This window comes from Chiroxiphia lanceolata, chromosome 9, assembly GCF_009829145.1.
Source record: "Chiroxiphia lanceolata isolate bChiLan1 chromosome 9, bChiLan1.pri, whole genome shotgun sequence".
In the NCBI taxonomy this organism is placed as follows: domain Eukaryota; kingdom Metazoa; phylum Chordata; class Aves; order Passeriformes; family Pipridae; genus Chiroxiphia; species Chiroxiphia lanceolata.
Window position 1 is genome coordinate 24,359,883 of NC_045645.1, and position 108,199 is coordinate 24,468,081.

The 108,199-nt window shown below is 51.4% G+C and overlaps 3 protein-coding genes and 1 long non-coding RNA gene across 10 annotated transcripts; 1 reads left to right on the plus strand and 3 right to left on the minus strand.

Annotated features, from left to right (window-relative positions):
- Positions 1-1,062: 1,062 nt before the first annotated feature.
- Positions 1,063-8,721, minus strand: UAP1 (UDP-N-acetylglucosamine pyrophosphorylase 1). Of its 2 annotated transcripts, XM_032696957.1 has the most exons (10): positions 8,406-8,721; positions 8,125-8,329; positions 7,306-7,481; positions 6,869-7,041; positions 5,505-5,698; positions 5,003-5,146; positions 4,402-4,590; positions 3,887-3,934; positions 1,883-1,949; positions 1,063-1,631 (listed from the first exon to the last, which is right to left on the minus strand). In XM_032696957.1, exons 1-10 carry the CDS (start codon positions 8,713-8,715, stop codon positions 1,539-1,541), a joined length of 1,599 nt encoding a protein of 532 aa, XP_032552848.1. In that variant the 5' UTR covers positions 8,716-8,721; the 3' UTR covers positions 1,063-1,538. The 2 variants fall into 2 exon arrangements, with proteins under 2 accessions (XP_032552848.1, XP_032552849.1); XM_032696958.1 differs by lacking the exon at positions 3,887-3,934.
- Positions 8,722-8,970: 249 nt separating this feature from the next.
- Positions 8,971-10,034, plus strand: LOC116790807. The gene is made up of 2 exons (XR_004358505.1): positions 8,971-9,636; positions 9,758-10,034. It is a non-coding gene; the product is annotated as an uncharacterized LOC116790807 (long non-coding RNA).
- UHMK1 (U2AF homology motif kinase 1) lies at positions 9,788-24,801 on the minus strand. The gene is made up of 8 exons (XM_032696181.1): positions 24,464-24,801; positions 22,991-23,283; positions 20,113-20,304; positions 19,237-19,331; positions 18,242-18,318; positions 14,810-14,908; positions 13,779-13,867; positions 9,788-13,319 (listed from the first exon to the last, which is right to left on the minus strand). Exons 1-8 carry the CDS (start codon positions 24,753-24,755, stop codon positions 13,173-13,175), a joined length of 1,284 nt encoding a protein of 427 aa, XP_032552072.1. The 5' UTR covers positions 24,756-24,801; the 3' UTR covers positions 9,788-13,172.
- Positions 24,802-25,369: 568 nt separating this feature from the next.
- On the minus strand, positions 25,370-70,227 carry NOS1AP (nitric oxide synthase 1 adaptor protein). 6 transcript variants are annotated; one of them, XM_032696697.1, is made up of 13 exons: positions 70,075-70,217; positions 60,037-60,108; positions 38,305-38,397; positions 37,867-37,940; positions 37,154-37,262; positions 36,771-36,912; positions 35,409-35,548; positions 34,678-34,845; positions 33,473-33,638; positions 32,768-32,917; positions 27,599-27,866; positions 27,163-27,497; positions 25,370-26,165 (listed from the first exon to the last, which is right to left on the minus strand). In XM_032696697.1, exons 1-13 carry the CDS (start codon positions 70,177-70,179, stop codon positions 26,053-26,055), a joined length of 1,935 nt encoding a protein of 644 aa, XP_032552588.1. In that variant the 5' UTR covers positions 70,180-70,217; the 3' UTR covers positions 25,370-26,052. The 6 variants fall into 6 exon arrangements, with proteins under 6 accessions (XP_032552588.1, XP_032552585.1, XP_032552586.1 ...); XM_032696694.1 differs by lacking the exon at positions 25,370-26,165 and having other exon boundaries at positions 26,362-27,497; positions 70,075-70,227; XM_032696695.1 differs by lacking the exon at positions 25,370-26,165 and having other exon boundaries at positions 26,362-27,497; positions 32,768-32,914.
- Positions 70,228-108,199: the final 37,972 nt, after the last annotated feature.

Genomic DNA, 108,199 nt, shown 5'->3' on the forward strand with positions numbered 1-108,199 from the left:
AGTGCCAGCTGAGCCAAGGGTGCCCAGAGTTAGGGCACAGCTTCCTCCAGGCTGGCAGGGAGGGCAGGCAGGGAAGGGGTGAGAGCAGTGCCTGCTGCAGGGCTCTGTAGTGTGCCCCCTTGTGCTGCCCCAGATCAGCTGGCACGGAGAAGCACAGGCTGCCCTATGTGCACACCCACAGAAATGCCAGCCAGCTCTGCTCTGCTCCACTCCCCTCCCGCTACCTGGAATCAGTACTCAAATAACTTGGCAGCAGCCAGTGCTGCGCTGCTCTGTCCCAGGACCTGACGCAAAGGTGGTGGTCTGCAGAGCCAGAAGCCAAAGCCTCGGCCACACACAGCCCAGACAGCCAGTGCAGAGCCACCAGCAGGCACAGCGCCAGCCGGGACCCCCCGCGTGGCCCTGGCTTCCCAGGCACACTGCCTGGGAAACTGAGCGCTTGGCTGAGCCTAGGATGCCCAACAGCCACCTTAGCACTCACAGGACTTGGTGACTTCCCCTGGGGGAGAGAGGTTTGGGTCCCATTCGCAGCCCTGCAAGGGAAAATCCCTCTCCAGGCAGCCAGGGGGCAGGGGGACTCAGTGACCAACCACACCGGGGCTGTGATGGGACAGGATCAGGAGAGGAGCTGGCCAAGCTCCTTCTTTTCCCAAACAGGAGGGGAGGCAGCACAGCTGCTCTACCCAGGGGCATCAGGATGCCACACTCCACAGCAGTGTGCAGTGGAAGGAGCCCTCTCAGGAAAAGCAGAGGGCACACAGCACTGCTGGAGGGCTCCATGCCAGGCTGGCTTCACCCTGAGCGCTCCGGCAGCCCAGCACACCCGCCTGTTCCTACCTGCTCAAGGCTTGCCACTGTCTGCAGGAGTACAAGAGGAAAGTGCAACTCTCTGCTTCCTCCAGAAATGCCCCAAACAAGCACTGCAGGCCAGAGGACCGGCTTGCAGCCACCCCAGGCAGCAACCCTTGCTGCACTGGCAGAGCACATGGTATGATACAGTCAGCTCTCTACTCCATGAGCAGAGCCTCTGTGGAAAGTCATCATCACTCAAACACCACCAGATGACAAACAGGAGGGACTCAGAGTTTAATTGGGTGCTTCCAGTTGTGCAACATAGAAAGGATGACCAACAGGAGGGACATGGGCAATGACAGGGACCCTATTAAAAAAAAATAGTCATGTAGATTTAAGAAAAATAAAAATTCAAGATTAATCCCAGCCCCGTACCATAAAAATCCTCTCTCTGCATGTACAATGAGTACTACTATATACATGTTTAAAAATAAATGCCCACAGCCTGGAGTGCAAAGAGCAGCACGCCATAGCTGTGCTTCTTGGCAGGGGAATCCATAAAGTGTTTGGTTTTTAAATTAAAATATAAATAGAAGCATACAACGTGCTGAGAACCAAGTGGGCCACATCCTCCCCTGCACAGGGCTGGAGTGAGCAGGACCAGCCCCAACCAGTCACAGCTATAAACCTTCATGTGTCTGAGTTCCTGACAGGATGGACAGCCCTGCTTGGGCACCCTGCTGCCACTACATCCCATTCTTCACCAGCTCGTGGATCCCATCCTCGTCAATAATCAGAGGTGCGCGAAACTCTCGGTCCTTCACGTACTTTTCCAGACCCTATAGGAAGACAAAGTGGCTCATTAGGAACACACCACACGTCATCTGCTCTGCTGACCCACTGAGCTGCTCACAGGTGGCTCTGGTCCCCTCCTGGGCTAACAGCTTGGGGGACACTGTCTCAAAAAGCCCCACAGGGAATTCAAGTCACACTTCCATGGCTTATCCCCTCACGTGTGTGCCCTGCCAGCCCCTCCACCTGTCTAGTCCATCTGCAAGGACCTCTTCAGCTCTGGAGAGTCAGTACTCACTTCTCCTCCATAGGACACGAGGGGAGAAATTTCACACTGGATTGGCAGGTCATTTGCATCCTTCAAGCTGCAGAGAAAAAGTCAGGAGAGTTAGTTACATCCCACCAGGGGACATGGACGGGGCCCAAGATCTTGCTGATGCCAGGTGGGGGGTCAGCACAGAGCTGCCACCAGCAGAGAGCTGCCCTGGGTTAGTCAAGCCTTGCGTGCTCTCCACAGAGGTGCAAGTGAAAGTTTAGATACCAGCAGCGACTGAAAGGGAAGAGAGCTTTAGATGTAGGTTTCATGATGCCTTTCCGTGTGTGCAACTACATCAGTGCCTGTGTCCCCAGCCCCACTATTTTTGATGCTGCATGCAAACTAGTCACTCCTCCTCCTGCACCCTTGGGGTGATGGCAGATGCACTCACACAGCACCTTCCCATTTGCTGGCTATAACTGGTCTTTCTTTCAGCCCTCTCCTGCTTAAAGCACAATCTGAGGACAGAGGGTAAGCCTGTCTGCTCGCTCAGAAATGCTCCCTGCAGCACTGTTTGCTCCTCCTGCCTTTGCCTTAGATCAACTGTTTCAGCTCCTTTGTTCTGCCTGCACGCTGGCACTGGTGAGCAAAACATCAGAACAACACCAGTACTGGCCACTGCAGCAGCACTGCTGGGCAGGGGGCTATGTGGGGGCCCCAAGGCTGCTCCTGCTGCCACTAGCCTTTGTAGGACCCCCTCCCAGATACTCCCTGGATCCAGCTGGCATATAAGTCTAGACAGGGGGTGCAGCCATGTGGAGCCAACAAGGAGCCACAGCAGCACCCCAGGGTGCCCCTTCCCAGCCACTCGCCATGGCAGCCAGGCAGGCATGGCAGGATGTCATCCATGACAATGCTCCCTTCACTTTGGTTAAAGCTCATCCCTGCTGCCACGCACTCACTCAGCATCCCTCCTGTCCCAGCTGTAAATAAAACTCACCCAATACTAACCCAGCCCTCATACTTGTGTTTGCCTTGGAGTTAGATTCCAGATAATTGTTTAAAAAAAAAAAAAAAAAGAATTGACATCAACTGACAATGAAGAGTAAATGTAGGATAAGGTGTGTCCTTCTTCCTATGTTATAACTAGTGTGATAGCCCAGTCATAAGCCTGTAAACACTTGGAGTCTGGAATTAAAACAGAGATCCTAGGAATATCTCACCAGAAAGTACTATAAGATACAACTTCTGAAGCGGGGGAAGGTAACAAGCTTGCTTAGAGCTGGTGTATGACTCGCAGACCAAGTCCCAGACACCCCACCTGCCCTGTGCCTACAGAACGTGCTGCTGTTAACAGAAGTGTTAAAGCTCTCCCGTGTATTCCCGTAAACTTTCAAGTGCTGAGCCAGGGGCTTTCCCTGGTGTCATGGTCTGGATGTACCAACCTCAAGAGCTGAAGTCACACAAAGCGCAGCTGGCTGCTGTGCTGTGATTCACACATGCTACATCAAAGCCTGCTTGACGTTAACTCAATGCTTTCAATCCCGTTTCCATCTGCCTGGATGCCTGGTGGACATCGGGAGATGGCAGCCGTCTCCAGCACTGGGACCAGCCGGGACCAGTCCAGCCTGTGCTGTGCCATGGTGTGATTAACAGGGGGGTGTCATCGAAGGGACGTGCCACCATGTTTCCCAACAGCATCCCGCCTGTGGGGTGTCCTTTGGGGGCCGTGGGCAGTCAGCATCAGGCTGCTGCCACCCCGCATCCACACCAGCAGCACAAGCCCCATCCAGTCATCCCCGCCAGCTGCCCCTGCGGAAAGGATCCTAGGAGGGAGCAGACGCTGCCTACTGCCCGCCACCGTGAGAAGCAGCATCCACGGCGACGAGCGGTGGGACGTGCCCCGCTCCCAGCATGCGGCCCAGAGCCCCCCGGCCCCGTTAGTGGCTGCGGGCACCTGTCCCAGCGCGCACCCACGGCCTGGCCTACAGCCCGTTAGCACCTAAGCACAGCCCCGCCACCATGCACGCTGCACGGTATAGTTACTTGTCTTTGACATCTGCTGGCGTGGCAGTGGATCTTCCGTTTGGGATGCTACATGGGAATAGACAAGGGTTAGCGAGGCAGGGAAAAAACACAGCAGAACAAGTCTGGGCTTTGCTGATCTCCAAAGAGGGGTTGTGGGGAGGGTCCTGTGGTCAAGGGATGCCCTGACTCCAGCCTGGCTGCTGTATGGATCTGCTGCTGCGCTTGGGCTTCAGGGAGCCACCTCCTCCCTGCAGAGGCGACCTTGGCTGTGCAAGGCAGTCTGGCAGGATTTGGTTCAGAGGTGCTGAATCAAGAAGGAAAGCTGCTGCTGAGTGAGCAAGCGCTGCTCCTGTGGCTACCACTCAGCCCACATCCAGCTCTGCCCCACGGACCATCCAGGAGAAAGGACCCATAGCTGGTCACTTCAGTGACACTGTTATCAGGAGCACCGAAATGCAGAAGGGCTGGGAACTGCCTCGTGCCTTATATCCAGCCCAAAAAAGGATGCAGGAGTGCCAGGAGCAGCAACTCACCGAGGGATGGCAGGGATGCGTGTGCCGTTTTCGTCCACAAAGTGCCCCCCTGCATTGAGAACCCAGCAGTGGTGCAGGGACATCAAGGCATGTCGGGCTGTGGTGGGGTTGTCCTTGCCATTCTGGCTGTCTGCGTTCTTCAGGGGAGAGAACTCGTCCTCACGCAGCACCTCGTACACCACAAACTTCCTTAGGGGGAAACAGAGCATGGGAGGGTCAGGTTTGGAAATCGTGGCTGCTTCATCACTTCTCCCCTGCCAGGGTGGCTGAGCTGGGGCCATGGCCTTCCCACAGCCCACACCCATGGGCTGTTTTTTACAGTCATGAAGGAGGGAAGGGAGGGCCTGGGCTGTAGAGTCAGCAGATGTTCTTCTGGCCCAGGAGCAGGGCTCAGCCAAGCAAGAAGCACACAGCGCCTGTCCCTCCAGCTGCTCATCTCCAAGCACAACTATCCACTGCTGTGGCAAAGCACAGGAGCTGGCATCTTATCCCAATGCCAGGGCATCACCAGTGGGCACACCCCTGGCACCACCTCGAAGGCTCTCAGAGCTGCCCAAGGCAGAGCCAACAGCCTCTTCCCCGTGGAGAGAAAAGGACATACTTGGAAAATTGGAAGATGTCAAAGACGAACTTTTCCATCTTAATCCCATTGGGCTTCTCGGGTTGGATTAACTGCCCTGTAGTGATGTCCACATGTGGGATCTTCTTCTCAGCTACATGGTGCTGCAGCTGTGGTTCATAAGTGCTGCAACAGGCCAAGAAAGAGATGTCACTTGCCTGAGCAAGCCACGTCTCCATCTCAGACACTGCTGCAGCAGGAGAGCCTCCCTGAGGCACAGGCTGCTCATCCCCATGGCAGCCAGGAGAGGACGGCTCCACACGCCTGCACTCCGGAAGCTGCATCCAGCTATGACCAGGAGAAATCTTATCTCAAGGAAGAGACTGTGTGGAGAGGCAAGGGTCAGGCCACATGTGCAGAGGCTGGATATCAGGGGCCTCATGTCAGCACACCTGCAAACAGCTGGAGCTTAGTCAACAGAAAGCAAGGTACAGTCGAGTCCACTTGGCACCAGGACTCCAGCAGCACCCTAGCAGGCCCTTACTTGACTACATCTTTCAGGAAGGCAGTGGTGAAGTAGTGATTGGCGATGTTGCCCGCGTTGAAGAGCAGCCGCCCGTCCGGACCCCGTTTCTGGGCAGTGGCCAGGGAGATCTCGCTGTACTCCACCACCTGGTACACACCGTCCACTCGGCACACCACACCCACCGGCTCCGTGGGGTTGGTCTTCTCCACCACCTGCCCAAGGGAAGGATTGTCAGAGAGACACCTAAAGCCCAGCACTGCAAATATACTCCCTTGTACCCAGCATCCCCTGCCAAGGCTTTTTGCTGTGCTGGGATAGTGCAGGGATAGGGATGCTGGAGCCCTCCCCTCTCAGGTACTTCTGGCAATGGGGATTAGAGGAGGATGATGGCAGAACTGGGTGACAGGGTGTCAGACACACCCAGAGGGTGCGGGCAGGATCTGGCACCAAGCCCATGTGCAGCTGGCAGAGGGCATGGATATTTTTAGGCAGCTTGCTGTGCACAACCAGGAGGCTGCTGGCTCAGCAGAGCCATCCCCCTACACTTGACCTCCCTCCTCTTCCTAGCAACCCACATACCTCCATCTGGGCACAGGACTACCCCAGCAAATCCCTACCCATCACTGTCACCACGGTGGGGTGGCATGTAGGGACAAAGGGCATTCTGCTTATTTCCTCTTTCTCTCGTGCAAGCCAGGAGGAGGAACTGCTTTCCCTTTCTCAGCTTGCTCTCTGAAAGCTTCAGACCCAGTAAGTCCTCTTGTCTGTTTGCCAGAGCCAAGCCCAATGTAAACAAAAACAGCCTCTTTGGCTGTTAAGCCAGTCTTTAGGTAAAGCTTGGAGTATGCAATGTCCTATCCACAACACACAGGGCTGGTTTCAGTGTGTCAGCTGCACCCACCAGATCCTGGTCCGGTGGCCCAGGATGTCACTCCTGGGGACAGCTGACAGCCTATGGCAAGGATCTTGTCCACCTATGCTAGCCACAGCCACCTGGAAAACAGCTGCCCAGCATCCAGGTGTGAATCAGGGAGCTCCAGAGGACTTTCCAGGAGCCTCTTGGCCCCAGGCACTAAGGGACCTCTGAGCCCTGGGCCTTTCGGTGCCATGTTCCTGTGCAAGACAGGAGAGGAAGGGCACCAGGCAGGGCTCAGCAATGCCCCACATCCCCCACAGTGCCAAGGGCAGGCAGGACTACCCAAGGGGCAGGTAGGACTGGCAACATGTGCTACTTCACCAGTATGCTCCTGGTGCTTAGCTATCCCTTCTGAATGTGGTGAACCAGAAAACAAAGGATGAGGAATCAGGGAAGACAGGCAAGGAGCAGGACAGACCCCACTCGGCTCCAGGGACGCAGTGCCTGCCAGCCCCCAAAACAGTACCTTAGCCCCACAGTCTGCTCCCTTCTCCAAGCAGAACCCAATGAACCTGGGGTCAGCCACCTTCACCAGGATGTTGTCCACGCAGTACACATGGACACTCTGCACACCCCTCCGCTCCATGTCGTCCACGATGCCGTGTGCCCCCAGGGCTCGGTACAGGCCCCCATTGCCATCTGCAAGGAGAACAAACTATTGGGGCTGCAGCAACACCCAGCAGTCCCATCAGCCACCCACGCTCATCCTCCTTCCCCACAGAGATGGTGTGGAGGGTCGTCAGTCCAGCCATACCCCACCCTGGTCCTCCTTGCCAAGACAGACACCTCTCAGCCTACATCACCCGTCAGCCACGTCACACTGCAAGACTCCAGCTCCAAAAGCTTGTCCTCAGCACCACATCTTGCCTCTGTGCACCCCTCCCATCAGCTCCCACCACTAACCTGGTGCCATAGCAATCTTGCCCTTCTCCTCCAGCAGGATTTTCCCATCAAACCCCAGGGCAGGCAGCATGCCCTGCTGGAAGAAGATGATGTTTTCCTTCTTCAAGCCAAAATAACAATGCTTCTGGAAGAATTCCTTGGTGGACTCCATAGTGCGGCCACTTGTCATGATGTACCTGTTGCAGAGCAGGAGACCCCCAATGAGCAGGGAGGACAGGCAGGGTCTCACACCCCTTATCCCAAATGTAGGGAACAGCCCTCTCCACGTTTAGGAGGATCTGACCTGCTGTCAGATGGTGGCTTGCCACCACTTTGGCAAGCCAATGAAGAGCTTCACTCTTCCTTGCAACATGTATCTCCAAAACCATAAAACACCCTGCACAGTGCAGGGGACACCCGTAGCAGCTTCTTCCTTGACACCAACCTCCTGCTCACAGCACCACAGTTGCCCCTTGCTGTCTAGACCCCTGCTTTGCATGGCTGCTGTCCCATATGGGGACATGACAGACCTTCCCAAGGGCCATGGGGCTGAGTTTGACAACGTGGGACCTGCCAGTGCCACTCACTGAGCCTGGAACCACTAACTCCAAAGGGATATGCCCATAGCAATAGCACTGGTATCAAGAGGGGCTGCGCCAACCCATTGTTCCTGGGCGGCCAAGGGGCTCTGCATCAGCCCAGGGGCTGGGAAGGGGAACTGCACGAATCCGGGGGATCTCGGGCTGCTGACACCCACAGGGCTACACCGGCCCATCAGCGCCAACGGGATCCTGCCGACACCTCCCTGTTCCCCAGAGGCCACCCGGGGCCAGAGCTCACCAGGGGATATGGCAGGGGGTGCCGTGCTGCTCCTCCGCCAGCTGCTGCAGCCGCCGCAGGCGCTGGGCCTGGAGGTGGAAGAGGGTCTTGCGGGAGGGCAGCCCCACGTCGCACATGCCCTTGGGGTAGGGGACGCCGAGGCGGGTGCCCTGCCCGCCGGCCAGCAGCAGCGCGGCCACGCGGCCGCCCGCGATCTCCGCCAGCCCTGGGGGAGCACACACGCGTGGGGCCAGCGGCTCCGGCACCGCGCCGCGCCGGGCCCCGCCGCCCCCGCCACCTACCGCGGCTCTCCCAGCGCGGCACCAGCCCGCGGTCGCGGCTGGCGCTGCCCAGCACGTCCCGCGGCACCGGCTCCATCCGCGCGTCAAGCGCCGCCGCCGCTTCGCCGCCGCCGTCCCCGCGGGCGCGGCGGAAGAAGCGGTTGATCTCGGCCACGTCCATGCCGCTCAGCTCGGCCGCCAGCGCCCGGCGGGCCGCGCCGCCCAGCTCCTGCCAGAAGCGCAGCACGTGGCCCTGCCCGCCCGCCTCCAGCCGCTCCCGCAGCGCCGCGTCCATCGCGTCCGCCACGTCCGTCGCGTCCGCTGCCTCCATCCCGCCCGCCGCGTCCGCTGCCTCCATCCCGCCCGCCGCCGCCGCGGGGCCGCCGCGCCCCCGCCGGCATTTTATAGCTTCACGCCGCCGCCGCGCCGCCAATGGCCGTGCCCCGCGCCACGTAGTGCCCGCCCCCCGCCCAATAGGCGCCGGGGGAGGGGGTAGGACGGCCCGACCCCCTCGCGGCGCCGCCGCCAATGGGAGCGGCCGCTGCGGGGGCGCGCGCCGGAGGCTGCCATGGCAACGCGCGCCACGTCAGCGCGCGGCCCCGGCCGGGCCGGAGGGGAGGGGCCCGTAAGGAAAAAACCCAAATCCACCCAAAAATTCGCACGCGAGTCCCTGCGGAGGAGGAGCCCCGCGGGGAACAGCCCCCTCAGCCAGCCGGGCCCGGGAACCGTGCCGGTCCGGGACCGGTGAGACACCGCTCGTCCCGTTATTCAGAGGGCGCCTGGTGTCACAGAACATCCCGAGTTGGAAGGGACCCACCGGGACCATCAGTCCAACCCTCAGCCCCGCACAGGACCCTCCCCAAGAGTCACACCGTGTACCCGAGAGCGTTGTCCCAGCGCTTCCCGAGCTCTGCCGGGCCCGATGCTGAGACACGGCCCCGGGGCTGTGTCAGCGCGGCCGCAGCCACAGAACCGCCCACGCGGCCCCCCCGGCGGCTGCGGGACCTTGTGCAACCCGCATCATCTGCCGGGAAGGCTCCTGCGTCACGGAGTGGTTTCCCCCCCGGATGACATCCCTTCGGAAGCCCTTATGCCAGAGCGAGCGAGGAACACGCCCGTGTGAGGTGTCCGTAGGCGGTGCTGCCGCAAGCAGCCGAGCCTCCAGTGACTGGGAGGGGACACGGTGGACTCTGGCCAGGCAGAGGTCACCCCGGCGCTCCCAACGGGGTTTTCAGCCCTGCTGGCGCACAAGGTGAGTAAGTTCCAACAGCCAAGCATAAATACCACCACCATGGCCAGGTCACAGCCCTGTCCCCCCAGACTGGCGCAGGGTGACAGAGAACTTGCCCAGCTACGTTTTTTTTCACCATCAGTGCCACAAGAACAGCACACTGCACAACCACTTCCTACTGAAGCATCGTTTATTAATCACCTGTATCAAGCACACATCTGCTCAGCAAGGGTGCATGATGGGATACAACAGTTGACATCTAACCCGAAGGGAGGCACGTGGTTACAGGATCCGGCACAGCAGGAGGAAGTGTACTGAACCCCCTGGAAAGACAACCCAGGTGCAATACAGTGCCCGTTGTTAGGCTGTGTTGTTAGGAGGCTGAAGACCAGTGAGAATAAAATTAGGAATACAGCTAAGATCAGAGCTGACTTGTGCTTTGGCCAGTGACTTAAACACCAGTTACCCTACGACTAAGGTAGGACTACATAGATCGGTGCTACACCAAGGGCTATTGGGAGGGAGCAGCACAGACCAGGAAACCCAGCAAGCATCTGAGTGGAAAGCCTCAACACTTCTGCACCTCAAGCAGGCAGTAGTCTAGAGACAAGGAAAGCCAGGCCCATCCAGGCACATGCCACGACAGACACCTTGGACTGAATCACCACTCACACTTGAGATACGATCTAGAGTTAAGAAACTCACAGGTTTTAGCAGGGCTAAAACTTATGCCAAGCCACCACTAGGTTGCTGAGACACCAGAGTAAGCCTCATCTTGGGAGAAAGTCTATGAAGGCAGAGGCTGAGGAACAACAACAAAGCGCATCGAAATCTCCCTGTATCCCAAAGCCTGCAGAGGGGTGTATCCAGTGACAGGACAGAGATCAGCATCTTCAGCTCTCACCAGAAGGAAAATGAAAAGCAGCTCTGGGTTTTTTGCCCAGCTCAGTGCTCAAGCATGGTCAATGAACATCAGAAGAAAAAGACCTGATAGCAGAAGTTTGCATCTGGAGGATTCATTTAGGTCCTATTAAAGCAGCTGAACAAAACCCCATCCAAACTCTAGTGGAGGAGCTCTACCATGCTGCAGGAACAGGCTGTAGATCCTCTCTAAAGATTAATCCTGGCATAGCTCTTTTGTTGAAAATCCCAAAGCATAATTCTGACTGAAAAAGAGATATGCTTGAAAGATGACAGAGCAGCTCACGGTCCTAGAGAAATGCATGTGAGAACTTAAAACACATTCAAGTTCTGCACCTGCACCTCAACATCTCCCTGTCCTGGTACTGCTGTAGGTGACAGCACCCAGGGGAGCTCCCTTTGTCCCCACGTGGGTGGCACTCAGCAGGGCAGGAACTCTCAGGTTTGTTCCTGCCAGCTTAATGCTGCTGACATGATGGCATTCAATATGTGTAAGTCTGGGCCAAAGTGCTTTGACCCCTGGCTCAGCCCCTCAGGGACAGAGGGGCAACAACACAGAGCTGAGGCAGTCAGTCAATGCCTACCAATACTTTAAACACTGCTCTTCACATAGGAAAAACCCTCACCCAGTTAATGATCCAGTTCCTCCCAGACACTAAAAGGTGCTTCACTGCAAGGACAGTTAAATTAAAAGCAATGAATCACACACCCCAAAGTTGGTTAACAGCTATGTACACCAAAGTAGCGTCATTCCCAGAAAAATGTGATCAGCAAATCACACCTTAAAACTCATTGTGGCATTTTTTTTTTTCCCTGGCAAGCCCACCATCTCAAAGGCAACAGAAGAATTCAGAGATTGGTCCTTTCAGGGGGAGTTTGGGAAGGGCCACAGTAGACAGGACTATACACCAGCACAGAGAGGAACTCAGACTTGTGAAATGCTACAGACATTGGATCTTCTGACACACCACACACAGGGCAAAAAATCAACAGGAACTTTTAAGTGCAGGATTCCAGCAAGTCCAGCATCTGCAAGATGCAAACAGTAAACTGCAAGGTAATTCAGGTATTATTCCAGGGAAGGTCAGGGATGGTTCAGGCAGCTGCCCACAATTATTTCAGCTGGAGAAAAGAATTCAGGAGGGCTCTCCTCCTCACTAAAACTGGTACCAGGGTCACAAGCCACCACCAGCCACAAGCTGGTCACCCTGTAAGCAGGGCTGTTTCACTCTGTGATCATCAGGAGCAAAGTGCCTACCCTGCAGGGAGAGGCTCTGCTGGGTTACAGGTTTGGACACCCCTGGGAAACAAGTCACTGCCAACCCCACACCAGCAGCTGTGCAGGGTCTGCCTGAGCACTGCAGCCACAGGACCAAAGCATGCTCTGGGGGGAGCAGCGATGCTGCTGGCCCAGTGCTTTTTCCCCAAAAGCACATGGCTGTTGTCCCTGACAGTGGGAAAGACCTTCTCCTGGCCAGTCAAGTCTGATGACTGATTAAGCCCTTTCCATACAGGATCTCAGATTGCCTCAGGCCCTTTGTGTAACCTATGAAGGACCAAAAGTGTCAGTGCTTCTAATCTACAAGTCTAATGGGTTAATGCAAAACCAAAATGCACATCACAGAAAAGCCAAGCATGGGACCTACAACAGACAAATATTTGTTCTTATAAGACTCGCAGGGCAGGAGTCCTGCTGAGACACAAAGAATACTGCGTGCTGTAGCACTCCTTTCCAAAAACATCACCTAAAGATGCTTACATATTACAGATGATTTGGCATCAGAGCTAGGGAGCATCAGTGCCAGCACAGGGTATGTGCTAGAAAGATGACTCCACATGGCAGAGTTTTCACATCACCTCAGGCTACAAAGTGCTTACAGGTTGTGTGGGGACTGAGGCTGCCACTGCTCTGACCTGCTATCCACCACCAGTCTCGGCCCACTCCAGGCATACAAGCAAGCTCAGCTCCCCACAGGCATTGTCATCCACATCTCATTGCCTCAGCACAGATGTCTGTGCCAGGTCAGTTGGATGACTCTGCTTGGCTCACGGTGACAGGGCAACCCCATAGGCTCAGCAGATCCGATTTCACAGCCTCCCTCTGCTCTACGTGATGAGAAGACTCAAAAGTCCTCCTGGTCTGCTTTAGAGAGGATGGTGTTTTTGCTGCTTTATTTATTATAGGTATCAACAAAAAGCAGGGAAGCCTTCCTCCTCTTCTTCCTCCCCAGTGCTGGAGTTATAGGAAAGCTTAACAGAGAAACCCTCTCCCTAGAGCCAAGTGCTAAGGCCGAGACTTTGGTCTCACTGCAAATCGCTGAAGAGAGCTTGCCAAGGTCTGCTCGGCCTGCCGGGCTCCCACCGTCACCGCTCCTGCCGTGCGAGCGCCCACCAGGGCAGAGCCACACGCCCCCTGCACACGAGCAAGCACAACACACACACAGGCACACGCTGAAAGCCATCCCGGCCTCCTCGGCACATCACAAAGCAGCAGTAAAGGTTTCAAAGCCCATTCAAGTCCTTCGCATCTCTCCTTCACAGATGACTCGAAAGCAGGGCTAGGAAGATCTTTTGCACATTCAACTTTAAAACGTGAGGAAGAGGAGCAAGACAACTCTCCTGATTGTTGCTACTGCCTACAGCAAGTTTTGGTACAGATATCCTCTCTTATAGGCACTCAGTGGGTAAAACGTAGCCACAACAAACTTGCCATCAAAAATCTTTCCAGTCAGCATTTTTTGGGCAGCTTTGGAATCACCAGCATTTGCATATTCAACAAAGACCTGAAAGAGAGAGAGGAGAAACAAGACTTCCAGTGCTCCATGCCACTCACTCCCTCCCACCCCGCAGCTGGGAAAACCATTCCTGAACAAAGTCTTCCCCTCCATCCTTGGCTGAGCACAGAGCGTTGGAGCTAAAAAGGAAAGAGCTGCTTCTCTGAATTGGGATTTCATCTCCTACTCCTCATTCGGTAAGGTGGGAGAAAGTATGATAATGCTCTACATCCTCAACATTTCCTCTCCCACCCATTAGCTTCTACACTTCCATCCCATATCCCAGCCCCCCTGCTAAAGCTGTTTGGGCAACCTTATGTAACTAGGAAGGAACCTGTGCTGTCCTTCAAAATAGCCATTTATTTTTAGCACTTCCATCAGCCAAGAGATTTCCAGGCACTGAGCAGCAGTCCTGCAGCACATGGAGAGCATGTAGGAATACAGAGCCTCTTCCCTCCGTTCACTTACTTGGCCTTTACCAGGATTCTCCTTTGGAATAAGCAAGGAAACCACCGGTCCATATTTCTGACACTCCTCCCTTATGTCTTCCAGGATATCTGAGAAAGGAAAGAGTTGGTTGTCTTTCACTTGCAAACTAAGACGAGCCAAGAAACAAATGAAGGCGAGATAACACATCAAGAACACTTAGTCAACACATAGCTTTTTCTTCTCAATTTAAAATAAACAAGCATGAAGTGCCATAGCAGAAGCTTATGCTGCTTAATGGCCACCTAATGAGAAGGAAGTGTCTGAACTGAGGCTCAGGAACACAGACCTGCAGGCAGTGAACCTCCATGAGCAGGGTTTGGAGCACATGAACAGTGCTCTTCCTTGCACACAAAGACTGGCCTTCCAGTAGCTAAAACATTTGGGATTTACGAGTGTCTGCTATGGCACTGGGAGGAGGGGAACTAAAGTAGCTGCCACAAGCCCTTCTTTGTGTGAGCAGAACCTGGCCTTTAAACTTGTATTCCCAGAGCTCTCTAGCTTTTGCCACTCACATGGATTTGACAGCAAGCAGAAATGCAAATTCCACCAACATGCCTGGCCATCTACCACAGTTTAAGAACTCCAATGAGATATTTCAGTTCTCTGCTGAGATCTTGGATAAGTTCATTAGCAATTTTTTAAGGATGTGTGCTACTGAACTCCAGAGTCCTGTACATGTCCAGTGGAAGCTCAAGAGCTACAAACACGCAATGAAGTCTGCAGGCATTTAAACAAAGAAGAAAATAAAAATAAACTTTTTGTTTGTTTGTTTTTAAATTTGGGATCCTTCAAGAAATTCCTACAATCTCTGCTTCCTCTCTCAGCCTCTTAGTCTATTCTCTATTGGTGCAGTTGAACCACTTGGTACCGAATCTCAGCCGAGCAGCTCTTTGTTTACTGTTCTTGAGCCTATCAATTGCTCACCTGCTTGCTCTCACATCCCCAGAGGCAAACAAAACAGAGTCTGTAAGACAACATTGCTACGTGGGAATTGCATGGCTTGCACCAACCTTCATATTCTTCTTCGCACTGCAGAGAAGCATCACTTAGAACATTTAGCAGCCTCAGCACAGGCGTGGGGAGCATCACCAAATCTTCGATATGGGGAGCTGTTTGACATCCAAAGAATTAAAGAAAAGAAATCAAAGGAGCAAGAAAACAGGAAGTTGACTCAAAATGCATTATGATACACAAGCACTCACTGCTCCTTGCAGTACAGTTCTGCTTCTCTGCTCCTTTACCTGCATTTACAGTCTGTATTCTCTGTTTCCAACTTATCCTCACCTGTGCACTGAGAGACTCTTCCGATGGGTTCAGTGCACTCTGCAATTATTCTGAGGCTAGCACCTGAAATTGCTCTTTAAATGAAGACTAGAGTTGTGTCTACTTAGCTCAGTCTCAGAAATTGATGTGACCTCAAGAGCTACGCTCGTTGAACAAACTACCCCATATATGTGAAGATGTGAGAAGATGAAAGAACTACTCTGCAACTTACCTCTCCTGTTACTGCTAACAGACAAGCTGAAAAAAGGCTGGCCAGCTTCTGTAACTCCAATTCTTAAATCATACTAAGGCACAGGCCTCAGATCTCCCTAGAGTATCTTTCCCTGAACAGCATGTAAACCTTCCCTCTTCAAAAACCAACTGCAATCCACTGCTTTGAAGACCACCATACAACCTTGCAACAGAAGTGGGGAAAACTATTTGGTTACTTAATGCAGTGCTGTAGAATCAGGCATGGCCACAAGGTGGGGGAGCAGTGATCCTGTGAACAACTTCATAGCAGCAGAAATAAAACACTTTGGGCACTTGGCTCTAGAAGACAAGCAGCACAGAACAGTGTAGTATAGATACCACTGTGGGAGAAGGAAACAGTCAAGGTGGAAAGGCTAACAGCAGAAAATGAGGATATCCTCTATAAACTCAAAGCTGCAGGGACAGTGTCACTTCTCCAAGAAAAAAAAGCTTGATTTTGCAGTTCCTGGACAGGACTGGCAGGCCACTCATGAATTTAAGATCTGGAAGCCCAACTTGCAGTACTTAGAGAGCGTTAATGTGTTTATTTGTTTTGGCAGCTACAGCAGCTGAACACAATAGCAGTACTTCAAAGCTCTCCCACTTGACAGTGAGAGGGGACAGAAAAGGGAAATGGCTTCAATTCTCCAGCCTGAGCCTTCTAACCACGTTTGCAAAGTGGGCTATTATTTCCTAGGAAATACTTTTCCAAGTAAAGTACATAATGCATATGAGGGAGCTGACATCTTTACTAGGCACAGACAGACGTTGATCTCATAGTCCAAGAAAAGATGCAAGGTAAGCACAAACGTAAATCTCCTCCTGCCTGACATGGAAAAGCCCTTGGGAAAAGCTTAGGGTATGAAAGGCCTTATCAGTCTAGATGATGCCAGGAATCGCTCAGGGCAGCCCTTTGAAGAAAAGTGCTGCCTTCAGATAACCAGGCATATTCCAGCTTCAAGTGAACTTTGAGGACCATTCTTCCACAGGACTATTTGCAACCAAGAGACAGCAGATGAATTGGAGACTGAAAGAACATGTAAGTGTCACCTTGGTCTTACATGCTGCCCCTTTTATTCACAGAATCATTTAGTATGGAAAAGACCTGTAAGATCAAGTCCCACACAGCACTGCCAAGTTCACCACCGAATGTCCCCAGTCCACCATCAAATGCCACATCTACACTTCTTTTAAATACCTCTGGGAATAGTGACTCCACCACTTCCCTGGACAGCCTGTTCCAATGCTTGACAACCTTTTCAGTGAAGAAAATTTTCCTAATATCCAATTTAAACCTCCTGTGGTACAACTTGAGGCCATTTCTTCTTGTCCTGTCACTTGCTACGCAGAAGAAGAAACAGACACTAAGGTAAATTTGTCCTTCATTTCATATGTCTTTTTTCAGAGGGGGAGACAAACCAACACTTAGAATTCAGAGCCATCTGGTATTCTTGTACCCAAGTGACAAACGCATTTCTTGCAATACTCTTCTGCTTTAGGAAGTACTTTCTACCCAGTCCCTCTGCTCCTCTTCAAATGCCAGGTGACACCAACCACACCGACAACACAGGAAAGAAGCTGATGAACTGGAAAGTCAAGACTTGGCTGTAAATGACAAGGAAAGCCATTCTCATCTGTCTTTGCTCTAAACAGAAAAGCTGTGTCCAAGTGAAAGGCAATGACAGATCATTTTCTGACCTGCTAGGAAAGCAACAGTAAATGGTTCTTTGTGCAGACAAGCATAAGCACAAGTTTGGCAAAGAAAAGAACCAGCAAAGAGAACTAAGAAAAACAGAAGCTCTTATATAAACTCACAGCACTAACCACAGAAGCACCTTCCTCTGTACAGTTAGAAGTCTGTGTGTTTAAAACTAGATCAGAAAGCACTGCCAATACACTATTCCCTCTGCTCTAAAGCACTACTGGCTGCAAGGTTCAGCCATGGAAGGCAGCTTTGATTACAACAGTCCCAGTTTCTGAGATGCAACTGAAGTTTGAAAACAGGAATGAGTTGTTACCTTTGCCTAATACACAGAAATATCAGTATCTATAAGAAGCAACACTTAGTGACCTTTGCTGCAAGGTACAGCAAGGAGCTTAAGAAAAGCAGGGCTAAGATTCCAGGGGAACTCCTAGCCCAGCCAGAAGCTGGATGCCTGAAGCATTAATTTATGCTGGAGAAAAGCTGGATGCAGAGCTCTTCACTGGTGTTCTTGAAAAGACAAGCTCCGGAGAATGCTACTGTGTTGCTTTTGGAACAGAAAACAGGGAGATCTCAGCCCACCTTTTGCTGACCACCTGCTACCCATACGGGGAGGTCCTGAGGAAACACCTCTATTTCACTAAATTTAAGGGTCAGATGAAAGTGACAGTGACATCTGTCCATGACCTGCCACACAGGCACCAGAACAGGCAGGCCAGTCACTGCAAAAAGGGCTCACACCTTGAGAACACACTGGGACTGTCTGACCTATGCAGAGGCAGCAGCACATGCCACCACCAGCCACTGCCTCAGTCACTCACATTCCTGGCAATTTCTCAACTGGGAAACACTTGGCATAAGAAAACCCATCCACTCACCATAAATAGCATTTCACTCTTCAAAAGCACCTCGATGGTCACAATATTAGGTAAATATCTTGGTTATTTCTGTCCCCTGAGATGAATTCTGCTGCCAATACCCTCTTGGTCAGAATTTAATGGGAGTCCAACCAGGGAATAGTGACAGCCCATGAGGCTGGAGAGACAGGGCAGCACTGAGAGCACAGGCATCACTCTGACCTGCCTGCTGCGGTACCATGGAGGGCTGGGAAGAGCCGCAGAGCAGCAGCAATGAGGCCTGAACCAGAAACAACAGTTGAACTGTGCTCTGTGCTGCTTCCAGCACATGCTGAGAGCCGTGAGCAGGAGCGACACACACAGCTTACCAAAGGGAATGCTGAAGAACGGGCTGCATAAAGCCTTCTCAGCGGAGGCTCGCTTGCCTTGGTCACAATGAAGCATGCTGGAAGAGAAGACACACTTATGTTCTTGCGTGGGACGTTCCTGCACAGACAAATTCCACTCAGTGGAAGCCAGCACAGAGGAATACCATATTTTTGGGGTGGTTATGGAACAAAGAGAAGAGTGAGAAGCACACCTTCCAACCCACAGCTGAAGCACACCAGAAGGATCCCCTGAAAGCATTTTGGGTATATGGCAGAGCAGGCTTTCCTTCTTGATGTCTCTCAGCACCAGAAAGTTGCTCACTTACAAGTTTACAGGGAACATAGCATGTTCCAGCTTGACCTCCCCAGGTCATTCAGCCCACATCTCAGGCATGCATGCAGTCTCATGAAAGTTATCACACACCAAGGTGCTCCCACATCTTTCCACAAATGGGATTCAAAGCCCAGGGCTTGCCTGAGAACATGCCCTACTCAGCTTTACCGGTGGCTCCCAATACTATTTCTGCCCAGTTGTGTCCTCATTCACTCTGTAGCCTCAGAGCACAGTCACAGAACAGTGACAACAATCCCCTTGGCAGACTTCTCAGTAGAGTTTCACAAGAGCATTTGAATCCTGACAGCAGCGGAGAGCAGCACTTCCTGCCCCTCTCCCTCGTTTCTGACAACACTCTCCCAAAGCAGCAAAGTCTTCAGTATTCTCCAAATATAATCTCTTGGCTTTAAGTGCTAAGCACTGAAAGAGCAAATGATCAACATCGTGACTGATACTCTTTACGTACTTACTCCAAACTGTACCAAAATCAGAGGAACCAAAACATCTCTGATAATGCTTGCACTCGTTATGAGTACAGTGGGAGATGTAAAAAAAAAAAAGGAAGTGTTAAGTGTAGGCTCTAAGTTGCCAAAAGCAAGGCTACAGGCTTGACTTTACAGAACACATCTTTAAGCACCAGTAGGCAAATATGATAAGATACCTTTTGATAAGGTCTCTGAGGTGATAAGCTGGAATGGCTGAATTAACCACCCCTTCACTGGCAAATATACGATCAATGATGGCAGAACTGTTTGTCTGCAAAGAAAAAGAAACAGTGATTAGGGAGGTAAAAACCAGACCAGTGCAAAGCTTGCAATATCCCACCGTTTTCCAGACTGGATGGCAGAGGGCTGTAGTACTGTGGGGTTTTGTGAGACATCCCCAATGCCCAAGCCTCACATGTTAAACTAGTAGGCTCACATCAAATGAAGTTTTTCTCATTTGCCTGTGCAAAAGCTGGAAATTTCCATATGCAGGAAAATTTGCTGTGACTGTGGAGGTTATGATGCTGAAAGGATATTCTTACTGGGAAGGGTAACACAAAACAAGGTTATTTCATACAAAACAGAGGATAGGCTCACAACACAGAGACTTCCTCTTGTTTTCTCAGGATATAGACTTACAAAAAGATCCCCAAATTAGAGCTAACATTAAACTAAAATCAGCAAATAATTCCTCTGTCATTGTGCTGTTGAACTAGCTGACAAAAATCAGCCACTGACTTTTTTCTTCCTCCTGTGCTACAACAACAACCAGGACAACTTGCCTACCAAATCTAGGCAAGACAGGCTCCAAACACAGACGCCTGGAACCCTCACCTCTCAGTAACCTGAACACAGGCAGCATTCAGAGATGCCAGTCCCACAGGGCAGGTGTGTCTTTAAGGCTCTGGAACCTTAATCCTCAAAGCAATAGGATTAGAGAAACATCCTGGAAACACTATCTAGTTGCCAGGTGCTACCTCACAAATCCAGGTTATGAACAAGGACTTGTTTGGTTCAAGCAAGAATGCTCTCAGTAGCTCTCTCTCACTCACCTTCCATTCCTGAGATTGGACTGTATGTTTCAGTTTCATTCCTGAGAACATTTCCAGTAAAACAATTCCCAGACTCCACAGATCCACAGCAGAGGTACATTCTGTCTCACTCTGGAGCCCTGCCTGCGCCAGGCAGTTCTGCAGTTCTGCCTCTGGAGCCCGATACCCGTCTGTTTGAATATATTTCACATCCTACGGGAGACAAAACACACAGAAAAAGTTAATTTTCCAGAATCACGTTCTCCACTCTATCCTTAAATCAATTCACAGCTATCCTTCCAAATGGGGCCCCAAAATACTACTGCTAAATTGACAGAGAGCATTGTACAGCCTTGTGCAAGGCAGGGAGTTCAACTCTCTATACTGCTGTGCTGAGGAAAAAACAAGACTATCTGGAAGAGAAAACATCTCCCAGCAAAACAGCAGGCATCCCACTAACATCTGCCCCCTCTGAAAGACAGTACTGCTGGGAGGAAGAGGCTGGATGTCATTGCAGACTGGCCCTTTAGCCTCTCCTAAGCACAGAAGACGCTAGAAATTTCAGGATAAGAGTCGAACACCCACACTGTGCTCCCACATCAGCTGCATGAGAGCACAAACAGCCCTATCTGAGCAGTGAGGATCAGTAACTGCTGCCATCATTCAAGTGCTGATGTTCCCTGGAACAAAATGTTAAAAGAACGAAGCAGGCACCTAATGCTCAGACAAGGAAATTATCAAAGGCACTTCCCACACACCTCTTCCTTCTCCCCCTCACAGCCTCAAGTGCTGCAGCAATCAATACCTGCCCAGCTGCTGTGGCTGGCACAGCAGAAGAAAATGCCCATACACTGCCTGCTTCAAAGAAAACAGGAAATTACAAAACCACACAAGTGCTGGCTGGAGGGGCTGCTCTGAAGGCTCCAGTCCAGCCTTGTGGTCTCAGGCAATACCTGGTCAGTCAGCTGTGGCTTTGTCCAGCCAAGTGTACAAAGACAAACTGCATGCTGCATCTTTTTAACATGGGAGGGCTTGTTTTACACTCAGAAAATCACAGAATATGCAAGCCTACTTCCTGGATAAGGCACAGGATTGGGAATTCCTATCAGGATAATACAGTCAACCCAAGATTATCTGGTTCTCTGACTGAAAATACACTTTACAGAAAACATTTTCCAACAGAGCTCAAAAGTGGTTTACAGACTCTAAAAAAAAAAAAAAAAAAATACACAAATTGCTCATCAGTGTCCCTCCTCCTATCAGCAAGGAGCAGAACCTCCAGCATGGCAAAAGCAGCAATTTGGCAGCCCCACCAAAAAACATTCAGAGATAAAGAAAACACCACGGTCAATGGCACCAGGGAAAAGAGTGAGATGGAATGTCACTCCTACAACCTAAAGCATTTTGAGAGCCACAAGTGGTTGAGACCTTGCTGTATGTACAGCCATTCTCTGTTAAAACAGTAATAGCAGGAAACTTGACGTAAGGATAAGCTTGGCAGGACTGTCATACATAAAAGTAGCATGGTCTTTGACTCAGATAAGGAAATCATGCACGTAGGCTGCTGCCCAAGGCAGGGGTGGGAGGAGACGCTGATACCTGGCGCACATGCAAAGCAGGGTCAGACGGTTCACCCCACGCAGCCACTGTGTTTGTGAGAAAGGGCAAAGGAAACTCAGCCCAAAGAAAGCAGATTGGAAGGAACCATGGAAGCAAATAAAACAACTGATCACCTATTACGAGGCAACTCACAGAGCAAGCAGCAAAACACAGACCTGAATTAAATAAAAATATGTGCATTAGACACAGGACACCAGGAGCATGTATTTTGCTGATAGACAGCAACAGATTACCAACACAAACTCAGTCAAGAACGTGGGAGAACTGAAGACAACATGGAGGAGTTAAGAAGCCCAAACATTAAAAACAGCTCCTGTACCAAAGAATTCAGAGACAGGTCACCCACACAACCCTCTGATATTCACAATCAGTGAGCTGTACTGTTAATACCAGCTAAACCAGTATAAAAAAGTCTATTAACTTAAAACCTCTAAAAGAGAAGCATGGACGGAATGGGGACAAGCCAGGACAAAGTTTGAATGAAAAAATCCATCACCCAATGATCACAGGCAAATGTTCTATGAGGCTACCTGATGGAAAAGCTTTACTGAGAGAGGGAGGGGTGAAAGGAAGCTCTATCAAGCCCACAGGCTCTCTGCTTCCATGAGAAGCCACAGAAGAGAATAAAATGGACAAGAACAAACTTAGAAAACTCAGTATCACCAAAACGAAAAAGTGACAGCAAGGAGAGAGAGAAAGCTCAGCAAACGAGAGAAGCAGAGTAGAACAGGCAGAGATTGTCCATGTCAGTAAAGAACAGACACTGCCCACCCACAACCAGAGCATGGGCTCGAAAGAAACATCCAGACTTCCTGAAAAAGGGAAGCTGCTGAAGCTAGGGTAAAGACAAGCACAAGGACACTGCCAGAGATAACACAATTGATTGGGGAAGCTAATGGTGAAGTCTGGACTCCTACTACCCATGATAAGGGATGATAAAAGCAAATTCTGCATTTCTGGGTGCTCCCACTGGTCTGACCATGCAAAAACTGCCAAACTTCCCAAGAAGCTGAGACACCACTTTTCTCAGTGCATCAATTACTCTGGAATTTGTAGTACAAAGGCTAAGCCATCAACAGAAACCAGAGACATCCCAAGGAGATGGGAACATGAGCTTCTGTTTCTGGGGCCAGACAACATTTTAGCCTTTTCCAGGAAACCCTCAGCACCAGCTCAGCTACTCTGATCAGGTCACGTCAAGTCCTACACTCATGACCTGAAAGCATCACAGAGCCACACAACACAGAGCCATCTGCTTCAAGAGTAGCACATTCCAAACCTGATTCCCCTCTTTGAAGCTAAGTCCAAAGTCAATGAGCTTAAAGCACTCCTCCTCTGCGCTCCACAGGATGTTGCGTGGCTTGAGGTCTGCGTGCACGTAGCCTTTGTGGTGCAGGAAAGCCAGGGCTTCCAAAACGTCTCGGGCGCAGTGCTGGATCATCCACATGGAGCAGCCCTGGTTGCTGGAGTGCAGCAGCAGCTCGGACACACTGATGTCCAGCAGCTCCAGCAGCAGGCAGCGAGACGGGCCGTTGGCAGAGTAGTGGTTGGTGAACACGCCGTACAGAGTCACTGCAGCGAGACACAGCGACAGGCATCGGTCATCCCCTTCCACCACTGCACACCACCACAGCTGCAGGGGGCAGCCCAGCTGTTTTGTAACTGGTGATGTTCAGAGGGATGGAGAATCATGCTTCGGAGGGAAGCAGCAAGGGAAAACCAGCCCTGTCACCTCTACGGGCTTCAGAGGACAGGCCGGTCTCACAACACCCCACCAGGCTTTGCTAAAGAGACAGGGCTGGGTGCTCCTGCTCAGGACAACTGGGGACATGGATAAGCGGGGGGGCAAACTGGATGTAGTGCCACTCTTTTTGAGACATTTATCTCTTGAGAGATTTATCTCTTTCCTGTGATAAATCTTGCACAGTGGGACCCAAGCTCTGTTTGGGTGTCCAGGCACATTATGGCATTAAAAAATATTTCGTACCAACAAAAAAATAGTATCAGTGGGTGAACTAGGGCACTTCCAGCAGCCACCTCAAATACACAGGCTTCCTCCCTTCCCAGACTCATTCCCATCTGTGGAGGCAGCCCAGGAGCTCCAGCCCAGCCCAGGCAGGCCAGCAGGCACACACTGTCTCACTGCTGCCCCACAGGCAGCATGGCTCTTGCCAGGGCAGCTCTGGCACCCTGCCCAAAGGAGGACTCAGGGGTGCCCTGCCTGCAGTGACCCTCTCTGCCCACACAAAGGGTGATGCCTGTCTCTCCTGCCCACTCTGGGGACATCCCCTGCAGACCCCGTGTCCAGGTAAGGGTTGAGGTACCAAGAGCACCCACCACAGCGAGGCTGCTTTGGGGTACCCAGGCTGACGGCCCTCAAACCTGCCCACCCAGGGGTGCCAACCCAAAAGGCACAATGCCCTGCCAGCGAGGGTGGGTTTGGGGGCGAGGATGCCGTATTCCCAAAGGAGCTGCGGGTTCCCCTCCCTGGCTGGAGGGGTTGGCTTGGGGGCTTGCCCTGGGTGGGCAGAGGTGAGGGCTATAAGGACAGAGGGTGCCCGCGAGGGTCCCCGAGAAGAGGCGTTTGGAGATCCGAGGGAGGATCGGGGGGTGCCCGGGCTGCGGGGCGGGGGGCCGAGGGGCGGGGGATGCCGGGTGCCGGGGTTGGAGTGTCGGGGTTGGGGTGCCAGGACGTGGGGATTGCCGGGTGCGGGGGTTTGCGGTGCCCGGGTCGCGGTGCCGGTGCTGTTACCGATGTTGCGGTGTCCGCGGAGCTGCTCGAGCGCGGCGCGCTCCTTGCGGAACCCGTACTCGGCGCAGTCGGCGGCGGGCGGGCGGGCGCCGGGGCGGCGAGCGGGGCCGGGCCGCGGCCCCGGGGGCGGCACGAACTCCTTGACGGCGCCGGGGGGGGCCCGCGGGTCCCCGCAGCAGCGCACCCGGTACACCGAGGCCGAGGAGCCGCTGCCCAGCGGCGCCTGCACCTCCCACAGCCGGCCCAGCGCCTCCAGCAGCGGCGGCGCCGCGCCCCACGCGCACCCCGACATGGCTCCGCGCCGCCTCACATCGCCATCCCGCCGCCGCCGCCGCTCCGCCGCTGCCCCGCGGGCCGCCCCGGCCCCAGCCCCGGCCCCGGCCGCGGCCGCGCTCCGGCCGCCATGGCACCGGAAACGGGGCGGCACCGCCGGCGACACCGCCCCCAGCGGGGCGGGGCGGGGGGCGCGGCCCGCCCGCCCGGAACGGTCTGGGCCCCTCTGCAGCCCCTGTCACCGGCGGGGTTCTGGTCCTCTCAGCCGGGGCGCAGGCGGTCTCCAGCACCCTAAGTAGCTCCTCACAGACCCTCAGTACCCCCGGGAAGCCGTCCCTGCCAGCCCTCAGCACTCCCGGGGTCTGGTCCCCTCAAACCGGCTACAAGCGGGCTCCAGCATCCTCATTACCCCCCGGCTCACATCTCCTCATCCTAGACACCAGCTAGGGCTCCTGTCCCCTCAATGCCAAGCACAGCAGGGCAGCCACGTTCCCTTCTCAGCCCGGGCACCGCCAAACTCCCCCAACGCCCCCCGGCTCCCCACCAGACCGGTCTCCCGGGATAGTGATCCCCTGTGCAGGTGCCAGGCTGGTGCAGGGGGGCCCTGCCCATCAAGGGACTGCCACATGTCAGTGGGTAAAAAAGAAAAAAAAATTTATTGTGCAATCTGTGTCTTTTGTCCCAAGCAACACACACCTCCTGACAACATAAATAGAAGTACTGGACTGGCAGTGAGTGTGATTACCCTTCCATTAAGGAGAAGGTTCCTTTGGGATGGCAGCAATGGAAGATGCTGGTTCCTCAGAGAAGGGCTACAAGGCCTGGTTTCCATCAACACCTACAGTGTAGCACAGGTCTGGGCAGCACACAAATACACATACACAGATTCCTGTTTGGGGTGACACTGGCCATGCACAGTGTGACCACATTGTACACACCTGAACACCAACCATGGGCTCTGTGCATCTCTGTATCCCCTTCGCTCCTGAGCAGGGCTTTCCCAGGGCCAAGAGCTTCAGAACCCCAGCATCACCATGGCACCACCACGACAACAGGAAGGAGATGGGTGGCTGCTCCCAAGGCAAAGGGATCACAAATGCTCACAGCCTCCTTCAGTGGTACAACCTGGCTTCGGGTGGTAGAAGATATTTCTTTAGTCCAGCCACCCTGCATGGCCCAGAAGCAGCTGCAAGCAGAAGTGCCCACCCATGAGCTCCTTGCCTCCTCCAGCCCAAATCTCAGCTTTGGAGCTTTTCTTCTCAAAGCCACTTTTGTGGTAAAGGTGTACATAAAAGCTCTAAGCAAAAAGTTCCATCTCATAACTGCTTCCTTGCACTGGCACAGGGGTCCACAGGCTGGCTACCCCTTCTGTAATCCATGGGGTAACACTCATAGAGCAGTGTCAGAGAACCATGTGGCTTTTTGTGTCCTGCAAAGACATCACTGACATCAGTGACACTGGCCCACACGGAGTGGGCTGCCTGCCTGGACAGGGCGGTCCTGTCCATGATGGCTGGGGTGAGACCAGGAAATAAGTGGGGAAGGGGGTCTCACAGGAGCTTGGCACCAGAGCCCGCTGACCTGTGCAGTCCCAAGTGTCCAGCCCTGCTCCCCACCAGAGCCTGTGCTGTGAGCAGGTCTCCTGCATCTGAGGCTCTGCTGCAGAGAGATGGCACTGGGCAGAGTACTGCCATGGGGTCATCACCTGGAGAAGGTCCTGGGCACTTCTGCCCTCCCAGCTCCCTGGCAGCCAGCACTAGAGCTGGGTTAGCCTGCTGACGCCCTGGGATAGGGTATCTCGGCAAGCACATGGCATAAGCTGGGAAATCCTCTGGACCAAGGCAGCCAGTGCAGAAATGGGGAACAACAGTGTGGGACACTGACTCCAGCAGAGCCTATAGGATTGGGGCAGACTGGCACTTCTGCCCCCACACACCCCTTTGGTCCCCAGCTCAGCATGGCTCCTGTCTGCAGATGGGATGGTAGTGACACCATGGCAGGACAGGACCTTGGCACTGACCAGGGTGAACAGGCCCAGGATGGGGTTGCAGAAGCCACAAAAGCCATGGCAGGACACGCTGTGCCCCTCCCGGGAATCTGGGGAGAAGTAGGTTGTCATGGCTCCCCACGCCCCACACTGGGGCAGCAATGGCTCCTTCCACCCTGGGGCTCCCCCTCCCAAAATAAAGACCCCAAAAATGGCAAGTGGCAGCAAGAGACATGTTTGGGAGAGCCAGCCCCCACACTGCCCCTGTCATGGCTCCCCCACTGCTACTCAAAGGACAGTAAGTCGGGGTGGGTCCCCTCCACCTCCCAGCCAGGGGTACGTGGCTCCGGCCGCCCTGTGCTCCCTGGTAGCTCATGCTCCAGCCTTGGTTTCTGTGAGGGCTTCTCTGTGGGGGGTGACAGCTCGGTGGCCCTCTCACCCACTCGCCACTGGCTCTCCTGGCTGCCCTCATGGATGAGGTCGGGCACAGGTAGGGCACCAGTGGGCTGGTTCCCGCTGGGCTCTGGGGTGCCTGTCGTGCTGGGCACCCCAGGGCATTCTGGAGGGGATGGGTCTCCCGTATCCAGCTGCTCCTCTGCAAGGTCAGGGCGGTCTGTGGGTGGTTCTGGAGGCTCCTCTGTGCCAATCCTTGTACTGGTCTCTGGCTGTGGAGCAATGAGCATGTCCTGCGGGGTCTTCAGGGCACGTGGTGTCCGCTTCTTGGTGATGGGGGGCGGGGGGTCCAGCCGGGGAAAGGCATCCAGCCCGACAGCCCTGCAAGCACAGAGAGGGAAAGTCACATATAGCCCCATGCTGAGGCCTCTCCAGCCTATCCCAGTGGCCCTGCCACGGGATGCACAATGCAGGACACTCACCCGTCCTCGACAGCCAGCTGTGCTGTGCCCAGCATGGCGCCCACGCCAGCGTTCGCCTCCATCGCTCCCACACTGGGGAGGCCGGCGGGCTCCTTTCGGCGCAGGAGGTCGTTCACCTTGGCCCCCATGGCCTTGCCCAGGTTGCGGAGGTGTTGGCTGCTGGCAGGGCGGGAGGGCTGTGGCAGAGTGCCCGCCGAGGAAGGGACATGCTGCAGCCGCGGGGTGGGTGCCGTGCTGGCGCTGGTGTTCTCAAACATGCTCTGGTCCACTGGAGGGGGAAGGGAACAGAGACGGGATGTGAGCCGGGCTGGAAGGGCGATCCCAGAAAGGACAGCTGGCCTGAAGCTGCCCGCCAGCAGCATGGGAATGCAATCTTGGGGTCAGGGAGGCTGCTCCTTCAGCCCCGCAGAGGCTGTGGGCAGCCAGGCCATGCCAGGGCTGCACAGGGCACTGCATGCATGGGGGACAGCATGGGGCAAGACGGGAGCAGCGAGCCCAGGGCTCCAGGCTGGCACTGCCAACACACCGAGAGCTTCTCTTACCTGACACCAAATGACTTGGAAAGCAGGTTGTGGAAAGAAAGAGAGAGAGAGAGCATTTACCAAGGGAATGGCAAGGGGAAGGCCTGTCCCTTCCACACTGCCAGGTGGAGTGTGCTGCCAACCCTCTGCCTGGGCCTGCCACGCTACCTTGTGGAGATGGGACTCATGTGGTGTCATGTCACTCAGGCCCTGGCAAAGCTGCAGGGGCTGCAGTGCGGGCACCCACAGCCTGGGCTCTGCACTGGCCACCCCACCAAGGCTCCCTCAGCCCAGCCCAGCCCAGACTGGGTCTGTGTGGTGGGTGGCAGTGGGTACTTTCTGGGGACCCAGTGGGTTTCTGCAGTCACACCCCATCTCTGAGCTACAGTGGTTTCTCCCCCATGTCTTCTCAGCAGGAGTCCTTGAAGCAGTGGGTGCTGCCCCCGGGAGTGCCAGCTTGGACCCCCCCATGGCTACCCCCATGCCAGCGTGGCTCTCCGTGTGATGGCTCCAGCCAGCTGCTGGGTGTGCCTGGTGCTGCCAGGGCCTCAGTGCCCACCAGCATCCTGTGCCCAACCCCACCTCTGCATCCCAGGGGCATGTACTGGGACAGAGCCAACCACCTTCGCATCCCACAGAGACAGACACAGAGGAATGGTTCCCAGCACTGCTTCCAACTCCATGGGGGTCAGATTCTTACAGGGACCCCCAACTCACTGCAGGCCCTTTCCTGTGCAGTCTGTGGCCCCACAGTCCTGCTGAACAGCAAGCTCCCCGTCTGCACCCACAGCATCTACCAGTCCTGGAGTTCATTTACAGCTACTTCATTGCACCAAAAGGAGCAACACAGCAGTGCCCAAGTAGCCTCTCCTCCAGCCTGGACACCAGCCCCCAGAAGTGTGAGCAGCCTGACAACCTCTTGTAGAGCATCTGCTCCTCCTCTGACTCCTCAGATGACCCCTAGGCCCCTGAGAGGGACAGGATGGCCAGTATCATGGTCCAGGACATCCTCACCACTTCCCAGTGGCAGAGAGTGCTCCAGCGTGGCTACCAGTGCATGTTGTGTTGCCACATCTTCCCCACATTGTGGTTGCCCAAGACCCAGATCCAGCACAGCTCCCAGGAGGGCTACAACTGCAACGGGTTCTACTGCAGGCTCAATGCCCTGGGGGAGCAGGAGCTCAAGGCTCAGGAGGCTGCAGCCTCCAGGCTGTCCATGTAGCCCCACCAGCCAAGCAGCCACCACGGGAGGGCACTGCTCTATCGTTCCTGCCAGCGGCAGAATAAATCTTTTAGGATCAGCCAGCCCTGCCTCTGTGCTGCTCTTCCTACGCAACACTGCCATCCTTTGAGAGGCTCTTCCCTACTTTTCCTTCCCCAGCAGACAAAAATCTCCTGAGCTCCTAAAAGTGCTGCTTAGCATTTCTGCACCTCTGTGGGGAGCTCTGCAGATGCCAGGAACCCACTGGCACCATCAAGCTGTTGGGTCAGCCTTAAGACAAGCTTGTGCTGTGTAGTGGCTGAAGGGGAAGACTGAAACTACTCCCAGAGATATTCAGAGCACCTTACTCTCATGGGTAGCCTGTGGCTGGCACCACAACAGGGGTCCCACAGGGGAGTAGGCTTAAGTTGGAGGGGGTCTGTGCAAGGCCAGAGGATGCCACTGCTGGTGCTGGCAACCAGCATGGAGGGGGAAGGAAGTACAGAAAAAGAGAGAGTCAGTGAGAAGAAAGAGACAACAGAAAGCCTTGAGAAATAGAAAGATTTATTTAGCAAAAGCCAGTTGACTAATGACAACACCCAAGGGTTAAGTGCACTTACATTGACAGATTGGTTTCCCAGATAGATTGAGTCAACAGTTAGTAATATGACAGTTGTAGGAAAAGAAAGGACAAAAAATATAGCTATAAATCCCCTGTCAAGGTCCATAATAAAAGTGAGAGGCTAGAGAGGCGTCTTGGAGGCAGTGCTGACTTAGGAGGAGGGTCATTTATACATGTACACCTGTGGTGTGGCATGGTGCTGGCAGGACACTGCGGCATCACCCCATCAGCCTGCGGGGCACCTGCCACTGTCCCCTGTGGGCAGAGTGCCAGGCAGGAGCCCAAACCCACAGCTAGTCCTGAAGCTCCTCAAAGGACACTGCCTGTGTGTGTGGAGCAGGAATGGACCGGAGCAGTGTCTCAGGAGATGGCTCCTCCCTGCCTGCTTTCTGAGGCAGCCCAGCCTGGAAGAGACCTCTGTCCTACTGCTGCTCCTCCCAGGCTCTCCCTTCATCTGCCCTGTGTGTACAGCTGAGTTCCTCCTGTCCCCTCTGCTGAACAATCTGTCTGCCCACGTGGAAATCCCTCTCCAAGTTCACCCATGCACCCCTACCCCGTCTGTGCCATGTCCTGTGTGTGCTGCCATACCCACTTCTTCCTCCTAGCTGGACCAGCCTCCCACCCCATGCTTTCACCTCCAACTGCTGGCAGTGGGATCCTGAGGTTCCCAGCAGAGGGGCTAGCACACTGCTGTGCCCACAGCGGTGTGGGACAGGGCACATGGAGGTAGTGGTGGCCAGGCAAGAGGAGCACCCATGTACCAAACAACACCCTCTCCCACTCTGCCCCCTCTGTGGTTGGTGCAGAGGCTCCCCTGGACCCTAGGGCACTGCTGGGGACACTAAAACATGTCCTTCCTTCCTTTCCACTGGGACTCTCTAGCTCCTCACATCATCCAGCCCTGTCTTGTGGCAGAGGGTACATAGCACAGCTCATACTGACCCCGGGGGTCTCATCCACACCTCACTCCTCAGCAGCCCTCAGTCCCAAGGGGACCCAGGCAGAAAGAAGTGATGGACCTTCCTCAGCAGCCAGGCTAAGCCCTGGAGGAGAGCAAGAGCTGGTGTCAGCCAGGGGTTAGTTGCAGGCAGATCGAGCAGAGACAGAGCTGGCAAAGACGAGAGCAGCAGGGAAGCAACAAAGCAAAGCAGAAGCAGGATAGGAGGGAGGATGGGGAGAAAGACAACTGTGCCAATCCCCACCTCATTGAGTGCTTCCACAGGGAGCAGGGCGGATATCAGGACTCTGGTTCATACCCCTTCAGTCATGGCCTCTTAGAGGCTGTAGCACCAGGCGGGTGATAAAAGTGCTTGCAGAAAAGAAACAAGCTCTGGGTCCCTTGGAGGCCCCCACAGATGGCTCTCAGCCAAGAGCATCCTGGGGGTTGGTGGGGGATCCTGAGATCTTGGACTCACTTTTCTGGAGGGTGTAAACCACAGATGTGACGGAGCCCCTCTGCAGACACCAGCAGTTCACTCCCCACCGAGGGGTGGTAGTGTGCTCATCCCTGCAGATACAAATGCCAGCACTGCAGGCCCCAGCCCTGGTCTAGAGGAAGACAACTGCTTGGAAATGGGAGGGTTTGTCTATAAAGCAAAGCAAGGAGTTTGTGGTGATGGGAGTGCAAGGAAGTGCTTGAAAAAGTGGCTTGAGAGCACCAAAAAGGCTTTGAAACCTGGCAGGTGTGCCAAAGAGCCAAAGGACTAGATGATGTCGGGGAGGACACTCCACAGCCCAGTGCTGCATTCCCTGGCTCCCTGCTCCACACTGAGCTGTGCCACCTTCTCTGCTCCACAGCCTGGGAAAGGAGTGGCTGTGCCTGAATGCCCTCCACCTGCCTCAGGCAGGGACAAACTCTGTCCTGGAAGTGCCACATCACCCTGCAGGAACTGTCTGCACCTGGTCAGCCTGTGCAACCTCATCCCATCAACTCCTTTCCAGGCTCGTCCCCACTGTCCCTCTATACCTCACCTCTCACTCACAGACCCACTACAACAGTGCACTGTCACCAACCCTAACGTAGCATGACCCTATCCTTGTCTTCCACTCTGTCCACAATACAGAGAGCCAGACCACCTGTCAGCCACTCTGTCCTTGCTCACCACCCCAGCATTCCCCCTTTGGTCCCTCTTGTCTCTGCTCCCTGCCCTGCATCTCCTCTCTTGTTCCCTCCAAAAAATCCTCTCCTTTACTGCTTCCCCGGCAGCAGGAGGGGCTAATCCAGCAGGGATCCTTGCTTCTGCCTCACCTGGACACACAGTTTGTGGGGGGGTGGGAGCCAGGGGGGAGCACAAGGAGCTGTCAGCTCACTGTCAGCTGAGAAGCAGGGATGCTCCAGCTCAGCACACAAGCCCATGCACGCTGAAGCACAGCACGCCCAGCACGCTCCCTCAGCACGACTCCACCTAACCCCTGCACATCTCCTGACTGGGCGCTGGAAGCCTCACACTCCCCCCTCCACCCCGCTCCCTCCGGGCTGTCCCATCCCTGCCAGGGCCACTGGGCTATGGCCAGGGTCTGTCCCAGCTCTGGCAGGTCCTGGCTGCTCCGCACCACCTCCTGCTGACCCCCCTACACCGCGATCTCGTCCTCCAGGCTGTCACCCAGGTCCTGCCTGGGCTGGACGTGGAGCAGGCGCGGCGGTTCCTCCTGGGACCAGGAGTCACGCTCCTCGCTCTCGTCCGTGTTGGACTCGTACTCGGAGGCGATGCCCGACTCGCGGAACTTGATGAGCTCCAGGCTGCCCAGCGGTGGCTCTGGGGCAGGTGGCCCCGAGTCCGGCAGAAAGCGGTAGCACTCCAGCTTCACCAGACAGTCGTTCCTACCTATGGGACTGCCCAGGGTGCTGGGGAAAGCTGAGCTGGGGCCCAGCGGCGGCGGGTGGGTGTCCTCGGGCTGCGGGGTGATCGGGTCGCAGAGGACAGGGAGGACGTTGGAGCGGAAGGTGATCTCCAGCAGACTGTCCTGGGAGCCTGCTGCAAGAGAAGGGCATGGCTGAGAGGCCTAGCTTGCCTGGGCGTCCCCTGGCTACCACGGCTTGCTGCACACTGCCCAGAGGAGGAGAGGCTGGGGCCACTTGGCTACCAACCTCCCTACTGCCACTGTTGAGAGGGCTTATTTGGTGTTACTGCTGCTGACCAACAAAGAGCCAGTTCTGCAGGACAAAACGTTAACTGTCTCCTGCCCCAGCTCCTGCAGGGAGCTGATGGCCACATCTGCTGGAGAGGAAGGTCAAGAAGGGGCTCTTGGGCAGGTATGGAGCTGGCCTAGAGCATGCAGCCACTGGGGAAAGCAGACATACAGCTGATGGAGGTAGGTAAGTACCTGTCCATACAGCCCTCCCCAAGCCCCATCCCACATGGCATGCAAGCACCCTGCTGCACATGCACAAGCCTGGCCAGAAGGGCACAAATATCCCTCTAAACAAAATGAATGGAAACACACAAAAAAACCCAACAGAAACACCCATGTGCATGTGCCTCACAGCCCTTGCTAGAAGTGAGGGGAGAAGAAGTGACGAGAGCGCTTACTCGTCGTGTTCCCTGCCAGCTTCAGCTCCAGCTCCTGCACCTGTTTGACCAGGAGCGAGATGTGCTGCAGCAAGTCCTTGTTCTGGAGCAGGAGCTGGTGCACTCGAGCCTGGGCCTCCAACCGTGCCGCTGCCTCTGCTGCCAGCTGGTCCTTCAGCAGGTGCACCTGTGGGACAGCCGAGAGGGGGTGAGCGTGGGGAGACGCCGCTCAAGGGTTGAGGGCTTCGACTCTGGCCACCACCACTCATCTACCAGGGCTCACCAGCATCCCACCCAACGGTGTGATGAGGCAGCTGCTCCTTGCGGGTACAGCAGATATGATGGGGAGTGTGCAGGCACGTGGCAGTGTCACACTGGGCAGGTGGCAGTGTAACACCAGAGCACACTCAGCACATGGTCCCCTGGCCTCTCTGATGGCAAAGCTCAAGGCAAAGGGGGGCAGCACTGACCAAACTATCAGTCACAGGGGCAAGGGGTGCAATATTTTACACTCTGAGTAGGCACCACAGAGCCCTTTTGGATTGCAGGCAACACTGTACTTGGGCAGATATAAAGGATCCCCCGAGGATGAAGGTCTCTATTCCAGAGGGAAAAGCAGCTTTGCAGCCTGTGACCCCAGAAAGCACATGGGCTCTGGGGCAGCAGCTCAGGCAGAAGCACAAACACTGATTTACTGATGCAAGAGGAGGAAAGCCATGGGACAGCACAAAAAGGCTGCTGGAGCCCATTGCTCAGGCCAGGTCAGGAAGAAAGTTGAGCAATTGTGGAGAGCTCTGCGAGGGGTCAGCAAACAAGTAAAGCTCAGGTAATGAGTTGGATTAAAGCAGCCAGAGCTGCTTAAATGAGGAATAGCTGGATGGAGAGTAAGCTGCCAGACACACAGCTCAGGCAGCAGTTATTCAGGGCGAACACTGAGGCCAGGTACTGGCAAGCAGACAGGGGCTGAAAGCCCAAGAAAGCTGGTGGCATGCAGACCTAAGCACCTCATCTTTCCTGATGGGGCCAGGGCAAATTGCCACTCCTCTCCCCTTGTTGCACGTCCCATCCTCTGAGTCACAGTTTCTCCCACAGTTGCCACCTGAATATTTCTGCCTGGAGCTCCCCACAGAGTAGCCTGCCTCCAGGTGCCACTCCCCTTGGTGGCACCAAGGGGCTCAGTGTGCCCCAGCCCTGTTGCTGCCCCAGAAAAGAGTGGAGGGGAGAACCTGTGCCACAGCCACTTGTGTCTGCTGCTGCTGCTGCTGCAGGAGCTGCTGGAGAAGCTGCATCTGATGGTGGGCAGAGAGGGGTGTTCCCAGGTCAGGCAGCTGGGCAGATGAGGGCAGCAGCATCTTGGGCGATGCTGTCAGGATATCTTCAGGGTGGAGGCAGCCCTGCAAAACACCAGTGTGGAAAGTGTGATCCCATGCCACTCACCTCAGAGAGCCACCTGGCACATACAGGCTGCAGAAGAGAGCAGCCCCCCAGAATACCCAGGAAAGAAGCAAATGCATTCAAAGCAAATGCACACTTTGCTGGGGGTGCTGACAAACTTTGAAGACAGTATTTTTTGAGTTTTGACAACAACCCAAATACTTCTGTAGAAAATTCCTGAAAAGGCTGGCGCTTCCAATGGGAATTTCCACTGTATCAAAAAAGTCCTTTATTTTTGTTTTTTTTGGTGGAAAAAAATCCCTATCAGCTCTGCCCCAAACACTTTCCGTGTGACTGCACGGAGTTCAGCCTCATCACAGCTCTCTCCAGGAGCGCCCTGGGCCCCAAGCCAAAGGGCAGCCCTGCAGCGTCAGATGGCTTTGATCTGGGAGCTGGGGAATGCTGCTGAATCCCTCCCGATCCCTGGGCCCTCGGGGTGCACATCAGAGTCACGGGGCTGGGGCTGTGCAGTGCCCCAAGAGTGGAGGGCAGGGACCCAGGCACTTTGGCATAGGCCACCCACCTCCTTGCCCACAGCATCGAGGTCGGTCACGCCACGGCTGAAGTCCAGGATGTCGGCTCCAGGCAGCGGCAGCTCCACGGCGTCAATGTCCGTCTCTTCCGCTGAGGCGGCTGCCCTCTCCACACCGGAGAGGCGGCAGGCTGTGGGAGCAGCATCAGAGTAGAGCACAGTCTGCTTGGAGCAGGAGCTTGCTGTGGTGCACCCCAAGTGTAGTGAGCGATGCCCAGGGTCGGTCCCCACCACCCCCCTGCCACCCGCCCTCCAGCTCTGGGGGGAAGCAGGTACACAGAGACACAGCTGCTCTTCCTGCTGTTGCTCCGGATGGGGGTTGCAGCCAAAAACACACCCAGCCCCAGCACACCAAACCTGGGGAACAGCAGCCAAAACCCCTGAGGCCGGACAAATGGGCCACCAAGAGCAGAAAACACAGATAAAGAAAGGTAAACAAGAGATTACGGGAAAGAAAAACAAAAAACAGATGCTCGGAATTCTCCAGGGAACTGCATATCATGGCCCGGACATTGTGTGGAGGAAAACCAAACAATGACCGGTCCAGAACAGCCCAATGATTAGGTCATCACGACACACTGGTCACAGAGGCAAGCAGGAAACCACAGCCCAGTCCAGGCTGCTCCTATTGTGATGGGGGGAACTGGCCCCCAACATGGGATGGCAGGGCAGGCAATCCACACACTAGCAGGCAGCAGGACCCATCAGTGTCCCAGCTGGCACTAGATGGGTATTTGACCAACCTCTTGCAAAACATCTGCCTCTCCTCCAGTGCAGGCACAGGCACCAAGGAGCAGGGCAGCTCCCTGGGGCCCTGCAGAGCTTGGGTGATGGGGCTGGACCAACAGCCAGGAGTACTTGCTCCAGCACCCTCTACCCATGGGGCTGAGAAGGAACAGGTCCACAGGCTGCCTGAAGACCTGGCAGCTTGATGCAAGACCACAAACATGGATTAGTCCATTCAGGGAACTGCAGAGAGCCCCAGCCCCAGACGCGCCTCGGGACACAGGTCTGTGCTTGAGGCCTCTGCTGCAGAAGCAGCGAGGGAATGTTTGCAGTGTGTGCAGCCAAGCACGGAGAGTACTCTGGCGCCCAGCAGAGTCCCAGGCGCTGCTAATTGGTTCCCAGCAAGGGGGATGTCTGCGAGGATGAGGGCTAACACCTAGCGAAGGCTCCTTGCTGGGCAAGATCCCAGCTTGAGCCAGAGGCGCCACAGGCCAGATTGCTGTGCAAATCTATTCCCCACAGGTGTCAGCCAGCAAGGAGCAGTATGGGAAGACAGTGATTCTGTAGACTGTGTCTGCCAGGCTCCAGGAACCCCATGCCACCCCCACCTCCGCCTTTGCGGAATACCTGGGACATCCAGGTCATCTCCGTTCCTCTCACTGTCTCCATCCTCCTGCCCGTCTGCGTTTTGCTGGGTGTGCTGCAGGCTCAGCTTGTGGCAGACCTCGAACGCCTGCCCCACCGTCCGCACGATGCGCATGGCTTGGCTCTGCGGCAGGCGAGGAGAGGAGAGGAGGGATGTAACTTCAGCCGGGCCACCCCTGCCTGGTGACTCCCCAGCCTGGTGCAGCTCTCAGGGGTCTCTGTGCGCTGCCACAGGGCCTGGGGCACCAGAGCTCAGATCCCCGGTGTGCTCTGGGCTGCCACCCACAATGCAGTGCCACCGGATCCTGCCCCAGCTGCTCCACCGAGGCCACACCATGACAAGATGAGCACCCCAGCACCTTTACCTTCTTCTTGGATTTGAAGACGTTGCACCTGAAGATGTTGCTAGACCCATCCCTGGCAATGTAGCTGAAGATCTTTAGGTCCTGGGAGTCATGAGACACATAGAATATTCTGCAAGGACACAAAAGAAGGGAAGATATCATCATACACATTACCTACATGCCCAGGAGACTTCCAAGGCCACAGCCAGTGCTTCCCAGGGCACGGGGTGCTGGCAGATCCCCAGCCTCTGCAGCACATCCCTGCTAAAGCCCATCAGAATGTTTTTTTGGCAGTGGTTTTGCCTCGGCTGGGAAAATTAGTCTGCTGATTCAGCAGCAGCAAGTGTTTTGCAAAGGCAGCATGGGACTTCTCTGCTCAGCCCTCAGGGACAGAGTCAGCGGCCCAAGAGTCCTCCAGGGACGGAGGAGAACAAACCTCACTCCTTGACTGCTCAGAGAGTCAGCCTTCTTGCCTGGGTGCCTCCTGCCCCCTCCCCAGCATGGCTGGGGCCCATCTCGACCCCGTTCAGCCTCGCTGGGACAGACACCCCATAACTCTTGCTTTTGGCAACAAGATGGAGAAAGAGAGCTGGGGACTCCAGAGAGCACCTCGAGTCAGGGGAGCTGCCCTCTGCAGGGATGGTGTCGGCTCTCCAGGTCAGTCCCCAGCACAGTGCCAGCATGGTGTAAGTGGCACAGCAGAGAGCCTCTGTCCCCTCACCCATCAGGTTTACCTGTAGATGGGGTCGTGCATGACGAGCATTTTGTTCTCGTCCCAGGCCCATTCTTTTTTCTGCAATGAAAGAAGCTGAAAATGAGTACGTCAGATGCTGTCCTTCAGAACAAGGACAGGGCAGAGACAGTCCAGGGACAGATTCAGGAAGCTCTTGTCTGTTGCTGCTCCCATGGAACCAAGGGTTGGGTCCTGCTGGGGATCAGCCACGTCCCACATCACTGCCATGGGGCCCCCCAAGCCCCTTCTACACCCACATCAGGACAACCTCAGCCACGCTGTGGGAACATAGTCTACCCATGGCTGATCCCAGCCCATTTCTCTCTCTCTCAGCCCATTAGATTTTCCCAGAAGTTCAAGAATGCTGCAGGTCCCTGCCCCGGGAAGGGAGAGCTCCTGCTGTAAAGGCACTGCTGCCCCAGGGACCAGTGCTGCCTACCTTCTTCTTCTTCTTCAGAATGACCTTCACACCATCCACTGACACAATGAGATTCACTTTCTTCTTCTTGATATTCTTGGCTTTAAACTCATACTGCGGAAAATGGAAGAAAACACTTGAATTAGCCTTTCTGTGCCAGGACAGTCTCAGGAAGGGCTGAAGAGGCTGCGAGAGGAAGGGGCAAGAGAGACAGGAACATGTTTTCCTGATCTCACATGCCTGCATCAACATGCACATCCATGCTAGGACAGGACAAGGGATCTTTTTGCCCTGCAGTGTTCCCATGCCCTGTAGGAGGACACATCGAAGCAATGCAGACCCAGGATGCTGCTGGGAATGGTAGCTTGTTTCAAAGGCACTCACTCTGACCCTCCAAAGGGCTGAGCCTCCCCAAAGAAGGACTGCCACCTCCCTAGCCCTGCCAGCTCCCAGGGATCCACAGCCTGGCCGCGTTTGCCTCGCTGGCTTGTGGCCATTGCTGAGCTCTGGTAAGGGAAATGGCATTTAGAGTGGGGTATTTTTGGGCTCAGTATAAAACTGATGATGATTGCTGAGGACTCTGTGAACCTCTCCAGGGGATATGGGATAATGCAATTACCCACTTCAATTAGAAGTCACTGGACAGGAAAAAATCCCAATAGGAACTTCCAAAGATCAGTGGCTAAACACAAAGTTCTGGTCTGGCCTGGGGAGAGAATGAGATTTCCCAAAAGCCATCCACTTTGGCATTTAGAGTCTTACTTACATTTAGAGGGCTGGCAGGGGAATAGCCTAAACAAGCCATTTAGGCTGAGCAACCTCCTGCTGTGGGACTTTTGAGGAGTCCCATAACCTGTCTGCCACAGGTGCACCCACATCAGGTACCTGATGTGCTGGTCCTACGTGCAGAGTGCTGTGCACAGCCATGGGGACAGATCCTCTGTGCCCAGAAAAGCCCTGCATCCTGCACCTAGCTTGCCTGAGGAAGTGGGATTTAATTCATCCTCTCCTTATTTCAGCAATGTCTCTGCAGAGGGAGCACAGGGCAGACGCCCGACGCAGTGCCCTGCCTCCAGCCCGCGCCGAGCCTCGCCGTGACATTTCCAGCACCGCATGATGTATTAACTCTGGCAGCCAGAGCCAGCAGGCAGGAAAAGCTGCTGGCCCTGACCTGTGATCAAATGATAAAAGACCTGAAAGCACAATTCCTCAAAGCCATTTTAAAATCATCGATGGGGATGAGAGATTCAGATGGCTTGGAAAACAGAGCAGAGAATGCAGCTCTGCCCTTCCCCATGCCCGACCAGACGAGCCCACAAACTCCAGGGCTGAAGCCATGGTGATGGGCTGGAGAAAGCAGAGCTCAGGCTCCCACCGTAGAATCAACCAGGTTGGAAAAGACCTCTGAGACCATCAATTCCAACCCTTGATCCAACACTGCCGTGGTTACCAGACCATGGCACTAAGTGCCACATCCAGTCTCATCTTAAAAACGTCCAGGGGTGGTGAATCCACCATCTCCCTGGGCAGCCCATTCCAATGTCTGATTACTCTCTCTGCAAAAGATTTCTTCCTAATATCCAGCCTAAACTTCCACTGGCAGAGCTTAAGATCGTGCCCTCTTGTCCTACTGTTGGTTGCCTGGGAGAAGAGACCAAACCCCATCTGGCTACAACCTCCTTTCAGGGACTTGTAGAGAGTGATGAGGTCTCCCCTGAGCCTCCTCTTCTCCAGGCTGAACAGCCCCAGCTCCCTCAGCCTCTCCTCATAGGACTTGTGCTCGAGTCCCTTCACCAGCCTTGTTGCTCTTCTCTGGACCTGCTCCAGCACCTCAATATCCTTTGTGAACTGAGGGGCACAGAACTGGACTCAGTACTCCAGGTGTGGCCTCACCAGCGCTGAGTACAGGGGATTGGCTACAGCCAGCCTTAAAACCCCCAGCACATACCCATATGCTGCTTGCACAGCTTATTCCTCATGGAGAAGGGTCTTACCAGAGTTCCTCAACAAAGAACCCGTTGGTGTGGGTTTCCAGGTCCCATCTCTCATATTTCCTTTCCCATCATTACTAGCAGAGGTGAAGCTGCATTCAAAAGCCCCTTCTCTGTGCCTTGCTAAGACAGCAGACCAGTGCCAAGATCAGGTGCCTGGTACCTAACACTAGAGAAATGTTTTGATTTAGCCCTGAGAAGGTGAGCTCTGGCCCGACTACCTTGGAGTAATTAACCCAGCCCCTTCTGAAGCTCCGTGTGTGATTTTTCCAGGAGCTGAGGGCTGAGCTGGATGCTCTTTGCAGCATTCAGGCTGACTGCACAGCACCTTGGAGCACTGCAGCCTGATTTATTGGTCCTAACGATCATTGATTATAAACGTCAAGTTGCATTTCCGAGCTGCTGGTGCCATGGGGTTTCTATTCTGGGTTACCCCAAGTGCTAATTAATGTGGGCTTGGAAGAGACATCAACCCTGAAAAATATCCCAGGGTTAAACAGACTAATTTTAGCCTGTTTTTTTGGGTGAGTAACAGCTCCAGGACAACAATGCAGACAGGCCAGGAGGTTTCAGCAAAGATGTTACCCAGTCCTGGCATGTTTCAGGGACAGAATAAACGTAGAGCTCCTTGGAGAGGCTTCTGGAATCCCTGGCTGCAGGCAAGGGATTCTGCCCAGGCTCGCCCCAAGCCTGGCAGAGGTGAATGCTGTGGGGAGAGCTGCTGTGTGTGTGCCTCTGCCACACTAAAGCCAAAGTCCCCTTGCGCCAATGGCTCATGGCAAAACTCCAGCAAGGACCAACAGAAGCAAAAAAGCCAAATTCTCAAAAGCGCCAACCAGCCAGATTTGTTAAGCCCTTCCACAAATCCAGGTCTTTATCCTGACACTGAAGTGAGAGCCAAGCTTCTTTGCAAGCCTGAGCCATGCGCTTAGAGAGCTATTGCCCATCCCACCCCATCCAGAGCTCATTAGTGCAGTCACTCCAACGAGCCCAGAGGCTCTCTGGGATACACTTCCCATGCACGAAAGCACAGCTCTAGCCAATAAAACACTAATGAACTCATGCCAACTGGGGCTCTAATGAAACACTAACCATCACTTAATAATAAATTAGCAAGGAAGAGGATTCAATAAGACAGCAATTCAGCCGAGTCGCCTCTTGCATCCCGGGGCTGTGCAGGGAAGGCAAGCTGAGTCCCACAGGCCAGGAGACGCGTTGCTGATCTTGAGGGGCTTTCTAACTTGGTCTAAGGGAGCGTTAGCTCTGCGCAGTTCCTCTAAGCCACAGAGACTGTAAGGGATGAACCCAAAGCTGTGCAGGGCAGAATCTGCACCATCTCACGGGGCAGCAGTTCACATTAGCAGTGACAGCAGGTGCCACGACCAGCCCTGCTCAATGCCTGGCTGTCCTGGGTGCTGCTCGCTGGTTAAGGCAGGAAGAAGGCATGGCTACCACAAGCCCTTGCCCAATCCAGCAAGCCCCTGCAGCTCCCAGGAAGGCGGTGGCTGATGGTGACAGCCAGCCCCAGGCACCAGCCCAGGAGTAGTGCTCAGGGCTGGGCTGGGTGCCCTGCCTGCACATGCACTCTCTCCAGCCTGGGAAGAATACCTAGCCCTACGCTACCTCCTTGGACTTCTCCAAAGCCAAGGCAAATTCTTCCCACGAGCAGGCTACTGATGCCAGCATGGTATTTTTGCTCCTCAAGACTACTGGATGTTTCAGATAGTCTCACCAACACATGGACAGGACCTGCCCTTGCTAATACCTGCCCTGCAAGCCCCTTTAGTTAACAGGGCCATGGAAAAACCTCTCTGTATGGCCGATCAGGACCTCCCTGGCTTGGAGTTATTCTTGACTACAACTGTATGTGCCCCAGGCACAGAGATCTGCATGTCTACCCATGTTTGTCAACATCCCTCCTTCTGCTGCAAAATAAAGCTTAAGAGGGATGAAAAGCATTAGGGTTTTAACTTTTCCTGCTGCTGGGAGGAAAGCAGAGGTGATGACAGGGTTGGAAATGCCACCAAAGCGACTATGAGAAGGTATGCACAGTCACTGCTTGCTGCTGCATCCAAAACAAGCAGGCACTGGTTGACCACAGGAAAAGAAAACGCACATGTCTCCGGAAACAGTGGACCATTGCCATACAACCCTTGTTGGGGATACATCCTGCATCCCCAAAGATGTGCTAAAATGCACAGCACTGCTGCTAAGAAGCTTTTCTCTGAGCCAGTACAAAACTGCCTGCGTGCAGCAAAGCAAAAGGGGGGTTTGTCAAAGCCACCAGCATAGAACCCGTTCCACTGCCAAGAGGGGATGGGGATGCTCGGGGGAAGCTTTGCTATTCATTACACCAGGAGCAACAGGAGTGTCCCTGTGATCTGATGCAGGGAGGTGGGTGACAGCGACTCACCCCACACTCTCTGGGCACCGCATTCTGCTTTGTGGTGACTCCTTCAGGAGAAAAAACACATGAAAAGAATTTCACACGTGATAAGCTCAGCTACCAATAGCTGCATCTTGGAGAGCTGAATTCCACCCTACGGCTTAATAAAGAAGTGATACAGAAATAATTATCCAGCTTGGGATCAAGGAAGGAAAGAGGATTTGTGCAGCTTTCCCATGATCCCCTTGTGTTTCACACCATGTAGCATTTCACTGTATTACTTATAAATGACTAAATGGTGTAAGAGTCAGAAGAGCTTTCTTAGCCTTCAGCCCATCTTGGGTATGATTCTGGATCTTTAAATATCTGTAATAATAATGCAAGCTTGGGTTAATTATATTAATTCTTGGCTATAGAAATGTGGCAATCCCAGAAGACAAAGAAGAATTAATTTCAGGGAAATACACGGAAAATAGAAAAAGCAAGAGAAACTGTCCATTCCTGGACTTTCACAGCTTCACAGTCGTTCTCCAACTGAAGCTCTAAGAACTGTACTAAAAGGTTTGAGCAAAGACTGAAAATGGACATTCGAGATGTATCAGTCAAAAAACCCCACAACTATTCGAGAAAAAAAGCAAAGGTGGTCTCAGTAATGAAAAAGAAGTATAAGATCACCCACAAAACCCAACCAGCTAAGAAGTGAATACAGATCATCCCTTAATATTACACTGCCCACAAAAAACACATTCATCTTTTCATCTAGAAAAGAAACATCTACTCCATCAGAGCACGAAAGCCTTACCATTGACCTCAGGTTTGTGGGAGTCTATTCTCAACATCTGTCTTTTATGTGGAGTTCAGTATTTAAATAACTTCAGAAGGAAAAGAAGCCAGCTGGTGTATGCATCATTGCGCAACACATTCCTACTGGCAGAATATTAAAACTGCCCTTTCTGGAGAACTGAGTAACATATGTTGCTTAATAGAGAGCGCATGTAACCTCGTCAGCTTAGAGTAAACTTATGTATGAATCCCAGTGTGATGGGTATGTGTGAAAAGCGGGGAAAACTCAGCATCCCTAGAAAGATGCTATCCACCCCTGTTGGGGTGTTTCCACCCAGTAGAAGTGTAAGAAAACTTGCAACCACGCGCTGCACACTAGGTTAGGCAGATCAGACACTAAAGAGGAGAGATGATATCTTTCTAGATTCATCATCCCCCCACATTCACAAGCATCCAAAAAATGTTAACCTGAATAAAAATGCCCTCACTTCATCCCAGCCCATCTCAACACACGTGGGTACAGTTTTAAGTCTGCCCACTAGCACCATTCATCAGTGAGGGAAGGTACCAGAAATGCTATATGGTCAGATTACGCCAACAGAATGCAAATAAACAGAATGTTTTTTAATGGAAGTTGCTCTAAGTGCATTGAACTGCCCCCATCCCCTTCCCTCCTCTATCCCAATCCTTAAAAAAACCCCCAAAGTTACAAGTTTTTTCGGGGAAAAAGCAGTGGTCTGAGAACGAAATTAATAGGGAAAAAGCAATTCCCACAAAACTCATTGCTACTCTGCTATAAGAAAAACCATTGAAGGGGATGTAATTTTGCCAGAAAGCAGTATTTCTCTGTTTATCCAGAAAGCACACAAAACTGCGTGCAATGCCGGATCCCCCAGAGCCACCTTTGCCAAATGCAAAGGGTTGGCTGGCCAGGACCCTGCACTGTGAGCACCCTGAGGTCTCCTAACGGTGGTGATGCCCCCGCAGCTCCCACGGCTCCCACAGCCAGTGCCCGCCTCCCCTGGCACCCCCTGCGGCTCCTCCTCGCAGCTGGCTGGCACAGCACCTCGTAAAATACTTTCAGAGTTAGACTTTAACCCAAGGTCAGCTCGGGCTAATGACAGACGTGGCAGACTAGCAACGGCTTTCCCAGCACTTTGGGGGAGGAGCGGTGCTGTGCTCTTGACGAAGAATTAACTTATTACAAAATGACAGCCGAGCTCGAGTTCAATCAGCACAAGGCTCCACGGCGCCGAGAATTAACGACTGGGGGGCAACCACATACTTTGCAAGTTGTGCTGCTGAAAACACGGGGAACGACGGTAAATTTCAGAAATGTACAGGAGCTCAGGCGTAACCCACAGGAGGGAAGCCTGGGAAACCTTGCTGGGATCCTAATAGCTGTAATTGTGAGGAATAGCAAACAGCAGCGCTGTGCAGGGGACAAGAATTTCACTTTACTGAACCACACAAAGAAATGGCACCAACACCAGCACCCTTGAATGACTCAGAAGCCACCTGTGGGCTGTGCGGGAACAGAAACCTGTGAAGGACAAGCCTTTTTTTCCTGGACAGGGATGCCAGGTTGCCTCGGGGATGGGCACAGAAAGCTGAAGGAGCAGGAATGCAGCACTGGCTTTCCGCTGGCCTTTTGTGGGGTAATCAACACTCAGAGCTCAGCGCTGGGGTCCTGCCAAAGCACTATGAGCAGACTGCAGCCAGAATACCTCATCTCTTCTTTTTCCTTCTGGTGCTTTGTTAACTGGAGGAGAAGCGTGATTTGCAGTGTTGGAGGGGCTGCACACATCAAGGTGAGCAGCACAGCAAACACAGGACCACCACGTGCCCATCTGGCCTGTGAACCAAGAATTCCGTGGGCCAGAAGGCTGGGAAGGGCCATGTGGTGGTAAGGCACACACTGCACCCAGCCTGCCCAGCGCAGGTGCTGTGTGCTGGGACTGGTGGGTGCTTATGGGATGCATCAAACGCAGCTGCGCCTGAAAGAAAAGAGCACTGCAGAGGAGAAGGGAATGATTTAAATATAGCTTTGGCACATTAGCAAACAGAGGCCACCTGGCCAGGAGCAGCCTTGCAGATCAGAAGAGTCCCCAGCCATCTAAGCCACACAGGTCTGGGAATATCGGGTGGTGTCCAGAAGACAGCTGGGCACAGCCTGCCACACGGCAGGGAGTGGAGGCAGCACAGCCTCTCCCCAGAGCCCTGCTGTCAGAAGGTTAGGGCAGCAGAGAGCCAGGATCCTGCCAGCAGGGTCCCTAGGCATGGAGCATCACTCCCTTCCACTATGGGCTGCTGTCCTGAAAAGAGAAATGCACCTGCTAGCCTGCCCTGGTCCGAGTCTCCCTCCAGCTCTACTGGAGCAGCAGCAGATGTCAGGGGATAAAGTGGCTGGAAAGCAGGACACGTCCCAGAAGGGCAATCAGCTTCATCCAAGAGGCATTTCTGGACAAGGCTTCAAAACATCTTGACAGTCCACTACTCTGGGCTGCACTTTATGCCCTCAGGGGACTCAGGCTTGCTAGAGGGGAGCATACTGGAATACCTGCTTAGCCTACTAATGTCATCAGCAATAAATGGACTAAAACCCATTTTTAAAAGACTGCCTTAAGCCACCCAACCAAAGTGCTGTGCTGCTACCTGTGACTGTTGAGAATCCCCATAACCTTTACCATGGGCATGCTATCCCATCAGAGCTCTGGTGAGGAGGCTTTACCACCCCAATTCTTGCATGCAGCTGAAAGTACATGCCTGGCCATGACTGTGCCCATGATCCACACACATGAGCAGGGTACTTGCCCACGGGATGCCAGCAGCACCTTCCTGTTCCCCTCAGGGCTAGGAGAAAAGAGACAAGGACAGCAGGGAGATTTGGGGATCTCCTTGGTGTGGTCACTTCACTTGTGCTCCCTGTTTCTGTTGCCAGAAACTGGGACAAAACTAGCCCATAGCACTCGCACTTGCAGCAGGGATGATTCCCACTGTGGGGCACAGAATCATGGAGATATCTGGGGGCAGGGTCAAGGTTTCCACCAGCTCCATTGGCAAATTGCTGGCATGGCATGGGCAAAGATGCTGGAGACCTCTGCCATCCTCCTAGCTCAGGTGTAAGATGCTCCTCAGGATTAAATGTCCCCTGTCTACCTGTCTACACACCACTGCTTGTGGTTTTGCCAATAGCTAGACTTAAATTAAAGAGCACAGTAATTTGAAAAAGAGAAGGAATAATGGAGTATTGGATGCTTGCTCTTGGGCTTAATGATTCTTTTTAAAACTCTTCTACAGTTCCTTGGAGTTTGCATTTGCACATATGGGAAATGCGGCTCTGAGGTACATGTGTTTGTCTGAAATAGATATGATTTTGGTTTGCACTGACAAGGTCAGTGCCTATTTTCCCATCCAACTTCAGGTTTAATTTTGGTAACCGTCTGTAACAGTTGCAAGTACTGATGGGTATAAATGGGAATCAGTCTAAAAATACCCATGTTGTGAGAGCAGCACAGCAGAGTTAAGGTTGCTGCTTTGAAACCATCCCAGGATCACAGCATACCCATTTATCACAAAAAATATGTTTTCCAATAACATTGAATACTTCACAATAAATGCCTTCTGCTCGGTTTGCTATTTCCTACCAGAGAGCTGCCTCCATCCACTTCCTCTCACTACCTCCGAGTTTCACAAGTTGAGGTGGCAAACTGGGACACATACACGAGCCATCTGCAGTCGAAGCAGTTTGACAGGAATCTCAGAGAAATCAGAACTGGTAAAAATTAAATCAATATCAGTCATAGGGTTAAATGAAGAAAGTTCCTCCAGGTAACAGCTTATTCTCACCTCCTCTTTTCCAGACTTCCATTTACAAGATTATTTACCTCCCTTACAAGAAATCCTTAGGGATTCCAGACTACCCTGTGGGGGTTTTTTTTAAAAAACACCTGAAAATCAGAGGTTCAAAGGAGACTTGAGACTCATCATCAGCTTGCAGCTGCTCTGCATAACAGGGGATGCAGCAGCACAGTGCACATGAGGGATGCAGCTGGTGGAGCAGGAGCACACTTCCCAGCAACATCCCTCAGTTCCACCAGCAGCTCCTCAAAGCCAACAAGGTCCCTGTGCAAGAGATCCTGTTCACTTCATTGGGGCTTGACTAATACCAACATTACAAAAGAAAGCCATATAATTTCTCCTCCAGCTTGGGCACATGCAGTGATGGCTCCAAGTGGGAGCTCAGGGGCTGGGAAAAGTGATACCTCTCAGCCAGTCATTGAAGGTTGGTGGAGATCACGCAACACGCCAGCCTCCAGCCTTGAAAACACGTCTAAACCCCTTTCAGAGATCCAGGCAAGTGATAACAGCACAGACTGGACCTGTGTGGGAGGTGGCAAGCTCCCCCCTGCCTTCACATGCTGCCATCTCCGATGGCCAAGCGAGAGTGCAAATTAACCGGCGAGTGGGGGTGTGTGGGATACTGGTTGAACTGGTTACAAAAATAACAACCAGGCTTTGAGCTACTTCCTTCAGTTAAGGAAAACAAGGGCAGGCTCTGTGTGCATCTGCAGGCACTGCTCTCGCACTGCTTTTCACAGCCCGGGAGGGAGAAGACAAGAATTGAGCTGTACGCGTTTTAATATTTGCCACCTGTTGCTAGAAGAAGTAGAAGCCCATTCCTTGGAAACCCCACATCTGACTGGAATTTGTGGTATTTCTAATTAGACATGCATTGGTTTGACCTATGCAGGCAGTGGGTGCACAAGCTGTTTGGTGCAATTGCCCTTTGAAGAAAGTAAGAAACTAAAAGAGCCTGGAAATGGCCTCTGTTCATCCAGCCCACAGCGGGTTTGAGCCCATGTGTTAGAATGAGCTTGGCCTAAAAGACAGCATTGTCATGTGCAGCAATTTAGTCCTGCTCCTTTCCAGTAATCCCTAATAAACTCCTGCCCCTTTCTGGCACCAGAAAGTCCCTGTGCCCCGGGAGACCACAGGACTGAGCAGTGCAGACAATGTCCAGCCCAGCACCTTCCTCCACCTGAGAAGGGAAACAAAATTTCTGTGTTCAAGATTAGCTTTCTTCCCGAAATGCTTTCTTTCTAAGACAGACCCCGCCTGAAGGTAGCTGAGATAATCCCTACCCACATGTAGGGGGTCAAAGGCAGGGCTGACACTGCAGAAGAGCAGAGTCACCCCAAATCCACCCTGAGGGCAGGTGACAAAGCAAGGGGCACCCTGCGAAGATACCCACGCAGCACTTCAGAAAGGTGTCAGCTCAGCAAAGTGAGCCCAATCACAACACAATGATATTTACGCCCCAAGTTGTAAAACACAGGATTTATAGCTGTATTTTTTTACTGCTCACCACAGAGCTGCTCCTCCAGTTGCATAAAAAGCTTGAGTAAGACCAGTTGAGAAGGCAGATGAGAATAGCCAGGCAGAGGAACAGTGACACACCGAGGAAGGCAAGCTGGTAACACTGTAACTAAATCAGCAATTATGAAATTCAGACAATTAATAATGAATGAGCAGCAGCATTAAACGCTCGGTGCATCAGAAACAAGTCAGCCCTGTGGGGCTCATTAGATGCTGGCGGTGCTCAACAATGTTTCTGGGTTGTAACCAGAGAAAAGAGGTAATTATTCATATCACACTTGCTTCGCTGTTCCTATTTCAGCAATGCAGGTGTTAAAAACCATTCACTAAATTCTGTATGTTAAAGGCAATATGAATAATGTCCTTTAGACAGATTTACACAGAATTATAAAAAAATTTCCAAGTAATAGAAGTGCTGACATTTCAGATGGAGTTAGAAAACAGGGGTTGAAATCCACCTCAGGGGTGGAGCCCCAGATGAAGCAAGGACAGACAGACATATGACAGAATGCCACTGCGCTTCCAGGAAACTCCAGTGAGGAGAACACAGCAATGCTCATTTTTATGCAGGTCTGGGGTAAAAAAAAAACGTAGTTGCTATCCAGGTCAAGTGTACAGGAATCTGGCATCTACCCATTTCAGGTTGATTTTATTTGACATTGGCCAAGCAGCTCTCACAGGAAAAAGGAACAGAAGCTGCATCTGCAAGATGCAGAAATGTATCCTAGAAAAGCCCTGGAGCCATCAAAAGGTGGAAAGTGGAAAAGTCCAGTGGAAAGGACAAGATGAAGACAGTGTGGTCCTCAGCAATGTGCAGCAAAGGTGACATTATCTCAAAACACAGCACTGCTGAAATCACTACCAATACAACCCATTCCAACAGAACATGTGCTGCTTTATTGTACACTTCAAAAAAGCAACAGAAAAGAGTTCAGAAAAAAGCAACTTTCCCAGACTCCTACATCCTAGAGGTCAAAACAAACTCTCTCTATTTAGCTTATCCAAAAAGCAAGTTTGGAGCGGACTTGTCCACAGATCAGACCTGGGACTTGGGAAGAACTTCCTCACATCAAAGGCTCTGACTTTAGGCAAATGCACAAAATCAACTAGCTGGAAGTTGAAGTTTAATCCATTCAAACCACAGAAAGACAAGTCTTTTTTCACAGAAAGCTCCAGGGGACCTGCACTCCAAGTCACACTCACCAACAGCTTTGGACAATTACTCTAGATTTCTCTTCTTTTAGATATTGTGGATTTCTTAACAAGTATGTAGAGGTCAGCAGAGATGTGCTCTTTGTGCTTCCAGTACTGGAGAAATGTACATATCCCTAAAGTTCCCAAGGATCAGGGAGTGTTTGAAGGAGTCCAGACCAGTCCCATCCATCATGTCAAGAGGAAGTAAGAACTTGTCATTGGAGCAAAATGCTAAAAAAACCTGGAGGCCTTGGAGAGGAAAAGAAAGAGAAGGCTCTCTCTGATGCATATCACTACTGCAATCCAAGAACAACACTATAGGGCTGTTTTCTGTTAAAAGAGTTAAGCTGAAATTCAACCATCTTTGCTGAAGTTTCCTGTGGTAAATACATACTTCAGACTTCTGCAGTTTCTGCTGAAACAGATCGGCAGTTTCTATAGGCAAGCACATGGCAGGGGGATCTGGTTTGTTTGGGGATTTTTTCCCCATCCTGTTAAACTAACACTGCTGAAAACCAAGCAACAGATTAAGAATCACTGGGATCCTCATTCTCCATCAGAGAAGCCTGGCCTGAGAAGGAAAACTCACCCAAATTTCTCTGAAAATTCATCCAAATTTGGCTACACTCTTTGTCTACAATCTTCGCCCTGGGTACACTTCACTTCAGAGGGGAATGTCCATGCCATCCAAAAATCCCAGTTGAAGCACATCACTTCCCTCACCAGCCATCATCTCCAGGGATACCAGGGCATTCAGGGACCACATCCATGGCCACAGTGGCACGAGGAGAAGCAGCAGACTTGTGCAGCCTCCCTGTGGGGTGAGGAGGTGCAGACAGGAGGAGGCAGGGAACCTCCAGGGCTTTCATCATGCTTTGCACACTAAAGCCCTTCTCTGCTGGGATGAGGACAGTGCTTGGCTCCTTTCTCTTGTCCTCAGCACTGTTCCTTCCAGTGCCCTACAACAGACACATCCCTTCCTCTGACTGAAATGAGAGCAAGGCCTAAAAGAGTTAACTGAGGTATCTCGCTCTGTTGAGAAAATCCCCCCCCAACACCTGCTCTGCCTGTGCTGCTAAGGAACCCTTGCAAAAACATTGATAACTCGCTCTGTTCTGCTTACTGGACCTGAACCTAATCATAAGAAGAATGCTAGAAATGCTATATAATCAACCTAGAGGTCATAAATTAAGACAAGGTAGACATTTGAATAGGAGAAAAGGGTTTAGAGCCAAGGGTTTCTGCAAGCTTCAGTAGTTATAACATTAACAATAGAAAGGTAAGGAGGTCAAAGCGAGAAAGAAGGGAAACAGACCCCCGATTTGAGGCTGAAGGTCAGAACGACCACCAAAACTCAGCGCCAAGAGAAGAATTTGGAAAGCACCGCCCTAAGCTCCGCCCAGACTCCGCCTATATTAATATGCATGATTAGATGTTGTAATCACATGAATATGTATGTAGACTGTGTAAATTACCCTGGTTTTGTATTGGTGCCTTCGAGCAAGTTTGTCCGGCGCGAGCTGGCTTGCTCCCAATGTTGAATAAACAAATACCTTGCTGCTTATAGATCCAAAAGTCTCTGAGCAGTTAATCATTCCGAGGTTTTTCGGCACCACGACTCCCTAATTAAACGAGATCCATTTCACAGACCAGCTCACACAATAGTTTTTGCAGCCTCTCCTTTTAAACAGATGTGATCTTTCCCTCTGCTCCCGCACACGGCAGGGACATCCCGTAACATCCTTACAGCTCTCACAGCCTCGGAGCTGCGCGACAAAACCCTTCTCACCTTGCCGCAGGCTGCACGGCAGGCTCTGACACTGCGCTTCCCCCCGGCTGTTTGGTGTACAGCATCTTCTGCTGCACCAAGCCAAAACCACCAAGAATTAATTTTAGCAGTGGAGAAACTGGGGCACGTGGCTTTCTTTTTTTTTTAGAAGGCTGCAGCCCCAGGCTTTGCATCTCTTCTGAGGTGATGCAACAGAGAACACTTCAACTTCAAGGGGTACTTGGCCTTTGAGGACCAGCAGAGAAGCAAGAACAGAAAGGATCATACACAAGAGTAGCATTAAAGTTGACTTCAGTTTGGATTGACTTTAATTCAGCCTAGTTCCACGTGCAGGAATGTCTCCTTCAGAAGGAATCCGACAAGTCATTCAGTCTCCCCATGTCTTAGTTTCCCATCCATAAAACAGGTATGGAATATTGCTTGACTCCTGCCCCTCCCCCCCCCCCCCCCCCCCCCCGGTGAAGTTCTTTAACTCTTTGTTCTCCTTTCCCTAAGGTATTTCTCCCTTTAACCATAGAGCAAGAGTGAGGTATCCTCTCTGGACACACTCATGCCTGGCTGGAAGATGTGGCTGCCCAGGATAAGGCTGCCTGCATCTCTCCTGCTCAGGCCCATGCAGCATCAGTACTGAGCACCAGGGAGCATTTGGACCCACTCCATCCCAAGAATAAAACACTGCCATGATGGCAGAAAATTGATGAAAGTACTGATTTATTAAAAAACACTGGAAAACTCCATGTTGCAGTAAACAAGAAGGAAAAAGCCTCCAAATAAAAGCAATGCCATGGGTGTGGGGAGATACAAACTCAGGGGGATTGGAACAGGGGGCAGGTCCAGTTCTCTACTCTGCTGACCAGACAGTGCTGGGAGATGCCAGGATGAGCTGCAGACCTTGAAATCAACCAAACCTCAGCATGCCTCTCTCAAACCCATTTTTTCCTCTCAACAACCTCTCAGGTAGCCAGGAGCACAGAACCTGTGCTACTCTTAGAAATTTACTCTAAAATGCAAAGGTAAGTGCAGATGGTTATCTTCATTAGCTTCTAGCAGCACCTCTTGGTGACAGTGGTGGGGCTGGTGTGTGCTGAGCTGGGTGTGTTACAGCTGATGACACTAAACACAGCCCTTTCCCTCAATAACAAAACCTTCTGCAGAGATTTATGCAAGTTTGAGGGTCAGATTATCAAAAGCAGCTCTGTTACCTTGCAGAAGGAGCAGAGACCTATCAAAGGACAATGGTTTCCTCAAGAACTCTTCGAACCCTTACAAACAGCAATTATCAGCACTAACAGGACCCCAGATCTCCCAGAACAAGCTGCAGACATCCCTGCCTTGACAGCCAGGCTAAATCCATCCATGCCCATGAGCCACAGTGTGCAACAAATCACTCCTTTCTAGATAGGAGGAAAAGCCAGAGCAGGCACACAGAGGAGAGCCCCGTGGGCACCTCTGGCAGCTTCCACAGCATTTGCAGTCCCACAGACATTATGTGTGTCCACACTCCAGCTACGCTCCAGCAGAAAGCAAGGTTTGCAGTGCTGTATTCCCCTGCCTCAAGTGCAGCTGAGCCCTGGCACAGAACTGAGCCTGCTGCCCCACCAAAGCCACGTGCGCAACATGGGAGCCTCACGGGAGGGAGCCACAGAAAGCCAGGGTTACCTGTCCAGCGTGCTATGTCCCACAGACTGTGGAATCCAAAAGTGCAATCTCTAAAACCTGCTCAAAGAACCATTTCTGAGGAAGAAAAGTGGGAAGCAGGAGGAAGAGGAGGAAGCACAAGGGCCCACAGGGGACGGACATTTGTGAAATTACTTTACAAGCTGACCATGAACTTAGAGAAGGGGTGGGAGCCAGCAGAGCATGTCCTGGCTGGAAAGGAGTGATGCTGAAGGTCTGCCCTCTCCCCCATGTTCAGGGAGCCTGGCAGATGTTATTCCCTGTCCTCTCCCTTGAGCTCCTAGCAGATATTTGCTGATGGCTCAGATGATGGCATTGGCAAGCTGGAAACGTGACTCACTGTGAGCATGGTGGGGAAAACCCCCAGCCAGGGAGCGAGATGAATCACAGGGAGACACCATGGGCTCTCCGAGAAGGAAGAGTCCAACCAAGGGAAGGCCAACCCAAGCAAACAGAGGGCAAGGATGCATGACGGGGATGTAGGGGACTGGAGGCACTGCTGCCTCCCAGCTTTTTGCCAGAAGCTCCAGTCCTGCCCCGGGCTCGGCGTCTACTTGGCTCCCAGCCCTCTCAAAGGCACTGGACTGGCTCCAGGCCAGCATCACCCATCAGGAACACTGCTGCTTGTGCTGGCACGCCCAGCGTCAGTCAACGTGTTCCTGCCAGAGCCCTGGGCATCGCCTGCCCGTGGGACACTTGCCCAGAGCTGAAGTGCTGAGCTCCTCAGAGAGACTTGGAGGCATGGGGAAGATCGCACACTGGAATGTACCTCCTGGCTCAGGAGCTTTCCTAAACCATGCTGCCTCATCTGAGTTATGGTTTCCTTCATTCTCGACCAAGCTCTCTGTCCAGCTGGGAATCCCCTGCTCTTTCTCAGGTTGGACCCCCTGCCATCAAGCTCTCCACCTCACCACATTTTGGAGCCTGGCCACAAGGGACATGGTGCTGTCTCAAGTTCAGCAGAGAACTCTTAGGTAGGACATAGCTGGAAGCCAAAAGGCAACGAGCTTATCAGGACTGATTTATGAAGCCAGCTACCAGGGGAAGAAAAGCATGCCTGTACCTTGTCTCCTCAGCACCCACCAGGTCTCATGTCTGCTGAGCCCAGACATTCCTGCCACCACATGACCCAGCACGCCCAGCAGACAGCCAGCACAGGTGCTGGTTGCTCGTGTCTGCCCTCGGTGCCTTCCCAAAGCCTCTCTGGCAAGGAGTGCCCGAAGCACCATCCATAACCACCTTCCTTGGGACTCAGACCTTCCTTTCCAGAATTAATGGCTCACACTTCACAGCTCTTTACCAGTCCAGATGCCTGCCCTCTGCCACACAGAGTCATTTACCTCCCTAAACTTTTAATTTTACTAAGTGTGCATTACAACTCACCCTACTTAATGCTGTCAGTAACCTCTACATTTCCACTGAAAAGCACTTGCCCCATCCTGGCCTGGCAATAAAGCCAGGGCCACCATGCTTTGGTCAACCCTCCTGGAAAACAACCTTTCCTCGTGGGCAGTCTTGGACAAAAGGCTATTCCAATCAATCTGGGTATTTAACCAGTTTATTGAATAAATACTAACCACAGGATGAGATCTTGACCTATTTCATGCCATCAAGTAGGCGGCATGTTGGTAGCAATATGGGACCAGCCATTATTTAGTTATGACATTAAGTGGCACTGGTGATGCCAGCAGAAATACAACGAGCTTGCCCAGAAGCCTTCACCCATTTACTGTGACTGTCAGAGCACTGAAAGAGCAATTGAAATTATTACAGATATCGTTTGGGTTCCTCCCAGATCTCACACAACATAATCTCGTTCATCTCAGATAATCACGTCAAGCCATTAGCTTGTTAATCATTCTCCTTGTGCTGAGTGCCGTGACTTGGCAAGTAGGCTGTGTTTTTCAGGCAGCCAAAGCCTGGCCAGCCCACTGCCCACAGTGCTGGTCCTCACAGACAGATGGGGGTGGGTTGCCCCAGGCACACAGGGCCAGCTTGCTCCCAAATCCTGCTCCGCTTTGCAGCAGGGAGAGCTGTGCTGCTCCTTGCATGGTGAAAGAGAGATGAAAAAAAAAGTAGGCATCACTGTAAGTGACCTGATGCTTCTAAAAACTCACCATGGCAGGGACATAGGCTATCTCAGATATATTCTAATTAAACAAGCTCAAAATTATACCAGGTGCTCTACACAAATAACCAGCCACATGCATCAATTTTCACACCAGTCCAACTGCACCTGTGGCCTGCAGAGGATGCAAAATCTTGCTTTAAACAAGCTTGTTGAAATTCAGTAATTTTGCCAATTTGCTAAAATTGAGCTCAGCTATGCAAAGCAGCAGAAGTCCCACAAAATCAGATGTACCTGACAGAGTAGGAGGTGTAGAGAAGCTAGATTTTCAAGTGCTTGGAATGCCTCCCTGTTCTGAGCCTGCAAAACTCAGCTGGACGCTTCCCAGAAACAGGCTTGCAGAAGACTTCCACAGAAGCAGCTTTTAAGAAGTGCCTATATAAGATTTCTCCAAAGGAAACCGGGATTAAAGCTGCACTCAGCAATCCAAGTAACAAATTGGAAGGGAAAAAAGGCTGATTACAAATTCTCTAGAACCACAGCACCAAGCCCCAGCCAGGCAGCACTGGCTGCACTGGAGACATGCCAGGGGCACAGAGAGGAAAGTATTTGCATGCATTTACATCATGACAACACAAAAAATATATAGTTATCATTGTCATTTAGGGCCCCACATGTTCATCAGGAAGAGAAGGGAAGCAAAAAGATATCTTGCAGGCATTTTCAACTGAAATCTTCAACAGCTCATAACCCTTATGGCTGGGAAGATACATCACTTGGGCTCTTGCTCTCCAGTACTGTAACACCCTCTCTGGTATCTGACAGACCCAGGAGCTCACTCCTGAATTTCTCCAGTTTTGCCCATGACTGGCCCAGAACAGAACATCACTGTGTCCTCTTGGCTGCTGCTTCCCAGAGAGCCTGGGCAAGGAAGGTGACCTGGGCTCACATCAACAGGACAGGCTGTCTGCAGCTGTAGCAACAGCCTAATTAGTCTTGAGTTTGGGACTTTCTGATGCTCAGGTGCCCACAGGTCTGGACTCACAGATCGGTTCCTCGCACCTTGCATCCAGAGGAGCCAAGGAGCATTTTGAAAGCCAACCAACCTACCCCAGCAGCAACATGGACTGGGTCACCCTGTTTTGAGATGAGGAGGAGAAGGGGGCCAGTTGAACTAACAGAAGCCGAGCAGTTTGCCTGGAATGCAAGCCCTGGCCTGTTGTATTTATTGGTACTGACGTGGCCATCAGTGCTTTGAAGGAAAGATGTAGGCTTTGGAGGAAAGCTGCAGCAAATGCTCACAAAATTGCTGTCCAAGTGCATCCTTGGCATGGCTAATGTCCCATTCCACTGAGTCCTTTCAGGGCCAGGGATTTGCACCAAGGTGCAGTGCAGATAGGGCTGTATCCTCAGAAATCCCCGTTGATGCAGGAAGGAAAAGCAGGAAGGCAGAGAGCTGACACCTCCCCTTCCCTCCTCTCCCTGAGCTGCAAGAATCCCCGGGATTCTCCACAACCTCTTGCTTCTGAACAGAAACTCTCCCTCCAGCCAACATCATAAGGATGGCCATGGCATCACCAGCCCTTCAGCAGTGGGGAGGAGGGGATGGCATCCCTGCCCTGCAACATCAACCCCCTGTTTAAAGTTCCTCTCAACCTAGATCCACACAATGGACCACATTTGCATTTAATCTGTACCTCTTGCTCAGGTGAAACTGTCCTGCCCACGGCCACTGCTCTGCTCTGCAGAGTGGGAGAGCAGCAGAAGGCGGGAGAGCCCGCCTGGAGCAGGCATCCCAACAATGTCAGCTATGCTGTGTCCTCCTCTGTGCCCCCAAAGGGTCAGGTCTCCATGTAAACAGGAAGCAAGGATCCACCAGGCCCCGAGTGTGGGGGAGTAGAAGGGAGGCAGCACTACAGGAGGTGCTGCTGCTACTGGTGCCCCCCTCCCTCCCTGCTCCCAGCCCAGCACAGGCAGTCATGGGAGGCTTCCAGGGCACTCTCCCCTCTGGGATCCCCACTGTTAGCAGCTTCATCACTTCTTTGCAGGATTATTTTCTTTATCATTTCGTAAATAGAGGTAAAGCCAAGAGAGCAGCTATGGTGCCTGCAGCACTGAGAAAGTGGAGTTGTGGCGGCAGCAGGGACAGAGAAGGTCCCCCTCCTTCCCCAGCAGTGACTAACTTGGAACAAGCTGAGACAGAGCACTTTGCCCCTAAACCAGGGACTGCATTAAAAACTACACAAGCCTCAGGGTCAGCAGCTGCTTCCCACCCCATACACAGAACCATTGTTGCTTGCACTGGATGACCTCCCACTGCTTGTTTTCTGCACCTAAGTAAGCTTTTTCTTCCTCTGTTTTCCCCATGCCAATGTTTTGAGATTATTTTATTCCCTAAAGCAGAAGGGTAGCTGTGTTCTTTAAGAAGGACATGCATTCCTTCACCTCCAGCCAAACTGAAATCAGCCCCCAGCACCCAGCCAGGAATGCCCTTGCAATGCTATGGTACATCCTGCTGCCAGGCGTGAGGCCACCACAAAGCACAGGAAACCAGAGGGCTTTACATGTAAACATCCACAAAACAAACCATCCTGGCATCCTCCTCAGAAACAGCACCCCGCAACAAATAAACAGACATTAAAAATCTCTCTGGCAGATCTGACCTGCAAAGTCATGGCCTTTCAATGACCTGCATCTCTCCTGTCTTACATTAGACGAAGGAAGCCTGAGCACATGTTTCAAGCACATCATTCACCATGAAAAAACATTATTTTACCCTATTTTGTGTCCCTTCTCTGCCATTCAGAGCTTAATCTATGAATTTTATAAACTGTGCTTAAGTTTATTTATATTGGTCAACAAGGATATTTTGGTGTTCTTTCTTTTTTTTCTCCTAGGGTTTACTTAAACCCTCGAAGTTGTGCCAATCCTCCCATACTGAGGTGGAGTTCTGTGATTTTGGGGCTGGAGCTGCATTCTTTCAAAAGCCTTATCTTGAAAGGCAGAGGAGGAAACTGCTGTTTATGAGAACTCTTGATGGCATAACAGTTGTTCTGTCCCAAACCTCACATGGAAACATGGTGAGCAAACCTAATGCCATAAAGGACTTCCCAGCTTGTGCACCCGTCACAGCGTTAAACACCATGGAGAGGACAGGGCAGCGGGTGGGAAAGCTGTTGAGGAGTAAAGCCCACAATCTATTTACACCCTGAAAGCTTGAAAAAGAAGAGCCTGGCAATCTGTGTCCTTGGGATGTGATACTCCTTGACTTGAGATATAATACCCCTCTCCTCCTGGTGATAAGGAAAGAGAAATTCAGATTATAGCAAAAGTCTACAGGAGGGGTTGAGAGGAGCAGAACTCTGATAGAGCTGCTCAGTGACAGGAGCAGGTCCAGTGCTTATGGGATCTCATGAGGCCACCAGAAAGACAGCTAGCTCATTCATTACCCAACATCCCTGAGAGTTCCCTCAGGTCCTTCCAGTTAAGAGTGTTATTCCCAGGAGGGAGCCATCCCTGGAAGACAGGGCAGACCCTTTGCTTACGGACAGGCCAAATTACCTGCGCCTGTGGCCATGTGGCCACAGATACCATGCCAAGGTCTACTCCAGTCCAAAGGTCTGTCTCATGTTTTAAAGAGCAGTCAAGCTCCTGCTGTTTTAAGCATGGGGGCAGCGAGCTCACAGGGTGTGTGGTTTTCTCCCCTCCCAGCCTGCCCTGAACACCTTCCAGTTCTGCAGGCGAGAGGCTGGGGAGCAGAAGAAAAGCTCCTCTCCTGGCTATTGGCCAAGCATTATACAGCAAGAGTGTCCTATATCCTGACTGTAAGTATTTTGGGAAGCCAGATGACTTCATTACCAGATGACATCCCCTGACCTACTCGCTGTTAAACAAGCTTGCTGCTGGCCGGCCCCAGAGCTCGTAACTCTGCACTTTAATTTGCACATTGCCATTAGGCAGGCACTATCCTTCAGCAAGGAAATTTTCACGCAGCTGAAACACACAAACAGTAAAACCCCAACATACCTCTTCCATAAATAGTTTGTTGTTACTTTGTAACTGCGACTGACAAATGAGGAAATCTTCCGAATGGTGGAAGTGCTACACAGTTACCAGCCAGCGCCAACAGCGCCACATCCCTCGCCCACCTTCCACCCCATCCCTGCCCCCACAGCACATGCTCCTGCAGCGGACACAGCACTGCGAGAATGGAGACAGCCCTGCTGCTGACCCCAGCCACAGCACACAGCATGCCTGGGTACCACAGGGGCCAGCCACGCTGCACATGTGACTCTGTGGCACATGGAGCTCACAGGCATCGTGCCTGGGTTACATGGAGGTGTCAGTGGAGAAAGTGGAAAAATACAGAGTCATGAATAACCTGGAGGACAGGACTCATGCAAGGCAAAGCTGCAAGTGCAGATGGAGGAGGGGTGCCCCAGCTACCCCAACACAGAAGGGGAAGGAGCGTCCTCGCCACACTCACCCTGATCCGCCGCATGGCCGTCACGATCTCCACCCGGCTGTTTGGCCGTGGCACATCCAGGCTCCCAATGTACTGGAGGGAAAGAAAGAGGAGATCAGTCGAGTTTCTACAAAACTGGAAACGTCACAGTCCCACCATGGCCTCAGTAGCATCCATGAAGGGAACTCAGGGTCACTTCTGGGGAATGGGCAGCATTTTGCCTGCTGCACCTGAATCCTTGTACTCCTCCCATCATGAAGCTGTTCCCTCACCATAACGTTGCAAGTACTCAGCAGCCCTTTCTCTAGAAATAAAACAACTTCATCCATCAGGCCAGCAGGGCTTATTCATCTAGGCCATGATCAAAGCATGTAGGTATAAGCCAACATCCCCTCAGCTGCACTGAGTCATCGGTTATAGACCTGGGTGTTGGAATATCCCTAAAATAGCTGGGCCAACCTGTCCTGTGTCAGGCCCCTCATTATTTAATTATAGCCCTACCAAACCCGTGGCTGTTTTTGCAGCAATGCTGAGCCTCCAGGCCAAGCCTCTAGAATAAAGGAGCTGCTTTGCTATTCAGAGGGGACCAAAGGCAGCGCCACTGCGACCCAGCACGGAGAAACGCCAAACAAAAACCTTTTTAAAAATAAAATGGAAGAGGGCAGATTCAGAAGAAGGATCAGAAAACAGACAAGTGATGAAGAGTCAATGCTGAGTGCTAAAAACATGTAGTTAGAAGAAAAGCATTTTGAGCCTATTAACTAGCCCCCTGTGCTCCCATGCTTCATCTCGACACAAGGGCTGATGTAACACTCGGGAGCACAGCACAGGCACTAAAACTGACAGGGCTACGTGTTCCTGTGAATATGGCCATAACCTTCACTGACACCACGAAAGCCCAAGTCACTGGTTTCAAGCAGCAGTGCTGAGATGGGTGCCTAAGTGTCTGAACATGTGCTTGGGGATCACGGCACAGGCAGAGGCTGCTGAGAGGGGTTATTTCTCACCCAGCATCGCTGTGGGAGCCCCAGCTCCTCTCCCCTGGGCTGCTGCTGCCACCTCTATGGAGGACAAGGTGCAGGGGCTGCATGACCACATCTGAGCTTTGGGTGCATGCTGTCCCAGAAACAGACACCCAGAAACTCAGAGAGCCCTGTGTTTCTGAAAGCCCTCCTTGCTAAACCCCCCACCACCAATCCAACAAGCCTACCAGCCCCGTGAGGCCATCCCCAAATGCACAGCTCCTGCCTGGGGGCGGACACAGGCAGGTGTACAGTGACCAGCACTGGGCAGTCAGTGCTGAGAGGAGATGTGAAGAGAGAGAATATAAAAATAAACACCCAACAGCTGGCATGTCCGTCACATGCTGTGCAGGCTGCTGTGGTGCAGGGCAGCTTTACGTAACTGGGAATTACAGCCCACGACGGGCAGTGCCGGCACACGTGGCACTTACCCAGGCCCCAGCCCCTCACTGCCCGGCTACAAACACAAAGGCCTGGGTAAGTTTTCAGTCACATCCCCAACACAGAGTCTTCCACCCCTTCAAAGTGTCAGGTCATACTGAGAGAGGCATCTCAGACACAATCGATTCCCTTTTCTTATATAAAGTCTGGAAACCATCAATAAAAAGCAGGAGCTGAGGAGAAGGGCTGAGGCAGCTGAAGCCCTGAACACACAGTCACCATTCAGCACCTAAGGAAGAAGCCTCTCCCCATCCTGTCCTGCCAGGCAAACGTCCCCACTGCACAGCACCTCCCCACACCAGTTTTTCCCATCTGAGGAAGGGAAATTCTTAGGCTACATGAGGAGGAGGACAGACTTTTGCAGCCAGAGGATGCCTATCTTCTTCCAGCTATTCCCAACAGCATGAGGTCACTACCACTGGCAGGGTAATCGCTTTCCTTCCCCTGTGTTTCCTTCTGCAGGCAGGTGCAGAACACAGGCACGTCCAAGGACAGGGCAAGCAGTGGCAGCTGGGCAGGAGATGGGCTGCATCTACCACTGCCTCCCACAGCCACATGAATTCCAGCAATGCCAGTCTCCTGGCTGCCGACCACAACCTCATGCCCAAAATTGCATGTGCAGGCCCAGCAGGGCTGGGGCACCCTGTAAGCAAGTGATGGAGCATAAGCCAGACACCACCTTGGGACGAGCACACCTCCCTGGATGGGCCTCCTGGGAAACAGCACCAGCAGCAGAGATCTCTCAGTGCTGTCCTATCTATGCCCCTTCACTCAGCTATTCCCCTCCAGCCCACATTCACATGTACCCAAAACAAGGGGCACAGGTCACAAACTCTGCAGGATTCAGCTTTGCTCCCAAACGTGGGCTCCAGGGCATCATGCTGTAGCCCACATCCTGTGGGTGCTCCCACCAGAGACCTCAGCACATGCAGCCCCAGTGTGGGCTCACTTCACACAATTACTGTGCTCACAGCTCTGAAAACACCCCCTTCTCCCTTCACTCCGGAGGCAGGTATTTTTTGCACATTTCACAAAACTCAACAGATGGACAAAGTCTCCCCAGATTATTTTTGCCTTCAGGGCAGAAATCACACGTGAGAACCGCACTGCAGAAGAGTAACCCTTCACAATGTGGCAAATATTGCCCAAAAACGTGGACTTGGAAATCAGTCTTTCAGATAAAATGTAGACTTGCGAGTTGGTCTTTGACTTCCCAGGCAAGGAGGGAGGATGGCCTGAGAAACCATCCGTATTTAGTAGTGTTTTCCAAGTGCTAAGCACAACAAGGGCTGCTCCTGCTCTGTTCAACTCCAGCCCTCCTACTCACAGCACCAATTTTAATTATGGAAAGAGGTGTGGGGAAAAGCAGGTGAGGCAAAGGCGAGAATTAGCAAAGCAGCCAGAGCCTCCACAGTGCAATACTTCCCCCTCATCCCACCCCAACACTGAGACTGAGCTCCCCCGCTCCCAGGGCAGGAGCTCCAGAGACCCCTCAAGTATGGGGACTCCCAGGCACAGAGTTTTGCCTTCCTTTAACATATGTGTGCCCCAAGCGAGGTGCCAGGCACACGGCGGTGGTCCTGGTCCCCGCAGGGGCCATTGTCCCGGCTCCCAGGACTCAGTCCAGCATCTGTGCCAGCACGCTGACCCCATGGAAAAGGGAGCCAGCGGGGCCAGGGCTGAGCCCAGGAAGGAGAAAGGAAGGTGCCTGAGACAAAAGGAAAGAAAATAAAGCTGTGTGAAAGGACTGCCAAAGAAAATAGACCTATGAAAGAATCCATCCACCCCAAAGCCCCACAAACTGAGGGGGAAAACATATGTACATATGCAGGATGCAGCTTTTCCAAATAATTGCCTACCGATCCACGGCCCCACGACCCCACCAAAGGATGGGGGGACAAAGGTAGAGCCCCCCACCTGCACCCAAGAGCCAAGGGGGATTAGGATGCTCTGAAGGTGGGGAGGGCAGTCCCAGGCAGCCCCCTCCTCCTCAACCCAATTAGGAGAAGAAAGGCCACCCTCTCGGAGCGCTGGTGAATGGGCAGCTCAGAGGGTCCCTCGTGTAACAGGCGCCCTGGCAGCCCCACAAAGGCAGCCCTTGCACTGCCAACGCCAGCACAAAGCACCTCTTTTGTAGGGTGCATTTGGTCCCTCACATGCCTCGCTGCTTCTCATCCCCGTGTGTGGCATCCAGCCTTTCATTCATCATTCCAGGGCCCCCACAATGGGCAGCCCCTCTCCCTGCCACAGCACAGGTAGCCATCACCCTTCGGGCTTCTGAGCACCTGAAGGGACTCTGCTTGCTCTCCCCCTGCCATGCAAATAGGCTCTCCTCTCTGTCCCAGGCACGGTGGGAAGGAGTCTCTGGACACAGCTCACACCATGCACTCCCTGCCCGTGGCTTCCAAAAGATCTGCCCATTTCTGGGAAATGCCAGGGGAAAAAAAAAGTCTGTTTTTTAAACAGAAAACAAAGGGGAGCACTTTGCCAAAGCACTGTTTGCACAAGTCACTCAGTTTCTCATTTTTGCTTGAGGCTATTTAATATTGCTCGTTTTCTGCTCTGTCAGAAATGAATTTTCTTGAGAAGATGCTTTTCCTGTGACAGCAGGTGGCAGATATTTTCAGAAAATTGAAGGCCGATCGCATCCCTGACAGGGGACACCTTGGAAGGGGTGTTGATGAGATCGGTGGTGGGCAGAGGTGGGCAGCCAAAGCCTTCCCAAAGAGGAGCTTCTTCCCAAGGGAGGCACACTGCTGCTCTGGCAGCCCAATGCAGTGTGCAAAGGTCAGGGCTGAATCATCCCCAGCTTACAGGGGAGCCTGGATCAGCTGGCTGTCAGGTTTCCAGCTTCGAAAGCCACCCTGAACCAGAGACCCTGCCACGAATAGGGAGCCACTGCTTCTGCAGAGGAGCTGCAGCAGGCAGCAGGGCAGCACGGGCAGGGGGGACATGCTGGCACTAGCCCGAGGTTGGGGCATCACACCACAGGTTACACAGCCACCTGCAGAGCCAGGAGAGCCTCGTCCAAGCAGGGGATCCTGCAGCCGGGTTACGGAGGGGCCACTGGAGTTACCAGCAGCCCGTTGGGAGGCATCAGACACAGAGCGTGAGGGACCCCAGATTTCTGAAGAGTCTGAGATGGTGAGGCTGCACCAGATACTGGAACATTGACCCCTGGTCCTGTGCCAGGTGCCCCAAGATCTTAAACCTTGATTTCCTCAGTGCCCAGGGAACACCCAGCCTGTCTGCAGATTGGCTGATAAGGGTTTCTCCCTGGGCTTCTGCCATTAGGAAGAGCAAGGAGAAACCCAATTCCCAGGACTTTTGCTGTCCCACTGTTCCTGCTCTCCAGTTGCCCACGCATGGCCTCAGCCCAAGGAGCCAAGGGTCTGGGCTGGCACGGCCCCAGCTCTGCCTTGCACCTCAGGAACACCCAACCTCGCTGGGAGGAAAGGGGGAAGTTTACTCAGACCGCGGTGGTGCAGGCTCAGAGGCCAAAAGGGATGGAAAACTCATGATGCCAGCTGACTTCAATGGAAAAAAGCCCTGGCTTTCCATTCTGAGCCCAGCAAACGGGTGCCCTGCTGAACTGTGGGCCTCCAGCCTTGCCCAGTCTTCCCTTAGCAGGGCTCTGCACCCCGAGGACAACTGGGTACATCCAGCCCTGGCAGCCAGGCAGTTTTAGGCAGTATGTCAGACTCATCCAGAGCTGGGATGCACCCAGACAGCAGGCATTAACACAGGGACCCTCACACCAGGCAGCACTGGCCAGGCTGAACCCTTAAGGATATCAGTGCTTATCTATCTGCTGGTCCCAGCAGCGCTTGCCATGCTTATGAGCTGCGCAGGGGCTCAAGTGCCAGAAACACAGAGTTCTGGGATTGCCAAGACAAGATCCAGCACCCACCCGAGCCATGTGCACTGCACCCACCTTCCCCTCTCACCAGCCAAAACAGGGCTGGCATGAAAAGGGGAGACACCTTTGCTGCAGGTGACTGTGCAGTGGGGACACCAGGGCACAGAGACAGCAGGTGCAGAGGAGAGATAAAAGTTTTTCCACGATGATGAAGCAGGGTTGTCCACTCACCCCATTTCTGTACCACACCCAGGCACACCACCCACAGCCGCCCCCCACGCACGGCCTGAGCTTCCTGCACCTACACCCAGCTACAGCCCCAACAGGTGTTCATGTACAAGATGCTCAAGACCAGAGCACTGCAGAAAGTAGGGCTGGGAGGATCCCACCCCCATTACTGCTTCCTTGGGACCTTCTGGCATCTGCTGAGCCCACGTGCTGCCCGGCTGGGACCTACAGTCTGGGCACATGTGGCTTTGCCAAATCCTGACTGAGTTTTCTTTGCTAAGAGCTTCACTAAGCAGTCTGTGAACTGACTTAACAAGTACGGCAGAAATATGCCACTGTTTCAGAGGAGAACCTTTGTAGACTTGGGAAGGTTATTTATAGCCTGAAGCAAGCAATCCCGGGCTCAGGCACACTGCAGCTTTGCTCTGGGCTGAGCAGCCCCAACAGAGCACACCAGACCTGCCAGTACAAACAGCCCCCAAATCGAGCTGCCAAGTCTCTCCCAGCCATCCAAATTGGTGCACAGCTTCACACAACCTGCCTCCTGCTGCCCTGCCCTCCAGGGAAGGAACAGTTGCTGGGAAGGGAACCTGAAGAAGTGGAGGGGAACTAAGCACCCCAATCAGAGCTGCCTGCAATTCAACCAATTTCCAACACTGTTACGTGCAGCCTCTCTGTACATAAAAATACACACAGGAGTGGAATTATGTGGAATACATGTCCATTCCCTGCTTAGTGTTCATCTGAGGCTATAATTGTTTTCCAGGTAATGAATTTCTCTTTGGAGCAACCAGCAGGCACTGCTGGTGCTCGCAGCCTCAGGAGGGTGGCAGGCAGGTGGGCTGGAGAGGTTCAGAGGAAGGGACATATTGGTTTAGACTAAAGTCTCCTTCATGTCCCATCTCCAAACATAGAGAGCAGCAGATGCTCAGTTCAACTTCAGTTTCCCACGCACAGAAGCAGAGAAAAGCACTGACAAAAATGAGAGAAAATGCCTGGTTGCCAAGATCACTTAAGGGAAAAAAAAATACCCCACCACCCAAACCCAAAAACCCCACCTGCTGCACAGAAGAACAGCAATCTTCCTGAACCTCCAGTCCTGCACTTATCTGCAAGCACGTCCAGTATCAGGAACATCAGGTTTCAGCACATGTGATTTCCAGGCCCATGGCAGTCCCAGATCTCAGGCACTGAGTCTGTCAAAGATCAAGATGTGTTTGGGCAGCCCTTTCTGCTCTCACCTGTACTTGGGGGAGCAGCAGAGAGGGTCCTGACATCCATCTGCCCCTTCACTGGGAACCATGTACATTAAGGCACTGTAGAGGGATTAACAGGACTGAAGAATTAACAGCTGTTTCCAAATAATGGATATTAGGCAGGTGGGACCTTGCTCTGGACAAGACCTCTGGGGCAGAAGGAGAGCCCAGCCCAGCCCAGCCCAGTGGGCTCCCAAAAGGGGCTCAAAGGACAGGGACAGTAACAACTTTCCTGTGGAAACCCAGAAGCACCAAGCACACCCCAAAACTCCAACAGACAGGGGTCTGGCAGTCCAGTGACAGACTCTGCCACCCCACCTAATTCTCTCTGCCTGCTGATCTCTCTGGAGGCGTTGGAGTAGCCTGAGTCATAATTTCTGAATGCACAGAATTGCTGGTGTTGCACAAGGTGGCTCTTGGGTTTTGTCCTGCAGCACCATGGCTTTGGGAAGATAAGGAGTAAGCTCATATCCCTCTCCTTCTCATGGAGGTGGAGGAGGATGGGAGGTGTCTTTCCTCTCTACATCTCCATTTATTTAACCAGAAAACCACTGCACAAGGGGGAATTTCTGTCTGCTCCCCTGCACCATGCTGCAGTTCCCAGTTCTTTCATCTGAATGCTTCAGCTAACCCAAGAGGCCAGGCTTTTGATTTTACTCAACAATTCAGACTGCAAGACACAGAAGAAAACAAACGTCCTGCCTTCCCTCGGAGCCAGCTCCTCCGATTCCCAGCAGCCTGACTGAGGCACCTCTGGGATACAGAGGGGTCTGGTGCCAAGACAAGTGGCCAATGAAAACAGATCCAAAAGTGTGAAATGTATTGCTGTTCCTAAGAAGATGGGGTGGGATTTTCCATCTATTGGATTTATCTCCAGAATATGGATTAACACAATCCTTAGAGGATACTTTGCTCTGACTCAGTGTCCCTGTGCCATAGCATATGAGCACAGTGGCTCCAGTGGGGATGAGAGGCATAACTCTCCTGACAGCATCACATCACATGTGACAGCACTGCTTCCTTCAGATAGACTCCATCGCTCTCTGCTTGACAAGGGTCCAAATTCTGACTGCCCATGGCCACCCACCCGTCCTGGGATGCCAAGACTCCCTAAGGACAGAGGCAAGGGGGACAACGGCACGGATGCCATCTGCTACTGATGGACCAAAACACGCCCTACATCCACCACACATGCCAGTTAAAGTCAGCAGCAGGTCTGAGCATAAAAATAAAATTAAAAATTAAAACAATAAATCAGCACATACCAACTCAGGCTTACATTACCCCCCTGCAGTGAGCCCCAAGCAAGCTCGTCAGGAATCTCAGGCTGCTGGAGCAAAGAGCACTGATCCAGCTGCCGAGGGCTGTAACACCAGGATCCTCACCACCCACACTATCAGCCATCCCAGGAGGATTTTAGGAGACAGGCATGCAAGTCCCGATGCCCCAGATGAGCATTTTTCTTGTTTAAGTTTGCCCCGAAGTTCAGCTCTAAATCAGAGTTCTGCACTTGTGTGACTTGCGCTGGGTGCCTGGCTGCAACAAGAGCTGTGCGGGTATAAGCGCTTGGGATTCTTGGGGATAAAAGGAACTAAAGGAGTGTAAGCATTTAATTAATCTCCAGCAATCTAATAAAAGGATAGAGTAATTGTCTAAGCCATCTGCATTCCGTATCTGGCATCGAGGGCTGCTGGAGAAACCCACGAATTGAGAAGCTGGGTTTCGTACAGACTGTGCTTGGCATTAACGCGTGCCACCGGATACCAAATAAGAGAAAGAGGAGCTAACAAAGACTAATATGCAGCACTGCATTAACACAGCCAGCCCACCAGCATGGAGCAGACATGAGCCATGAGCAGACCGAGGGGCTGCTGACGCCCTATCCCACTCCTCAGCCCCAAGCCAGGTCACCCAAACCTGGCATGGAAATGGCACATGGGATTTGGGAGATGCCTTGCAGCCTCCCCCCTGGTTAAGGGTGAGCGGGTGCTGGTAGTAAAACAGCGATCGGCTCAAATAACGCAGGAGCAAAAGGCTACAAAGTTGAGCTTGAACAGTCTTTCCCAGGAAACAGTTGCAAAGCAGGTTTAAGTTTGCTCCATAAACAACAACTCCGCTGTTTTGCGCTCTGCAGTGCAGCGCCTGCCACGGGGCAGGTGATGGCCTCTGCCGGGGAACCCTCCCAGCCCAGAGAAAAGGGGGGAAATAACACTTTGACACCTTCTGATGAGCCACAGCCTTGCCCTGAGGGCACTGCACACAATTAGATGCCAAATCCGTGATTTTCTTCCCCTGAGAGTACATGTGCTCCGAAGACAACAGTACGTGACAGACGCCTGCTTTCCTGCCACTCAAAACTGCTTTACATCAGGTTTTTTTTCCTAAGACAGCCTCACTTGAGTATCTTGCCAGCATGATAACCATATCCCCCAGGAGAAGCAAAAGGGGTAGGATCTTATGCTTCCCTTTTTAAATCTTCTGGCCAGCTCCTCCCCAGTTTACTGCTGGCCAGCATTATTTGCTCAGGCTGGGCAATGCAGCCAGCTAGCTTGACTTTTCCCAGCCTGCGGGAAGCCACAGTCTAAGTGCAGTAAGAGACTGAAAGGTCCTAACAGAAATAAAAACAAAAAAGGAAAAGAGTACTTCCTGCGAAATCCACTAGCAAGGATGGTTTATATATGTAAAGCCAAATAGCAAGCCTTTATTTTAGGTGGGCATCTTGCACCGCATCGCAAATGGCACACAGTTCCTCTGGCTGCTCGCACGTGAGCATTAGAGGAGCACCTGGGTCAAGGCATCCTGCAGACCCCAAACATCCGTCTCCCATCACACCGGCACTCCAGCAGTACCCACAGCGCTTGAGCCGCAGATCAAAGCCTGAGCCCTCTGCTCTTTCCCGGGAAGATGCACACAGACCCCGCTCTTTCGGGCCACCGTCCCCAAGCAACACCACGCAGAGCCAAGGAGGGATGCAGGGCCAAGGAGGGATGCTAAGGTGAAGCAGGAGGTTGACTCCACTCCAGCCTGACCCATCTCACCAGCCTACAGGATAGGCGGGAAGCCTCGCCCAACTCTGCATCTGAGTTTTGGGGAGAACAAGAAACGTCAAGGGGAAGGGAAAGCAAAAAAAAATAGAACCCATGGCTATGCGATATGAGAGCTGGAAAACAGTGCACACCGGAGAGTCAGGGCGCAGCACCGGGCAGCGACCCCCGCGCGGAACCCCCGCGGAACCCCCGCGCCCGCCGCCCACCTTGGCCTCGAAGCAGATGCCGTGCTGGAAGGCGTCCTCGTTGTGCAGGGGGATGCGGAGGTCGTGCCGGTCGTCCACCAGGTTGTACTTGGACTTGGCGGGCATGGCGGCCCCGCGGCGGCCGGGCAGCCCTGCAGCGCGCCCGGCCCTGCCGCCGCCGAGCCCCCGCCCCGCCCGGCCCCGGGGCGGGGACGCGCCAGCGCGGAGCGACGGGGCGGGCGGGAGGCAGCGGCGGGGGGCTCCGAACCCCCCCTCCGGCGGGGAAGGACCGGCCCCGAAAGCATCGCGGGGGCGGGCGGCGCTGACACCTAGTGCGCGGGGCCGGGCTTGCGCCCCGCCGCCAAACTTAAAAAAAAAGGGAAGAAAAAAAAGGGGGGAAATGGAAAACAATGCTTCGGGAGGGTCTCGGTGGCAGTGGGTAGCGCCGGCCGCGCCCCCTGGGACGCACAGGGCGAGCCCGCTGCCGGGAGCGGGACGCGCATCCCTCCGGGTTGGGGGAGCAGGGTGCGGCGGTCGCTGGGGCCAGGGAACTGCTGACAAATCTCTGTATGAACACCGGACACGGCGGAAACCAAGCAAGCTGGAAGTGGAAAATACCCATCTTGCGCCTAAAGAAAGGCCTTGCGACCAGACCTGGCCCTATTGTGCCCTCCCTTATAAAAGCCCCCAAAGCAGTGAGTGTGCCCCACCCCGCCTCCCCCGAGAGCACCACGGAGTTGCTTTCCAGATGACCTGCTCACAGAGATCTGACCACAAGTCCAAGCTGTTGCACCCCTTATCCCCACAAGCACAGTGCACCCTCAGGAAAAGCTCCATCCTTCTATGTTTGAATACCACAAATGCTGTAGAGCTCATCTCCCGGCAGTATGCATGAAGAGCTCACAATGGCCTCAGAGGCACTTGGAACAAGCCTTTCCCAGGACAGATGGGTCCTTGCGCTCTGCAGGAGACTCACAGTTCACCAAGTCCTTGCCTTGCTGTGCTTGCATGATCCTACAGCCACAGCCCATTACCCTTGGCTTTCTAAATGCAATGTGAAGACCAATGCCAGCTGCTGACCCTTTCCTGGGCAGAGCAGATCCAGGGCCATTGATTTTTCATGCCGAATCAATGGTGGTGACCTTCCTTTGAGTTTAGAGCTCATAGTCAGTCAAGAGTTCAGAGCCAATCACAGCTGAAAAATTTATTGTTCCCCTCAAAAGGGAGTGGGCTTTCCACCAACCTCAGAGGCTCAGGTAAGAGTGTGGGCACAAACACTTACACAACAAGCTGAGAAATCCCTGTGCTCCACCATGCCCATGAGACTTGTATGGGAACAGTGGCTGTGCTGCCAATTTCCTTGTGCCTGACCCAGGGAGGAATCTCACAGGGCTGTCAGCGCTTGGACAAATGAATCAAGGGATGATTTCCCATTGAAGACAAGATACCAGCAAGTCCTGGGCTCTTGGAAACTTTTACTCCTGTTTCTGGAAGAGGGCAGGGGACCAGCGCTGTGTGCTGCAGCATCTTGGTGACTGCACCTGCAGAAATCCCTGGGGAAAAAAGGTGCAGAGAACTGAACATCCACTTGAACTCACTTCAGCCTAGGACAGGCAGAAGGCAGTGGTGGGAAAGTCTTGAGCCTGGATATGCTCTCTAGTGTTTGATGCTCTAGGTTCTTGATGAAGTTTTATAATTATCTCTAGCAAAGGTTTAGCTGACAACACTGAAGTCTCAAGGGCTGGAAATGATACAGCCACCAGAGAAGTCTTCCAGGAGTCTCTAGTCCAATGCCTGCTCCCAGCAGGGCAAGTTCAGAGACAAGAGCAGCAGCTCAGGGCTATGTCTAGGTGTATTGCAAGTATCCCCAGGGATAAAGATCCCACAGCCTCTCTGGAGCCCTGTTCCTGTGCTGAAGTTGATTAAAGACACACATTCTTGCAGGTTGCAGGCTTTCCACAGCCAGCAAAGCCCTGTGGATTTGGTGAAGGATTGAATTCCCGTGTGGGAGGGCTTGTGAGCATCTCTTCAGTGAATGGCATCCTCGGGGAGGTGTTCCCCTAAGTGCAGGCGCAGGTGTTTGATGGAAAGCCTTCAGAGTCTGGGAAGCAAACCAGCTTCTCCCGAGTAGTCCTGGTGGGTTTGCATGGCAGTGCTGGGGCTGCTCGCAGGCGCCCTGGGCACTCCATAGCTTGCTCCTCTGGCTTCTCCCACAGCACAGCATCTGTTCTCAGCAACTACCGCAGCGCCTGGAGACTGCTCTTAAAATATTGGGCTTGAACCAAGGGACGACTCCCCCTCTGCAGTTACTCGTGTGTCTCTCGCACCAGCGGCTTGGCGCTGCTGTGGCACAGGAAACAGCAGCTCCTCTGCAATTGGTTTGCCCCGAACACACCTGCCTATTGCCCCAGGTGTGACTGGGGGGGACTTGCTTCATCAGGTGGTACTCCAGCTAAAGTCACACAGGCAGTTTACGATACCTGCAGCATTTCACATGATTCCACCTTCTTGTTATGTAACAAAAATTAACTGTATCTCTTTTTTTTCCTGGGATCAACGACCTTACACACCCTGCCGTTGTCCCAGGCCTGCCAAAACACCACCTCTTCCTGGGAGAGCTTTTTCGGACTGCTAATCCCAGGATGCCAAACCAAGCCCACCACCACCACACGGTACAGGAGATCCGCGAAGGATAGGGAGAGGACTAAACTCTCACACTCATGTTTGTCCCGAGTCCAGAACCTGTTTCCTCCCTTTCAAAGTCAATAATTAGGAGCCCTGGAATAACCCGTTGAAGTTGTGTAACCGGTTTGCTGGTTGTCGCAGCCCCGTCTGTCCCCACCCGGTGGCATGACCGGGGCTTGCCCGCGTGCACCCGCCCCTCGGGGTCTGAGGTGTCCCCCGAGCCCGAGGGGACCCCACCAAGGTTGGGCAGCGGATGGCAAGGGACACGGCTACGCGACACTGAGCCACCTACAGGGACACTTCGAAGGACTCGTCCATTGCCGAGGCTTCGAGCAGCGCAGGAGACAGCAGCGGGCGGCGGAGAAAGCGGCTCGGTCCCGCTCCCGCCTCTCCCGGCGCAGGTTGGGCTGCGGGGTGTGGATTTGTAAGGCTGGCCTGCCATCTCCTGGGAAGGCCGGGAAATGCGGCACGGAAAGCCCAAAGCCTTCCTCAGCCTCGCCCCAGCTTTCTGTGTGTGTGCATAGGGGCACGAGGAGTGATGTTCTGCCTGTGCACTGCCCCAGGGAAACCGCCCCGCCGGCCATTCACTGCCTTTGGCATCCTCGAGAGGATGTTCTTGCACTGCTTATGCAAAAGTAAGACCAAAAAGCATGTCACTGTGTGCCAGCTAAGGAGCCCCCCCCCCCCCCCCAGCAGCAGTAGCAGCTGGGATGTCATGGGCTGCAGTGGGAAGAGACTGTCCCTCACTTGGGAACACGTCTGTGCATTGGTCTGCAGTGGGCCACAAACCCCAAAAGCAAAGGTCCAAAAGAGTTTGTCAGGGTAGTTTAAGTTTGCCCACAGTGGTTTCCAAAGCATCCCACACTTTTGGTAGGTTTCAGGGCTAGAAAACAGTTAATATTGTGCAAATATATTATTAAGACAACCTGGCCTGCAAGAGTCAGTTTCCACTGTCTAGTCTGTTACAAAAAAAACGCAAACAAACAAAAACGAACATCAGAAAACAAAACAAAAGAAAAAAAAACAAACAAAACCACAAACCAAAACAAAACCAAACAAAGCACTGTGAAATTACTGCACTATTTCCATAATAAAGTCCTATTTGTTACTGTAATATTCACAGTCTATAACAGAACAACCCACAGTCCTTTATCTAACCTAAAACGTAATGTTTGCAGAGAACTTCGTACCTAAAACACTGATGGTGCCAGCATGGGAAAGCTGCAACCTTCCCTAAAACTTTCCCTGCAACTCTTGTGCCACACCACTGTGGGAGGAGAGGACAGCAACCTGAAAAGGCAACAGTGAAAAGCACCCCAGCCCCAGGAGGCTGGTACACCCCTCCTCTTGCTGCCTGTGCTCTCAAAGAGAGGGAGTTGATGTACCCCACAGCCACCACTGCCCACATCGCTTCCACAGCACAGTGGTTTTGGGGAAAATACCCTGTGCATTGCTTGGGCTCAGGAGGCTCCTTCTGCCAGAGCAATAATAAAAGAGCTTTTGGCCAGGGATGCAAATATTTTTTATTGTGCTGGATGCAGGTGGGAAAAGCAAACATCACAGGGCATGGCTGTGAGAAGAAGTGAGCAGATGGCAGACTTTGCAGCTCTGCACAATAATTTGTAAAGCAAATTGGCCCTCAGGCAGGCATTCAGATGGGAAAGGTAGGATCCAGCTCATAGTTAGGTGCTCCTGCTTGCTTTAATGTCCTTCCACAAAATCCTATAGCAGCAACATTTTTTAGGGTCATGGTCCAGCAATTGGAAAGTGCAATAGGGCACAAAACTGTGCAGCATGAGAGCATCCCAAAGCTCATTGGCTATGAGCCCATGATGGGCTCTTTGTCCCTCCAGTTACCTGCACAGCCCCAGGTGGAAGAAGCATCAAACGAGGCATGTGGGTCAGCACCCCAGGCAGATGCTTTTTCTACCCAATAAAACCTGATGATCAACATCGAAATGGCAAGGGCTGGGAAGGAAGTAAAACACTTCAGCAAGGGGAGGAAGGCAAGTCTGCTGAAATTAAGGTCAGGAACTTGCTGGCATTTGCTGACATTTTATTCTGATGAGCTGGCAGAGCTCCTCATCAGGCACAAACTTATGTATGCATTTAATTATTTTAGAGGTGAGACTGGGCAGAGTTTCAGAGCTGTTTTTAAAAACACAGGTGCATCTTTGGTATCCACTGGGGTGCAGACAGACTTCTAATGAATCCACCTTAAAACTCAGATTTTCTCTTCAGAGACATTTTGACTCTTTGCACAATGATTTCCTTTCAATTTGAAATTATTCCCAGCTTATGAAAGTTCTCCACAAACCCCAAGTCTTGAAACATTTTTGTTTCAGATAGACAAACACATGGTGCTTCTGAAACAAATACACTCCCCGGAACAGAGCAGGTGCTGAATAAAATTAACATTACTCCCTGCCAGCCCCATCAAAGTCTGCAAGACAGCCACAAGAGCCTGGAAGGTTTGGGGCACCCAGGGTCCCATTGCCATGGAAGGGAGCTATTGGCAGAGGGAGCGCATCCCTGGGAACCTCCCACATGGCTCCAAATATGAGCAGGAGTACTCCCACAGCAGACTGGAGCAATGCCTACACCTCTTGAACATCTCACAGCCACGCAGGAGCCATCCCATACAACATTCATCTTGCTCTAATCTCACTGACCCATTAATAATAAACACCCTGATATGGTATTATGAGAAAAACACACTGCATAAATATCAGTTTTGACCATTCTCAGCATGATGAGGTGTATTGGTTGTCAGTGAGTTTATAAATAACCATATTAACAGATTGTAAAAATCAGTACTTACCTTCTCAATATTCAATATTTCCCATCCCCACAGCAACAGCCTGCAGTCGCAGGGCTCAGCTTCTTCCCCAGCTCCCAGAACATTTAGGTTGTGCCTAACCTCAACTGGAAAACCTCTGCAAGCTGCTGAGGGCTGCACACAGGGCACAGCTTAACCACTTCTACCCACCAAGGACCTGCCATCAGCCCCCGCCAGGACAGACCACTTGACTGCAAATAGAGCAACATCCCCTTAAATCACCACTGCTCCAGGTGCTCCCAATGAGTGAAACAAGCTGCCCCATGCTGCCAGGCCACGGAGGGTTAAAGAAAAAAACCACATGGAAGAAGCCAACAAGTGTTTCCACGTACCTGGCAGGTTCCCCTGCCCATGAGAGGCTAGGGCTGTCCACAGCAGTGGGAATGGAAATTGCTGAGGGCAGATGCCCTAGAAAAATAGAGCAATTGACTGAAGTGAGGGCAATCCCAGAACTTGGCAGGGAGGGCTATGTCAGCACGCAGCCACTCCAGGTGTGTGACACATCCAGGTGCTGGATCTCCAAGCCCTGGGCCTGAAATTCATTCTTGGTTCATCATGACACTGTTCTGAAGGCAGAATCGCTACAGAAGGAAAGGTCTGAAAGTTGTTTTTTGTCTCTGTGTAGAGCAATTATACATTTAGCCCTTCCATCTCTGTAGGAAGTGCTCAGGGCACCAGGGACTCCAGACTAACCTTGTCCTTATGATCCCAGTCCAGAGGATACAATGTTAGCCATGGCTTTTATGTTGCAGCAGATGCAAGAAGGAATATGTCTTTTCTCGGCTTCTAAACCATGGAGCAAGAAGGGCACCTTCTTAATTTATGTGGCAAGCAAATAGACATATTCAAATTATATGTTAATTGCCACATCTAGCTGTCAGGCTTCTTGCAGCAATTTCCCACTTGTGCCTGATAAATAAACACGCTACTTGGCATTCTTCATTTGGGAATGCAGCTTATGATCTTCAGACATGATTTTGCCCAGTTCCCAAGTGCAGGACACCGAGCAGAGGAGGAGGCGTCATCCTGGGTGCTCTCCCCTGTGGATCACTGCAGCTAATTAGAACTACCTTTGATATGTTTGCAATTTGCCAGGGTTTATTTGCTGTAAAATCAGACACATGGTCCCTTCCTTTAATTGCCTTGTAAACTGCCAGAATGATTAATTCTGACACAAGCCTGCTTTTATCTGGGGATTGACATATGGTGACTTATGAGGGTGGTGAGATGAGGGCTGGGGGACCATCCCTTCTTCTGAGTCTGAGTGGTTGGTGCTCACCTGTGATAAACATGAGAGTGTGCACACCTTTCCCTTGGCAAGGAGAAGACGTGAAAACCCTACAGATGCACAAAACACAGCCAACCCTGAGTGCTACAGGCTGGTGCCTGCTGATGAGTGCAGCATTCCCAGAAACACTCCCTGTGCCCAGCCCTGCTCGGGCAAAGTCCACAGCAAACACCTCCTTTAGCATCCAAGTGCATGTTTGGGGATATGTGCCAATCCCTACTCACATTTGAAAAACCTCTCCCAGCTCTGCCTTTCTCCCACAGCCCTTCCCATAGCCTGTTGATAGGTACTGGCCTGCAAAGGCAATATTTCACCCTCTCTCTCACATATTTTACATGCTAGCTCTGTAGCTCTGATATAATCTCCTAAGGGGCCTCTCATATCTGGGCAGTGAACGTTTTTGTGCTTGCAGCTCAACTTTCTTGCCTGGAGATATATTTGTATGAAAGAATAATCTATATCAGCCTCCAAATCCCAGTGACTGTAAATGCCAGAGGAGAATGAAAGGCAACACAGTTAATAGTCCTAGCTTCCATTCACCATAGAATTTATACAATTTCACTGTCTCTGGACACTGGTGAAAGGAGGCAGAAGCAGCTCAGGTGGGTGCCTGGGGTCTCTCAACTGCTTGCTGCTGCTGGGACAGATGGACAGAAGGAAGTGTGGGAAGAGATGTGGAAATGTGCTGGACGTGCCAATGGTGTGATGGATAAGAGGAAACGGGGATGTACCTGCAGGCTGTGGGATGGGGACAGGGGTATGATTAAGCCTCGCAGGAGGAGCTGGAAGTTGGGATCCAGTGGGAACAATTTTCACAGCTTTGGCCAGAGATGGCATCCAAGGAAGGTCATCTGTCCAAAAATATGGGACAAGAGATTTGTTCCAGGCTGTGAGCAAGTGCCTTAGGTTTCAGAGGACCAGGCATGTGGGAAGGTGCCTTCATTCCTTGGGCATTCATGATCTGCTTCCCTTCAGGAGGATTTGGTGCTGGAGGAAGCACAGAGAGGTCAATGGGATGAACAACCTGCCTGTGGGAGTGATCAGCAGGAAGAAAGCTCTTGAAATTTTCCCTCCCTTGCCTTATTTATGTTTCAAGGAGCAGATTATTTTGGAAACATACCGTGGAAAAATGCCCACAAAGGAAAGAAGGCAAGGAGGGTGAGAGAGTGCATGCAGGTGCTCAGCGGGAGGGAGCAGCTATGCACCAGAGCCCTGGGGTCCCCAATTAATTTTCCTTTTCTGCTCCTTTTAGGGCCTGATTAGGCATCAGCTGAATTCTGCTGTAGCCAGCTCAGCCCCCTTCCAGAGCCAGGGGAGAAATTAAAGAGGACTTTGTTCCCAAACAATTGCAAATGCATAGTTTGAGCATCTGTAATTTAAACTCAAATCCTTCTTCTGCTAACAGTGATGGATGTCTCTTTCATACTGCTTTGAGAGCCCTTGGATCCTGCATGGCAGATGCCTCCCTGATTTATGGCTTGTCTCTTCATGGGAAAGGAAACAAACAGCGCAGTCCTAATTGCCGCACTCTTGTTAGGACACTTTTCTATATTGCTTCCATCTTATTACCAGGGCTCCCCGCTCCACCTTTGTGCAGCTGGCTTGTGTGTTGTGGGTAACCTTGGCATGGATTCAAATCATCTCTGTTGCAGTCATTTTGCTGGGAAACAAGTTCATGTGCACCATAGATAGATGACGTGATAGAAAATCCGTTTTTTCCTGAGTGGCTCAGTCATTGAGGGGGTCAAGACGTGGGAATGGGGATGATGGGGAGTTTAAAAAAAACTGATGCCAGTGGAATCGGGCAGAAAGAAGGGAGGGATGGATGGGGCCACACGAGGCTCTAAAAATAAATGTTCTATCTAAAGAGAATCTTGCTGGTTCAACTCTTTCCCATTCTTTTGTGTGTGAGAATGGTTAATTCTCCTTGGGAGCCCATTCAATCAGCAGATGTTGCTTTTCTTTCTGTGACTAGCCTGAAATCAATGGAAAATAATCCTGTCCTTTAACAAATATGGGAGAGCACAATTCCAGTGCTACAAGGCACTTCAGTAGCCCGAACACATGCTGAAATTACTGTCCATAAGAAAAGCACGCACAGATGAGTTCATGCTTTTAAAATACCATCACCCAGGTTTATGTGATGATGGGAGAAAAATGCCTGTGTGCACCTGCAGACCTGGAGATGGCTTGGCCTCGCTGGCAAAAGGACAGGGACGTCCTGGAAGGATTCCACTGAGGCCAAAACGCTGGCCAAGCCAGGAGCACAGGTTGTACAAGGAGAAGCCGAGAGTGACTTTAGATCAGCCCAGGGAAGGGGAGCAACATGAAAAACCTCCACCCTTGTGCTTTCTGTTCAGCATAGTCTGCAAAGTTCAGCCCAGTGCTCACCATCGTGTGTGCTTGGCTCATCCTGGCTGAGTGACAAACACTGCCAGCAGTGATGCTCCCGGCAGAAATGCCAAGCCCTGACCCCCACACCCCAGCAATGCCGTCAGCTCAAGGTATCTGGCTCATGCTGGCATCTTAAAGTGAGCTTGTCAGCTATGTTTTAATTCACATGATGTCTCTTTTCTCAATAACTTTCAAAATCAGACTGTTGGGCCACCCAGACTCAAATGCCAGGAAAGCCAACCTATTTCACATCTGTACTGTTGCCTTTACCAGCCAAAATCATAATCTCATCAAAGGGCAAAATCAGAATTACCTGATCAGATAATCAGATTATCAGAGTCTCTGTGAAAAGAGACTGGAGGATGAAGATGAATCCTTAAAAGAGGATGGAGATGAATTTTCTCCCTAGTGTCCACATTAAACCACTGAATCCCAGTAAATATGCCCTTTATTTGCTGTGATGAAGTTTTGAGGTTTGCTATTCTCGGCACTAGCCCAGTTCAGTCCTTCACTAGCACCTTTCTGGCCCTTCAGTCAACATGCTTAGCTGGAGCATGCACTGATGTTCAACTTCTCTCCTGCTTCTCATGTGATGGGGGAAAATACACTTTTTTCTAATCACCCTCCCATCTCTTGCCTGTGCTTAACAGCCTGAGGGCATTCCCTGCCACATGGAGAGCTATGTGACTGCCCTGCATGGAGCCCAGACTTCAAGCCACCACCAGTCTCATCTTCCTACTTGTTCAGGTGATAATTTTCCCAACAAGTAATCCTTTGGGTCACAAAACAAGTACTTTTATTTCAGCTTATTTGCAGTCAATGCTGTTTCATATTTCAAAGTCACTCTTTGTGTTCCGGGGAGAGAGGAGGGAATAGCCCAGGAGAGCTTTTTGGAAGTTGATGTCTCTATTCTTCCTCTCAGACACATGAAAATGGAAATCCTTTCCAAATTACATTAGATCATTGGATCCAGCAATATATATTCGTGGCAAACTTTTTGCTGGTCCCTGAAACAATTGCCCTGCCTCAATGCAGCACTGGATTGCTCTCTACTCTCAGAATCAGTATCTCTTCCAGCTGAAACCTCAGTGGAACGGGGTGGGGCCGAGGGGGAGACACTGCCGTTGTTTGTGGCTGGTGTCACCTGAGCAGATGGGCTGGCCTTGCTTGTCATTGGGATGCTGACTCTAGCACTGAAAAACTTTTCCTCTCCCTTGCCCAGATCCCAAGATTGTTTCATGGAGCAAGGGGCTCTGCCAGGTTCTGCCACACTGCCAGACAGCAATGACCCAGTCCCTCCAGCATCGGGGGAGCTGGGGACGATCCCCGCAGATGGAGGGATATGAAACCCATTAATCACCTCCCGTCACTGTGCCCTTGCATGAAATTGGATTTAGCACCATTAGCTGAGCGGCTTCTGAGCAACTCCTTGACTCCTGCTGAAACCACTTTCCAAAGCTGATTAACAGACTCCGTCCAGAGTATTTAATTAACCTAATGAACCCTGACGATAAAATTAGAGCCCACTTAATTCCTAGTCCCGTGCTGTGCATGCAGGTGAAACAGCTCACGGTGCCACAACAGCCAGCAGCCTCTTTGCAGCGGGTCTAAGGGGCCTGGCCCTGGGCCTGCTGCCTCCCTTGCAGCCCAGGACGTGGGGAATGAATCAGGTCTTTTTGCCCACAGCGCTTATAAAACCCCACAGAGGATTGGAGACAGCAGACTGACAGCTTGCATTGGAGCAATTCACTGGTCCTCCCACCACAGGGGCTGGAGTGGCTGCTGCTTCTGCAAAGGATCCCAGGTCCCAACTCTAGGCATTTCTTCTCACAGAAAAAGAAAATTAATTAAAGGGTCAGGGATTCTGGCAGAGTCTGTGACATCCTGCTGTGCTGCCCTGGATGTTACAGACACGAGGGCCCTTAGGGAGAAGGTGGACAGGCTGAGTTCTGTGCAATCCTGCTCCCAATGGCAGCAGCGAGCTGCAATGGTGCTGCAGCCCAGCCTTTCTCTGCAATTGCCCCAGATACTAGTAAGGAAACAGTTGAAGCAGAGATATATTTTTTTCCTGCTATGAAGAGAGCTCTGTGTTAAGGAAAGTTACCTTGGACCCAGCCATAGTGGAACATGGTCTGCTTCTCTGCCTCTTTCAGCACAGCTGCGGGGGGGGAACTGCCAAGTACCTCTACACAGGTCTGAGGTGCCTGCAGGGGATGTAAATTCTCCAGCATTTAGGGCTCCCTGGTTCTGACAGAGCTTCTCTCTGTGCAAAGATGGATTGTCACTTGGAGAGAAATGCTGGGCTTGAAGCAGGGAATCATCAGGCAAGTGACTTTGGCCACAGCTCCACATATCGTAATAATCCCTTCTGGCCCCAAAGCTTATGAATCTATAAAACAGAAAATTACTAAAATAGCTATGCCATTTTCCTGTAACATAACAATCATTTAGAATGTATTTTAATACACAGAATATAAAAGAGAAATATCCCATGTAAACAGAAAATTCAAAAATCATCAATTCCAACACTTGCAGCAAGCCAAGAGGCTTTTTGTGATGGAGGTGTTGTTTTCAGGAAAATGAGAAACAGCCCCCTCTGTCTCATTCCCTAACCTCACTTACATCCACCTTTCCGCTAACACCTACATTTTACAACCTGCTCCATAGCCCCAGGAAGTCACAGCACAATCAGGGGTATAATGTCAGGTAGCAGTCCAAGAGAAAGCTGCTTTTCTTCGCTGAAAGTCAATTATTTTCTTTGTGTCCAATTTCTAGAGTCAGAGGGCTTGTAGTCTTCTTGGTGCAAGGACTCAGTGGAGGAGTTTAAGGGGCTGATTTAAGGGCAAGTTCAATGACAGGGAGGCTTCATCCTACCTTTGCTCTGTGCTTGGCTCTCCTTAGGCTGGGAGGCTTCAGAGAAAGAGGTGCAAAACTCACAGGAGAAAAACTCTTTTGAGGCCAGAATGAAGATGAAAAACAATCCCCTTTTTCCTGGAGATTTACAGCTGGAGAAACGTGAGCTTAGAGCAAAAATTTGTGGGAGATAGTTCTTGTCGGGATTTCTAAAGAGAGTCTCAGGGACTGGATTTGGGGCAGTGAAACTGGAGAGAAGCAATAGTCCAGCTGCCCAAGCTGTTTACAACTGCAAGATAAAAGGTACGGAAAAAAAGTGAAAAGTAAAGAAAATGAGAAAATAAATAAGACTTTTTTCCTGTTTTGAACATGTAATAATCTATATTGTGGAGATAAGCAAGTGACAGATACTCCAAATCCACTCAGATGGAGTTATTTAGTATTCCTTCAACATGGAGAGAAATGGAAATAAAGTCTAATAAGGCTCCTGAAGTCTTTCTTTACTACCCTCAGAGACAACCAACAGGCATTTAATTTCCTGCAACCCAAGAGCATAAACTTCTCTCAGACGCTTTATAAAACCCGTCAGGCATCTTTCCCACAGATTAAATAAGGAAGACAACATTTTTAACCAGCTGAATGGGAGCTGCATGAGCACAGTGCCTGGCCAGCACTGTGCCATGCCTCTGCCTGCTCCAATTCCTGCCCCACTCTCCTGCATGGCTCTGCTCTCACCGCCAGCGGAGCAGAAATGACACTTGGATGGCATCAGCTACCCCGGAGCAGTGGCAGGGCCCTGTGCCTGCCTGGCTTTGGCAGCACAGCTGCAGGGATTCCTTTGCCGCTTGCACACTCCCTTTTGCACAGGTGGGAGCTCCCTGAGCATCACTCCTGGTGCCTGGGACAGATGGGGAAAGATGCAGAGATTGCTATTCTTCTTTGGGAGGATAATCCCTCTCCCAGGCTGCTCAGCAAGATGGGGACAGTCAGAGGGGCCCGTCTGTCAGAGAAGCCCTCAGAGCTGATGCAGTGAACATGTGGGGTGCTGTGTTCTCGGCTGTGGGTCCCGTTGGCAGGGTGAGGGACAGGCAGCCCTCCCTCAGAGATGCCATGGCTTTCAAAGCTGCAGTTCCTGCAGCACTTGGCAAGCCACTGCCCAGGGCAAAGTTATATTGAGGATGGTTGTTCTTTAAGAAGAGGGAAGATGGTCGGATACAAAAGAATGCTGGCTTCCCCATGGGAGCAGTGTCAGAGCATGGCTCTAAGCAGGGGATGGAAAAGGAATCCTATCCACAGATTGTATGGCATGGGCAGGAGACTCTGCTGAACTGCTCTGCTGCTCAGGGTAAGAATAAGCAACAATTAAGAATAAGCTCTAACCTATTTGCACAAAGCCCTGTAGGGATGATGGATGCATCCACTTCCATGTTATCTCTCCTGCAGGATTAGGGTATTTCAGAGAAATGGAGCAGGCCAGAGAGCATTTTCTTCCCCCATTCAGTCGAGATGCTACCCCTGCACTTGGGCAAGCAGATCCCAGAAGACAAGAGCCATGCCATTTAGACAGTTCTGCTTCTTTGCCACACACCTTAATCTTGCAGCAAAAGGCTTCAGGGGGTAAACTACCTTTGTTAAAGACAGAGCCCGATTAGAGGAAGAACTCACAGTTACTTTGGGAGAGAGTGATCCGTAGGAAGGGGGATGATGTGGCTGCACACTGTCGGTTCAGGCATCCCCTCTCTGGTCTGCACTCTTCGAACTCCTTGCTGTGGGGAATAAATTCTTAGAAGTACAGGAAAGATTCCCATGCATGCCAGTTCCTGGAGCACGGGGGACAGCATTTTTGGGGAGCATTGCAAGGGGACAGGGACAGATTCTGTGTGTGTATGGACAGCTAATTTTTGTGCAGGAGGCAGGATTTCTGTATCAGACACGGAAGCTGGAAGGAGCCCAAAAACTGCAGCTGTGCTGAGCAAATTAGATCCTTCCATTAGAAAGCGAACAGGAGGAATCTGTGAACAAGAGCAGCTTGATGCTAGCTATTTTTCATCTGAAGAGGGATTCAACAAGGCAAACCCACTTTCCACTGTTACCTTGGCCACAAGATGACGGAGATGACAGTTTGATATTCACTCCCATCATATCTCCTGCTATCAGTGCAAACAGTCAGGCTTCCCCTACCCCTGCCTGCCTCTCTGGCTGATGAAGTTCTGCTGGGAACACAGAGAGCACACAGGCCCCACGGGTCTGGAGAGCAGAGGCTGACACACAAATCAAGGCAGGACATGTCAGTGACAGGAGCCATCCACAACCTCATGCACTACTTGAAAACCCCTGCCAGTGGGGGTGGGTGGCTGCAGGGGACAGGCAGCAAGAGCCAGGTCTCCTGCCTGCTTCGGTGCTGGGGGGTGGAAATGTATGAGACCCACCTGGTTGTATATTACCAGGATCCACCCTTGGGTGCTCAGTGTGCTCTCTTCATGTGCCAGTGAGGACTGGAGCAGAGAGCAGAAGGGCACATGCCATCCTGGTTGCTGGGCTGCAGGGCTGGGCCATGACAGCTCATGGCTTTATTTGGGAGAGAGGTGACCTGCAGCCCCAGAGGGGAATTAGTTACTGGCACAGTGAGTTGTCATTCCACTTCCAGCCCTTTCGCCAGAGCAAATCCTAACCCCTGGCTTTGCTGGCAGTGTGAAATGGGAGTCAGGTTTTCCTGCAAGCTGCACATCTCTGTGCTTGGTTAAAAGCCCCAGCCAGCCATCAGAATCCAGGGGATGATCTCTGACTGTGAAGGGGCTGCAGCTTGCATGGGAGGTGTGCTGCCTATGGCCATTAGCTCCTCATTAGGGACGGCAGCATTCCCAGCCTCCAATACCAATGGAGTCGATGTGCCGGGGGCTCCTGGAGCATACTCCTGTCTGTTGCAGCACACTCAGTAAGGGGAGTCTAAGTTAAATGTCAGATTTGATGTGGCATTTTATCTCTAAGTGGGGTGAGTGACCTTTCTGGCTGCAGTGGGCACATGTTCCCAGCCCCACCGAGGCAGGCGCAGGTGGCTGAGGGAGGAAGCACCCGTCCACGCAATCATTTTTGGCAGGAGCAACCTTCATTCTTTGCTGATTCTTTGCTAGCCTTAAGTGATTGTTAAGCTTGTCAAGATTGATTTACAGCTTTGTCAACAAGTGGGATCCAAGCTGCTGCTCCACACCACAAGGAGGAAGAGGAGGAATATCAGGAGTAGCTCCCAAGGCAGAATACAAACTGGAAGGCTTGAAGAGAAAACTACAGCCACTCTCAGTCAAGCTGCAGGCTTGCCTTGTTGGAGTTTTTGTAGTTGCTCTGCAATTCCCAGGATCTGACATGGTCCCTGGACATTCCTGTCACCGTTCGAATGTGGCTGAGTCTGTTTGGCAGGGCTGAAATTCAGACTGCAGTTCACAGGGGTGCAATATCTTCAGCCTGTTTCTGCAGCATGAAAAGAAGAAACATGCTTGTCTCACCAAAGATATCACAGTCCTTGCTCACCTCGAACACCAGAATCACCAGCATTTGCTCTCCAGCCCCTGGCTCACAACAGGGCTACACCAGCACTGACCACCTTGGTTGCCTTTGGTTTCTCCATGTCTGCCCTGAACTGGGGGCAGAGATCCAAACTGGCTCTATTTCAGGTGCAAACTTGCCAGCACCAAGCAGAGGAGAGTTGGTAAGTCCCTTTCATCTTCTAGTCTCGCTCCTCCTGAAGTAGCTCAGGATGTGGCTGCCTTGTCCTGCCACGTGTTTGCAGACTGGAATGGCTGTGAGCCTTTTTCTGAGGAGGAGAACAAAAATCCACCTCCTCCTGGAGATGACGGAGAGCTGACCACGAGCCACAGGGCCACCCACCGTGGAACAAATGGTCTGGCTTGCAGTGGATGGAGCTGGTTCAACACAAAAAGAGATAACTGAGCTTCTGTGTCACCCCAACCAAATCAAACACCCTGCCCCTTGCAAAGCACTGGAAGGTTCAGCAATCAAAGGCAAGGAAAGAAAAGATTCACTTCTATTTAACATCACAAGTCAGTGCCTGCAGAGCCCTTCTGCTCCATTGGAAATGTCGCAGAGCCCTTCAGCCAGCATCAGGCACTGTGTCCTCATCACAACGGGCCCTGCTTCTTGGGTTCCCTTCTGTCTGCTGCAGCCTGACTGCGACCAGAGAGCTGCAGAAATTCCTGCTTCCAAACCTGTGCTTTAATGCTTTTTTTGAGGTCAGCGTGGAGAAAGACACATTGTCACACCCTGGAGATCTGTGGAAGCAGTAATGAGGATTCATGACATTTTAGTTCTGCTTTATGACTGGAGAAATCTGGACAGACAGCAGTTATATGCTGGAACGAAATACCACTGCCACCACAGAGCTGCATGTGGTTGCTGTTTATTTCCCAATGAAGAGAATTACTGTAATCAGTGACAAATATATAATTGCCAATAAAAAGCAGCAATGGAAGCAACCGCACACAGGAGCAATGCATCCCATTGCCTAGAAATGCACCCGTGAGAACAGCCATTCTCCCTTACTTACCTTCAACTGGTAAACAAAATTGCCACACATTTGTACTGAGAGGTCTCAGACCGAACCGGGTCATCTTACCATCCAAATGGCCTGGGGAACAAGTCATGGCAATCTGAGGCAATAGAAAAGTTCTTTCTCTATTTCCCATTAAAATTTCGGCGTGATAAGCGAGTTCTGCTTCTCATTAGGGGATATTCACACGTGACTAAGCTGTGGTTGATTAAATATATCATTTAAATGTAAATGTAAATGTGGCTGATTTAAATGTATCATCCACACAATAAAACCCACTGGTGTAAAAATTACCTTAATGAGAAATCCTTAGAAGGTTTGGAGCCACTGTCCTCACAGCTCTGCAGAAGGAACTCTTACAGCTGAGCATGGATGTCTGCTAGGGAAAGGCATAGACTTCTGGAAAGGTTTGGATTGGAAGGGACCTTTAAAAGCCACCTAGTCCAATCTCCCTGGAATGAGCAGGGACATCTGAAACTAGAGCACTGTCCACCCTGATCTTGAATGTTTCCAGGATAGGGCGTCCACCACACCTCTGGAGGAGATGTTTGCTGAAGTCAGGGGCTGCTGCACCAGGGAAGGTTTTAAGGTGCATGCAGAGCTTTCCTGCAGAGGAGTCCCGCTGCCATGCCCCTCTTTTGCACATGAAAGGGCTGGTAAGTAACCTGATTCCCAGAGCTTGACAAGAAGCACGTGCCACGGTTGCTGCTCTACAAGGGCTATATCTAGGAAGGAATTCCCCGTTCACCTCCCTCCCTTCAGCATTCTACTCCTCCTGCTGCAAACACAGCTTATTGCCGTCATTACTGTTATTGCTGTAATTGTTACATAGCAATTTTTAATTGCCTGCTAAATTTGCGATATCTTGGAAAAAAAACAATGGAGGATGTGTAATTTGAAATGCTAAAGAAAGCAAGAGCAGACAGGGAAAATGCAGTGCATCCAGTAGTAGTATTGAAGAGTCAAAGAGGACATCCTTAACCTTAATGATTTCAAATCAACCAATTTTGTACAGTAAGTTTATGAATCATATGAAATATATATTGGTTCATAAATAATTTCCTTTAATTTTCTGCTTTTTGGAGAATTTAAATCTATATTAACATAACCTCTACAAACCGGTTACTAAGAGAGAGGAGAAAATTAGAATGGGCAAATTGCAGAGACTGGTATTTTAATATGCTCGAGCCCACTGGCTGTGTGGTGTTTGGAATTGGGACACATCAGTGTGGGGCTGCCCCCAGCCCCCCAAGCCCCCCACTGCCACTGCCTCCTACTACACTCCTGGGGTGGGAAACGGAGGGCTCAAGGAAGCACCAGGTGTCCACAACTAGAGGGCATGGTCCAAGCTTGTTCGTGTTGTTCAACAGAAATAAAAGCAACTCAAGGACTAGTAGAAAAGTTAATATCATCCATCACAGAGGTGGAGATCTGCTGCCAGTCCCCTCCAGGCAGTCTCAGCTTGCTGTTTTCATGTGTTCTCCTTCCAGTGCCTTTAATTGTGAGGTTCTCCTCATCATTCGCTCACTTGAAATTATCCTTCTGTGCCCGTTTTCTGCTACACAAAAATGCACATTAAAGGTAACGTGTGAATCAATTTTTTTGTTCTGGAAAACAAAGGGTGTCACTGTAAGTTTAGGCACATAAGTACTGCACAGAAATTTTAAAATCTTCTTGCCCTCTACTGCTGCGTGTCCTGAGACAGTTGGTGATGCAAAGTGACACCGTGTCCCCCAGGTACGAGCTCTCCACTGTGCCAGGCTGCACAGGGATGTGCAATCCTCTGAAGCGCTGTATGAACGTAACACCAGCCTTTCTCACTTCTGGTTTTAAAGAGAAGTCTTTCCTTCTGGTTTTAAAGAGAAGTCTTTCCTTCAGGAAATAAGCAAACACAGGGATCACCAGCCACAAGAAAAAAGTAATCATGTTTGCTGGGCTGCAAGAATGTAAGCAAAATTGCTTTCTTGCTCTTTTTATTTGTACCGAGTCTGTACTGTAGCTGCTTCCTTTTCTGTGCATCCGGGGGCTGACGGGGGATGTGGATGGTGGTTGAGGGACACTGTGTTCATGCTCTTCTCCAGAGCAAGGCAGCATCAAGCTGTGCTGCAGTGGTGGTCCGGGGTGACCCTGCTCGTAAGTCCTTTTGGGACGTGACAAATGCCACCCTTAAGAGACTGCTCTTTCTTTGGGTTGGATGGTAACCAAACGTAAAAAGCTCGAGAGAGTTGGCAGGGATGGGAACAGTTCATTACCATTTTCACTTGTCCTGGACATTGTCCTCCTTGACTCAGCTGTACTAATGTGGTCTGGGCAGCTGGGGCACCTGCACTGCTGCCAGCACTGGCACAGGTCCATGCACAGAGATCAACAGGGATGAAAACAGCTGCCTGGGCAAACCACTGCAATACCCTTTGCTTGGCTACCATGCTGGATCTGGTAATGGGCATGAGGAGATGACCCATCCCTGGAAGTGTTCAAGGCCAGGCTGAATGCAGCCCTGAATACTGGGCCTAATGGAAGTTGTGCCTCCCCATGGCAGGGGATCGGAACTAAATGATATTTAATGTGCCTTGCGTCCCAAACCATTCTATAGTTTCTCTGAGTTTTGCGAAGGCAGTAGCAAAGTTGTTCCCAGCCCAGGCAGGTGTTGGCAGAGCAAAACCCAACCCAACCATTAACATTTCATAGTGACATTTTCTGTTTGCACCCCTAGCTGTAGTCTTGTTCCTGTTCCCAGCAGTCAGGAGCTATTTTTCCCTTGCAAGAGTGCCAAGAAAAGGGAGATGCACATGCCCCATGCGGGAAACGCAGTTCGTGGCGAAACATCTGCACAGGCACATTATTGCTGGTGTATTAAATATGCTGATTGAAAGAGCACGTCGTGGAAATATCAATCCAATAGAACAAAAATCAATAGTGGAATTCAGTTCAGGAGGGAGGGATTTTGCAGCTCCCTCTTGCAAGTGCAAACACACATTATGTCATCAGCAGTACAGTAAATCAGCATTTCTGAGACCAGCTGCCCAATTACCAAGACAGCTAGATGACAGGAACTGTAAATTGGATGTATGCAAATACATAAGAGAGCAAACAGAGAGTAAAGTAAACAACTCCAAGAATTACTGAGGAATCTCTGGACTGAGTAGCTGCCCAGGCAGATAGCCAGATGTGCAACCTCACTGGGTATGGAGCAGAAAATATGTCTGCATGCTTTGGGTGCTCACCACCATCCCAGGGCCCTGCCAGGCCACATCAGAGACCTGCAAACTCCCTGTAATGTTCAAAGACTCATGGCTGTGGTTGGCAGGAGAACTAGATGCCAGACGCGGCTTGGGCTGTCCCACAAAACACATCTCCTCTGGAAGAGAAGGGATTTAAACTGGATATAAACTAGAATAAATCCTTTACTATGAGGGTGGTGACGCACTGGAAAAATCTACCCAGAGAAACCGTGGATGCCCCATCCCAGGACATGTTTAAGGCCAGGCTGAATGGGGCTTGGAGCAACCTGGTCTAGTGTGAAGGTGTCCCTGCCCATGGCAGCAGGGTTGGTGCTGGATGAGTTTTAACATCCCTTCCAACCTTAACCTTTCTGTGATTGTATTATTCTATATGCTGGTTTACATCTCCTTCAGGGTCCTTTGGTGTTATGAACCTCTGGGTGCTTACAAAGATAGGAGCCAGGAGCTGCAAGATGTGGCTAACTCTATGCTGCTGGTCTTGAGGGTGATGTGACCATCCTGTATTTCCATGTGTTTGCTCTGAATTGTGTCTTTTCTGAGCACATGATGCTAAGGAATTATATCAGTTTTGTCTTTTCAACAACTCAAGAAAAAAATAAAAATTAACATCATTATTTGCTTTCCTTGCAAAATTTCTTCCCTCTATTATACTTGCAGAGATAAGGCAAAGCTGTGATTCAGAGCTGAAGATTTAGGAGTGACAATGATGGGAGAAGTCAAATCATGTGCTGGTGTCCACAGCAGGGACAAGGAAAGCCATTACTTCAGTGTATTTGTAGGGAATATACCCATGCCAGAGCACACTGTGAAAGCCTGCCTGAAGCACACTCTCTCCTATGCCTTTTTAAAGGACTACTGCTCAGCTTCTTTCTGTAGTTATTTTTCTCCTTACGTGTGTCATCTTCACTCACAGGTTTTCCTCCTGCTCCATGCAGTTTTTGCTTTCTCCCAGGGTCTGTCCTCCATCACTCCCCGCTCCAGGTAGCTCTTATGTGCTTACATGCAGATTTGGGATGGAGGGGTTTGTGTATATTTTCTCATTTGAGCACCTGCATAACTCTGAGTGAGGGGGTTTTCTTTGCTCATCCACAGAGGATATTGACAATTTGTGGGTGACCAGACTCTGAGTGTGGCTCAGCCCACCAAGTCTTGGTAATCTTGTAGACAGTCAGCTGCTGTTACAAGCAAAGTGCTCATTGCATTTTCTGCTTAAAATTTGCCGATTTTTCAGGGCTGGACATTGTGGTGCCTTTATCATCTTCTACAAAGACCTGTTTAATATCATGTATCGTCTCCATGGACAGGTGCTTAAATATTGTAGTCAGATTTCTTCTTTACCCAGCTCTTTAATAAGCTAAACAGCTTGAGCTCCTTAAATCACTCTTTAGTGTAAAGGCATTTGAAGAGCTAATTACCTTGGAGGCAGGATGTGGGACAAAAAGAGTTTGAACACAGCTTGGCAGAAGTGACTTTTATCCTGGCTTCCTATGGAAAACAGCACCAATATACCCACACTGCCTATTACTTGTCTGTCTGTCAGTCCCATCCTATCCTGTCCTCCTCATCTCAACTTATTGCAACCCTATTTTTCAGAGGGATATAGTGCCAGAGAAAACCATGCTGGAAACCTCCTGGCTGCCTGGCAGAGAAACCTGGCAGTTGTAGCCCCCCAGGTGTAATGGGGGGGACCTTGTCCCCCAAAGACTGGGGTTATCTGTGGGTTCATTGTCTGCCCCTCACAGCACTGAGAGCACAAGGGTACCCTGCCAAGAGAGGTATGGATTGACTGATTGCAGCTAGGCTGAGGTGAGCACATATTGGAGTGTGGCTAACTGCTAGCCCAGCTCCAGAGAGCAACTTGGTAGAAAGATGAAGCCTCCTCAGATTCTCCCGGGAACCCCAACTGGTATGAGAGAATGGCTCCGGGATGAACATCTTCCCAACTGCACTTCACTGCACTGACCAGTGTTCCAGCCACACCAGAAGGACCCCTGATTTCCCTGCTGCCTTGGCCCAAGACCAGGTTTGCCTGCTCCAGCCCTACCAACACCAGTGGAGGGTGTGGACACACCAATGTCCAGTGTCTGTGGTGCAGCATCATCTCCATGTGGTGAGGAAAGCTTTGGGAGGAATCTCCCTGCTGCTATTTCCTGTGGGCTGCCTGGCCAGCAGCAGACGAGGGGGCAAGAGGGAACACCTTGGCTCAGAATTCCTGCTCTCACAGAGGGACACTCCCCTGCCTGACATGGCAGGCATGCAGCTGCAGCCAGAGAGAGTCTCACGGCTGGTAATCCGTCCCTCCCTGTGGGATGTATCTCGGCTTAGCCTGGCATTGTGACACTGCAAAACCCTCCTGCCAAAGCCAGCTTGTGCCAGAGCCAAGAGGGGGTTAAAAATAACCTTGCATCCATGGGACTGAGGCAGGAAACTGCTCCTGGGCAAAGCATGGCTGTGCTTCCAAGGGATCGCAAGGGAGGACGTGTGTGCCAGAGGCCAAGCCAGCTTTTGGAAATGTTACTTGGATTTGACATGTTGGTCTCTGGGCCGAGATTTCATCCCAAGAGCCGGGGCTGGCAGGCTCTGTCCTGCCATGTAAAATGGGTGTTTGTCCAGCAGATAGAGTTGGCATCACTGTCCCAGTTTCCCAGGTGGCACATGCAAGCAGAGCCAGCACAAGGGTCAAGGGCAGGACACTTCTTTCGCTCCCACAGCTTGGCCTGAGTTTGAATTTGTGTTTGTTTCAATTTTGGCCATCCAAATCTATTTTAATTGTCAGCCCACCACAGTGGGTACTCAGCAAAAGCTGCCCCGGCTCAGTAATCTGATCCCTTGTTGCTGCTTGGGACATGGGGGTGATGCAGGACAAGGCAATGGGTCCCACAGTGCCTGGGAGAAAGGACAGCTCTTACCAGAGCTTGATCTCAGCAGGCCAAGCAATGCTGCACTTCCACCCCATCACTGGAAATTTAAATATTTCATTATGCAGTTCTTATAATTTAGTCTCAAGGTAGCCAAGTGTGTTATGAGTTGTACCAGCACTGGCAAAGGGAAAGGCATCTCCTGCTTGTCGTTGGCTGTTCACCACCCCCTGTGTCCTCAGGTGATGAGACTGCCCTTAATAGGCAGGGATACCTTGCTGACCTCTCTAAGGACAGAGCCACTGGCCATCAGGCTTGGGACTACCAGTGCTAGCACAGGGATGTATGAGAACTGCTGGCAGTTGGCAGGGAATGGCCATGGTGTGGGAACGGGCAGAGAGAGCAGCTCTAGGGGTGATTGGGTCTCACCATCACCCTTCCAGATGGCAGGCAAGCAATGGCACAGTCAGAGCTACAAAAGTCACCAGGACACTCGAAAGCCATGCTGCAGTGTCCAGGAGGTGCTCCCCGGGGAGCCCATTGTCCTCCTCATCAATCTCTGAACCCCAAACAGAGCCCCTGGGGTGGTGATTGCACTTCAGGGCTCTCGTGCCCTATCAAAAATTGGAGGGCAGTGAGAGCCTCTGGACAGCATTTTGTGGGGATCACAAGGGCAGAGACAGTCTTTTGGAACAGCTTGTTGCTGTGCCCAGGCAATGTTCATGGCCCAGTCCCGGGAAGCTGGCAAGGGCACAGGGGGAGGGAGGTGAGAACCTGGGCTTTGCTGCATGTCCATCGTTTTGCCTGTGCCCAGGCATCACTCCCCATGGCCATTACCACTCTGAGTGCCATCCAGGAGACATCTACTTCTCCTCTTCCTTCACTGCAGGAAAAAAGCATTGGAAGTAGGGATGGTATCTCACATAGAAATGTTGCTCTTCAGGATAGGCTGCTCTAAGGCATGGCTTCTGTGCCTGTCCCTCTGGTGCCAGGCTGTCAGGTCTCTCCATCATTTCATGAAGCACCAAACTGGAACCACTGCCTGGATAGTGTTGGTGTGCAGGGAGGTGGTGACACTCCCCACAACACCACACCCACCCCTCGGATTTGGAGCATCACCCCAAAATCTGTTTTGGGGGCTGTCCAGCTTGGATTATTTTCATCCAGGCTTGATAATGCAATTAATTCCAATCGCTGATTCATGATGTCTGCTTCCTGAACCATAAGAGCTTTAATATTTCATTTTATGTGGCTTTCAGTGTTACACAGTTTATCCCACAAACAAGAGGTTGGGACAGTCATTACCTTGTGAAATCAGAAATGCATGCATCAGTAACTATGGCAACTCTGAGAGAACAGCAGCTTCCAGTAAAACCAAGAGTTAAGCTTATATGGAAATGCTGAAGCAGGAGAGATCCTATCTGCTGAGGGCTTAGCATACATTTATAAAAGAAAAGAAAGTTCTAAAATACTCAAGTGAACTGGACCCGCCCTAACTCCAGACCAGAGGCCTTCCTGTAATCTGGTAGTGCTGGTGCATCCCTGTAAAAGGATGAGCCTGCTCGCATCAGAAAAATAGATGCAGGTAACTACTGGGCCCATCAGCCTTATCCAAAGACCCCCCGTGCTGCCCTTGTACCCCTCCCCCTGCTCATGGGGTCTGTCTTTCCCTGGAGCAAGCCGATGTAGCAGTGTAGCTCACAAACCAGCATAGCTTAAAGTAGAGGGTATCTGCCAGGGGATGCTTGGAGCAGCATCCATAATTAATGCTGTAAAAACAACACTGCTATTTTGGGCCCTCTCCTGATCTTTGGTGTCAGATGCCAATGAAGCTGCTTGCCATACAGCTCGTAGATACAGTGGTTTGCTGCGCTCTGTGAAGGTGTCACAGAGCTCCCCCTAAATAATTCAGGCCATCTTTTTGACAACTTCAGTGTGTAAGGGCTTTTCCTTGCCACAATGAAGAAAGTCTTTTCTTTGTTCTCCTGAAAGCTCATTGCCACAGAATTTCCCTTCCCTGTTATGTAGTTGGGTACACATTAACAAACTAACAGCACCGGTGAGAAGTTCCAAGGCATCATCCCCTCTGTGGAGCAGTGAGGGCTGAGCCCTGTTTGTGAAGGCTGGTGAGATGACACCTGTGACAGGACGCCGTTAATCTCTGAGCAACTAGGTGCCAAGTCCAGCTGCTGCTCTGTGGACAGCATCTGCTTGAACTGAGCAGGGATTTTAATAGCAAACAAGGTGCTATAAATACATCAGCAGCCCAGCAAAAAGCAGGAATTAAAAGAAACTAAGTCTTCTGGGACAGGCTGCTTTTTCAGAGCCTGATTTAATGATGCTCATACTGCTACCTGTGATTATGTTTCCCCTATTCCCAGTTGCTTTTCCAGTGTAATCAGCCTCGAAGCGTTCAAATGGAAATCTTTCCTGCTGCTTTCCGCTTCACATTGATTTGGGAGCAGGAGAGGGAAGGAAAGAGTTGCTGGCTGATGGGGGCCATGGGGAAATCAGGAATGGTGTTGTCAGGTGGCAGGTGAGCAGCAAAGGATGCAAGGTGAGCAGCACACAAGGAGAACAGCCTACCCACAGCAGGACCCAGCCCGTGCTCACCTTGGTACATGCCTCTGGTATCAGGATGTTGCACGTTCTGGTGTCAGGATGCTGAATGAATGCCTGCTTAGTCCTTAAAAAAAATCTATATATGAAACAGAGCTGTGAAGAAGTGACCCTGCCTGTTTCTATTACATTACAGCTGACACAACACAGGCTTTTCCTGGCTGCAGCAGATGACTTTTCCACTGGCTTTTCTCTCTGAGCCAGGAGACACAGCTCTGCACCCAAGGGACTTTCTGCCAGCCCAAGCTTGTTGAGGACCACATCACCCACCATGGTCCATGTGCAGACAGTGAGTATGGGATTGCCCAGGCTGGCCCAGAAAGCACCTGGCATGCAGACCAGCTTCCAGATGCCTTTGCCCCAGGGTTGACATCGTCAGACTGCATGGTCTCCATCTTGTGAAGCACCTTAAGCTTGTGAACTGCCTTCTCCATAAATGCACTGCCAATTTTCATCCCCAGACATATTTTCAGGTATGGGCCCCAGCATGCCCCAGCATGGTGGACATTCAGAAAGAAATCACAGGGCCTTAGCACGGTGGCCTTGCGCTCCAAGAGATCAAGCTTTTAAAAAGAACTTGTATATTTGAGCTGAAAAATATTCAGGAAATATTCTAGTGGTGAAAACTGTAAATTCCTTTGAACCCTTGAGATTCAGACATTCACAACCCATTCGTTGTGCTCATCAGAAAGGCGGTACCATGTGCATGGACTACACTTTGCAAAGGCACTTAGCATGAGCCTGAAACCCTGACCCAAATCCAAATTAAATATTTTTCCCACAAAAGAGGTTTATTTTAGATGAGTTTTTATCCTTACTGAGAACAACTTGTCCTCTGCAAATTATCTGCAGGCTGGAAGTCTGCACAATTATTGTACTTATAAAAAAAGTAGCTTTTGCAAATGGTAGGAAAATTTCTTCCCTGTTTTTTTACTCTTAGATGTGGTGCATTTCCTTTTCACCAACATCACAATAAGCTGATATTTTTGAGCGTTCACAAAGAAAAAGGGTCATAAGTACTGAACAGACAAAGCAGTTGTGTTCCTTTGCAATAATATTGCTCAAGTAGGCAGGAGCACCCCAGCTGCCCAATGCCTTCACTCTCTGACACTCTCTTCACTCTCTGACAGAGGAAGGAAGCTCAGAGGTCTCTTATTTTTGTGGGATTAACTCCTCACTTGTCCTTGGCCCTGGGAGACATCTCTTGCTCTCCTGCTTTGCTGGATCTGTGGTGGCAGAGGTTGCCCTCACTCACTTTGTGCCTTGGGCAGGGAGAGCCCAGTGTGACGGGCAGGAGAAAGTGATAGAAAATAGATTCTCTTTGGATCCATGCCCAGCAGCCTATGAAGGCTCCCTTCTCCCCCCACTGTTTTCTCCTTTGATGTGGTCGCTTTGATTTGCACTGCACAGGTCATATGAGAGCCCTCCAGGCTGAAAGGGAGACAGGGTTTAGGGGAAGAGAATTGCCCTGCAGCACGGCCCGACCTGCTCTCTGTCCTTCTGCAGCATCCCACTGAGAAATGGATGCTGCAGGCAGTAGCTTGAGGGGAGAATAAATGTGGAGCTCCAGAGAGCAGCTCCCAGCCCACCCTTTTCTATTTAAAAATCACATTACGCCTCACTTTGAATTATTTCAATAAAAAAATAATGCAGGAGAAGACTGGTATCTGTGAGGTGCCACGGACTTACCCACATTCGGTAAAGCTTGTGGATTCCCAGGTATTTTGGGATCTATGAGTCTATTTTCAGACTATAAACTGCACACATTCATGCCTCGTGTATTAATCTTGATGACGAGTGATACCATGGCAGATGTTCATGTGTAATGTCAAAACAGTTACTTTTATCAATCAAGCTTGTATCTACATGGAAAAAAACCCCCAACACGCAGGGTTTGAGAGGCTTGATTTTTCATTTAAACCTGCAGACTGGAAATAATTTTCCAGTAAAGCATATGGACCACTGGCCAGGGTGCTCTCACATGCCTGGCAAGCTGCTCTGCCCATTGCTGGCATTCATCCTGCTATGGGTACTCCCTCCTTCTAGCCTGTCATCCTTGTCTCCTAGGGACATAGCTGTGAAACTGCTTTTACAGAGAACTGATCTGATTCTTCAGGCATGTCAGGTGGAGAGGCTGTCACATAGCCGGTCTGCGTGACAGCAGCAGAAGGCACCTTTATCCCAGATGTCTTCCTTCATCATCCCCAGCTAGGGAAAATAATTTGAAAAGTGACTGACAGCTCTGGAAAGAAATCCCATTTGGAGAAAATTTGGCGTCTGCTTCATGAGTTTGCTTAATTTTCCTGCACCCCAGTTGTGTATGTTAACATGGAATAAGAGTCTTTGTCATCAGCTCATCAATGCCAGTTATTGACTATTCTACTCATGACAGTGTTTGATGGGGGGTTGTAGCAGCAGAGACCAGCCTGAAGCTGCAAACCCCTGTGTGTGGTCCATGCCCCCACTGGCAGATCTGCCACAAAACTCCAGAGATGGAGCTGAATAATTCTCAGGGTTTGTAACTTCCTCCTTGGTATGACTCAGGATCTCAGTGTGTCCCCTGAAAGTGGCAGGATGAAGTCAGCAGAGGTGGTGTGCAAAAGCAGAGGGTTTGGAGAATGCAACCCACCCATGATTGCAGCCTGTCCAAGCTGTGAGTGACAGACAGCCCAGTCAGTCTGACGCAGATGGCTTTCTTGGGAGGTAATGTGACTCTACTTCCCGGGCAGGAGAATGGCAGCATGATGCTGAGAGCCCAGGAAGGGGGTGTTTTGCAGAGGGAATGAATAGGTGAGCTGAGAAGCTGTTGTTGGCCTCAAATTAAATGGAAAGATGGCTCTGTGTCTCAACACCTATATGGATTGGATGGAATGTTAAATGGAGAAGAATTTTAGTGCAACATCAGGGTTCTGAGTTTAAGGTGAGAAGCACAAGCCCAGGGAGCTGGGAAGGGTCCCTGCACCAAGGACTGTGCAGCACTTCTGGGAGCTGGTCTCTGAGCTCCGTGGCAGAGGACAAGCCAGAGACTGCCGGTAGCATCTTTCCAATAGGGAGAGGCTCATCATGCCTTGAATTTCAGGTTTCCGTAAAGCCTGTAAGATTAGGATTTAGTACCCAGAAAAACTGCACTTTGTGAAGCCTGGAGACTGAGCACTCTGGGCTTGCAGCTGGACTTTTGAGGAGCAGACTCTGCGTTCATCAGGGAGATGCTGGTGTTCACGAGGAGAGGCGAGAGCCCATGATGAGTGTAGCAAATGTACTGTGAGAACAGACAACTTGGCCCTCTGTTTGAACACCAGTGTGCTGGAGGCTGCCTGTGGAATAAAGCAGATAAAATTTCAGAGCTCTATTTTCCCGATCTGAAAGGCAAGCATGTCTCCCTTCTCCAAATGAGGACTGCTGGCTGGCCCTGCAAGCGTTGATGGCCCAGAAAAATCTCACATGTAAGGGTAGATGCAGCAGGAGCAGCAGGGAGGTGATGCTGTGAGATGTTGGTGATCACTTGAAGGACAGACAGCAGGATGCTGCACTCCATAATTTAGCTGGGGAAAGCCCAGCTCAGAGAAAATCCCTCATCCCTGAGATGAGAGAAAGGAAGATGGATGCCTGGGGGTGAGCAAGGAAGAGCTTGTACCCAATCTGCAGGGACAGGCCTGTGTGGATCCCTGTACTAGGTGGATACCAGATGAGGGCTTTTGCTGGCTCGCTGCAGCATGAACACCCCTCTTCTGCGTGCACCTGAACCTTGTGCAAGCTGCCTCTCTCCTCAGAGATTTCTGCCCAGTTTTCTCCTTGGAGAGTGCTGCAGCTAACAAGTCTTTAAGGAAAGCAACAGCTCACGTTCCCTGATCTTGCCAGGTCCTTTGCAAACCCTCAGGGGCAGGCTGGGATAGCAGACTGTGCAGTGAATACTGCTGGCTGTTGCAGGGCCAGAGGGGTTTTCCTGTTGGCTAGCAGGTGGGAGCAGGGACAGGAGTTCTTTGCTGGTGCTGCAGCATCAGGAGTTCCCTGGGGAGCTCAGCCAGCTGCAGCAGCTCCGGATCCTCCAGACTGGAAGACCTTTCAGTGCCTTTGCCCAGGGACAGAGGACAGATCTTTCAGGAGCACCTAAATATCTCAGGAGCCTGTGTGCCCTTGGCAGCCCTCGTGATGCCCCCAGTCTTACAAGCACCCACAGCACCAGTGGCAGGTGGTGGGACCCGAGCAGGCTCCAAAGCCTGCCATCCCTCCTTCCCCTCACAAGGAAGGCAAGGCAGTGGCCACTGCGGCTGCAGCAACTCTGTCAGGCTGTGAGATGCCAGAGACCTGTCTCTCTGCATTTCCTTCCTCAGCATGACTGACATCCTCTATAGGTTTTCCAACACCTCTCCAGCTCTGGCACTTAGTTTTCCTTGAAAGAAACAATCCTCCTGCTCAGGATAACTTTCATAGTAGACCAGCTGGATTGTTCCATGCTGACAAAGCTATGCAGAGCCCTGATGTGAAATACTGGAGATCATCATCTATCTTCCCAAGTAAAATGAACTACAGAGAGCTCCTAGATATGTTTTAGCTCCTTGCCAGCTTCAGCAGAGGAGACCAACCTTAGCCTGGGAGACTGGGGGACTATTTATCAGCCCACCGGCTGATCCTGTCTCTGTTCGTCATAGTTCAGGGAGAAAACACAGCATCCAGACTGCTCCAGCAGCCAAGAATTGCCTCAAGAATGCAGCCCACAGGTGGAAAACAGGACACAGTACTTCTTTGTGTACAGAAGTACTCCTTTTCTAATTTGGGGGCATTATGGGGAATTCTGACATTGCCGCTGTGAGAGGAAATGGAGTGTTTTATTTGATAGTTTGCCAAGAAGACATATATCTCTGAGAAATCCACGCCATCTCCTGTGCCTCCAGCTGGACCCTTTTAACACATGATGTAGAGCCAGCCCTGTGCTTCTCTTCTTCTTGCCTGCTTACGGTGAGGAAGAGAAGGAGGATTTGGGCTGGATTCTGTGTTTCCACTGCCTGCCTTTCCCTGACTTTGCAGAAACATGAGCCCCTGAAAAACCCAGCAGACAGAAGAGTGTAATTAAGGAAAGGAGGAGCTCCAGATGACGTTGGCACTAGAGAATGGTGCTTTCGCCTCCCTCTTGGTGCTTATTTACTGCATCACTCTCTTGCTGAGGGCACGAGTCACATTGGGTCTGGTGATGGATGAAATTAGCTCCAATGTGAAACGGGAAATAAAAAGCCATTCACCAAAAAGACAGCTGCACAGGCACGGGGCTCATGGCAATGATCCTCTCTGCCTTTTTCTGCTCTTGCGCTTTTCGCAAACAGCTCCCTTTTAATTAGATGGTCAGCAGTTCTAAGTCAACTTATAAATGATATCATCAGACTAATAGAATGTGACCATATCCTGACTTTTATCGGTCTGGGAGCTGCTGCTGGCTGCCATGGGAACTGTATTTTTCACATAACTCCTCAGCTCTGGCTTTTAGGCATCAAAAGGAGGGCAGGGAAGAGGCAATGTGAGTGTAGCACAGAGCACCTGCTGGGCTGTCCCCAGGACCAAGGCTTGGCCTCACCTTGCTCTCCCCATCTCCTAGGATTTCCATTACTCTAAAGAAAACCTACCTTGAGTAGAAGGGTTTTGTTCTAACAGGCTGAAAGTCTTCTTCTCTGCCTACTCGCCCCTGCTTCTTGATGTCCCTTTGTCCCCTTTGATGTGTCCGTGCTCTGTTAATGAAGGCAGTGAGTGTGAAGTCCCAGGCCCAGCTGAGATCTCAAACCACCCCCCTGCTGCATTGATTTTTTTTACATGGGACTAATTTATTAAATCAGAGTGATGTAGGACACGATCAGAAGCAATTAAAGGCTGTCAGATTAATTAGTGTCAATCAGCACAGTTTACGGGTATTTGCTGTGTCAATCAAACTTGATATTGTGTATTTATAGGATTGCTTTTGGATCTCAAAGCTAATGCTTTGCAGAGAGCTTTTCTTTCCTGAGATGCTTATTAACATAGTACAAGTCCTTCAGAAACAAGTTAAATGACATATTTAATTGTCCTTTAGGCACTGACAGTTACAGATAGATGCTTTGCTAAATCCTTCTTGGTGCTACAGCACATTAAATACCAAACTTGCTCCCATGCTCCCGAGAACTGTGCTGGATTGCATTCCACCCCTCCTGGGGCTGTCCTGATCATGGGCATGTGTCTGCAAAGGCTGGGGCTGAAGGAGATGGGTATGGCAAGCTGCTCAACCCAGGAAAGGAGGGATTAAATTGTCACCATGGCAAGGCTTAAGCAGGGTAAGGGCAGTATTTCTTCCAAGGACAGACTGGAAATCTGATGTGGGCCATTGAGTGGTGTTCAATGGGATGTCTGAGAAAAAGAGAAAGAAGCAGAAGCCTGTTGTAAGCTTGATCCTGACAAAAGCAAATGCCCATGGTAAGCCCCTTGGAAAGGTTTGGTTTGGAACCAAGGAGATCTGCTGCAGCCAGGGCATCCAAAGCACCTCTGCTGATGTCTCCACAAGGCTCCAGATGACTGTGGGCATTGGCAACCTTTCCAGCATCCCATATGAACCCATGGAAGAAGATCAGTGCCGGCCATCCATAAAAGCACATCCCTTCCCTTGCAAGTCCATGTGCCCTGAACATTGTGCTGCTCTTGTTAATACAAAAAAACCCCGAGGAGTATGTGTTAGGATGGCACAGACACAGCTGCTATGAGCAAACACCACCTTTTAAATCCAGAGCCCCACAGCACTTGTGTTCTTTGCACTTAATAGTACTACTTTTAAGAAAAATAAATAAAGGAAGAATTCCATCAGGCACAGCCCCTGGAAAGTGTCTGATAGAAGTGTGAGGTAAAAGACAGAGGAACGTGCCAGGCAGAGCCAGCCAGGGAAGCAATGCTCAGAATTCCCAGCAGCCCAAAGCAGGGATGGCACAGGCTGCAGGGTACACCAGCTTGATGGCACTGCCTTCCCAGCAGAAAACACCTGGCCTGTTGACAGTTTTGTGTTGGCGATGTGTAAGACTCATGGGAGCACCATGCCAGCTCCTCCCTACACAGAGCTGGAGAAGGCTGAAACGCTGATCTCTGTCCCACTGACTTTTAAAGTCCTCCCTGGGTCTGAGAAAGACTGGTGTATTATTCAGCAGCCTCGTCAAATATTACAGTTCAGCCAGCAAGTCTGTAAGTGGTCACCATTAAATTTGTCTGCGTGATTGCCAGGGCTTATATTATTAAACTTCCAAGCTGTATAATTTTATCCTTTCTGAAAGGCTCACAGTCCTTTACAACAGTCTGTCAGGTGGAGATGCCTGAAGGACCGTGGCAGGATTAACTCAGTGAGCTGGGAAGTCGAGTCATGCAATGTTTCCCAACTCCAACACGCAGGGAATTGGTTTCCGTGCTGTGAATTGCCGGGATTGAGGAGAGGGCAGCCATTACATGGGATCAGAGAGATTTTTGTGACACACTTATTTCTGTAGTACAAAATCATGTCTTAACATCATGGTGGGAGATCCTTTGCCAAGTTACTGCTTGAAGGCATACATTTTATCTAAGAAAATGCTTAATTGCTCCTCACTGGACAGTGGTCATGGGATATTAGGCACCAATAAAAGATGACTTAAAATACAGGCTGAACACTGTTTCCAGCGCAACCTGGTGGTTATGGTCACAGAACAGATTTGCTTCAGTGCATTTTTATTTTTTCCTTAATTTCCTATGTGGGCAAAGTGTGTGGTATGTCTGCCATAAGCATGTCCCTTCTTCCCAGCCCCAGTCTTTGCCCTCTAGCTTTCCTGATGCAAAATGCCCCATCTCCAAGGGGGCTGCTGCAGATGGAGCCACACATTTTATTCCTAGCTGACATGGGAAGAGCGTGGCCCTGACAGATAAAATGAGGCTGCATGGTGCTCATCAAGAGCATGGAGATGCCAGTTGCTCTGAGGAAATGGATGCTGGAGGAAGCATTAATATTCCAGGCCACCATGTCTCCCTGCCATCTGCTGTACCAAAAAAAGGATGCTGAAATATACTCCAAAATCCCCTGCAAGGGAGAAATCTCTGGATGCTATTTCTACAGCAAGTTGTTAGAGACTTGGTAAATCATCTTTCTCCCTTCAAACAAATCGTTTTCCAGAGCTGCCCTGCCTTGAGGAGATGAGTTTGGTAGCTGTGAGGCGCGTAGGACTGTGATTATATGTGCTGGAGGTGCATGGTGTGCTCCAGCACACCTAGCCCAGCTACTGCTGCAGAGAAGGATGAGACGGAAACCGCGCGCTCTCCAAAGCAGCGAGACGGGATGAGGCAGGGATCTGCAAGCTGGCAGTCCTTGTGGAGCAGTTTGCTCCCGAGCAGGCAGTAACATTTAAAGCTTTTGTCATTTCCTGAGATGTCTGATGAAAAAGATGTTCCCCCAAAGCACCTACAGACTGCTGGAGGCTCCTGTGCTGCCCTTTCTCCTGCTAAAAGCCCTTCCACCAAGGAGCCATCTCCTCCAAATGCTGATGTCCTCTTGCCAGAAGATCAGGAGGAAAATGTTATGAGGATTTCCTCTTTATTTGGCATTTGGGACTCTCCCAGTATAACACGCTTTCTGACGATGGCCCATTGCCCTGTCTCCTACTATGTGCAGGTAAAGATTTATGCAATTCCAGGTGCCAGCCTCACTGAAGAGATTAATGAGAGATAATGTCTTACAAAGAGGTTTATTGAGTTCTCTGAGTTCATTCACCAGCTGTGAAGTGAAACATCTGAAAACAGTTTTTGAATACTAAGTTCTCCCTGGCACTAGTGAAGAAAAAGGATACAGTGCCTTTTTCTGCTCAAGGTATTTATTCTGCTGGACAGAGCAGGATTCATGTGCAGAGCCCTGGGAGATGAGATGCTGGGTTATTAAATGCCTGCTGGCACGGCCCACCTGGGGTGCGGGAGAATGTGCTTGGTGGCAGTTCAAGGTGCTGAACTCTGGTTCTCAGCATCCTCAGCCCCGCAAGGTCCTGTGAGTGATGGTTTGTTATTTCATGGCAGATTTGAAGAAGCAGGGGAGCCCTGGAGAGCAAGGCAAGAGTGATCACTCACCTATAGCGATGTAAAGGCACTAGGAAATGGATTTGTGGTTACAGCACCCTGGAGACCTTGCTTCTGCTGGCCTTATGGCATGAAATGTTGATTTGGTGAGGCAGCATGTCTTCCGCCTCATTATGCTTCAAGGGTGGAGAAGGAAGGTTCTTCCTTGGACCTTAGTCTGTGCCAGGCACCCCATTACATGAGTCTTCTTGATTTGCTTCTTGGGACACAAGGAAGCTTCTTGCTCCTTCCCTCTGCCCTACCCAAAAGCCAAGCAGGAGCCCAGTGCTGCTTCCTGCACGCGCGTGCTGGGCTGGTGCAGAGGCCAGAGCCCTCAGTGGCATCACTCAGCAAAATACCATGTAGCCACACAGACAGAGAGGCTGCTGGTTTGCTGCAGCTGGTTTTTTATCTCAGTGCATGGCTTCTTTGAACAGAAGGCACCCTTGCTTGGGTTGGAGGAAATGGGTTGCAATCAGTAAAATGTCTTTTAAAAAAATCTTACCTCCATTAGCAATTGGGCAGGTGGCTGTGCAGGGGCCTCTGGGGTACATCTCTGTATGCAAATACTGGTCATGAGGCAATAATTATGCTCCTCTCCCATCTCTGATGCATTCCTACCCTGCCAATGGATCATTCTACTAATTTTCATCTCTGTTGCACTTAGTGTACCATGCCCATAATACATTTGTGTTTCTGCACAGACATTGGGGTACATTAGCTGGGAAGAGTCAAGCTGGAAACCCACAGCTGTAAGGATGGATTTTGGCAGATTATTTACCATTTCCCATGTTACAGCAAGTCCCCAGTGAGGCATGTGGGCTTTTCCTCTGGGATACACCACTGGGAAGGATCTGGGCATTTTCATCCCTTATTTTTTTATTTACACTTTGACATCCTTTCCTTGGAGGTGACTTCAGTACTATGTGCAGCAGTTTTCCTTCAAAATCGCCCTCCTGACAGCATCCCAGCAAGAGAACTGCTGCTTCTTCACATCCTGATGAAGAACTTGCAAGAAATTTTTTTGCAAATGCCTTTTGCTGTAACATCAGCAGAGCTCACATAAAAACAATCTACAGTACTCGCTCTTTCCTATGACTGGTCTGTGTCTTCCAGCAGCTATAAAAGAGGGTAATCGATATACCTTGCCAGGGTTTTTTTAATGCTTCTCGAGCCATTATGGTCATAATGCTTCTTCAGGCTGCAGTGTCAATACACTTGAGACATGAACATGTCAAAACCACATAAAATCTTTATTAAGGTGAAGCTAAATGAGCAAGCCCAAATCAGTAACTTAAATGGATATTATCCTTCAAGGATGCCAGACCTAAAAACCAGACACAGCTGAAAAATCCAGGGCATTCAAAGTTAGGATTGAAATTGATGAGAAACTTTAACTTTTGCCAGAGAGCCTGGGCAGGAGGAATTTAGGAGGGTGGGAATTGCTGTCAGTGTGCTCTGGACACTTGCCCTTTGTTTTCTATTGCAGCATTGGCCTGAAATAAAAAAGTGCAGCAAATCTGGGGCAGGCACAAGGAAAGCAGTTACTATTCAGTCTCTCTCTGCTCAACAAATAAACCCAGACTGAACAAAAGATTAAAAAATTACTTATTTATATATGGTTTGAGGTGACAGTGCATGGAGCTGCACCAGGTGGCACCAGGATGCACAGCATCCCATGGGGAGAGCATATGAGTTTCACAAGGGGGAAGGGAGAGCCTCTCTACCCTGTCCAGTGAAACACAACCTGACAGACTTGATCCCTTCAGTGTGGTGCTCCTGCAGCTGGGCTGTGCACACAAGCACACAGTGTGCTTGAGGGGGGAAGCAGAGCAGTGCAGATTAGGAGGCAAAGTATCCCCCTGGGACAGCATTTCCCTGTGCCTTGCTGTCGTTTCCTGTAGCCAAGGCAGCCTCTGCCCCCCACTCTTTCCTGGGGCTGCTTTAGGAGGTGATGCTCTCAGGTACCTGCAGAGAGTGTTTGTCTGGGGTTAGGGCTCTAACTGCTCCCCTAATTGCTCCCCTAACTGCTCCCCTGGCACCCATGAGCAGCTGTGCCCCGGGTCTTCAATGGATCCTGGGCTCTGGGAAGTTCCAGGGTGGGAGTGGTAATTAAACTTCAGGAAACAGAAGCAGATGTTGGGCTGGGAGAGCAGCCCAAGGTACCCTGTTCTTGACGTGTTGTTTGCAAAGTCTTACCCTGCAGAGAGTCTTGGAGGGCCATCCTTGTGCTGCATCACCCTGGGGGGTGTATTTCTTCTCCAAAACTCTCCCATGCACTTTCGGGCGCTGCAAAGTCACCAGTGCCAGGCCCACGTGGAGAATCTGGCTGGAGGGCTGTAGGGTGCTTTTGGCTGAGTGCCTGACACCCTCCTCCAGTCTTGCATGGAGCTGCAGCATCAGATATTTTCATTTGCCAAAAGGAGACTTTCAGAGGACAAGTAGGACATGTGAGAGCTGCTCCAGGAAAGAAAAGCTACAGCTCAAGCCCTACTCAGCACCCTCGGCTTGTGGAGCAGGCCAGCACACGGGTCAGTGCAGCATCAAGGGGCTTGGGCTGCTGTGGGCTGGATGTGAGCTCCCAGGAGGATAAAATATCTTGTTACTCAGCCCAAGGCAGTGAGGAGGTAATGCAGGTACCATGAGGCTGTTGGGACACAAGAGCTGGGTCAGGCTCTTCTCACAGATGGTGTCAGGCTTGCAGCAGTACAAGCCCATTGCTGCCTTTGTCCAAATGTTGGACAGGGGCACAGAACCCAGCTGGATTTGTCTGGGCTTGATGTGTCACAACAGCCTGCATGGCTTGCTTTGCTCCACTTACTTGTGAGCTCTTGTTTTGCAGTTCTGCAATGGTTGGGACATGAATGGGTACAGTGCAGCCCACTGCCGCTGCCCAGGGATCATCTGTGGATGTGCAGGACTGAGACAATTTGCTGACCTTTGAGAGCAGTCCAACAGGAAGGCTCAGAGAGGCTTGAGTTTTGAATCTCCAAAGGGTGCCATCGCTCGGTGTCCCCTGCAAGCTACGGGGTGGACCTGGCTCCTTCAGGAGTTGTCACTTGGCTTGGAAGGAGGTGTAGCTTTAGCACTACCCAGTGAGTCAGTAACAGGTAGGACAGCATCATTTGGGCCCCCAAAGCACCACTGGCCTCCCCCCACCAAGGGCTCCCTTGTGCCCACGGGCTGTTTTCGAATGGCAGCGAGGGATCCTGCCCTCTTGGATTTTCCACTGGAGGACTGGGAATTTGCATCCCTTCTGCATTATTATTTTTCTGCTTTTGCTTCAGCAGGTGGGATTCTATAGCTTGCCAGGAGGATTTTGTTTTTCACAAAGAGCTCCTTTGCCAACACACCTTCTCAGTGGAAAGCTGAAAAATTGCTTGGTTCCAGCCTATTTAGTTTTAATTGTTTCCTTTAGTTCTCATTGCCCACGGCAAAATATCACCTTCCCCTAACAACCAGCCAGGCTGGGAGCCAGTCACCCTGCCCAGCCACCATGCCATCCCTCCTGCTGGTCCCTCGGCTTCCAGAGGTCTTTTCTCTGCTGGCAGGGGTGGATTTCAGGGAGGAGGCATCACCCTCAGAAAACACCGGGCAGGGAACAGTTGCACTGCTGCCACTCCTGTGCTCTCTCCACGTCTCCGAGGTCTTTTCTGGTTGCTCTGACTCTCCCCCCTGCTCACAGATAATTTCCATGCTGCCTTTCCCAACTAGCTTGCCTCTCTCCTGGTTCCCATC

Bases quoted from the DNA above. Each gene is read 5' to 3' on its own strand.
- UAP1 (XM_032696957.1), bottom strand. From the start codon at position 8,715: ATGGAGGCAGCGGACGCGACGGACGTGGCGGACGCGATGGACGCGGCG. The intron at 8,330-8,405 runs GTAGGTGGCGGG...GTGCTCCCCCAG, and splicing joins GCCGCGCTGGGAGAGCCGCG to GGCTGGCGGAGATCGCGGGC. The intron at 7,482-8,124 runs GTGAGCTCTGGC...GCTCTGCAACAG, and splicing joins ACCCCCTGCCATATCCCCTG to GTACATCATGACAAGTGGCC.
- UHMK1 (XM_032696181.1), bottom strand. From the start codon at position 24,755: ATGTCGGGGTGCGCGTGGGGCGCGGCGCCGCCGCTGCTGGAGGCGCTG. The intron at 14,909-18,241 runs GTAAGCTGTGTG...GATGTCAAACAG, and splicing joins GTTCTTCAGCATTCCCTTTG to CTCCCCATATCGAAGATTTG. The intron at 13,320-13,778 runs GTAAGTGAACGG...TCTCTCTTTCAG, and splicing joins AGAATCCTGGTAAAGGCCAA to GTCTTTGTTGAATATGCAAA.
- NOS1AP (XM_032696694.1), bottom strand. From the start codon at position 70,179: ATGCCCGCCAAGTCCAAGTACAACCTGGTGGACGACCGGCACGACCTC. The intron at 37,941-38,304 runs GTAGGCAGCACT...ACTCATTTTCAG, and splicing joins TTCTGAAGAAGAAGAAGAAG to CTTCTTTCATTGCAGAAAAA. The intron at 33,639-34,677 runs GTTCTCCCCTCC...GCTGTCCCACAG, and splicing joins CACAAGTGGCTGTGGCACAG to GTGCACCTGCTGAAGGACCA.